At 32.9% G+C, this 121,896-nt stretch overlaps 1 protein-coding gene across 4 annotated transcripts; it reads left to right on the forward strand.

Moving 5' to 3' along the window:
- Positions 1-28,172: 28,172 nt before the first annotated feature.
- On the forward strand, positions 28,173-114,064 carry LOC143230940 (uncharacterized). Of its 4 annotated transcripts, none has more exons than XM_076465279.1 (15): positions 28,173-28,760; positions 37,695-37,827; positions 47,904-47,987; positions 48,321-48,963; positions 67,890-68,238; positions 75,703-75,893; positions 76,494-76,678; positions 76,941-77,072; positions 87,068-87,144; positions 87,650-87,782; positions 103,684-103,740; positions 105,938-106,144; positions 106,503-106,696; positions 106,809-109,709; positions 111,501-114,064. In XM_076465279.1, exons 3-14 carry the CDS (start codon positions 47,918-47,920, stop codon positions 109,689-109,691), a joined length of 5,121 nt encoding a protein of 1,706 aa, XP_076321394.1. In that variant the 5' UTR covers positions 28,173-28,760; positions 37,695-37,827; positions 47,904-47,917; the 3' UTR covers positions 109,692-109,709; positions 111,501-114,064. The 4 variants fall into 4 exon arrangements, with proteins under 4 accessions (XP_076321394.1, XP_076321393.1, XP_076321395.1 ...); XM_076465278.1 differs by lacking the exon at positions 37,695-37,827 and adding an exon at positions 47,266-47,359; XM_076465280.1 differs by lacking the exon at positions 37,695-37,827 and having other exon boundaries at positions 111,501-111,528; positions 112,690-114,064.
- Positions 114,065-121,896: the final 7,832 nt, after the last annotated feature.

Genomic DNA, 121,896 nt, shown 5'->3' on the forward strand with positions numbered 1-121,896 from the left:
GAGTAGCTTTGTGTGAAATTCAAAACAAACAAACAAACAAAAATACTGCATTTAAGCATTTCAAATAATTTATTGTGTAACTGATTTACTGGCAACTTGATAGTAAAAAAAATTATCTGAATCTGTCATTTAGTAACATAATGAAATGTAATATTTTTGTCCATGCTACACATCTGTAAGACAGTATTTTCTAACTTAGAGCCTATGAAAGTTGGTGGTGGGGAGGGAGAATCCTGGCTTCATTAGAAGGAAAATTATTTGAAGAAAATATTTCCCTGTAATTGTTTCCAGTTTGAAAAATTTAACTTCAAAATACTCTTATATTTAATCTCTTTTAATTGTTTTATAATTAAAACAGAAAAGAATTATGTTGAGAATAAATACACATCTAGTTATTAGCTTAAGTACAGTATGACAGTGCTGGTATAATTGCCATACCTATGAGCTTAAATGTATGTCATACAGCACGTGCCTGTTCTTTGTTGAACATTAATTTTCTAAAATGGATGAAATAAATCCTGGATGAATTACAATTATCAACAATACAGCAAATCTCTCCAGTATTGCCTACGACTGGAACGATAGTGAATACGGAATTTGATTTACAAAATATAGTAACCTTTTTATATTCATTCACAGATTAGATGTTGCAGAACAGGCTCTTACCATTTCAAAATTAAATGTTAAAGTTATATTTATACTGTTATTTATTTTTGGTGAATTTTTAGTAAATGCTGCATCTTAACTCTATTTTATCTGAGCCTTTATTCATTTTGTATTTCAACTAAAGTTGTAATAAAGTATTCATATGGACCTGATGTGGCTATGTAGTTTAGAGTACTCAACTTAAATCTGAATGTCTCAAACACCTATTCCACCAAACATGTTAGTCATTTCAGTCATGGGGGGCTGTTATTATGTGATGGTCAATCCCACTATTCATTGGTAAAAGAGTAACCCCAGTATTGGCAGTGAGAGGTGATGATTTAAAGAAAATATGCTCAAAACAGCATGTTTGTTATTGTTATACTCTTGCCAGCCTGTAAGAAAAATAGTTTGGTATATTGCTTCCAAACCTTTTTTAGAATGCTAAATAAAATATTGCTAAAATTCTGAGTGGTTATTGAAAAATTGACTTACGTTTTATAGTTTACATAAAATATAAAAGAAATAAGTTTAGTGTAAACGATTTTATCCCTTGAAGTTAGGTTTTTACAAACTTCTGTTCTTATAATTACAACCCATTAATAGATGAACATTAGATGACTGTAACGTGTAGATACTCGATGTTTTGTACACTGTACAATGTGTTATTGGTTACTGTTGGAAAGACACGATAACACAAAAAGCATTCCATATATGACAGTATTTTAAAGGAATAATATTTTTTTAGCCTGTTGTAACACATTTTCATATATTTTATCAAACATCATAGTATAATGGGGAAAGCTGCAATAACAATAATAGAATTATGCCACCGTAAGCAATTGTCTAGGCTAAAGCCAGGCCTGATTGAATGCTTTTATAAAGCAATGATGGATATAAACCCAACTGCTAATTTCAAGAAACTAATTTCGAGATGACATGATGTTCCATGCTTTAAATATCTGGAAATAGTTGCTCTTATCGATCCAACTGCAAGTTATAGTTCAGTAAACAACACATTCGAGCGATAGTGTTTTCATGTTTCGTGTTGACCCAACAGCTGATGTACAAAATACGGTATATCCGGGTAATGGTATCATTATTAAACTTTACAATTGTATTTATTTTATACGAATAGATTCTTTTCCATTTTCAGACTTCGTTACGTCAGTAACTAAGCAGTTGCCAAAAGTAACGAGATTGTTTCACCGTCTTAAGTTTGTAGGTTTCAAAATATCTAAGCGTAAACTTTGAAATTAGATGTCCAACAAATGTCTTTTTTTTTTTTTTTAATAGATATCTGCAATAATTGTTTATCGGTTTCCGTACTTTTCTGACATTATAAATATTCAACTTTAAAACTGGAAACTATAATTACTGTTCTTAAGGTAAATTATAAAAACACTTATTTGGATATTGTTTTGTATTTGTTTTTCCTTTTCATTGACTTTCGTGACCATCATATGTTTTTAACTACTGGTATGGGAGAAGTCGTGAAAATGGACCTTGACTTTGCAATCTACAGTGGCGCCACGGAATTACAAGGTCACTTATTTTGAGATCATTTAGGCTGCTGAAATAACTACTTGTGAATAACAAAACGAAAGTTTTTCTATACTGTGAACTTCTTCACTTGATGAATGCGAGTAATGACTTTACCTTATAATAAATATACAAGTAGACTTTCGACCAATGAAATTAATAACACAGGAGCTGTAAGATTCATATCAGTATTTGAATTGAAAGCTTCAGATTTTTCATAGCTACACCTTGATGTTAACACCGAAAAATAAATGTATGATGAGGTTCAAAATCGAGATTTAATTTCAGAATTGTTAATATTGTGTGGACTTAAAGTCATGAAATTTAATCTCGCAAATTGTTTATATATTATATGAACACTTGTGATTATTCTATGTTTTAACACGCACAAAAGAAAAATAGTTTACAATTTTTAACAGAATTATAAATGAAACATTGAAAACTTAAACTGATTAGAACGAATCTTTATCTCAGATTATTTTTTAAATTTTTTGTTTTTTTTTCTTAGGAAATTCACTTATTCAGAATGTAACTCAATTTTATATTTGTTTTCGTATTTTACTTTCAGCAAATGTCATTGTTTTATAAAAACCGTAGCTATCAAAACTTGAAATTAAAATATAGAATAATTAATACTAGATGTACATCCTTGTGCAAATTAATTGAAACAAGACGGAAAATTACGCTTTTTCCAATTTTTTGCGTTTTATTTCTGAGAATCTAAAATTACAAATTAATACATGATATGACCGCTTTTGTTTTTCAGATCATTAACCCACTTTGGCATCGAGTCCACGAGGTGACTGCAATCTTTATTAATTTTTGGATCGCGGTACCACACCTCAATTATGGCCTCAATTAGCTTATCTTTCGTAGTACAGTCTTTTCCCCGAAGTCTTTCTTTACAAATCGCCCAAAGATTTTCAATAGGATTTAAGTCTGGAGAGTTTCCAGGCCAGTCCAGCACCTTTATTCCTGTTGTAGTCATAAAATTCTTCACAAGTTTTGATGTGTGGCACGGAGCCAGATCTTGCTGAAAAATGCCAGATCCATCTGGAAATCTCTTTTGCCAATTCTGGAACGACTCTTCTCTGCAAAATTTCGATGTACTGTGGTCCTCGCATCATACCTTCTACGATATGTAAGCCTTCGACGCCATGGTAGCTGAAAAAGCCCCAAAACATCTTCTTCAAGGGATGTTTTACGAACTGATTCTCGAAGTTTCTCACCTGGAGATCTGCGAACATGCAGACTTCTTTTACCCTGTACGAAGAAATGAGTCTCGTCACTGAATAACACCTTCCTCCATTGTTCTTGCATCCAGTTCTTGTATTTCAGACCCCATTGATACCGTTTTTTCTTCATTGAGTTGGTAAGAAGTTGTTTTTTTGACTGGTCTCCTTGCCCTTCTAACGCAATTTCGAATGACGCAATATTCTTCAAAATTTCGTCGTCTATCTATTTTTGGGATATATGACGAAACACAGCTAATGACGCCGTCTGTGTGAAAAAATGACTATTAAAGGAAATCAACGGGTCCAGCGAGCCTACACCGACCGCCATGCTGAAAATATTTTTAAATGACCATTTGTTTCAATTACTTTGCACAAGGGTGTATTTTCACATGGTTCCCGAAAGTGCTCCGTTTAAAGAGTAAATAATATTGGTATGGACAGTAACACATATATTTATTTCTTGCCTTCGAAACTCGTATATCATGCTGTGTTGTAAGCTACAACGTGGATATTGTGTTTCGTGATTTATGACATGCACACATTTTACTGATGTCGCTACAGTACAAATTGCAAAGTTAAGCGTCTTTTATGTGACGTCATTTTAATGTATTGTAACTGATTGACAGATAGCACAGTAATGTATAATGGTGTGAGTGGTTAATAAAGTAACCCCTCCAGATGGTCTTTGGCATCCTTTTAGGTAAAATATGTTAAGCTTTCTCTGTTTGCTATATTTAACGCCAACGAGACCTTTTGTCTGATGCCAAGGTTCATCATCATCATGCTTGCTGGGGTGCAATAGGCATATTGATATATATATATATACATACACACACACTACATAGCTAAAAGTATGTGGACACCTCTTCTAATTAGTGGGTTCAGCTATTTCAGCCACAAATATTGCTAACAGGTACTTAAAATCAAATATACAGCCATGCAATCCCCATAGACAAACATTGGCAGTAGAATGGGTTGTACTGAAGAGCTCAGTGACTTGCAACGTGGCACTGTCATAAGATGCCACCTTTTCAACAAGTCAGTTCGTCAAACTCTGCCTTGCTAGAGCTGCCCTGGTCTACTGTAAGTGATGTTATTGTGAAGTAAAAACGTTTAGGAGTAACAACAACTCAGCCACAAAATTGTAGGCCACATAAGCTCACATAACGGGACTGCTGAGCGCTGAAGCTCGTAGGACGTAAATATCTGTCCACAGTTGCAACACTTACTATTGAGATCCAAACTGCCTCTGGAAGCAACGTCAGCAAAAGAATTGTTCATTGGGAGCTGCATGAAATGGGTCTCCATGACTGACAGCCACACACAAGCTATAGATCACTATGCACAATGCCAAGCGTCAGCTGGAGTGGTGCAAAGCACACTGCCATTGGACTCTGGAGCAGTAGAATCGTGTTCTCTGGAGTGATGAATCACGCTTCACTATCTGGACGTTTGATGGACGAATATGGGGTTGGCTGATGCCAGAAGAATGTTTCTTGCCTGAATGCATAGTGCCAACTGTAAAGTTTTGTGGAGGAGGAATAATGGGCTGGGGCTGTTTTTCAGAGGGTTTGGGCTAGACTCTTTAGTTCCAATGAAGGGAAACCTTAATGCTACAGCATACAACGACATTCTAGAGAATTGTATGCTTTCCAATTTGTGGCAACAGTTTGAGAAAGGCCCTTTTTTGGTTCAGCATGACAATGCCTCTCGTGCACAAAGTGAGGTCCGTAAAGACATGGTTTGCCAAGGTTAGCGTGAAAGAACTTGACTGGCCTGCACAGATCCCTGACCTCAAACCCATTGAGCACCTTTGGAATAAATTGGAATGCAGAATGTGAGCCAAGCCTTCTCGTTCGATTTCAGTGCCCAACCTCACTAATGCTCTTGTGGCTGAATAGGATCAAATCCTTGCAGTCATGTTCCAAATTCTAGTGAAAATCCTTTCCAGAAAAATGGTGGCTGTTACAGCAGCAAAGGGGGGCCAACTCCATATTAATACCCATGGTTTTGGAATGAGATGTTCAACAAGCACATATGGGTGTGATGGGCAGGTGTCGACATACTTTTGGTCATGTTGTGTATGTATATATATATATAGTAGTGGTCGTGGCGTTATTTATATCATCATTTGCTTAATCAACAATGTTTTCTGTCTGAGCTAAATTTAGTTAATGAACTAATTTCTATCAATTTACGTAAATACACAGCAGACTTAAATGTATGATTATTATTAACATCAGATCGATGAATTTTACGATTGGTATTAACATAAGGTTGATGCGGGTCAAGTCAACCACCCGTTTTAAGGACACTATGTTTGTTATTAGGATAAAAAGCATGGTGTATCAATCACACGTCACGATTCAATTAAAGAAAGGTGTTAATGATCTACAAATGACAGGGTTTCAATATCCAAAATGAGGAACTTATTACTTGGATGTTTATTTCCTTTATTTTTCACGCCATACTTTTTGCATGTTGATATAGCCAATGCTAGAGCGTTTAGTTCTAGTTAATCTTACAGCAAGACGTTTCCAAATGTCGAATTTTTATAATGAATCTCTGGAAATCGAACATCATTTCAGGTTCTAACAGCAATATATTTTCATAAATCGGGCTTTATGTAAAGTATTAGAGTAGGTACCCCAGATATCAAACATTATTCCAGATCATACAGTGAAATATCTCTATAAGTCAGACCTTATTCAGATCTGACAAAAATATATTTCCAGAAATTGAGTATTATTTAAGGTCTTTATCAAAATTTTTATAAGCATGACATTTATTCCATAAGTATGTCTGATTTTTCCATGAGGTCGTTTTTTTTTCTTTCTGTCATTAAAAGTTCAGTCGAGTTTACAGATAATATTGCTAAAAGAAAACGAAAGATAGGAGATTTTCAAGACATCGTCCTTTACAGGTGGGATTTTTACAACAAGCAGTTGCCATCAATTTCAGTTTATTCATCAAGAATGAAACAATTGCATTGACAAATGGTTACAAATACACGTATATTATACTTTTCTAAACTTTGTCTTTACATTTTTAATTTCGCTGTCATGTAAGATCGAAAACTTTGGTTAATGTCTAGACATGGGTACAATAGTTATAAGTACGAGTAATCATTTAGTTGAGTCCCAGTTGTATTGAAAAGCAATTTGGTAATTATTGTGAATTGAATGAAGTAATTATTAATCGAGAGAATACTAATCAAGGAAAATTATTCAATGAAAGTTAGTGATTCAGTGTTTGTTATGAATCGAAAACTTTTAAGTATTTCATCTGCAACTTAAATGGATTCAAGTGAACCTGACGATGACCGAAGAAGATCGAAACGTTGTTCGCTCCTCTACATAAAAAATTTCTCAACCCAAACGAGTCGTTTTTACATGTATAAGAATAAACAACAGCATTCTTTTCATAGCGTTTTAGATTGTTCTTACAGAAAATATATATTTTTTTAAAATAACTTCTTGGTGAGCCGGCTTAGCAATAAGCTCAAAGTAAATATTTTAAGGTTGATTCAAAGTGAATGGCCAGCGCACATAACCCATTGCTATGCTTGGCTCTTATATAAACAATTATAAGTTAAGCAAGCAATTAAAATTTGACTAGTACAATGTGCTATAAAATATAGAGCACCTGCATGTGATTTTTATGGGATACTAAAATTTAGCTTATAAATATTTTGGACAACTTCTCAATTACATCTTTGTGGAGTATTTTTGTAAGCTATATTTTCAGTGCCATAATTTAGATGTTTCTAAAGTAGGTTCATTTCTGAATTAGGTATACTCAACGTAGTTTTGGAATTTCTTTTAAAATACTGGTCTTGCACTTAGGGCTACACCTACAAAAGAAAGTGATCTATATCAAATATTGAAAATTAAAAAAAAACTAATTTGTTATTATTGCTTGGATTGGATTTCAGATTAATATTACTAAGCAAGCCAAAAGAACATATTGCAACAGCACTGGTGTCGGAAATGGGATTATTTTAGTGAAAATAAATATAAAAACATGAACTGTTTAGGATAATAACAACACACCAAATCATGTCGGAATTAATCAAAGAAACAGGAAGAACAAGACAGAAAATAATCAGAAGATAAGGAGACAAAATTAGCAGAATGAGACAGAAATTTAAGAGGACTTAAAAGATAGAGACAAAATGTTTAATGAAGAATTATAAACAAAATATAAATTAGATTGAAGACACGAGCAGTGAAACTATTAGAGATGGACAAAAGAAATACAAATAACTTGAAAAAGTTCAGAAAGACATAATAATAGTGATAAAATTGAAGAAAAACAGAAAGATATCAACAAAGTACAAAAAGGCTGAGATGATAGAATTTCAAACTGGACACAAAAGGATCATTGAGGTAGGAAGGAACGTCGTGATAAAATAAAAAACCTGGAAAATAAATTGTTAAATGCAAAAAATAAATTAGTCACACTTCAGTTCAAGACGTCCAACTACTACAAAGGACCTATTACAGAATTAAGAAGGCCAATTTAATAACACTGCCAGATAAAAACAACAACAGTAGAATATGGTGTAAAGGTACTATGGAAGGAATATCAGGATCAATTCGAAATCATTTACAAAGTAAATTGGTGTAATAATAAATAACAACATATTAACCTTGCTGCCCATTTAAAAGAGCCAGCTTTAACAACCTTAAGTAACCTTTTAGCTAAGAGCTGGAACAGCTATCAAACATTTAGCTGCCTACCCAACAGGTTCATTGTGACACACCATAAGGAAGTATCTAGAACAAAGTTCCATGACAGGATATAAAGGAGCGAAGAAATCCCAGCCGAATTTGCAGAAGATTTTGAAAGGCTTGATCAATTATCATCTCACATTATTATTATAAAATTGTAGATTCGTTGCATATGATAAATTTATATATACTTTGAGAGAATATGAAAATTAGGTTGAGGCAAAGTAGCTGCACATTTTAAGAGAAACTCTCCAACCAGCCGTTTTTACATATATATTTTTTCTGCAAGTGGGTTTTCTCGTCATCACTGATTTTTTTTAAGTTACATTGAATATAATTTTCAAACAAAGTTTGAGGCTAAGCCACCATATGTAATTTATAAACTAAAATGCGATGACTGTGTGGCATTCAGGTACACTGACACCCAACAACAAAATTACCAAATATCTGCGATACAGCATGTTTTATTATGCAGGGAATAATTTTAAACTTGGACAACAAAGGAAAAACAAGCAACTGTGGGTGTATAAATAAAACAAAATAGTTATTCTCACAAAAAAATATATAAAATGTTTAGAACGTAATAAATGTATATCTTATGCTATTTTTTCTCATTTATTAAAAGAGGGGATTCTCCTTGCGTTGTCTTCCAGTTCTTACAATGGTCACATATATTATTCAACACAGTGGAAATTATAACTACTACACGAAGAAGGAAAATATCTGTATTATATTATGGTGTGTATCAACCATCTCTCCAACCAGTATGCCCTTAGAATAGCACTTAGTTATAAAAATGATCTTATGTACGTGCACATCGTTGTTAAAATAGAATTCAGTTTAAAAATAATCATGTAACCACATAAGCTATCTGACAGTCACGTGCTTGCCCTAAGTCTACTTGGCAAGTGATAAGAGCCACATCAAGTATGGATATATTGCTACCATATATCTTAGGGAATTCGAAATAAAAGAATTGACAGTCATATTTATTGTCTAATATTTAATTGCACAAATAAGCATTGGTTTCGTTGACATAAACGTTTTTATTAAACGCCGAGATTTTTGTTTTCTCGTTAAGAGCAAAGCTGCACAACGGACTAACGTTACTATGCCCTCTATGAGTATCAAAACCCAGCTTTTCGCTTTGTAAACGAGCAGACTTTTCCTTGAGTCAGTGAGAAGATTTTAATTTTTTTTAATTTCAAAGCTAATTAGAAATTTTAGACTTTTAATAAATTATTCTGTTTTAATATAGCTCTTTAAATATAATAAGGCTTAAATGAATATTTGTCAACTACAAGACTTACCATATAACACTGAAATATTTAAAGATTAATGCTTTATGAAAACTACTGTTGCAAAAACAAATTAGCGTTTTGTTTGTTTGTTGTTGTTAAGCATGTAGTTATGTAATGCACTATCGGTGCTGTGCATTGATTCCCACCACGAGTATGAAAACCAGGTTTTTATGATGTGATCCTCTAAACGTACGGCTGAGCCACTGGAACACATAATCTATAAAACCTTTGTTAAAGAGAACTGATAACATTGTTATTACTAGTAGAAAATACCCATGCTTTTGTACAATGTTCAAAGACTCGAATTTACCGAAAAAACTTCTTATTGTAGTTAGAGGGTCATTGTTAAACTAATAAATCTACAACACCAAGATCTGTAGTTCCATTCTCTGCAGGCCCGGCATGGCCAAGCGTGTTAAGGCGTGCGACTCGTAATCTGAGGGTCGCGGGTTCGCATCCCCGTCGCGCTAAACATGCTCGTCCTTCCGTGGGGACGTTATAATGTTACCGTCAATTCCACTATTCGTTGGTAAAAGAGTAGCCCAAGAGTTGGCGGTGGGTGGTGATGACTAGCTGCCTTCCCTCTAGTCTTACACTGCTAAATTAGGGACGCTAGCACAGATAGCCCTCGAGTAGCTTTATGCGAAATTTAAAAACAAACAAACAAACAAATCTATTCTCTGTACTGGATAGAACACAGAGAACCTAGGATGTAGCTTTCTGCTAACTTCTTCACCAACAGTAGTCTGTCCCGTTAGTGTACGATATAAATAGAACTCCAAAAACGGTATCTCTAAAACCCAGAAGGGGACTAGAAGCTCTTAAGTTGGTGTTAAACTTGTACTTAGCTGTACTGGAAAACCTACTTTTACACCATTATTATGTTTGGTTGACCTTCTGGACACGTATTTTCCCCTTCGTAGTACATCAAAAAATTATGGTAGGGGATACTACTATAGATTTGGTTTATCCTGCTAATTACAAAATTATGGAAGAGGTTTTTTGGCAAACAAATTCACAAACATGCACTATAAAATAATATAGAATTAGGTAGGGGTGACTAGCACATATCAGGTTAGAATGTTAATTTGTATACATGACATTATTTTAAACTAAGCTTTATTTTAAAATCACTGTGTTCAAGTAGATGCTTTTAATTACTGAAATCAACAAAATAAATTCTAATTGTCTCCAAAATCACCTATTAAGACGAATTTGGAGTTTCATCATGCCGTTACATTCCATATCATCAATTCTGGTCATTCTATATCTGGCGGTTGTGCACCTTGACAATAATCTTGTAGTGTAATTTCAATTGCGAAGGCTCTATCGTTGGAGGCCCTGCATGGCCAGGTGGGTTAAGGCATTCGACTCGTAATTTGAGGGTCGCGGGTTTGAATCCCCGTCGCACCAAACATGTTCGCTCTTTCAGCCGTGGGGGCGTTATAATGTTACGGTCAATCCCACTATTCGTTACTAAAATAGTAGCTCAAGAGTTGGCGGTGGGTGGTGATGACTAGCTGCCTTCCCTCTAGTCTTACACTGCTAAATTAGGGACGGCTAGCGCAGATAGCCCTCGAGTAGCTTTGAGCGAAATTAAAAAACAAACAATCTATCGTTTGGTTATCGTGATCAAAGCATTAAATTGCTCTTTATATGCTTTCCATAATCCATCTTGTGTCGAGGAAGAAATTTATCAGTACCTGTTTTAACAGTTCTGTCTCCCAGTAGCATAGCAGTATGTCTGCGGACTTTTAGCATTAAAAACCGAGTTTCATTACTTGTGGCGGGCAGATCACAGGTAGCTCATTGTGTAGCTTTGTGCTTAATTACAAACAACAATATCAACAAACTTATCGCAGAAAAATGCATACCTATGACTTACGTTGCTTTTATAGATAAAGGTCTTTTTTTATTATGTTGCTTAGAACATGTGGATGTTTTTGCCACTAGCCTTTATGTTCGTAGAGTCTCACCCTTTACAGGCTTCCATACTGTGTTTACTATTGCTGGGGCACGACTTGTTGCAAGTATATTCCTGTTTGGTTCAGGTACTCCAAGTTGATTGTTATTCGTTTGATTTTAATTTTGTTAAGTACAGAGGACATCCCCATCTTAGAAATTATGTATCCCCAACATAACTATAATTAACGGCCAGAATGTATGGTTATTTTACTTTGGAAAGGGCTGGTACATACCCTTCGGTGGTATCACACTACCAAAAATTTCAAACAATACCAAATGGAGTTCTGTTGCATGCTTTTCCATTGCGACTTCATACTGGTTGTGGTTGTTACATGACTTTTTGATTTGCGTATTCAAAATCGTTATAATATACTGTACTCAACTCTTTGTAGTATTAATAATTGAACTCTCTAGTGGCGCAGGTTTCGATACGTATGATAGGTGGAGCACAGATAGCCCATTGTGTAGCTTTTGCTTAATTACAAATAAATAAATTAATAATTGATCTAAATGTATAGGTTTCGTTATGCTATTTACAAAGTTATGTAACAAATATGTTGTGTTTTTATTTTAGTTTATTTTCTTTGAAGACATTGATTTTCTGTTTTTGTCGTATCTTCTTCCTTTCTACAACTGTTTAAAGATGATGAACGCAATTCTTAGATGCAATATGTTGTGAGTTTCAGCGTTCATATCTGCCAGAACCCTCCAAATTCTACTTTAATTTCACATGTGCGAATTTAGAATAAAGGTCGCAACACACAGACGATGTAACCTTACTGCTCTTTGCCATTTTACGGTATGTGTTTATTTGGTTTGTTTTGAATTTTGCGCAAAGCTACACGAAGGCTATTTACGCTAGTGTAAGACTAGAGGAAGGCAGCTAGTCACCACCACCCACCGCCAACTCTTGGGCTACTCTTTTACCAACGGAAAGTGGGATTGACCTTCACATTATAACATCCCTACGGCTGAAACGGCGAGCATGTTGGGTGCAACGGGGATTCGAACCAGCGACCCTCGGATTACGAGTCCAGTGCCTCAATTATCTGGCCATGTCGGGCCTATATGTGTTTGTAACGAAGATACTAAATGAATGTACCATCCCCGCTGTAAAATTGTTCTCTAATTCAATACATTTATTTTGAACATAAAATAGTAATTATCTTTCGTTTGGTTAATTGAAGTTAAAAATATTCAAGAATGAAAACTCTATTATAGAGATTAGAATTAATATTACTCTTATGTTATCTTTTTGAAGTTACATTTATATCATTTGTGTAGTTGCATTGTCTGATAATAGGCTTAACAAAATAACTAAACGTTATTTGGAACTTCTCACAAAACTTGGACTTTGTTCTGTAGGGTAAATGACATTATAATCTTGAAGAGTGTCAGATGTGTAATGGGAAGAGTCGAATAGTGAATGACCTTTGAGTTATTTGGGTAAAGTTTAATTAAATAAACATGTGGCAAGTGGCATTCTCATCCAGTACGGATTAAATCATTTTGGAGTCTTGCGCACTGTGGAAAATTTGCCTTTTCTTTCTAAAGCTAGATAGAACATATGATATATAAAACAGCCTTTAAATATTAGGGTAACTCCCTATGTTATGCACAATAATAACATTTTCGAATACTTATGTCTGTCTGTCGAGGTTGACCTTAAATAGACATTTTTTCTCTTAGGGTTACTTAGCTCTATGTAACTCTATCTTGAGTATGGTCATTCGAGCGAATAAAAAAAGTATTGCCCTTCACGTTCAGATACTGAAAACGTTGTTTACAATATAGTGGTAATGTATGAAAAAGGAAGGGTAGAAAACACGTAAAAAGTATACATACAGTTTTAAGGCCTACTTAAAGCGGCTCTTGTGGATGCTTGTTAATTTCTGTATTTTCTTCAAATTTAACAAAATATCCTTTCTACTGCAAAAGTTTTAAATCATACCTTTCATATAATGCTGTAGCATCAAAGTGTTTTTTAAAGTCCTGTTTTCAGAATATTATTTATATTGTTTCATGCTAAAAACAATGTTACTTTCTTAACTTTCAAAGAAAATGCGCGTGCAAGAAAAATGTTTCGTTTTTATTTGAGTTTCGAATAGGTTTGCTGTGTAATTTTCTAACTTTTTTTTCTATAAATGTAATGATTTTCTGAGATGGTTTTAATTATAAAAACTCTGAGAAAGAACATATTTTAGAGTTCAAATATTCGAGTTAGTGTGATTGGATAACGATGCGAATTTAATGAAATACCATTACTCAGTATACTTGGTTGATTTCGACATGTTCTACCAGTATTATTACTGATAAAAGGCTTGAATATTTCTCAACATAAAACACACAAGGACTAATAACAGTACGGATTTTGTGCACCCAGTACACATAAATAATCCGGTCCTGTTCACATGCTAAACGGCAACGAAAACATTCATACTTTCCATACATACATACAATATCTCGTTTTACACATTAAATTTGTAACTCTTTCTATAACAAGGTAATAAACTATTTGGATAATACAACTCAGCAAATGTCAGCGTCATGGTTTTACAATAATTAACAATTAATTTGTACGACACGATCAACAATAAATACCTTGTTCATCCTACAGAATGTAATGTGACTGTTGAGTTATACCATATACTGCAGTTTAAGCTAAGGCATAATGACTGCACAACGTGTTAGTAGGAAACCAGTAATTTATATATGTGTAATGTAAAAAGTGTATAATAATATGATACTTTAATGTTTATATAGCAAAAGACGCCTACATATCAAAGAAGAAATTCCTCAAATCGTAAAAATATGTGGACCTACTATTAATCTAGATAGGCGTAATGCAACCGTTGTACTATTTTTTTAATGGTCAAAACTATCGTTTAGCCCGATTATGGGACAAGTACTACCAACCTCATCTCATTATATAGTATACTTCAACACCACATTTCATAGCTAACTAATATAAATAAATTTTACGAAATCAAGCTTCACCAAGAAAGAGGCATAAGGTGCAGTCGAGAGAGCCAAACGTCAGCAAATTATTTTTTGGGCTAATCGAAACAAAAATCATTCATTATATTAATTCTAGGCATATTCATAGGATAATTATAGTGTTAATCAGTTCGTTTAACAACTCCTAATATACAGAAAAGCCAGTGCGTTTTGGTAACACTACGTTGCAACACTTGTTACTGAGCGACATAACATAAAAGCCAAAGTGTAATCGAACATTGTTTTTAGTCTTTGTACCACAAGTATAAAATGAAATGTATTGACAACAAAACTGGAAACATATTTATCAATTTTTAATTTTGAGCGTTTGTTGATTAAAGAAATTTGTTTGTTATAAAAAAAATGTTAGTGACAATAGAGAAAATAGTTCAATTAAACAACGATTGAAAGTTTACAACTGATCGATATTTTAGCTTTATTGATAAATATCATGCACTTGGCTCTGGACTAAGATATCCCACACTACGTCTTTAATTTTAAACGTATTATACTAATACTCACTACACTTATAAGGTTTCACGCCAACCTACTTTCCTCATGGCTCCCTTTCAACCCTTCACTAAAATCGTAACAGGCAGAGGATAATTGAACTATTCTATTTGGATAAATGCGTTTTAGTTTTTATGACTCCTCCTATTTAGGCCCGGCATGGCCTAGCGCGTAAGGCGTGCGACTCGTAATTCGAGGGTCGCGGGTTCGCGTCGCGCTAAACATGCTCGCCCTCCCAGCCGTGGGGGCGTTATAATGTTACGGTCAATCCCACTATTCGTTGGTAAAAGAGTAGCCCAAGAGTTGACGGTGGGTGGTGATGACTAGCTGCCTTCCCTCTAGTCTTACACTGCTAAATTAGGGACGGCTAGCACAGATAGCCCTCGAGTAGCTTTGTGCGAAATTCCAAAACAAACAAACAAACAAACCTCCTATTTAGAGAAATTGAAAGCGATGTGACGTGACACACGCCGGCTTTTATACAAGCTAGATCTTGTCCGGATATAGATTTAATATTTTTGGCAAAATTTACCATGGATGACTGTATCAACAGTTTATAATTCGAACACTTAAACCTGCTGCATTTTTATAGCAAGTCTGTGTTAGAGGGCGCGAGAAACACAAGCAGTGTCATAACACTGATATTCCTTACATACACGTATACACTGAATATATTTTTTTAATATAACAAATGTGAAAAAAAAACATATGGTTCAGATTATCTCATACTTTTCGTACAAAGGTAAAAAATGAGCTACCTACTCATCACAGGCAATCGAATCATGAATTTTATCATCGTAAACTTAGAAGCTCACTGTTTAATCTGTGAGGAATATACAAAGTATATTCGGCCTTAACTTTAAATTAATAGACTAGAGGATTTGTTTGTTTGTTTGTTTTCGGAATTTCGTGCAAAGCAACACGAGAGTTATCTGTGCTAGCCGTCCCTAATTTAGTAGTGTAAGACGAGAGGGAAGGCAGCGAGTTATCATCACCCACTCTCAACTCTTTGATTTCTCTTTAACTAACAAATAATGGAATTTAACATTACACTATAACATCCCAATGACTGAAATGGCAAGCATGTTTAGTGTGAAGGAAATTCGAACCCGCGCATCTAGATTACGAATCGAGCGCCCTAACCACCTGGCCATGCTGGACTTTAGACTAGAGGGAAGGGAGATAGTTAATAAAAGCTACTATAGAGTCACTCTGAAACTTTCCAAAACATTCGACGGTTTTCATTGAACTCAAGCACTGAGAAGTTCATACTTAAATTTCATTCTCGACTGAAACAGTTCGACTGTTAGTTTAATTGTGGCGCAACAAGCACTTCGTACCTCATAAATGATGCATCAAACAATCAAACTACTTTCTGGAACACGTTCTAATTCTGCGGTAAGCTACAGCTACCACGCTGTAAGTAGGAATTTTATATCAACTGCAGAACTTCGTGCTTATCGTGTATGAATTAACTTTAATCATTTATCCATGGAAAAATATTTAAGTAAGTCTGGTGCTGCAAAGGAGAATGTGTTGAATCAAAAGCAAGGAATCAAACGAAAGTGCAAAAACGAATACATTGAATACGGTTTTATCGCTTTGGAATCGAAACATTCTCAATTACCATTCTGCCTACTCTGCAATGCAGCTTTATCGAACGAGGCGTTTGTTCCTAGCAAACTGAAGAGACACTTGGAAACAAAACATTCAGCTGTGAAGGATAAACCAAAAGAAAATTTCGAGAATCTCACGGTTCAACAACATGAACAATCAAGGAAGCTTCTGAACTACATGAAGCTGCCCGAAATAGGATTGATTGAAAGTGGTAAGGTTGCTCAATTGTTGGCAAAACGCAAGAAAGCGCATACGGAGGTCTGAATCAATCATTGCGCCAGCGTTAGCTAACCTGTATAGCTAACAGGTATAGTTGAAACTATACTTGGAACGGATTCCGCCAAAAAGGTTAAGCAAGTTCCATTGTCCAATGACACAATTTATATACTTAGGCCATTTATTTGTAGGTAGTTTTGGTTATTGAACATAAAGTTAGTTTTGGTGGTAGTGAATTCTATGAGGGTTGCTAATTAGTTACTGGGGATGTGTATCATTGGATTGGGTTCTTGGATATAAAGTTCTAAAGCTATCTTGCAGGCTTCAGTTTTTGGAACTTCTGTGAAGAGGAAGGTTGCATCAAAACTGTCCATTAAGGCCTCATGGTTTAATTGATTAAGAATAGATTTAAAGTTAAAAGAGTCTTTGAAATAGGAGCCGACTGATGTTACATATTTATAAAATGTCCACGTTATATATTTACCGAGGCGGTAGTTGAAGGATTTATAGGTCGGCATTATGGGTCTTAGTGAACAATTGGGTTTGTAACTGTTTTAACTACTGCTTTTCTGATGATTTGGCTCATTGCAAAATCAAGTAGTCTCTTTGACGAATTTAAGGCACAGAAAATGAGCACAACCAAGAGTGTACCTGCGTATATAAGTACTTTGTATTATTTGCATGGTAAGGTATTCTTGGAAGTGGTCTCTACCGATCGAGAAGACATCTTGGTAGTCATGTTAATTGAGAGACTTTCTATAGAAGTAATGAAAACACCTTTAAGTGTAAGTGATATTCTCATAATAAAAATCAGTTTCTGTTGCAACAGACTATCCTACTCAGGTACCTCCATTGAATTGAGCACTAGTCACACCACGGGCTAATTAATATAGTTATTAACGTCCTCGGTTCTGGAATTGGCATATTATGATGGAGTGTACAAACTAGTTTTACCTCTGCAACTGATGAACTGATGGTCCATGTGAAAGGTATCCAATAACAGCCATATCATCCCAAACACTTAGTGGACTGCACAAGTGCATGTGATAGAGGAACTCATAGAATCTTCATGTACACAAGTAATTTTTCAATGATTTATATTCAATACTGTTTAACAGTTGTAAAACCTACACATTGTATTAACTGTGTTATGGTAAAAATAAAGCAGCATTAACTCGGCAGTTATTTGTCCAAAAAGGATGCTGATTTGTAGTTATTGGTTATCAGTTATCCATCTCCCAAGTTCCAGCTAGAAGGATTATCAGAACGGTAGCGAAGAATAAGTAGCTAAGGCTAGCAGAAACACTAAGGTTACTTCTACCTTACCATACCTAACCCATCTGTTATTATTAATTGAAGATTGTACCAAGAAACTTGATCAAATGAAGTAATATCTACTCAGTGACTTGTGGTATATGCTGACTTATTCGTGGAATCTAATGGCTGATTGGGTTGGACAACAATAACTCATCATTCCATAGATACAAATCAAACATATACAATCAAACATTTGCTGTCCAGGGTTTTGTGGAGCATTAGAGATGTATCCAGCATGAAAATACAGTGGATGTTAAAGGATGAGATCATCCAACTTTCAAAGAGTACTTGACTATCTCCAGTCATGATTGTCAGGAAGATGGAAGGTTCTGTGTTAATTGTAAATGAGTGAATATGCTAATTTGTGTTGATGTCCTTCCCTTACTATGAATAGATAAATGTCTGGATATATTAGAACGTTTCCACTGATACAACACTTTAGAAACCGTGTCTGAATAGTCGCAAGTCTACCTGAATGCAAGAGCATGTGTAAGGCTGTTTTTAACATGAGAGATTGCCTGAATAAGGTAAATATCATACCATATTCTACACCTGTATAATGCATTGTAACTTTCGAGAGGCTCTCGGAGCTTATAATAAAAAGCTGTAATGGAAGAAATGCGCGATCTATACTGATGATTTTGATGTTTTATTGTTTGGTTGCACATTCGAGTCTGTGAATCATAAAGTGAATAAAAAAGGCAGACCTGAAACTAGAACCAGAAAGATGTGTACTTGTGTGCATAGAAGTGAAAATTTTTAAATCTTACTTTGTGTAGAGATGAAATCTTCACAAGCTATGCTAAGATGACATTTGTGAAAGGACCAGCAACAAGTATGTTGTTTCTTTCGTTTTGAATTGGAATATTGAAGATTCGTGACAAATTTCTCCAAAAGTGTCCTACTATTATTTACTTCCACTAAAATAAAAGTTTAAAGTGAAGTCAGGAATTTGAGTAAGCATTCCTATTATATCCATGACAAAACTACAAATTCTTGTCAGATAACAATGCTAATGATAGCAGAATTGGAGTAATGTTATCACAATTGTATTTTCATGCTAATGGCTCTTGAAAACAAATACTGTATGATGAAGGAAACATTTTTGGAGTTATAGTCTTTGTGAAACACTATTGAAACTGTTTGTATGTTATAAATCCCACTATCAGAATAAATCCCCTGTCACTGAAATGACTGGTGAACTTTAAAAATTTGAAGGGTATTTAATACTTGATAACATCATAACAAGTCTTTGATTTTGCGCTTCATCATTGTCCGGCCCAATGAAAATGAAATGATAATGGATTACCTCATTATGTTGTGAGACCCTGTTAATTTATCGAATGTCCTGATTGTATGTATGTCAACTGTAGCTCATTTTGTCAATTTATTTAGTTCGTTTTTTTTTTTTTTGTAAATATCATCTTCCTATTGTCATACTTCTATCACGAGGGAAGTCGTTTAGTTTTCTGGTAACAATAAGTTCACTCCACGTAAAAATAAAATTTTATTTTTTATACAACATTTGCTGCAAAATACTTTCATTTATAGGTCTAACTTCACAAACAATCTTTGAAAAAGAATTCTGAGACTAATGGTTTGTTTACCTTACCAATGCACTTTTTGTTCATTTTAAATTTCGTCTCACTAGTTTATTGATAACAAACTTCCTAGTTAACTCACTGTTTATCTTACTCGTTGAATCATAAAACATATAACTTACTGTGATGACGATAAAAATGTTTTTCAACCCATACCAGCCGTTTTTACATACATATGAATAACTCACTGACTGAATTGGACTGATTTATATAGTACTCTTATTTCTAGGCCCGGCATGGCCAAGCGTATTAAGGCGTGCGACTCGTAATCTGAGGGTCGCTGGTTTGCATCCCCGTCGCGTCAAACATGCTCGCCCTTTCAGCCGTGGGGGCGTTATAATGTAACAGTCAATCCCACTATTCGTTGGTAAAAGAGTAGCCCAAGAGTTGGCGGTGGGTGGTGATGACTAGCTGCCTTCCCTCTAGTCTTACACTGCTAAATTAGGGACGGCTAGAACAGATAGCCCTCGAGTAGCTTTGTGCGAATTTCAAAAAAACAAACAAACAAACTTATTTCTATCTATTACAAAACTTTCTAGATATTGAGTCTTATGTCATTTAGCAAATAAAGATATTAAAATATTAAAAAATATAACTTACAACACTACCCCTTTGTAGAGTGCAAAATCCCTCGAACAGTTTTCAAACACAAATGAAATAGCACACTTAACTGTCCATTCACCAAATGTATGGTGATTTTCTCTTCTGAGGTCCTGACCCATGGTATGCATTCAGAATGACCTCTTATCCCTTATTGTCACTTTTGTCCTGTTAGTAGTGGACTTCTTTCAAAGTCTGGTCAATCCATTGGTGGTTCTATCCTTCGTAATCTTTTAGAATTGGTCTCAACAAGAGCACTGGACTTTTCAGTGGCTTGATTTTCCACGGGTAAAGCTTTCTCCAAAGTTATCATGCTTATTATTCTCTCACTAAAATAATCTTGAAATGAGCATGATGAATAACATATAGCCTAGACTCATATCCTTCTGAATTCTGCAAGTTACATCATTCATTATTATCAATACAATACATGGCTCTTCCTGACATCTGGGTAACATTGGAGCTCATTCTTCCTTGTGACAGGGATTATACAGCCACATTATATTACCTTGTCTCAGTAAAACACAGTCTTACCAGCATTAACACCATAGCTGCTTTTCATTTTTATCATTTTATAACAACCTGATTTAAAGTATTTCCAGTGGTAAGTTATATATGACAACTGAGGTGTTTCTTAGTATCTTTGCTAAGTGACTATCCTCTGGACGCGAGTACAGGAGTTCCAATGGCAGTTTAAATTGTATCACAAATACACATAATAATGATGTGTTTACTGTAGGTTAAAGTATTACAATTCAATAACTCGTAAGTAACAGGGAAAGATCTTAATTTCAAGTTTTCTTATATTCATCCATACAAATAAGGAATTAATTACGTAATTAGATAAGAAAACTGGGCAGTTTCTTTCCAAATATTTAGCTAATTTCTTCTTTTTCTGTACTCTGTCTCTGCTCTGAACACTTCTTTCCAGTGTGTTATTTTACATCTGAACTGTTGGATAAAGCAGCTATCAATACTTACGAGTTGAAAGGTTGCTTAACATTGTTGAAACTGGTTTCTTAAATCCAGACATCAAGATGAACAGCTTGTTTTAACTATTCCAGTCATGAACTTCGGAACTTATTTTGAGCTGCTTTTATTGTGCCTTCCATACCATCTTTCAATCATAGTCAATTGTTTTTTCAATTGGGCTATGTTGTTGATCTGGCCAGCTAAATTATGAAACTACAATTTGCTAGTGTCATGGCTGGGGAAGTCCAGGGAAGCCATGTATTCGGATACTTGATAGTAAATTGTGTTTTATGTTGAAAGTTATGAGTAGACGCAAAAAGAGGTATGGCTGGTTTGATCTTTGCATTTCTCGGTTTTTCCCTACATGCTCTATTCTATCATTGATTCTATTTTTTATGTCGTTGATTGTGTTGTTATGATATTTCTGCATGTTATAAATGTATTTTTGAATTTTGTTGACTCATTTGTGCTTTAATTTATTATTACAACTTTTTGTACTTTTTAACCTTGTTTTTGTAATCCTTTTGAATACAGCTTCATTGATTTCGTCTTTAATCATATTTATTTTAAATGTAATTTTCTTTCTTTTAACTCACCTATAAAATTCCTGTATCTTTAATTTTGATATATTTATTTTCTTTATTTTTCTATATGTTTTTTTAATTTGCTTTCTCTTTTTCTTGTCCTTCTTTTAACTGTTTCAGTATTTCCAGGAAAGTTTCGATCTTGCTTCATAATTGTGTTGTCCTCTAGAAAATTCAAATGTAATCAAAGATATATTATACTGTAATCACTTCACACAATAATGTTACAATATGTGTTATTATTGGGCAGATTATTTTGGATTATTTGATGAAAAATTAAAGCTAACTTCACATAAGAATAACAACTTCTTTAACATTCTCTAAATCCACAAATAACACTTGAACAGGAATTTTAAGGATAATGGTGTGTTTAACTCATGAATATACTTTTTAATGTTGAATTTTATTTCGCTAATCGACTGATAATAAACAAATTAACCACTTCATTATGTAGTTTAGTAATTGAATTCTAGAAGGGGATAACTCGCTGACTGGCACTTATTGACTTCGTATTAACTTATTATTTCACTGAATTTGTGTGTGTTTCTTATAGCCAAGCCACATCGGACTATCTGCTCAGCCCACAGAGGGAATCGAACGCCTGATTTTAGTGTTGTAAATCCGGAGACATACCGCTGTACTAGCGGGGACGTTCGCTGAATTTCGGATTTATATTCTAATCTTATTTCTGTATACTACATTAAACTTTCAGATTTTGAAATTTTTAGATACTGTGTCATGTGCCGTTTTGCAGGCAAACATCTGAATCAAAATATTAAATATATGGCTTACAACAGTAGTTATGCATAAGAATACTGTATATAAAGTTATATACATATGCTTATTCTAATTCTTTTAGTTAGATATGTACTGTTCTTTCACTCCTTTTTGTAAATCCTGGGTATTATTATTTAATATGGTCATACTACCATTTACTTTTATCTTTGTTTATGATTGCATTTACGAGATTTAGTTTTACCTTTGAGATATATTTGAAAGGTAAGTAAATTACACATATTGTAATGAAGGGTTTTATTTTCTCTGAATAAATACCTATTTTAACTTGTAAGACACTTAACATTAGCTATCATAGGGTTTTATTTTTATTACATGCTATTTATGAAAGGGTATACATTTTGATTGAAATTTATCACTGCGTGTCTGTATATTAAATTGCAATATTTTTTATAGTAAAGTGTTTGTTAAAATGTTCCTTAGTTTGTAATGAAAAGCGTATTTAGTTTCATTACTTTAATGTTTATTTTGTTTGCATAAATGTGTGATATATTTCTTGTATTTATTTATGTGAAAGTGTACTTTTGAGTTGTAAAGCATTTTCAGTTTATTGTCTGTTTAAATTGCAGAATCGCTTTGATGGGGGCCCGGCATGACCAAGCGTGTTAAGGCGTGGGACTCGTGAAGCTACTCGAGGGCTATCTGTGCTAGCCGTCCCTAATTTAGTAGTGTAAGACTAGAGGGAAGGCAGCTAGTCATCACCACCCACCGCCAACTCTTGGGCTACCCTTTACCAACGAATAGTGGGATTAACCATACGTTATAACGTCCCCACGGCTGAAAGGGCGAACATTTTTAGTGATTCGAACCCGCGACCCTCAGATTACGAGTCGCACGCCTTAACACGCTTGGCCATGCCGGGCCTAAGTTCTGCTTGCTCACTAAATTTGTAGAAGATACTTGAGAATAAGAATCAACAATATATGTTTTATGAAGACATTAGCGTATCTTCGAATATTGTTGGGCCAATTGAACTGTCTTCAACTTTGCCTAAAAATTATAAATTGACGCACCAAGAGACAATTTAAGAATGCATGTATTTTTTGGTCGCTACGGTTAGTATACTGTAAATCTCAAAACTATAATTGTTACAAATGCTTACTAATCGGAAACTACACATACTTGACCAGGAACATTTACAGATTTCGAACATCACAAATCGTTTAACTTCAGACCTTAGTATTTCTACGAAGACATTATATATCTGTCCTTCACTGTCAAAAGTAAGCTTGAAAACCATGTTAGGCCAAACAAGAATAGAGATAGGTAGCATTCCCGTCAAGTGAAGAGTATCTGTGTATCAACATAAATGTAATTTACGCCTCCTGAATCGTCGAAAAATCATTGTGTTTCAGACTAAATCGAAGACTTAATACTGTTTTTAAGTTTATAAAACTTTTGCTAATAAATTAGAATTAATTCGCTCTTCGTGAATCGTCGATAAAATATTCAGTGCCATACCAGCTAATAGACTCAGAATAGTTTGTAAGTTTGTAAAACTTTTGTATATAAATCATTATTTGTAATAACGTTTTTATAAATTGTATTGTTGTTTGAATATTAAAATATGTTTGTGCTGAGAAAGAAAATTGTGTGTATATCTATCTTGTTGACACATATAATAAATTTAATACATATCGACATTTAATTAAATTCAAATAATAATTTCCGGCTCTTTGGAATCGGAGACTCGTCCAAGATAAACAGTAATACGTAACAAATGATATAAGTAGCTGAATGGTTTTTTCACTCTAGATCAGGGGTCACCAAACGTTATTCACAGGGGGCCAGATTACTTGGGTAGTGTGAAGCGCGGGCCGCAAGATCATTATGTTCAATACTCATAAGCTAAGACTTAACACTAAGTTTAGGATGCCACATTAGCCATGTAGGAGTAGCATGCAATACACACATATAATATAAAAACAAACAGAAATACAACCAACATTTTTATTTACCAAAAGGTTATCAAAGAATGTGACATTAGCAAAAACAGTTGTCACATCGCACATAGTGAGTACATATTTGAATTTCACTAAGTTGCAAAAAAGTTAGTGAGATTTATGAAATTGGTGTTTGGCTTTCAAAATATCTTCAATGTTCGGTTTTGAATTGCTGCATCCAATCATTAGAATTGCTTTCAAATGTTCATCAGTCAACCTTGATCGATGTACCGACTTCACATACTTCATTTTTGAAAATGCTTGTTTACAGACACAAGTTGTTCCGAACACTGATGCTATACCAGATGCGAACTGCTTCAGCTTTGGAAAATCATCTTCAGGTATGCAGCTGTAAAATTCAATAAGTTGCCCCTTTCTGTGTTTTGGTTTTAACAAATCATTTCCTTGCAAATCGATGACCTCCAGCTGAAGTTCCACTGGCACCTCATCAATGACACAATCAAAAGGATTCTAAAAAGGGAGAATGTCACTTTCGATTCTGTCGAGATCTGAAAATATCCCTAAAAATGCTTATTTAAATCACAAACAATCTTTTTCTGAAATTCCAGGTTGACATCTTCTGTGATTCCAGCATGAAACTCATTGAAACACTGAAAATGAGAGAGGTTTCCTCCTTCCAAACGTGTTTCAAACAATGACAGCTTTCTCCGAAATCCTTTAATGATTCTATAGAGATCACAGACAAGGTTATTCTTCCCCTGAAGATTCAAGTTCAATTCATTCATGTGGGATGTGATGCTAATCAAAAATGACAACTTTGACAACCAGGTTGGATCCGACAGAAATGAATCGGCTCTATATTTCTCGATAAGAAATATATCTATTTCTCTTCTCAGCTTATAAAAACGAGGCAAGACGTTACCGCAGCTGATCCACCTCACTGCCGTGTGATAAGGCAAGTCACAGGAATCCGAATCAATTTCTTCACGAAACGCCTTCAGCTGGCTATGATTAAGTGCATGACCCCGAATGAAGTTCACTGCAGAAATGACTGGTTTCTGTACGCAAGAAATATCTAAGTCTTTTCCACAGAGTGCTTGCTGATGCAGTATGATGCAGTGTATGAACAGAGCGCTTGGGAGCTGAAGATCTTCCAACTGTTTCCTGATCAGCCCCACCAGACTCTTCTTTACCCCAGCCATGTTTTTACTCCATCAACTGCTACACCTCTAAGCTGATTCCACTGAAGGTTATAGTCTTGCATAGTTTTATGCACTTCCATGAAAATGTCTTTTCCAGTTATTCTTCCGTGCATGCTGCAAACTGATGCCAACTCTTCCGTGATCAGAAAGTTCAAATTAACTCCACAAATGAACACGAGAAGTTGTGACGTACTCGAGAGATCAGTAGACTCACCCAGCGCCAGAGAATAAATACGATAGGAAGTTTCTAGCTTTTTGGCGTATCTTTAATACGATGTTCTATCCAAGTTCTTCTGTTCTCCGTACAACTGAAGTTGCTGATAGACTGATACTTTCAAAGAAATTGGCTTTTTCAGGACACAGCTCATTTGTTGCTTCCATCATACACTCTTTGATGAAGTTGCCGTCAGTAAAAGGTTTTCCTCGCTCTGCCATCCTACGCACTATTTTGTAACTTGTACGAGTGACAGATTCATTTTCAGCAAACTTTCTTGTGAAGAGATTATTTTGAAATTTAAAAACACGTTTCATGGATTCAAATTTCTCAGAACGTAACTTTCCTGAAAATTTCAAATATGTTGACAGATGTTTTGTTTCATAGTGACGCCGAAGATTGTACTCTTTCAAAACGTCAACACTTTCGGTGCATATCACACAAGTAGCTTTCTGGTTTGTTTTTGTTTCCACAAAGAAGTACTTTTCTCCCCATTCTTCATTGAAAGCACGACACTCAGAATCCACTTTTCTTCTTTTAAAAGCAGCCGATGGGTGAAAAAAAACAGGATCTGAATATGAAAAACACAGAACGCTGTGAGAAAACTATTGTACTGGTCCAAGAACGCACAAACAAAATATATTGAAACGTACGTTTGCCACGACACTTACCTAAGAACGAGTTACGAAAAGCGCATAACTCGACTACTAAGAGAATTGTGCTTGCTTAAGCGGTAACCCTTGGCCGCTGTATTTACAAGACGAGTCGATAGGACGAGGGTTAAGTCTGTACTTGTTTTCGAAATCCTAATGCTTTCACAGATACGTGCCTCGATATGAATAAACGGGCAGCAAGGACGAAAGAAGAATTTTCCTATTGGTTAAAAATACGCGTGACAGCTTTGTTTCTTTTTATCATAACGTCTTGTGTTTGCCAGCTTGAAGCGACCATCGGTGTGATTTATTTTGTTATGACAGTAGGACATTTAATGAAATATCACTTTTTATCCAAGCGGCTAGCTGCTGGCGGGCCGGACAAAATGACCTTTGCTCTAGATCATGATATTAAGAGATACAGTTAGAAATAAGAGATAATCGAGTTGAGTATCTCCAAAGCTAACTTTCTAAAAAGCAAGTGAATGCTGCGACGCGTGAAGTATAAATTTTACTGTGTTTATTTTAAATAAGGATTATTTTTTGTGATTATTTGTTTGATTCCAGTCTCTTTTTGTTTCTCACGAATCCATTTAGCGTAAAAGATGGAATTATTTCGCTGCAAATATTTTGACGAATCTCCTGTTATTAAGCGGACCTGTCTTGTCACTTTTAAGTGCAATTAATTTTGCCAGAAATTACCATAGTAGCATGAATTAAACAAACACGAAGAATTCATAATGACAAGAAACTCATTTCAAGTAAAAATGTATTCTCAAGACAAACACAAATAATGCAATGACTTCAGAGAAGTATTGATGAATACTTTTTAATGGATAAAATCAAAGAGTTGTGATGAGAAAATAAGCCTTGGTACAGTTACATATAATAAATATATATACAGTAGAGGCGACCGATATGGGTATTAACAACTTTTATTTAAAGCACAAAAGGCCTGGCATGACCAGCTGGTTAAGGCACTCGACTCATAATCCGAGGCTCACGGGTTCGAATCCCCATCACACCCAACATACTTACCCTTTCAGCTGTGAGGTCGTTATAAAGTTTCGGTCATCCCACTATTCGTTTTTAAAAGAAGAGCCCAGGAGTTGGCGGTGGGTGGTAATTATTAGCTGCTTACCATCTAGCCTTATACTGCTAAATTAGGAATGGCTAGTACAGATAGTCGTTGTGTAGCTTTGCGCGAAATTTAAAAAAAACAAACAAATCAGAAAATAAATAGCAACGTTTGACCTCCTTAGGTCATCATCAGGTTACGTCTAGTGGGTTTCTCGTCTTCTCGAATAAGATAAGAAATATTTTAGCACGTTATTTAGATAAACAACCAAAAATTACTTCACGAAACCGATATCAGATGCAACTTGAAAGTCTAAGTGATATTAACACTACTTCGGAGTTCTAATTTACTTGCAGAGGTAGCATTATTCAGCATCGTCTAATGGCTCCAGATTTCTATGTTACCTCCGTCTTTTTATTTAACTTTACTGTTTACCCTCAGGACTCGAGATCAATGTGTAGTTCACATTAAGGAGACATGTGTCCTAAACACGCATGTATCACGTGCTCTTCTAGAGTTACTCGACCTATCGCAAAACTTTAGTCTGGCCATTGGGTTACGTTGAAGTGTCGGTGTTGGTTACTGAGGTAGTTTTGCGATAAAATTGGAGTGTGTAAGATGAATTTGTGTTGCTGGTGTTAGAAGCCATAGTGGTGTATTGATATAAGTTATATTGTTTCGTATTTGGCGTGATACTAACGCTTGTGTAACTTTACCAGTATGCGAAATGTGAATACTGTGTAATTTTCTGCTTGATAGTAATACAAATAATTAAAATTGTCAGCGTTCTGTTGACGAAAATACGTTGTTCATCGACATGGTTATGACCAAGAAGAATCTAAGAATCAGATCAATAAATAATATGTACTGGATTCTAGACTGTCTCGGTGTCTACAATAGTTTATTAGTTTTTAAAACTTAAGTTGGGATAAAATTAAGTTAAAAATTTAACTGTGAAAAGCAAACGAAATATATGAGACTGTATCCAACTCACGATCTAATCTTGTACTTTTGTAGTTGTACAGTTTAATTTAGCTTGAAAATTGAATTTGAACAAATTGAGCGATACTCGAAAATAGGTAAGTTTAAGATTTTAGTCTAGTAAGGTTCAGTAATAGTTAATGTAGTTGTATTGTAAGATAGATCAGTTAAATATTGCTAATAATTTAAGGTTATTTTAAATTCATGTCAATATTTTGCAGTAAATTTTAGCCTTAGGCCTAACTTAAAATAGTTTTAAACATTACCTACACTCATACCGCTGTCGCTGTGTCATTAGTACTAGGTTGGATATTTGTTTCAGTCTAAATAGGTATTTTCTTTTTGTAAGAAGTTAATTGTGATTATTTTTCTAGTTAAGAATAAATTTAAAAGTTAATTATATTAACGTTGTCTAGTTCTTGCAATCAAAGTTGCTATGATTGGTATCTAAAATTTAAAATCTTAATAATAATCAGTACATCTGTTAACACTAACGGAGTGAAGGAAAACGTTCTGGTGAAGGGTTTGTGATGGGTAGGACAAAATTTGGTAAGGTTGCACTACAAAATGAGCTATATTTAACACAACACACTTTTGTTCAGTAATAGGCTACAGGAGGGGCAGGACATGTTTTAAGGTTATTTCATCCTTGTCAATACCCTCTTGTATCCTTCTTATGTAGCTTTAAAAAATACTCTCATGCTAGTGTTTTAATAACCAGTAAGAATATCAGTGTTTTGTATTGCATTATTATTAAAATTTTCATGTTTACAAAAGAAAAAATTGTTAAGTATCACATGAGAATTGTTTGTACACTTCATCAATCTATATGATTTTCCTGCATTACTGTGAAATAAATTGTATCTTTGACTTAACTGTATCATAAAATTTAAATTTTCATATATGTAAAACATTTTAAATTGTTTTGTTTAGTGCTTAATCAGTATATAGTATAATCAGTATATATAGCAATAAAATATTAATTATAGCAGGTGGAGTAACTAGTAAGTTTGGTTTTCTGCAATATTAAATTAATAAAAATAGCATTATGAAAAGAAGTAATAAACTTGGAATGGTGTGATGAGAAAATATGGTAAAGATTTATACCACCCATTTGTGACTTTTTTTATACTAAACTTCATTATCATATGTAACTAATCTTGTGAACTGAACTATTTCATTTTTTCTTTTCAAATGTAAAGTAAGAAGCTGCATATGTATAGTTCATAATATTATATTGAAAACAGTAATAGGAGAAAAGTATGTAATTTGTTTTAGATTCTGAATGCAATGGTACATAAGTTTCATTTGGTAAAGTCAAGCAAGTGTTCCATTCAAATGATTTTACTTTCTTACAGGGTAGCTAATTTATGATATACCATTTTAAGAACATTTTGCAAAAATAAAAAGTGAGTCCAATTTGTATGTTTTTTATTTGGGGAGTGAGTATGCTAGGCCAGCCTTTATCAGATAAAATCATACTAAGTCTTCACTATATATCCATTTAAAAATTTTTTTCATTCTAAATTTGGATATTGTAAAAGTAAATAATTGCAATAACCATATGAGACATCCTCAAAGAACATTATAAAAATTGATAGTCATAATCAATTGATGTGTTATAAGATTTCATTTTTTTCAAAATTAAAGTTTAATGTACTTCTTTGTAAGAAGTGTTTAAGAAAGGGAAATGGTTTATTTAAAGGAAATTGTATGTATATTATGTATAATATTCAAAGTATAAAAATATTCTTTGTAGTAGTACATTATAACGATGCCCCAGTGTATTGCAGATATATCAGAATGGTACCAATAAAGGCAAAACATTTGCCAACACTGAGGAAAGTGATATTTTAATTGTGTAAGTACTAAGTTGAAAGTCTGGGATTACAAATCAGTTGTAAAACCAGGTAATAACAGCAAAATCTACTTCATCAAATGTTAAATTCTAGCTGAATTATTAGCTGAATTAACAGTGTTTCTATGAGGTTGAGTTTAGTAGATGAAGTTTTCATTAAAGCAAATATTACCTTGGTGGATGGTCAGTTTAACTTTTTTTTTTATTATGCAGTTTAACTTCCCCTCCAAACCTTTGGTGTCTGGTTGTGTTTTACTATCATTAAATATGCGAGATAAAGTGTTCATGTTTTCTAAACTTTTGTGGCTTTTTCAATTTATTTTGATGGTCTCTTTTTACATTTTAGTGTTGAGCAAATAAAGGTTTCCAGTTATTTCACAATGTTCTTTATTGATTCTCAGTAGGCTAATTAGGAATATTTGATAAATTTTTCAGAAAGCATGATCTCTGTGATGTTACCATGAGATGCAGTTCTGTAAAAAAATAGACTTTGTATCTACCAATTTCATGTCTTTGAGCCATAGCTTGATAACTGAGAATCATAAATGCTTTGCCATTTGCAAAAATTTGTCTCTAATTGCCCAGTTATATAGTACTTTTTAAATTGCACAAGTTACTGGAGTTTTCTTAAATCAGTGCATTGCATCACACACAGAAATTAAGGTTATTTGAGATGTTTTGACAACCTCTCTTAACTTCTTACTTTAATAAAGTTTGCCATACTTTTGTTTCAACCTTTGTGTGTTTTAACTTCATATTTCAATTTTCAACTGATTCTGCTAAAATTATTACAGAAATTGAGTAGCCTTTAATGAACAATTAGTATCTGAATGGTAGGACAAAGGTTGAGGTCACATTGAAGATTAGCCACTTGTATTATAAAGTTAAAAGTTCTGACTTTGAAAAGTCAGATTGTAAGAAATAATTTTAAAAGAGAATACTGCATTAAAACCTACATCTTTTTGGGTGATATTTTGTTTGGTGTTCGTTTTAGGCTGATTACTTCAAATATCAAACATTTTGGGTTTGGATTTCATGTTTTGAGTGCCTTTCAAGCTTTTATAGTGTGTTTTGTTGCTTTTATAACTATTTAAAATATAGGAATATCATTTTCTCATTAAATTGTGTTTTGACATCTCTTACAATCTCTTACAATCAATATGTCTTGATTGTTGCAAGATTGATTCTATGTAATTTGTTACTTTTTTGTCTTAGCAATTGAGCTGGAGAATGGAAAAAGTAGTTTTACTGTGAAGAAGTGTAACATAAAGTACTTGGAAAATGGTGACTTGTAAAGAGTTTTTGTGTGTGCTTACGTGTAGTATGGGTAAAAATATAAATTTAAGTCTGATTTGTAATAAATTTCCAAGGCTTAAAAAGATACAAAGGTTTCAAACACAAATTGTACCATTAAAGCAATGATTTTACAATTATTCTTAACTTAATGCAAACTGAAATTTGAGATTTTTATTAATGCAAATAAAATGACCTGTATATCCAGAATGTATCTTTTATTGGCACAATATTTTGCTATTACAATTCTTGTCAAGATCTGTAAATAACTTTCATGTCCATTAATTCAGGTTCTTAAGAATATGTTTACAAGAATTTTAACTTAAACATTCTACATCATAATCAACTTTATCACCTTTCATTCTGTATGTTCACTGGAAGACCTTAATATTCTTTTTTATAACTAATATCTCTCATTTACAACTGTAATGTCAGTTATATTAAACATACTAGTAACTACCTCCAGTTTTGTTTTTAAAAACTTATTAAAATGCCCTGTTTTTTAACTTGTTTGCAGATGGAATTTTTGATGTAGTTGCTTCATTTTTTAAGATGTAAGGCATGGTCAGTTAGTTAAGTGAATAACCTTTTTATATGAACTTGATTTTAAAACAAATTTGTGTGGCTTGTTGGAAAAACATTTACTCCTACCTAATACCCTTAAATATTGGTGAAATTGATCTTCTATAGAGAGAAAAAATGAATTGGGAAAGAACTTGGCTTTTAAGTAATTCATAAATTCCTTTATTGAAATTTCATATTTTGGTGGAAAAGAGGACTTGTTCACAATTAATTGTTAAAAAATTTAGAATTCTTTAAAAGAGACTTTCTCTCTTTCTCAGATAGTTGGTAGTTCATTTTTTTCTCCTATTAAAGCTGTTTTATACAAAAAATAACTGCTTGCTTATTTTTACATTCCAAGACTAAACAAAAAGCTATGTAATGACTTGTCTTCAGAGTACATGGTTAGTATCTGCTAAGTTTTAGTTCTTTAGTTATGTGCTAATACAGTTTTTTTAGCTAATAATAATCTAAAGTACCTAGAATCCAAAATCTCTACAGCACTAAGGATAATAAAGTGTGAGAATGTGTAGCTTGTATGTGCATATATATTTATTTATTGCAATTTCATATCATCTGTTTCAGGCTTACTTGAAATTGACAAATAAAAGCAACTTCATACACATTTAACTTTGAATTTATGATATTGTGAAGAAACATTTCTCCTACATGGATTGAAATATCTTTTAACTAAGAAGTACAACTTTTCAAAATGAATTATATAAATGAGTGTAGAATTGATAATGATATGAAAGTGTTGAAACTAGTTACCTTATTTTACACTAAACTCTTGTTCCAAGCATGTGATTTATTCTCTTAATTAACTTTGGTGATATTCACTGTACTGCTTATGTTATTTAGTTTGTTATATTTACTTCTAAAGGTATTAGTGAAGGTGACAAGACAGACATGATTTGGAAGAAAAATTGGTGACATAGATGAACTGTGATGTTAACTGACAGGAAAGAAATGTTATGCCAATTGATAATTAATACCATACTGAAAGATTGGGTCATTAATAGATCTGTATTACTCTTGCTAAGTTTTTATTTACAGATGAAAGTTGACTACTTCAGTCTTGAAAACAATTGTCAATATATTAATAGTAGTGTTCATTCATTTCTAGTGTAAACACTCGTATAGTTCATTTGACTTGTGCATGATGAATAAACTCTTAGAAAGATTCTAAGAATGTATATTGAATATTATTAAGTATTTCACTTTTATTTTGTGATTAAATTTCTTTTTAAGTTATACATTTATGTTGACTGCTTCTGTAAGTAAATTGTACTTTATGTTTAGGAAGTGAGTAGTTTGTTGCTAGCTACTTGATCTGTCTCATACAGTGTTTTAATCAGCCTGACTGATGATTGGGTATATAAGATAAGGTTTTGTGATGCTTGATAAAAATTAGAAAATGAAGAGGTATCTTTACTTTCACAAAATGGTATTTTATAACAATTACAAACTTCATAACATGAAAAAATTGTGCTAAATCAGGTTGACTTTTTAAAATGTAGAAACTGGGTGATATTAAAGTAATTGTGACTCTACTTACTGATTAAGTAATTTAATTATAAGTTGTAGCTTTTGGAGTAATTAAGATTTGCATTTATAACAAATGATATTTTGATTACTGCTGTGATCATTCTTAAGCACAAAAATTTTAATGTTAAAAGATGAAAAGTTCAATATCTTGCTGCTAATTTCAGCACAAATTATACAAAACTAGTTGTGACATCCAGGCTGTCCTAAGTGAGTGAGCAGAAATAAAGATGTACTTGGGCATACTGGCCATCTCTACTGGCATTCATCCACTGTCTTTGTAGTAGTATATAAGCTACAATGATTTGAAAAGATTTTGAAAAATTTTGGAGGTGATTCATCTCGGCAATATTCAGCCAGGCCCGTAAAGAGAATAAAAAGTTGTTGGCAGGACAGGCTGAACACACACCATCAGCCAGCTTATAAAGATTACTCTGAATATTTATAAAAAACAAGGGAAGTGGTGATCCTACACCTTCCTCCTTTATAAAACAAACAAAAAAACAGTTGTTGGTTGGCTGCTGGTCGACATCTCTTACCTCATTTTCACTGAAATAACTATTTCATGAAAGAGAATGGATGGACACAATTTGCAATTTAATAAATTTTAAAATTAAATCAGCATAACCTGGAATTTTGATGTGAAGTCATTTTGTTCTTAAAATAATTGCCTTTTTATTATTTTACCCATTAACATTTTAATAACTGACAGACATTTCATTGTGGCCAAAAAAAAGATAGTATTAAGTTATATACCGATTCCAGTGGTCTGTTTATTATAACATAAAAAAAGCAGCAAAAAAACTATTACATCCTGTGTATTCAAAGTATTTCCCCTGAATGTTTTTGCATGGGAGGATCACACTTGTTCTCAATATTTTATGCAAGGCATTTCTACAGGATGCTTTGTCTACATGGACCACAACTGAAATACTTTGAGGTTAATACAAGGCATTACCTTTGACACATGCTTATACAAACATGTTCTTGCTTCCACACTAAATTTTCCATGTTTCTTAATGCCATGCTGTTTGAACATGTGGTTCTACAGCACTTTTCCACTGATTGAAGACTGTATGTTTCTTTTCTGAATGCATTGGTGCCTACCAATTCAATTCTACCCTCTTTATTCCAGTGTCAATTACTGGGCGAAGAGCATACTCTTTGTAGAAGTAGTGCTGTACTACAGATGTGCTTTCTTTTCATATTTTTGCACACCTGTTTTTTTAGTGCAGTCACTTACCACTTTATTGGATTTTAAAATGCCTTCACCAGTCCCTCACTTTTGCACTGAGAGGAGATAGAGTGTTTTAGAAGTTAAGATTTTCTTACACTGAAAATGTATTTATTGAAAGGTACTTCCTTTCACATACTTCTCACCCACTAATATGCTTCAAAAAAGAAAAAAAAGTGAACTGTATAATAATTTTGGGCTAAACATTAAATAGTTAGATTTAGGTATTCTTTTCAACAAGGGCAGACTTTCTGCCTTCTTGATATTATCTGATCTTTCTGATGGAATATAAGCTTTGTCTTTTGATTTTGTGATTTTTAATATCCATATTAAGATTTTAGGACAAGTGTCTAGGTGATTTGGTATTACAGATCAACATGGTATTTGTATAATTAGAATGAGTAGAATGTTATTAGCTTTTGATACTTATGATTTGTTTCAAGCAAACATGCACCTTATTTACATTAATAGACAAATTGACATTATATTTGCTTATTTAGAAGCTATCTACGTGTATCGTCAGTGTTGTGTTGTTAATATAATTACGTTCAGCCGTAGAAACTGTTGAGTTGTTGCATTAATTGCTTCAAGAGATATGTTACTATAATTTCCCATTCAGCACAGTTGGTGTTCTTCAGTTTCTTTAAAACTTTTATATTATGTTATATATAACAGAGTTGCATAAAGATGGCTGCACTTGAAAAAACGGAAAAATAAAGTTGTTTTCATTATATCTCCAATCAGCGTTATTACTCGCTTTTATATAGGCAAGAATCGTTACTTTTCAATATCATGAGCAAAAGGTCAAATCCATCCTATGCCGAGACAGTACTTTGGAAGTGGTGCTATATCCTGTCTTTACTAGCATAAGTACATGAGAATGGTGATACGTTCCACCTGAATGGGATACATTTGTATCGCAGATTACCCTTCTAACTACCAGTTGTTACGTATCGTACAACTGGATGTAATGAAATAATAACGCTAAATTGTCTTGCTCAAAAAGAGTCAACAGAATGTAACCTCGAACTCGCAACCTGATGAGCATGAGTCCAAAGCGCGAAGCCAATGAACAACCCCATTATCTGCCATGCACCCATAAATTGCGAAACGAATTTGCTTTGTCACAGTAACTTGCATTTAATGAGATTTATTAAATGAAGTTATCTAGGCATATCGCATAGTAACCGTAAAGAATACAGCTCGTGTTTACAAAAATAAGGGTATTTGATTTCATTTTTGTTTGCATTATATTTTGCTGTAAATACAAGTAATATTATTATATCCTTGTCATCGGATATTAATACATAGTATATATTCATTGCAATATTAGTTAATCCTGAGTACTAAAAAACTTGAACCATGAATATTGATCGTTTGTTAGCGAACTTAAAAAAAAAAAAAAAAAGTGATACGTGTGCATGCTGCCGGCGTAAACAAAGTACTCGTACACTGTTAATCGATTTCTCGTAAAAGGTTGTACACGTGTCGAAAATTCTGTGTTGGACTTGTGACAGAAAGGGATTAAATGACATTGTATATATTTTGATATAAGTTGACGTTGCGCCGTCTAGCGAAATGTTTTTAAGATCACTGGAGGTAGGCAAATTGCATTAATTTGGCTTGTTCTGTGTATGTTAATTTGATAAGAAGATACATCTGAAGAAATAGCGTTTACGTGATCAAGAAATGGTGGGCAATAATACGAAATCCTATAACCAGAATGTCTCGTTCTAACGGCACAGCGCTTTGTTTGCGGACTTACAACACTAAAAATTGAGTTTCGATACCCATCGTGCACAAAGTGTAGATTTTGTAATTTTGTGCTTGAATTGCAAAGAAATATAACCCGAGTGTTTTCGAAAGGTGGATCTTTCACCATCAGGAGCAAACAGGTCTTTCTTTCAAAAATACTCCGGCTTTAAGGTTTCTTCTTTTTTTTACAGCAGTCTTACCTTGGGTCTTGTTGCTATATTAATCTTTAAACAGCGTAAATTTTATAGGTGGCATCATCAGTTGATGATGGTCGTCGTTTAAGGGTTAACGTCATACTTTATTTTTCAGTACAGAAAATGAAATCATATTTTATGGAAGTCAACTGACTTGTAGGTTACTATGCTGCGGTTTAACACGAAAATAAATCTTGTGTGTATGTTTAGCGTCAAATATCAGCTGTAAGTGCACTTCACTGTGCAAGAAAGTTAAATTTCTAGAATTTTATTTCCCTTTAATTTTTCTTGTGTGCAATTGGAAACTATACATGATGCTATTGCATGTAAACATCGTTTAAATACCTTGCAAGGTCATTGGCAATTGTGGTTACAGTCCATCCAGAAATTTCGCTTATATAATGCATACTTCGGCATCTTTCATGTTCAATGCTATTGACTGATGGTGTGTATTATCCAATCACCTTTGTTCTTTCTTGCATGTTCAACACTAGTGATAAACTACATTTAAGCATAAGATAAGGTGAAGAAAAACAGTACAAAATTATCTTTTATCAAAACATTTTATTTACGGCAACAGAAATATTTTCAGTGATGTCGAGAAACCCACTTGTTGAGAAATTTATATGCAGAAACGGCTCGTTTGGGTTGAGAAAATATTTTACATAGAAGAGCGAACAACGTTTCGACCTTCTTCGGTCATCGTCAGGTTCACAAAGAAAGAGGTAACTGACCGGAAGCTGACCACATGTTTGAAAGGGGTTGTGTAACGGTGTGTCGAAATGTAGAGGGCGGTATTAGATGTTTGAATATATAATTTTATTTATTTTATTATATTAATATAGGTATAAAGGCGTTCCTTTATATTGGTTTATTTTGGGTTTAAGTTGTTGTATAAGTAAGGCTTCTTTAATTTTGCGTTTGTTTATGTTTGTTTCTTTATTTAGTATTTGAGTGTTTTCTATGGTTATGTTGTGTTTATTTGACTTGCAGTGTTCGAAAACGTGTGAAGGTGACTTTTTATGTTCTTTGAATCTGGTTTCCATTTTTCTACTTGTTTCTCCAATATAGAAGTCGTGGCAGTTATCACATTGTATTTTATAAATAATGTTGGTGTGGTGTTAGCTTAATGTTATCAGTCACTTTTAGCTCATGAAAATAATTTGCATAGCATTTTCAGTTTTGTGTTGTCAAAAATGTTCTACTTCGGAATTCATATGAACATTAAAAAATTACGTTATAAGTTTGAGCTGTGTAATTCTGTAATTTGTATAGACGTGAACTTGAACTATTCAGTTAGTGGTTCAACAAGCTTTCATTCTCGCTAAAACATAGAGGCTGTCTCCAGAGTTTGTTGTTCACAGAGTCTCAGAGCAGTCACATGACAAAGTAGCAGCCAGAGATGATTTAGTCTAGACACGGTGTTATTATCATGATGTTACGGGGAATAATATATTAGTAACAAAAAGCAAATTCTGTATTTCAGAATGGGGAAGTTTCATAAGAAAACAATAGTATTAATGGCCTTTATCGTGCATGCAGAGTATAAACGCGCGCCCACATACGCTGCTGTTATTCTAAGACAAATATGCTAATTTTATTGATGAAAGTAGTTTTTACGTCAAACCACTACCTTAGGTCGTGCGAATGCAACTTGCACGTAAAAGCTGTGGTGCACAGAACATTAATTTTTAGCAAGTCTGTTCTCCTTCGCCGTTATTCGTTTTGAACATAACAGGATACCGAATTAACCAAGCCTTGGCAATCAACTCCATATAATTTTAAATTACGACTATTATCTAACACCAACGAAACGTTTTATGTAGTCTAATTAAAAACAATGCATGAAAGTGGGGCTTTACATATTTTTTTTCGCGAAAAGTGATATAACTAAAGAAACTTACAGTATAATATATATATATATACACGTTATCATTTATCACTCTCTACAGATTTATTATTACCATAGCTAAAATATAAAAATTGGTTAAATTTTTTGGGGTTAAAGTTCAAAATAGAGGTTTGCAAGAATGTGAATAAAGAACTTTTTTTTCTGGGCCCTTTTGGACATGGAGACCCAGTGAATAATCAAACTGTGAAAGAATTTAATGTGGACAGTAAGAGACTGTTTAGCACTCAATGCTGTCTTTGCACATCTGCCCTTGGGTGAAGTAAAATTTTAAACCCACCATATACTTTTAGGACATTGTCAATTCGTGTTGTAAACTCTTATGTATTTTCAGGTAAAACTGATATCCTCCAAGAGTGAATAAGGTACATCACAGATTAACAGGAGATTTGACTAAGAAATATTTATATTTTACAAAATAACTCAGGATTCCCTAAACTTGACTGAAGCTGTGAAAGTAAAAACAGTATTTGTTTGAGATATATAGGATATTTAGTACCACAGACTGTTACCATTACTGAACATAATCAGACCAGCATTTTGTCACAGTTGAACTTTCTAAAACTTAAATTGTCTAGGAAAATTTATAGACTTGTAGTATGTATGAATCAGTATAATAACATAATGAATTACATGTGAAGTCTACAAGTGTGCATGCTTGTTCTTGCATGCAGTTATGGCTAGTTTAAGTGCTAGTGAACATCTATTTTGGTGAATCACAGAGTGAATGCACATGATTAATACTTTCAGTAAAATGTAGTAAAATTAAAACAAAATTCTATCTTAAAGCACCAATTTAAAACAAAATGTGTTTGGGTAGGCACACCTCCAGACTCCCCTATCACTTGGCTTAACAATTCAAAATTCCTTTGTTCTCTGATAGATGAAGCTGTTAATTCTATTCTAGACTAGTTTCAAACTGCTTTCTTTCAAGTTGTTTAAGTGTGAGAAACTGTAGTGCCTTACAGTTTAATGACTTGAACGATGTGGGTATTGATCATTTCCATCAAAACTAGCTTCTTGACATCAAAGATGGAAAATATCACTGTTTTCATTCTTAAGATAGATAAATTGTCATTTTTACTTAGTAACTTAGTACCATTACCTCAAAACAAACAAGTCTACAATTTAGTTAGTTGTAAGCGTAATGTTATTTCCATGCTTAACTAATCTTATTCATGTATACAAATACAACTATTTGTTATAGTTTAAAGTAGCAAAAAATACACATGTTCTCTGCAAAAATGATAAAATCTGTGATTAAAACTATTTTCAACTTCTGTGCCTCATATCAGGAGTACAGAAGTTATGTTGAGAAGATAAATGCTGAGTGCAGCCTCAGGTTCCATGCTCTGGCCCTATATATATATATATAATATGTAACTGTGTGTTTGGAAAAAAAATTGTGAATGATGATGGATTTGTATCAAAGAAAAAAGTGTACCATACAACAAATGCATACAATTTAATCCTTAACAATTAATGAACATTTTAATGAGTTGTACTAAAATAATTACTATTTTCAATGTTATTCAGTTATTAGGAGTATAACCTATTCTAAATACTTATTTTAGAAGAATTTAGTTAGTCTAATTTCTGGCTTGTAATTTTATCTTTGTTATTTAATACACAATTACGTTTTATTGTGACTGTCATACACTATTACAATAAACTTAAGTTTAGTTCAATCTCAGTTATAGGTTCAACTTAATATTTAAGTGTTAATGAGATTTAGATTTGTTTTACGATTTATTCTTTTCAATGTGTCAAATACTCACACAAATAGAATATACAGTGAAGCCAAAAGCTGATTTTATCTTATAATTAAGTATTTGCTAATACTTGTTAACTACAGAATTGATTGTTTTGTAATATTTACAGAACTATTTTATAAATTCCAAATAAACATGCCATTAAAATTAAACATGTAAAAATCAGTTTCTTGCCTAACAATACATTACTAACAAACATTTTCTGGGAAAAGTAACCTTAAATTAAAATACTTCATTTTCACCTAATGAAACTATGTGAACTTTTAAAATTTAATCTGAACTCAAATATAAATATTAAAAAAATATTTGATATAGTCTTTTAACTTCAAATGGTTGTTGAATTCATACTGGTAAAACAAACAACTGTGACATCACTGTCATGCATCAACTTCATTGTAGATCTGGAGCATTATCGTCAAACTTGAAAAAATTGACATACCTGTTACTGTTTTGTTCTGTCATTGTTTTAAAGATACATAAGCTGTCTAGGTAGAAGTATATAAATAAAAGGATGTTATTACTCCTTTAGTTTTTGTCTTTTTTCTCCTTGTGTGCCCTCCTTGGTTACTGCATTCAGTAAGTTATACAGCTTATTTCTCAGCTTTACCTTGATACAGTAGTAAATTGCCTCCTTGCCTGTTACAGGGCAGAACTTCAAAAATCGTCCACAGCTCTCAGAAAATAATGTTGCCAGCTAGCTGGTCTAAATGCATTCAAATGTTACTTCACTGATACATTAACTACATTTTGCATTCCAAAACCTTAGTCAGTGCTCATTTATCTTCTCAAATAGATTTCTGTACAAGTTGTCTGCATCATCTAAGTTTCTTTATATTGACTGTGGTTACCACATGATTTACATATTCAAAATCAGTTTAATATAATGTATTTGCATCTTCGTAATTATGCATTTGTATATAGGAAACAGTTTAATCACTAGGGTTTTATTCCCTGAGACCATCCAGATCCAATATAAGGGTCACAGTGATGATAAACACCATTAATATGTTTCAGTGAGGGCATCTTTAAAAATACTGAACTACAAAAACATTTAATTTCTTTTTACTTTGTTTTGTAACCTTCTTGTACTTCATTTACATGTTAAAATGTGTGTGTGTATATATATATATATATATATATCTTAAATTCTTATTGTGTATATTAAGATTTTTATTTGTTTTTTTGTATTGTGTAGTATTTTTGTTTTATGTAACAATTCTCCTTACCTTAACGTTATGCTTGGCAGTATTTTTGAAGTGGGATGAATAATAGTTATCAACAGTATAAATGGAGTCCTTAATTAGGCCTAAGTATTTCTATTCTTATAAGTACAAATAATACCATAAATCTCATTTTGTCAGTTGAAAGCAGGTTTACTTCTGTAGTACCAATGCAGTACCAACAAAGGCCATATTCATTATTGGAAAACTTGCAATTATAATTAGTGATTTATATAAATCCAAATTATACAGGAATTAGGGCCTTGATTTTTAAAATGTTTTATTTTCAGTTTCATAGTTCTTAAAAGTGGAAAATCTGAGTTTCAGCAGCTCAATAAAAATGTCACTGTAAACCTTTTCTTGACAACACCCTCTTTTTCTTGAGAGATAATAGTGAATATTAAGATTAAAATAACAGCCCCTTGGTGTGGATTCCTGTATGTGGTGAGAGGACCTCCCAGGGGAAGTTCTGTTCTTTCAGTTTACCTCCTCTGGGATCTAAACATCCGCCCACATGTTTGGTGTGCGTTGCAACCTGTGAAGGGTAGGAGAGGGTCCTGGTGGTTAAGGAGTCCAACCCTAACATACCACTTTAGCCTTGAATTCCTGTAGACGGGCAGCCTTGGGGTGGCCCCTTTTGGGTTGATTGGATAGTCCATTTGAGCTAGGGTCGACCAAGTACCAATATTGGATGTTCTCAGCAGGTGTTGTGGACATTGTATCTGATGCTAGTGTTTAGGTATAGTGCTCACAAAACCCTGGCATTGCTGCAATGTCCTTGTTTGACATTATAGTGCATCCCCTCATAGGGCTCCATGATGGATGGGGTCAGTGGGTGCCAAAATTTTCCTTTTTTATAATGGATCCTCTAAATAAAATAGTGAATAAACAGTCTATAGGTAAATGACCATGTCTTAAAGATCCTGAGCAGCAATCTTCAACATCTGTAACACCTGTTGTACCTCCCTTTTTTCATTCAGAAGGGACTAGAGGGACTTGCTGGCTCTCCAAAGTTAGTAAAGAAGCTTCAATCTGGTGACATATTGGTGGAAACATCCACATGTCACCATAGTGAACTCCTCTTCCATTCAAAGGCAAGTAGAGATATACCTATTGAGGTTACACCTCATGCTACTCTGAATTCATCATGAGGAATTATTGTTGAGAGGGATTTGAAGAACATCCCCGAGTCAGAGATTCTCGCTGGTTTCTCCACCCAAGGAGTTTCTGTAGTGAGGCATATATGTGCTGACAAAGATGGAATTATGATGCCGACTAATATCCTCGTTCTGACATTTACATTACCAGGTCCACCTGTCACCATCAAGATAGGTTATCTTAATTGCAGGATAGGGCCATATGTTCCAAACCTTCTCCAGTGTTGGTTTAGTTGCATAAAGATGTGATGTCATGTCATGGTTCCTTGTTGTGTGTGAAACAGACTCTCATTGCATCAGCTGCAATGGCTCTCACCCTTCCTACATTCATTATTGCCCTAAAGGGTTGGAAGAAAAAGAGGTGCAGAGTTTGAAAACGATTCATAACATTACTTATCTTGAGGCTTGAAGATTGCTGTCCACTACTTCATCTCGGACGTATGCTGCTGCACTTCATTCCACAACTACAGTGGGAGTGCTGACAGATCTCTCTGTGCCTCCAAAAGAATCATTCTCAAAACAAATGAAAAGTCTTTATTTCCATGATTAAAAAAGTTGATGAATCAATGCCAACACCCATTTCTGTCCCTTATATACATTCCAACAAATCCCAAGATCCACTTCCTTTGGTTCCAGATGCAGGCATTTCCTGCCATGTGTGTTTTTTTTGGGTCATACCATCATTGTTTGCTCTCTTTACCTGTTGCCTGGAGAGGCATATGTTCAATCAGACCTTGATGCTCTCATTGAATAGATGCTATTTCCCTTTTTAATCCTGGAGGACTTTAATGGATATCATCCTTTCTGAGAAAGAGCTGATATTGTAGGTGGGGTTGCTCTGTAGAGCATATACTCTCAGATCACAACCTTTCTCTTTTCAATACTGGATCTTTTACTTATTTTCATGCACCTAGTCAGTCCTTTACTGCTATTGATCTCACAATTTGCTCCCCTTCATTATTCTCCCACTTTTCATGGCAGGTTGACAATAATCCACAAGGCAGTGATCATTTTTATATAATTTTGAGAGAGACTAGCAGTGGTTGATGCCACCCGATTCAGGTGCCCCAGTGGAAGCTGGATCATGCAAATTGGCCCTCTTTCACTGCTTTTGCAGAACTCGATTCTGCCATCATCTGTAAGCCATCAGTAGATGACTGTGTGGCAGCAGTAACTGACTATATTATACAAGCAGCTGCTCAATGTATTCCTAAAATCTTGATGCGTTTTCCACTGTATCCTCGTCTGTGGTGGAATCCTGCCTGCCACATGGCAAGGAAGGCTCAAAACGGGCTGGGATACTTTCTGTAGGTATTCCATACTCTCAAACAGCATTGCTTTCCCACACTTTTGAATTGCATTGCTTTCCAGCAGGCCCATGCACATGCTTGGTAGGTAAGATGTCAAAGCCAGAAGGAGTCTTGGATTAAATTCACCACTAGCATATCTTCTACCACCAGTTCCAAAGTCATATGGGACAAGATTCAAAAGGTCAATGTGCAATATAATTCTGTCTCTGTCTCGATCTTGCTCTCTGATGGCCAGGAAGTAGCTGATACCTGGAGCATCACCAATACTCTAGGTGAAAGCTTTTGTGAGGTATTTAGCACTTCTGCTTCTTCCTCCACCTTCTTAGCCATCAAGACTCGAGCAGAATGATCACAATTTTTTATTTTGAGCTGATTGTCTCTATGACTATAATCGTCCCTTTACACTGATGGAATTCAAACTGGCCTATCATCGGTTTGGCAGTACATCAGTTGGACTTGATGATGGACACTATGAAATGTTGTGCCACCTATCTTCTGCTTCTCTTGCTATTCTCCTGATTGTTTTTTAACCGGATCTGCTAGGAGAATGTTTTTTCTGATGCCTGACACCAGACTATTATCCAACTTTTCTCTAATCCTGAGAAGGATCCTAAAATTCCTTCAAACTACCATCCAATTGCTTTAATGAGCTGTCTCTGTAAGATCTTAGAGAGGATGGTTAACGCTTGTCTTGATTGATTCCTCGAATCAAACGACCTTCTTTCGTCCACCCAATGTGGGTTTCAACGACAGTGCTCCACCATGGGCCACCTGATGTGACTTGAAACATCAATCAGAGAATTCTTTCCCAAATGACATCTTGTATCAATGTCCTTTGACATTGATGAGGCTTATGATACAACATGGAGGTGTGGTATTTTGTGAGGCCTCCATGTATATGGGTCACGTGGCCATTTACCCATTTGTATTAAAACTTTTTAATGGACAGGAGATTTCAAGTTTGTGTGGGGGTCGACACTTTCCTTTCTTTTCTACAGGTACTTGGAGTCCCTCAGGGCTGTGTTTTGAGTGTTGCACTTTTCAGTATAAATATTAATGCCATCACTGAAGAACTCCCTCTCACTGTTGCAAATGGACTCTATGTTGACGACTTTCACATCTCATGTCAGTCGTCGAACATGAGGTATATTGAGTGGGAGCTACAGACTACCCTCAATTGTTTGTCACCAATGGGGTATTCATCCTAATCCTGAACTCCGTATCGGTGAAGTTGTGCTGCCTGTGGTTCCTGAGACAAAGTTCTTGGGGCTTATCTTTGACCATATGCTGACCTTTATGTCACACATCAAGCAGCTACAGGTCAAATGTTCAAGAGCATTGAACATCCTCTGTGTCCTCTCTTCCACCACTTGAGGAGCAGATCAATGTTCTATGCTAAAGTTTTATTGTGCTTTTATTCGATTGAAACTCAACTATGGATCACTGGTCTATGGCTTTGCCACATCCTCGGCCTTAAAGATGCTGGACCCCATTCATCATCAAGGACTTCAGCTCTGCACTGGGGCTTTCTGCACTTCCCCAGTTCAGAGCTTGCACATAGTCTCATTAAACTTTTTTGCACCTCTGCTGTTGGCAGCTGTCCTTACTGTATGCTTCAAAACTTCGTTCCTTACCAAAGCATCCCATCTGGGGTTGTACTCTCCTTCCTCGGTGCGCCATACTTTTTGAGAACAGACAATCTGCCATTGCTCCTTTTGGTCTTCATATCCAGGTGCAGTTAAATGAATTTGGTCTGTCCTTGAATAACATTGGTGTATCCACTGGTCAGCCCATCCCACCATGGCTTCTTACAGTCCCCAAATGTGACCTATCTTTAAGTCATCTGAGAAAAACAGACACTCTCAATTGGAAATATTGTCTGTTATTTGCTGAACGTCTTTCGAACCATCCTTCCATTCCTATTTATACAGATGTTTCAAAATCAGGTGACTGTGTGGGCTCTGCCACTGTTTGTTGTGGTTTGATGGTTGCACACAGAATCCCTTCTATAGCTTCTGTGTTCACTGCTGAACTGTACGCCATTTCTCTTGCCCTGGATCACATAGAAGCTAAGCAGTACTCAAACTGCACTATTTACACTGCCTCGTTTAGTCCTCTACTGGCCCTGGAATCGCTTCATTTTAGTTCTCATCTTGTTCTCTCTGATATTCAAAACTGACTGGCCCATTTCTCTTAAACATCTATTTCTATCCAGTTTTTCTGGATACTGGGCGAAATTGGTATTCACGAGAACGAGCTTGCCTACACCACAGTTAAATCTATTTGCTGTGGCACTATCACTGCTGTGCCTGTTCCATACATGAACTGTGGTCTTGTATTGAAGGCTCGGCTTCATGCCAGTTGGTAGTCGACTTGGAGTGAGCAACGTGAAAACAAGTTTTTCCAAATAAAACCCTATATTGAACTTTGGCTGTTTTGCTTCCATACGGATCGGAAAGAGAAAGTTGTTCTAACTAGACTATGCACTGGTCACAGTTTTTAAAATAATCATTTTCTTTTATTTGGAACTGATGCACCAATGTGTTGTCTGGTTAACACTAAGGTCACAATGAGCCACATTTTACTGTCTTGCTGTCATTATGACTCTCAATGACATTACCATTTTATTCATGTTCTGTCCCAAGGTTTATCTATAATGTTAGACAGTGCTATTGGTGATGGTGACACTGTCCACCTTAAACTTTTTTTTAGTTTTTTTAATTTATACATTAGATATTTATGAATGTGATTCCCTTTTAAGAATCAAAGTACATCTAGTTCGATTTGAAATTTAGAAGATGGCTGTAACATCAAATAACTAAACCAGGACTGGAAAGGCCAACTTCAGGTGACTAAAGCTGCTGTTTGAACTACTCATTAGTCATCCTGGTGAGTTATTATTAAACTTTTGCTACAAGACTTTTAAAACTTTTATTACTCTACTTTTTGAAAGTGGCCATAATGTCAAATAACTTGGAACCAGGACTGGAAAGGTGAACATCAGGTGACTGATGGTGGTTTTTGTACTTGCACATTAGTCTTCCTGGCGAGTTATGATAATTATATTTGTGCTACAGAAAGTCCTTTACAACTTGTTTTACTATAGTTTTTCTCTTAACATTCTAGACTAGATGTAAACATTGGTTTTATGCTATTTATGTTTTTTTTAACTTTGTTTTGTTTTACATTAATTTCCTTTTATGAAGTTTACTAAATTTACTTTTTTATCTTTTTACCAGATGTTTGGCGCAGATAGCCTAGCTGTTTTGGGCCATAAAATACTAAATCAACCAACCTATATTTACAAATAAATTGATTACTTATTTGAGGATTAAATTTCTTCAGGTCCATACAGAGTTTACAAGTATTATTGTCTGGTATGCATATGATTGAGTTATATAAAAATATATTTTTTGAATTTAATACTTTACAGATTATTTCTAACTGATGATGGTGAAATTAAGATCCCAAAGACCTGTTGTTGAAATACCTACAGAAAAAGATTCCACATTTAAAGGTATGTGATTATCTTGAAATGCAAAAGTATGAATAAATCAACTGAGAGGAAGGAGTTAGCACAAAGGATCATCCAGAAAAAAAATTCAGTTAGACTTCAAAAGATCCAGAGATGTGATAGTTTACAGTCTCTTAACAGCAAGTTATTTTTATTCACAGAAATTGTCATTAAAAATCAGTGTCTTATGCCCTAAAAATGACATTTCATGTGATGATCAAATAACTTGTTTTTTAATAATTTTCATAATTGGTAAATTTTCAAGAGCTTTAATAGGTACTTGAGAAGTTGTTTGTTATCATCTTACCTTATTACTTTTGTAATGCCATTTTTCAGAGCCATCACCTGTCTCTCCACTTCTTGGTCATGGATCCAGTGTTCAGGAGAAAGGGAAGGATAGTGCACAACGAGCTGTACAGACTGCATTTAGAAACTTGAAGAGAGCTAATTCTTCTGATGACTCAATTTCATTTTCTAGTTCACCCTCTGCAGTTTCAGTAGACTCTGGAATGTCTCATGATAGTGAAAGATCTACACCAGTGTTTCAGCAGCAACATTCATTTGAGCAGGATTCTTACTGTGACCCTGATAAGTTTATTTTTGAAATCTTAAATATGTCAGAGGCAGAAGACTCTGCTATTTCTATGGAACCTCCTTCCAAAGTACCACGATCAGGTTGTAGGTTAAGGACGCCAAGTCTCAGTGGGACTTCTGAGTGCTCAGCAGGAGAAGAAGAAGACAGTGTTATGTCTGAAACATATACAGTGGATAGTGTAATTGAAAGTTCTAATCTTACTGAAGCAATAAGCTTACAGTCTTCACCATTTGTGAATTCTGATATCAGTGAACCTTTACCAGCTTCTACAGATAGTGTCAGTATGATTTCTGAAGAAGCAACTCTTGGAGATCAGTCTTCAATAACACAGACTAAGGTACAAGATTTTGTACAGCTGCATTCAGCTCTTAGAGCTCTTATCAGGTTTGTAAAATATGTAATATATTTGTGTTATGTACATGTGTAGAAATGAAAAGTGATGTGAAAGAAATTGGACAATTTCGTATTGAGACTTTTACACAGCTCCCTAAGAAACATTTTTGTGATTACAATATTTTGTTTAATTTTAAACAAAATTAAAGGATAGAAAAAGAACAACTAAGAAGTAATGATGAACTTTTTAAGGTGTATTACATATTAGTGCATTGTCTGATGAAGCATTTCAGTGGTAAATTTATTAAAGTTAATGATGTATAAATAAAGATGCAGTCAACCCAGTCCATTGATTACAATGTATATTGAATATGGTTCTCTAATAGGTGATTTAAACTGTATTTTGTTATTCAATGCATTATTTCAATCGAGAAAATTGCATTGTATTTGTTTTAAGTAAAAGAACCTAATTACAATACACTATTGGGTCATTCCATGTCAAATCATCCAGATTTTGGAAATTTTTTTGGGTGACCCCTCAGAATGCCTTGAAACAAATTTACATGTGCTCATCTACCCATATAATGAAAAATTGCCAAAGATTAGATCAATATCTGTAATAGTTTCTAATTTACAGCCCTGTAAAATTTAATTAATTTTTTGTTATTTTTGGCAAATTCATTTTCGGGCAACTTTGGCTGCTTAAAGCTGCAAGAGTAATGGTGGTAGAAGGTTGAAATTTGTTACACTGACTGAATTGATCTCACAGAATTCACAAATGGTCTCAAACCAAGTTTATCTCTCTTAGGATTTTCATAGTGAGGCTATAAAATCACCTGAAAATCCCAAAATCCTAAAAAACATTGGTTTATTTAATAAGCCATACTTGACAAAAAAAACCTTCAATTCAGGTGTGTTACTGTGTGCAAATATATCCATACAATTTTGAAATAATTTATGAATCCCATTGAAATATTCTAATCATCCTTTATCATATATTCTTGCATCTCTGAACATGATCTTCAAAAAAATCAAGGTTGTGAAAAATAATAAATTATCAAATTTTAAGTGTCTCTGACATGCACCATTGGGCAAAGGACCACATTCAGGGCATTCAGTTCTTACTTGTCAATCAGGAATCAGTCCTGCAGAATTGTGTAAAGTTTGATATACTTGAGCACTATGCAAAACTGTGGCAGGTATTAGGTCACATCATAGCTTTATTCTACCAACAAATTGTACATGAGAAGGCTGTCAGATGATGATGTGTACACAGTTGTAACTGTTGGTAGTAACAGTGAAAGTGATGCTGCAGCAGCTCAAATAGGGTCTAATGATAGCAATTACAATTATCAGCCACGGAAATATGTGGCATGCTTATACGATCATGAATGGTATGTGGGAAACATAAAAGATAGATCAGATGAACATTCCGATATGTTGGTGTCATTTATGAAGAAATCAAGAAACGAATTGTTCTCATGGCCTGCAAGGTCACATAAAGATGAAAGTTGGATTCCTTTCCAACATATTCTTTGTCTGATAAGTGCACCTACTGTGCAGTAGTGCTCGCCACTATGTTCTAAATCAAAGTGATCTCAACATAATCAAACTCAAATTTCAGACATTTATTCAAGCTGTCTGAACAAAGCAATGTTTATTTGATGTTGTTACAGCTAATTTATTGCCAAAGCAGTTTTCCGAACATTTCATTATCACGATTATTTCAGTTTGGTGTGACTATAATCTTTCTCAGTTATCCCCTGTTGTAGCACTGTACTTTTTGTGTCTGATTTACCTTTGTATTTATTATATTATGAATCTTAAACTCAGACATATCTGCATAACTGTAATGCATACACATAATATTTGCATTGCCATGTAATCTGACGAGTTATGCCGATAAACATGTTCAGAAATGAATTAATTTTTTTTTGTTTCTTACAACTTCATTATTTAACATTGTGACAGGCTGGTTAGAATGTTTCAGTGGGATTCATAAAATTCTGACAGGTATTTTTCCAAATTGTATGGATATATTTGCACACAGTAACACACCTGAACTGAATTTTTTAAATAACAAACATATGGTCAAAGGATAGTTTAAAAAATTATAACTCAAAAAGTAGGTTGAACACCATCCTGATATTTCTTGTAAATCATATTCAGAGATGTAAGAATATATGGTAAAAATCTGAAAAGGCAAAATAACTGGTGACATGGTCAAACTGTGGCCTGAAGTAGGGCTATTTTTAGCTAAATCATAAGTTGCATGCAGCTAAATTTTTTTACAGGAGATCTAACACATTTAATTACAACAATTGCTGATTTATCAACTGATATGCTATAGGAAATTAGAAACAAAAATTCAGCTTTGTATCATTAAATCTTAGAGCTATGGCTTATTACATAAACCAATGTTTTTTACGATTTTGGGTTTTCAGGTGATTTTACTACCTCACTTTGCTAATCCTAAGAGAGATAAACTTGGTTTGAGACCATTTTTGAATTCTGTGAGATTAATTCAGTCAGTGTAGTAACTTTCAGCTTTCTATCACCATTACTCTTGCAGCTTTAAGCAACCAAAGTTGCCCGAAAGTGAATTCGCCAAAAATAAACAAAAATTAACTAAATTTTACAGGGCTGTAAATCAGAAACTATTAGAGATATTGATCTAATCTTTGGCAGTTTTTCATTATATGGGTAGATGAGCACATATGAATTTTTTCAAGGCATTCTGTGGGGGTCACCTGCAGCCACCTGGATGATTTGACATGGAATGACCCTTTTGGAAAAAGTGTTTTGATTTCAATATGATGAATGTATTTAGCTTAACAGAATAAGGTTAATTTGGTAGCTTTAACAACCCTCCCCCCCTTCATGTAGCTGTTACATTTCATTGTCATCTGGCTGAGCACTAGAAAATATTACTACCAAAGTGAGAAGAGGGAGAGAGCTATTCAATTCAAATAAATGTATTCAACATGTTACAACAAAATCATGCATGTATGCTATACTGACATGAAGAATAGAATAAACTGAACAAAAAGAAACATGGTTGAACACATTCCTCTCTGGGTTGTTTTCCTTCATTCTCCTGTCTTTGAACTAAATCTTTCAATCAGCTGACAGGGAAAGCCCCTCCCCTATCCCTTTTTTTGTGAAATTCCCTCAGACTTGTACATGCATAAAGAAAATGTTTGTATATAAAGAGCAGAACTGAACAAGACCACTAATATTTTGAGATGGGGTAAGTTCCTATCAGAAGTGCATTTTCAGTGTATGAAAATTGTAACTATTTTTCACAATGGTTGCTAACTAATTAATGTCATCACTCACGTTTTATGAAGAGCAACAGACAACAAGTGGTTTTATAATTTGATTTAATTTAAAATTGCAGGGAAATGTACATATAATAGCCTGATAATAGTCTATATGGCTAAAGAAATGAATGGACAAGACTTGAGGTATGTGTAAACTGCATAATAAAAGTTTTGATATTTCCAGTATGGGAAAAGCAACACTTAAGGGTCATACCAAAGGGGGAAAAAAAAACATGATACATGAGAATGCAACTAGAACTAAATCTAAATCCCTTTAATAGAGGGAAATAGAAAATGGAAGACTTTGCCTTCCATTGCAACAAATAGTGATGTTTTGATGTAAGTCATTGGTTTTCACTATTCTTATATAAATCCTATAAAAAGATTAATAACCTTTTTAAGTTTATGTTTTCAGATAAGGATATTTCCAGAAAGTGGGAGGAAATGTGCTCACTTCTGTCTTTTGCCCTTGTGCAACAATTAGTTTCATGCATTACACACCAGATTAGAAAAGAGGAAGGCTATGTGTTACATTTTCAGGAAAGGTTGGATAAACAGTTGCAGCCTAAACTATTAGATTTTTATGCTCAAATTTGGGACCTTGGTGAAGTGAGATTGAGATCGTTGGTACTGAAGTTTTAGATTATGCTTGAGCAAATAGTCTAGTTGAAAAAAATGCAAGACAGAGTGGATGCTTTCCATTTTGAGAACCTTTTTGTAGTTGATCAAGAATGAACTCAGTATGAACTCAAGTCATTGACACTATATAGGTGCAAGTACCCAAGGACCTAGACAAATTACTGCTCAATATGGGCTGTTAGAGACTACACATAGTTCACAATGCATTTCACAACAGTTGCCTTGCAAGTTGGTGGGACATTTACCGGACATGTACTAGTTTATTGGCTGTTCAAAGATGCTCATGATAGAAGAGAAGATTTTATTAAGGTAATGGGCTGGAACAAATTCATGCACTAAGTTTGCAAACACTGATGAGTGGAAATGTCAATATAACAGAAATGTACAGCTGAGGCATCTAGTCTGCCAGTACAAGAGAGAATTGTAAAATCTCAAAAGATATCATTTGAAACAATTCAAGAAAACTGCACTAAAAATGTTCATTTTTGTTGTATATATTGAAATATGTTCTGAATTTGTTTCAACAATCAACAAAAAATGCAAAATGAAACAAACTAAAGTTGAAATCCAATGTATATGTAGTCAGGTAACACCATGTGTGTTTACAGTAGAGGTTACTATTACAGTAGCAGTTTTTGTTGTTGCCAGTAACTGCACAAAGCAAATCCTTAATATAAAATATATTTCCCACTTGTCCATAATTTTGAAATACTGGTAGCAGTATTGCATAGTTAAAAGAAAATGCATGTCAAAATGTTTTGCAGTTAAATACCAATTCCATAATTCTTGTCAGTTAACTCACAAATGTTACTTTATCAATAATTTCATGAATGTGTATTAATGGTGTCAGAATAAATGATTTAAGTGTTGTGTGTATTAAAAAAAAAATGTATGACAACCCTGTATGTACAATTGGGTCAAAGTGTGCATGTGATTGTCACCACCTTTCACAGAGTTATATTTAAAAGTTAAACTACTTTGTTATTAATATATAAACTAGCCACTAAAAGTCAGTTGATAATAAAAGTTTTAATAGTATAGAAGTTTTAATTTCTTAATTTCAATTATTAAGGCAAAATCTAATTTTATAGTTAACAGTCTGTTTTCTTGGGAAAGGAAAACCATAAACTGTAACTCACTTGCCACACTTTTCATTTGTTTCCCCTCTTATGCAATTTGCCATCTCATTTATTTGATATTTGTCATCTACATTATTAATATCCAACAAAAAGAGAGAGTTTTAATTTATGTTGCTATATTTCTTAACTATTTTTATTAGTACCTATGTGTTGTATTCCTAGATTCAAAGTTGATCTCACTGGATCTGATAGATCATATGAGAGGGTTATCTTGAGGCTTTAGTTATGAAGCCACATAAGTTATGATAATTATATGAGATTGTGTTCCTATTAACTGTTAGTTTGTTCTGAAATGCATATCTTAAATAAATTATTTTCTTTACTACTACAACTACAGTTAAAAGTTAAGTAATTCAGTCATGAGGTATACTTGAATATCTAGTAGCTTGCAAGCTACATAATTCAGTGCTGTAACTTGAGCATATGTATTTGTCGTGTGTGTTACAATTCATGTTGCTTGGTGAGGAATTGGGTGTGGGAGCCTGCTCATAATTCTGGTTGAGAGATGACTGTTTGCTTTTTAGTTAGGTTGTGTGTGGTCCTTATTGATGGTTATTCTCTTTATTTCAATGATCATGGAAGGTTTTGGGCTTCTTGTAATTCTGCACATCAAGCATCATTTCCTGTATCATTGGTTGTACTTTGTTTATTTGACATCCTCTTCATAATTCCAGGGGCAGGAGGTATTGCCTTGCCTCTCAGGTTGGGATTTAGGTTCATAATCCCAGGCAAGATTATCTCTGTTTTCTTCAGGTTGAGAGAGTCATAAATGGCCCTACAATTCCGAGTTCAGTTTGTTACATTTTGTACTACTTCAGGTTGGGGTGAGGTTCTATCCATATTGCTTGCTTTCTCTTTGTACATTTTGGTGGATCAACATTCTACAACTTTCAAGTTGGGCTCCTTTAATATTATATCAATATATAACACATTGATATCACACTGCAGTCAATAGCCTTATAATTTATATGATTAGATGTGAGACCTCAGCTTCAGGGTTAGTGCCTGGACGACTCTCGTGAACACACACATTATTTCCAGATCATGTGTCTGCTATTGCAAGGAGAACCAGTATTGCAATAGATGTTCCCCTTCCATCCATTATGTTTCTTCTGGCAGTGTTACAGTTTCTACACTAATCTGTTGGCTTTCACTTCTCATATTTTTCAATTTCATGTTGTAAGGGAAAAGAGCATACTTTTCAGGTAATAGTGAGAACCCCACTAATGTGCTATATCTGATTTTTCACACCTGTTTTTCAAAGGAGAATCTTTTTGTATGGATTTTGCCCTGGTCAATGTGGATTCTAGCTGAAGTGTAAGTTTGGGGAATTGGAAGTTTACTCTTTCATACACTGAAAAAGTGTTTCTCATAACTTTTGTCATGCACTATATCACCTTGCCATCCCAGTATGACTGGGACTTGGATCTGATTTTTGGCATTCTTGAAAAAGTGGATAAAAATTAATAACAGAGAGGGCTCATATATAGATCTGGTATAGAGGGTGCATTGATGTAGGTGGTGAGTCAAAATTACAATTGCTATGGGTGATATAGTGGAGGTATAAAGACTGAAATGTACAAGGTGTAATTCATACCAATGTTTAGATAAGCAAAGTAAAGAAACATTTGTTGGGATAAAGCTAAGTGTGACAGAAGGTAAGTATTATCAGGAAACAACATAATTATTTAAGAGGCTTCAGAGGGTATGTAAATTCAATTTGAAAACCATAAGATGAAAAGATTTATCTTAACATGAAAATCAATTTGCAGTCAGACTAGTCAACCTGATTTTCTTGTTTGCACAACTTCTTTACTAAAAGCTTGCCAAATATCTTGAAGAAACGTATAGAACATTCAAATTTAATATATATAATTCCATGTATATGATTGTTATAAGGTTGGTAAAGGTGTAACTATACACCTACACCGTGATATAATACATTTCACAATACCTATTAGCATTATTTATTTATTTGTGTCTGTGAGGGTGATAAATGATTTTTTTTTAACAATTACACTCACAATAATACTTTACTTTCATTAAGAAGAAATACATGACAAGGCACTAGTTTTACTTAAACTTTTTCTTTAGAAGAATGAGTATATGAACATTATTTTCAGTTTAAGGATGGATAGTAAGGTAACAATGACACCATCTGTGGGAAACATCTGGCAAGACACAGATAGATTCTGCAGCAATTTATAGATATGCTGAAGCAACTTTAGATAATAGTGGATACTTTACAATGTTTTCCTTCTACCACTGTAAAGCTGATTTATTAATAGTTATTTACTTGTCATATTTGTTTGAGATTATTTCCTGATCACAATATTTAGTTATAAATTTAGCAGACTGAACATGTGATATAAACACATCACCAAATACGTCTTTCATCATGTGTTTTTTCACCAGAGGTTGTTTATCTTTCCTGGCACTCTCACAGTCTGGATCAGTCTTAGCTTGAACAACAGCAGTGACACCTTGGTTTAGCACTTCTGCCAGAGCGGACTGTGCTGATGTCGATTCAACCACCATCACATTTTCAGCCCCAGTCACATCAGGAGGCTCTGATTTTAATAAATACGTATTGGGTACAAGAATTAAAACAATATTTATCAAGCTTTCCAACATTTTATTACATATCTTTATAATTAATATATCAGTTGAATCATACTGAATGGTTTGTGTGTTTCAACAATCTATGCTCCAAAGCTATGACTCATTATTTTTCTTTTAGTAAAAATGTAAGTTAATGTTGTAAGGGTTGTATCAGTAAAATTATTGGGATTGACACATAACCCATGTGATTTTTTCTTTTTTTTTAATGGTTTCAAGAGTTTCAGTTACATAGATCATTCTGTGAGAGTCTCATGTGCTTCATGGCTTTTCCTTATGTTAGGGCTCATGAGCATAGCAAACACCACATGATATTGTTCAAGACGTCTTGGAACATTTCATACATGTTATCTTCTTGTACTGATATCATCTTATGATGTGACAAACCAATTACATTCTATTTGGACTCAACAAGGTATTTGCATAACTGGTGCTGTGTAAAAACAAAACACCAGTTTTCTTCACTGGGTCCAAAAGATGAGACATTTGTGGCACTTGTAATTCTCTATGCATTCTCTCTCACAACTCCATTTTGCATGACTTAAGCTACACTCCATTTAGCTATAGCACATTGGAATACTTCAATATTAACACCAACATGAGACTTGTGTAGTGATCTTGTTTGAAAAGCATAGTTTGCAATCTGCCAATTATGTGTAATAAATGGGTTGTTATGGTAATATATAGGCCATCCATCCATCTGTGGTAAGACTAATACTGTTTGCATTCTTCAAGGTGTCTAGAAGTTCTGGCTTAACTTTATTTTACATGCAAGGATGACCTTGCTGTTGAAGTATTTTTGGCTTGGAATGTGGTATCTGGGTTACAATTCATTAATAAGACCCTTAAATCTTGGTTCTTCTGCAGCTGAATATGGCCTAAGATTAGCAGCTTGAACTGAAGTATATGGCATCCTCATTTTGAAAGCTTCATACAATCTCAACTCTCCAGAAACTGTTGGAATTTTATTAGTGCGTGATACCTTATTGACAGTTTCATGCCAGTTGATGGAAGTATGATGATGATGATATAGGTGTTCATTGTGTTTTCTGTGTTGCATATTATTGTACAACACAACTTATACTGTACACTGTTTATCTATTTTCACTATATTGCCTTCATAGATGACTAAAAAGCTAAAGGTCTTCTGAACTGGTGACTTAAAGTTGTTTGGTGGAGGTGCAATTTCAACATAATTGGCAGTTGCCATTTTTTTAAACCTTTGCAGTAACCATGAAATTAAGATGAGCCAATCATAGTTGCAGTTGGTTCTTCATTCCTAGCTTTGACTTGAACAAAAACCAGTGAATGACCAATCAATTATTTGTTTCCACAACTATAATGTGATTGAAATGCGTTTGATTCTTGTTATAAATTATTTTATCATGTGTCATAAAAGTCATGATATTGTGGGATTATTGCCTTTGTGTATGATAACACATCATTAACTAATGTCTTTACTGTAGGTTGATCAAAATGATTGAACAGATATAAATAGTTAGTAATAAGGCATAAAAAGACTCATGGCATTACTATGTATCAGGTCATCCCTTAAGTGATGTCTGACTTTAGGTTCAGAAAAAGAGAAAGGATTTCAGATGCTTTTAATGTTATTTAATTAATAATGTATGTTCCATTATTATTTATTACTTCCTGCCAATGATCACAAGCTTCAGAATGCCACTTCTATAAAATTCTTGGGGTTTGGAGAAAAAGAATGTAGAGAGGATAGTTTTGACATCTTCATGTGTTCCAAGCTCTTTTCCATAAATATAGTTCTGCAAACTTCAGAATAGATGATATCAGGTGGGGCAAGGTCTGGAGAATAAGGAGGATGTGGAAGTTTTTTCCAGTCTAGCTCTTCAGTCTTTGCAGATGTGATCCTTGCTGTATAGGGCTGTGCATTATCCTGGTGTAACACAACACCTTTACGATTGATCAAAGCAGGCCTTTTTTCTTTCAGTGAAACATTCAAGCTCTCTAACTGTTGACAATAGAAGTCTGATGTTATAGTTACATTGAGTGGCAGCAACTGAAAGTGGATCACTCTAACAATTTACCACCAAATGTTTAATAAGATTTTCCTCGCATTGAGGTTCATTTTGGGCTGTGCTATAGCCAGTTTACTTGCACTGAACCATTGTTTACAAAGCTTAACATTTTTATAAGATATCCATTTTTCATCTCCAATCACTAACCTGTCTGAAAAAGGTGAGTTATATTCATGAGAATGTAGAGAAGTGAAAATGTTCATTCTTGCTCTATGGTTGGGTTCTGCTATATCATGGGGACCCATTTTTGAAGTTTTGACACCTTTTCAAGCTGTTGCAGATGACTGTGAACTGTTGAATTGGTTGAATTAAGCTTCTGTACTAGTTCTTCAACTGTTACAGCACAATCTTCACCAAGTGCATCCAGCAGCAAGTCCGTATTAAAATCTATAGGACAACCTGAACATGGTGCATCACTTGAGCTGTAATCACCTGATCTGAACTTCTGAAACAACCTTCGACATTTGCTTTCATTGAGAGATACTGCACCATAAACACCTTGAACATTTCATGTAGGTTCTGCTGTACTATTGCCTTATTTAAACTTGTAAAGCATTACATGCCTATTGTGCTCCTTAGACACATCCATCTTTATAAGGGTTTATTTTGATTAACGCCTCTTGGTGTGGATTCCTGTACGTGGTGAGGGGACCTCCCAGGGAAGGTTCTGTTTTTTCTGGTTACCTCCTCTGGGATCTAAACATCCACCCACGTGTTTGCCGTGCATGGCGACTCGTGAAGGGGAGGAGAGGATCCTGGTGGTTGAGGGGTCCAACCTTAACACACCACTTTGGCCTGGAATTCCTGTAAACGGGCAGCCTTTGGGTGGCTCCCCTTGAGTCAGTTGGCTGGTTCTCTTGGGCTAGAGTCAACCAAGTACCAGTGTTGGAAATTTTCAATGGGTGTTGTGGACATTGTGCCTGATGCTGGTGTTTGGGTATAGTGCTCACAAAACCCTGGCATTGCAGCAGTGTCCTTGCATGACATTGTAGTGCATCCCCTCGTAGGGCTCCATGGTGGGTGGGGTCAGTGGGTACCGAAATTTTTCTTTTTCCCTATGGATCCTCCTTCAAAAAATTTAAATAAAATAGTGAAAAAAGGGTCAATAGGTAAACGACCACGTCTTGAAGACTGAGCAGCAATCTTCAACATCTGTAACACACTTACCTCATTTTTTTTTATATTACATTCTCTTTCAGACAAAACTTTAGGGCAAATGTCTCCCTTTTTTATTCAGAAGGGACTAGAGGATTTTGCTGGCTGTCCAAAGTCAGTAAAGAAGCTTCGATCTGGGGACATATTAATTGAAACATCCACAACTCAACGCAGTGAATTCCTCTTGAATTCAACGGCAATTGGGGATATACCTATAGAAGTTACCCCTCATGCTACCTTGAATTCATCACGAGGAGTTATTGTTGAGAAGGATTTGAAGAACGTCCCCAAGTCAGAGATTCTCGCTGGTCTTTCCACTCAAGGAGTTTCTGCAGTGAGGCGCATCTCCACTCGCGAAGATGGAGTTACACTGCCAACAAATACCCTCGTTTTGACATTTACATCATCACGTGCACCTGCCACCACCAAGGCAGGTTGTCTAATTTGCAGGGTATGGCCATACATTCCAAATCCTCTCCGATGTTTCCAATGTCAGAGGTTCGGCCACTCAAAGACATCATGTCGTGGTTCCCTGACATGTGCTCGTTGTGGTGGCAAGGACCATGATGCCTATGAATGTGACATGGACCCACGTTGGATCAACTGCAATGGATATCACCCTTCCTACTTTCGTTATTGCCCAAAATGGTTGGAGGTAAAAGAGGTGCAGCATTTGAAAACGACTCAACATTAGTTATCCTGAGGCTCGGAAATTGCTGCCCGCCACTCCATCTCAGACATATGCTGCTGCATTTCCTTCCACAACTACAGTGGGAGTGCAGACAGATCACTCTGTGCCTCAAAGAGAATCTTTTTCAAAACAAATGAAAAGCCTTTTGACCTCCATGGTTAAAAAAGTTGATGAATCGACTTCCACACCCATTTCTGTTTCTTCCATACATTCCAACAAACCTCAAGATCCACATCCTTCAGTTTCAAATACAGGCATTTCTTCTGATACATCTTTTTCCCCCACCCCAAGAGGCAAAACAATCATTCCTTTGCATCCTCAGTCACTGGAATGCCCTTCCAATAACAATGGAACTGTCGAGGTTTACATTCTAATCTGGATGATATCAAAACCCTGATTGCTTCCTACCATCCTGTATGTCTTTCCTTACAAGAAACATTTCTAAAACCTGCTGATACAGTCACCATTCGGCAGTTTTCTCTGTACAGAAATAACAGGCTGTGTGATGGACGAGTACATGGAGGGGTGGCACTATTGGTTGATCATCATGTGCCCACCCTGTCTTTTGTCACTCAACACACCCTTGGAGGCCGTAGCCATCCGTGTTTCCTTGGGTCATACCATCACTGTTTGTTCTCTTTACCTGTCCCCTGGTACAGTTTTCTCTGTACAGAAATAACAGGCTGTGTGATGGACGAGTACATGGAGGGGTGGCACTATTGGTTGATCATCATGTGCCCACCCTGTCTTTTGTCACTCAACACACCCTTGGAGGCCGTAGCCATCCGTGTTTCCTTGGGTCATACCATCACTGTTTGTTCTCTTTACCTGTCCCCTGGAGAGAGATATGATCAATCAATTCTTGATGTTCTCATTGAACAGTTGCCGTTTCCCTTTCTACTTCTGGGGGACTTTAATGGACATCATCCCCTCTGGGGAAGTGCTGTTATTGATGGGAGGGGTTGCTCTGTAGAGCATATGCTCTCTGATCACAACCTTTTTCTTTTCAATACTGGTTCTTCCACTTATTTTCATGCAACTAGTCAGTCTGTTACCACTATTGATCTCTCAGTTTGCTCCCCTTCATTATTCTCCCATTTTTCATGGAGGGTTGACAATAATTCATTAGGAAGTGATCATTTTCCTATACTTTTGAGAGAGACTGGCCATGGTCGATGCCACCCTACCCACGTGCTCTGCTGGAAGCTGGATCAGGCAGACTGATCCACTTTCACTGCTCTTGCAGAACTTGATTCTGCCATTGTGAATCAGCCATCAATAGACGACTGTGTGGCAGCGGTAGCTGCTCAGTGTATTCCTAAAACCTCGACATGTTTTCCATGAAATCCTCGTCTGTGGTGGAATCCTCTCTGCCACATGGCACAGAAGGCTCAAAAATGGGCCTGGAATACTTTCTGTAGATATCCCATTCTCTCAAACTGCAATGGTTTCCAACGGGCCCGTGCACATGCTAGGTGGGCAAGACGTCAAAGCCAGAAGGAATCTTGGATTAAGTTTACAACTAGCATATCTTCTACCAGCAGTTCCAAGGTCATATGGAACAGGGTTCGAAAGGTCAGTGGGCACTACAATTCTGTCCCCCTCTTCATATTACTCTCTGATGGCCCAAGAGGTAGCTGATGTCCAGAGCATCGTTGATATTCTAGGTGAATGTTTTTGTGAGGTATCTTGCACTTCTGCTTGTTCCTCCACCTTCTTGGCCAACAAAAATCTTGCAAAACGATCACCTTTTTTCTTTTGAGCTGATTATCTCTTTGACTATAATCGTCCCTTTACACTGGTGGTACTGAAAATGGCCCTTCAGAGGTCTGTCATTACATCTGTTGGACCTGATGATGTACACAATGACATGCTGCACTATCTCTCTTCTACTTCTCTTGATATTTTTCTAATTGTTTTTAACTGGATCTGCTAGGAGAATGTTTTTCCTGATGCCTGGCCCCAGGCTATTATTTTATCTTTCTCTAAGCCTGGGAAAGATCCCAAGATTCCTTCAAACTACCGTTCAATTGCTTTGATGAGCTGTCTCTGTAAGACCTTAGAGAGGATGGTTAATGCCCATCTTGTTTAGCTCCTCGAATTAAACAACCTCGTCTTGCCCACCCAGTATGGGTTCTGACAACAGCACTCCACCACGGACCACCTAATTTGACTTGAAACATCAATTAGAGAAGCCTTTCTCAAATGCCAACATCTTGTATCAATATTCTTTGACATTGAGAAGGCTTATGACACAACATGGAGGTATGGCATTTTACAAGACCTCCATATATATAGGTTATGTGGCCATTTTCCCGTGTTTATTAAAAAATTTTAATGGACAGGAAATTCCAAGTTTGTGTGGGTTCGACACTTTCCCATTCTTTTCTACAGGAACTTGGGGCCCCCTCAGGGCTGTTTTGAGCGTTACACTTTTCAGTATATAGATTAATGCCATCACTGAACAACTCTTTCTTACTGTTGCAAACGGGCTCTATGTCGACGACTTTCACATCTCGTGTCAGTCGTCAAACATGAAATATATTGAGTGGTAACTACAAACTGCCCTCAATTGTGTACTGAAATGGACCACAGCGAATGGCTTTAATTTCTCTCTCTCTAAAACCGTTTGTATGCACTTTTGCTACCAACGGGGTATTCACTATGATCCTGAACTTCGTATCCATGAAGTTTCGTTGCCAGTGGTCCCTGAGACCAAGTTCTTGGGGCTTATCTTTGACTGTAAGCTGACCTTTATACCACACTTAAAGCAGCTATGGGTCAAATGCACAAGAGCACTGAACAACCTTTGTGCCCTCTCCTCCACCAGTTGGGGAACTGATCGATGTTCTATGTTAAAGATATATCATGCTCTTATTCGATCGAAACTTGACTATGGATCAATGGTCTGTGACTTTGCCACACCCTCAGCCTTATAGATGCTGGACCCCATTCATCATCATGGACTTCAACTTTGCACTGGGGCTTTCTGCATCTCCCCACTTCAGAACTTATATGTAGAATCTCATGAACCTTCTCTGCACCTTCATCGTTTGCAACTGTCTTTACTACATTCTTCAAAACTTTGTTCCTTACCAAAGCATCCCACCTGGGGATGTGTTTTCCTTTCTCGGTAGGCCACACGTTTTCCAAACAGATGATCTGCCATTGCTCCTTTTGGCCTTTGCGTCCAGGTGCAGTTGGATGAATTGGGTCTGTCATTGAATAACATTGCAGAATCCACTGGTCAGCCCATCCCACTATGGCTTATTACAGTCCTCAAATGTGACCCATCTTTAAGTCATCTGAGAAAGGCAGATACTCCCAATTGGAAGTACCTTCTTTTATTTACTGAACATCTTTTAAACAATCTTTCCATTCCAATTTATACAGATGGTTCCAAATCAGGTAACTCTGTGGACTCTGCCATGATTTGTTACCTTTTGGTGTTTGCGCACAGAATCCCCTCTACAACTTCTGTGTTTACTGCTGGATGCCCTGGATCATATTGAAGCTACGCAGTACTCCAACTGCACTATTTATACTGACTCGCTTAATTCTCTACTGGCCCTGGAATTGCTTCACATTGGCTCACACCCTGTTCTCTCTGATATTCAAAATCGACTGGCCCATTTCTCTCTAGCATCTACTTCTATCCAGTTGTTGTGGATACCAGACCACGTTGGTATTCGCGGGAACAAGCTTGCAGACACGGCAGCTAAATTTATCTGCTCTGGCACTGTCACCACTGTGCCTATTTCATACATGGACTATGGTCCTGTATTCAAGGCTTGGCTCCGTGCAAGCTGGCAGTCAGCTTGGAATGAGCAATGCAACAAGAAGCTCTTCCAAATAAAACCCTATATTGGACTTTAGCCATCTAGCTATTGTAAGGTTCGGAAGGAGGAAGTTCTAACTAGACTACGCATCAGTCACAGTTTTTTAACTCATCGTTTTCTTTTATCTGGAACTGATGCACCAGTGTGTAGTTTGTGTAACACTCAAATCACTGTAAGCCACATTTTACTTTCTTGCCATCGTTACAACTCTCAATGACGGCACTATTTTGAACATGTTCTTTCTCAAGGTTTGTCCATAACATTAGACAGTGTTATTGGTGACAGTGACAGTGTCCACCTTGATAAAGTTTTTAGTTTTTTAATGGCCATTAATCTTTTTAATGTCATTTAAGTGTTTGATATTTATTCATTACACTTATTTAATTGTGGTTTCCTTGTAAGAGTCTTAATCTCTCTAGTTCGATTTGAAATTGGAAAATGGCCATGACATTAAATAACTCGACAGCAGGACTGGAAAGGCCAACTTCAGGTGACTAACACTGCTGTTTGAACTACCCGTTAGTCGTTCTGGCGAGTTATTATTATAATTTTGCTGCATGTGTTTTAACACTTTTATTACTTTACTTTTTGATACTGGCCATAATGACACATAACACGGAACCAGGACTGGAAAGGCCAACTTCATATGACTGATGGTGGTTCTTGTACTTACCTGTTATTCTTCCTGGTGGGTTATGATCATTACCATTATGCTACAGAAAGTCCTTTACAACTTCTATAACTGAAGTTTCTCTCGTAACATTGTAGACTAGGTGTCAACATTGGTTTTATGCCATTTATGTTTTTTAATTGCTGTTTTGTTTTACCTTCATTTCCTTTTATGAATTTTACTTTATTTTTACCTTTTTACCAGATGTTTGGTGCAGATAGCCTAGCTGCTTTGTGCCATAAAACACTAAATCAATCAATCAGTCAACTCCACCATTTATCTGAGGAACTTCTTAATGCTTCTGATTGGCCTCTTTAAATATTTGTTCCCTTCTCTGTTTGATCTCTTCAATTTCTGCTTCGTCCTTCTGTACTTTGTTCTTCTGCTGTCAGGACTTGTTTGTTCAGATTATGTTCTTCTTTATTGTACTCCTCCTTGTGAACATGTTCTTTGACATTTCTTTCCCTCTTGTAACTTGATCTGATGTGAATCAACAGTCAATATCTTCTCATTTTTTTTCACTTTTTCTCAGTCTTACTCTTTACTTGTGTTCCTGGTCCTAGATTAGTCACTTTCCCATCTTTGTTTTCCACACTTTCCTCTTTTTTTTTCTCTCTCTCTGCCATATACCTTGTCCATCACACACATCCATGAGTATCTTTCTTTTTCTAACATTGGTCTCAATTTTTGCTAACAGTCATTTTTCTATTTCTCTATCTCAGTCACTTTCATTTTTCTTCTCTTACAATTTCTTTGCATCTCCTTTACTACTTTTTTTCTCTGATCTAATTTATGGTGTTTTTACCTGTTGATCATCACCACTTGGTTAGACACTTTCCTACATTTCTTTCCTGGCCCAAATTTCTTGTTTTCTGCTTCATCTTCATCATTTTTGCATTTTTTAAATTCTTGTTCTTCCTTTCTGTTTAGGACAAGCTCTTGTATTCATTGGTATTTTGAGGGTCTTTGCTCTCTTCAGGTGGCATCCCATTTCTTTGACTCTATATGTATGTTAGCCTACTCAGAAGTTTCCTCTTTTAGAGTGGCTTCTCAGTTGGAAGTTGGGGTAGTCTGAAGTTCTAAGTCCATTTTTGTTTGTGAACTGTAGCATATCTGGTCATCAGGTTTTACCGTTTTCGTTCTCTTTCATGAGAGGCTCTTATATTTTGGAGCAAAGCCCTCTGTGTATCTTCTGTAGTAGACCTAGGGTTCTCTTTCTTCTCTTCTGTGAGCCTTTCCTCAAGGAATTGTCATAGAGACTGAATACTGCTTGCTCTAATTTCATCATTTCTTCTCTAAAATCAGATCTCTCCATTCTTCAGTACTTCTCTTTCTGATTGAGGTATTTGTTTTTAAAGTGGGACTTTTAGTGTTTAGAAGCTGGACAAGAATTCATTTCACATCAACATGCTCAACCTTCTCGTTTTTTGCAAAGAATGTTCCCATTTCTTCCCTTACTGATTACTTGGAAATCTCACTTTTTTTGCTCCAATCATCCTATGGTTCCTTTTCTAAGGCCTTTTTGTTCTGGGCATTAACTATACATTCCTAACCTGTTCTCATCCTTTGCTTAGGAGTTTCAGTTTTGGTAACAGAATGCCTCTTTTGGTCACTCCATATTCCATCAGAAGAATAGTTTATACTCCCAGATCTTTGGTGAGGTTTACCTTTGGTTGAACTTACCATTCTTAGACAATTTTGCCACTTTTCTTAACTCTAGGTTTCCTTTCTTATGGTCCTATATTCCTCATCTTTAGACTTTAGTTGATTTCTCAACTGTGCTTGTTCTTACTTCTTTCTCTTTGATTCATCTCCTCCTTTTGGATTCAGTATTTACACTAGTTCATTGTGGCTTTACTTGAAACATGCACACAAATATTACTGGGTTTCATCCTTCACTAGTTGGTACATGACCTTGTCCATGACCTTTCTTCTGCTTTTCATGGATTCATGAAAGAAATGTCACCGAAATTTCTTTTATGAAAAATTAGCAAAAGTTAATAAATAGAATGAAGGTTGTTGAGGGAGGTACTAATGATGTCACTGACCTTAGAGCCTGGTCTGGCTCTATAACCCTGACATAGTACTGTAAAACAGTAATATCATTGTTGATAATTTACTAATACAGGTACTTTAACACATCACATGTAATGTTTTAACTCTGTGGTGTTTAAATATAGTATTTATTGCCAAACCACTGTTTTATATCATCTATACCTTTGTTTTGTGTGTACACTCTTTGTATAGTAAAACAGTATGTTAGCTGACTGGTTCGATGTGATAGTAATGCAGTGTATGAAAATACACCTGCTTGATTTAATACAAATACACAACAAAAGATTGTTAAAAGCTACCCAAATCATATTATTAGAGATTGACAAGATATAACAAATAAATAAGAATGACAAAAAAAAAATTTTTTTTGTACAAAGTTAAACACCCCAGATTGTTTTAATTGGATTCACAGTTGTGGTAGATGGTTTCTGATTTGAATAGTATTCTGTATTTTGTAACATTTGATAACCAATTGTTTCATAAGTTGCATATATTAGTGTAAGATGTTTGTAAAGCAAAAAGTGGGGTACATAACAAGAATAACAATATTTTTGTTTTAATTTTAACATTACTATCTCATGTATTTAGTTAAATGATGTATGGTTATACTTGGAGATTTGAAATTTACAGATTACTCTCAAGTACAGTAATAATAATAATAAAAATTGCAACGTGATAAAATGATTTAAACACAGTTTTATTATTACAAGTACTATGTTTTAGTTTATAAAAAGTTCACCTTACATTTACATGGTTCGTTCTTCATGGTTGTTAAATATCTTTATTTCCATTATAGAGAAGTATCTTCAGAAGCAGAACATGCAGTCATTAAGCCAAAATCTTGTGTGATGTCCACTTCAATATCTGATAATTCAGATGTTTGTAAGCCTCCATCATATTCTTCTACAGCTGCATCATCTTCAAGTACTAGTTCTAAAAATCATCAGAGTGATAAAAATGTGAAGAGAGATTCACCTCCTGAGAAGCCTAGTCTTTGTAGCTCTTATCCTTCATGTAGCAAAGATGGACAATATGAACTTAAAATATTAGTACAGCCAGAGCAACAGCATCGGGCTCGTTACCTAACGGAAGGGAGCCGCGGGGCAGTGAAAGACAGGAAAGGAACAGGATACCCTGCTGTGAAAGTAAGAAGAATCCAAGGAAAAAGTTATAAATAGTAGTTTGAATTTTATTTAACTAATCCCCAGTAGCTCATTGTTAAGTTTATGGACTTGTATTCCTAAAAAATGGGTTTTGATATCCATCATGGAAACAGCAAAGATAATCCATTTGGCTACCTTTGTGCTTTACTAAAAGCAAACACACTTGTCCCCAGTAAAACAGCAGTAAGTTTACACATTGTTCTTGCTAAGATCCAGAGTTCAATTCTTCACTGTGGACCCAATAGATAGCCCAGTGTGACATTGTAATAAACAAAAAAATTCTTTTGCTAGCTCTATTAAGTTTCCAGTGGTTCCAGAGTAAATTTGTGGACTTTTAACTTATGTTTTCTTTGTTTTTCAATCTATGTGCAGAATGAATTGTTTCACATGCACCAGTATTAAGGCAATGTGCAGATATGTGCTATCAGTTTTTGGGGGGTTAGGGTGGAGGGGATATGTTTAGACTATTGACTTATAGGATTATTAGGCAGATTTGCAATGCTATCAGTGGGTTTTTGGACTTTAGGCCTGTTGAATGCCAGGATAATTAAGACTGTCAATGTATTGTCTCCTAATCATTACTGAGAACACATGCAGCGGAATAATGAAGTGTGTGGCACTTAATTGGTTGTTGTGCAGCTGCACAGCTTAAAGGGAACATTGATTTTAATGTTAGAAACTGAGTTTCAATACCTGTGGTGGGCACAGATAGCCCGTTTTGTAGCTTTTTGCCTACATATAAAAATTATGTTTCTCACATTAGAATGTTTTTAGACAAAACTATGGTATTTGCTAGTAAAACTGGAATCAATTTAAGGTCTAACTATTACAGCAACAAGAATATTGAAGATATTTGTTTTATGAAGAATAAAATTAATAAAGGCAGTAAAGGAAAGACTAAAACACTAAAACAAAATAGAAAGCAATCTATTTATGAATACAAGATTATGTTGTTTTACTTCAGTGCTAGATACCATCAGTGACTGTTAGAACAAAAGATAGATGATTTTATAAGACCAACATGCATGTGCATGCACATACAGTTGTGACCCACATATCAGGGAAGTATTTTTATAGTTAAAGAGGATAAAATGAGCAGTTTCTATCTGCCACAAATGTATTCAGATTCTTATTTTAGTATTCAGTTTAAAAGTAAAATATCTGAATTTTTGGTCAAAATTTCTTTGAAGGTGTGCTGTTTTTCAAGATATAAGCAATATATTATTTTTTTAAAGATAAAATAGTCATGCAAAAGCATAAAATATTAAATTTATTTCTGCCTAGTTTGAATGAGTATCACTGTCTCCTACTTTTTTTGTTCTCAGAATGAAAAACTTTGGCAAATGTCTTAACTGAGAAAAGCTTACTAAATAGCATCTACTTTTGGCTTTATGAAGTTTAACCCTCAAATGCAAGGCTAGCTGTTTTACATCTTGCAATGTCTCATAGAGTTATTATCAAATTTAAATTGAACTTAATTTTTGTTGACATAAATTTATAATAAACATCAAAGTGTAGTTTGTAATTTGCATGTTTATGTATTTCAGTTTATTAATTTCAAAAAAGAAATATGCAAAATTATTTTTCTGTGTGTGTTTAATATGTAATTTATCTTTATCATAGATTTTTTTAATAGCTTGTATAACATCAATATCATATTAGTTACACTATTTGACTAACTTAGACATAATCTATAAATAGTTTCACAGGTAATTCTATATCTTGCCAAATGAGGTTCTGACATAGGCATTTTAAGTAATAAATATTAATACATTCATTTCACTTTTGGCTGGTCAGATGGCTACTAGCATGGAATTCATAAAGCTATATAGCAATAGCAAGCTTCACCTTTTTGAAGAATAACTGAGGTGTCAACACCACCATTCATAACCATGTGCATGACTGTTTTTACATTTCCTTCTGTTTATGGCTCATTACTCTAAGTCTGTGCATTACAGAAAGTCTATAAAGGATAAGGGCATTTGTAGTATAATTTGTTACTGTCAAGTTATTAATAAACATACTTAGACAAGTTCTGAACTACACTTGTATAAATGTGCTGTGTATGTTGTAGAATTATAATAAACTTATTTAATATGGAAATAATCGGCAAATAGTGATGACACAATCCTCTTCCATCAATTAAATAATTGTTCATCTTCATTAATAGTTTTTAATTCAAAAAAAGGTGAACCTAAAAATTACCACTATCTTTGTTTATTTTGAGAAAAGAGAACATGGGTTTATTAAACTCTAGAATCGTGAAACAATGCTGCTGATATAAACCCCATAGACTCATATTTCTTGAATCTTAAGAATTCAAAATTTCTGGGATTGCAATAATTCCTATTAACTAGCATTGTAGGTCCATAAGTGTCAATAACTGCTGATTAACTAAAGCAATGTTGTCAGATAATGTTGAGAGAAATGCAGCAGTTATCAGTACACAAGGTACAATTTCTTTTATACCATCATGAGTCAGTGATTAATACTAACTTCTAATCAGAGAATGTACGTATTTCCAGCTGAACTAGAGATTAACTTGGCTATAAGTGTACTTGATTAGATATATTTTTCTTACATTTCTACTTATAAATTCTATAATGTATTACTTTAATGATGAGTATTTTTGTATTACTTGTTACATAAATTATGCAAATATAGTAACTTTAATTTATAATTAATTATAACACTGTTGCCAAATAATGCAAGTAGAAAGCACATCTTCTAAATATTTGTTTGTTTTTAACTTTTTAAATGCAATAAAACTTAAGTCGAAAAAATATGGCACATCTAAATATTTAAAGATTTGTTGGTTTAGAGTGTAACCTCAGTTTAGTAAAGCTCATCTCATGCATATATTTATAGTTGAAGAAATTGGCCTTTGATAAAAACAAACATTATATTTTATTTGATATAAACATTTGTATGCTACAAACTAAAACAGCATTTGTAGAATTCTCTAAACTATTCCCTGAAAATGTATTTTAGTAGTTTGTTTTCTTGGAATACCAAAGTTTAATTGAAATATTTGTTTTAACAACATTTTCTCATTAGAAATGCCACGGTTGAATGTATTGTATAGTCAGTAAAAAAAACAAACATCCAGAATCTTTAGTGAGTTTTGTTGAACTCAGTAAAACTCTTCTCCTTCTCATAGATGATGGGTATAAATCTGATTAGTGGTTCAATTCCTGAATTATTGCATTGTTAGGTCAACCAAAGTGCAAGAACAAAAAGTTGGCTGTTAGGTCTGCAATTTCTCTTTCTTACAGTCAGCATTTGAAGAAAGGAGGGTTAGGAACACAATTTATAAAAGCAAGAAAGATTGGCAGCTGATGCTTGTATTCCTTTTTTTATTATTATTCAAAATTAATGACAGTGGTATCCATAGTAGCTATGCAATAATAAAGACAGGATGAAAAAGTTTGGTGACAGTGGGAATCAAGTCATGAATCTATTGCTAACTATCCCCACTTGAATCATTAAAGCTGAGAAAACGTGAAATAAAAAACAAAATGCAAGACCAAAATTAGGTAAAGCATAGATAGTTCATCATCTAGTTTTGTATTTTAACAAATGTTTCAATTATTCAGTTCACTAACCCTAATTGATCTAATCACTGCTAAACAGGTAACAAATAGAGTGAAATTTCTGTACTTCACTTGTGTATTTATAACAGAGTTACATAAAAGAAGTTGATTGGAAACTTTTGTTCACAAACATTATCTTGTAAGGATTTAGATAAGACATAAAAAGTTTTCTTTCAAAAATATACATTTTGTTAAACAATAAATAACTTAATCAGTAGTTTGATTTTCATGTTTAATATTTATAAACAAAACTTTTCAGTGCTTTTATAGTGGTATATATTGTAATAACATACATATAGAAATACATTTATCATGCAAGGAATGTAGGAAATTGATCACCATCAAAGGCAGTCAGTTACATAAAAATTATATAAATGGATAACTGCAACAGTGGGACATAAAAGGTTTTAAGGATATTCTGTTTCAACATTATCCATCAAATATAGCTAATGATTCAGTCAACTTGCTACAATGTTAAAAAGCAGCTGGGAATGAAATTTACAATCTCAATGACACTGTTATGTGTACATGGCCTAAACAGCTAGATCAGAAACTCTTAGGATTTGGATAAAAGTATCTTTAATGTTGAACTACTGACCAAAGGGAAAACAGCATGCCTTTAATACATGCTACCATAAGGGCTTTATCTAGCTCTTGAAATCAAGTAGCAGAATTGATTGTTACATTTCTATAATTGCTGAAAGTTTAGAATTTGTCCCCTGATAATATGCTTTAAACCCTGGACCCCATGATCTGCAGCTGGACAATCTAAACATTATTCCACACATGGCTGAAAGGGATGCAACATGGATTTTAAATCCACAGCACTTCGTCATACTACCATTTACTGTCTGACCAGTTGTTATGGTAACAATTAAGTAAACAATAGAGTACTTGGTTGGTTAATCTTGTATCCCAAGTTGGCCTACCATTCATCATTCATGCTTGTTTGTAGATTTGGTAACAACTGTACAACACCAGTAACAAAGTTTATGAGGTCAGATAACATTGTAAGATTCATAATCTAAATTGAACATAAGATTCATACACAATTTTAAAATCAAAGTTAAAAGTATCTTTGAAAAAAATGTGTATGTCTGTTTTTATAAATATCATAACAATCTTGGACAACATGGTAAATGTTTGTACGTTTGGGTTGTTTCACATTATAATTTTACAAAAAGAAAAATCCTTCAAAGGCAGCCCTTATAATTCAAATACTTCTCAAGCTTTTTTGTAAACTTGTCTAATTTTACTGCCTCTGCATCATCTGAATGCATCCCAGTTCAAAGGCCAACCATCCTGTTAGAAAAATAACATTCTTAGCTGAAGATGACCTCTACCCTGCCAAAATTGTAGCTATGTTTTCTGTTCTTGCTATTCTCACTGTTAGATATGAATAAAAGATGATGTAATAACTCTATCAATTCCCTTTACAATTTTCAACATCTCAATCAGATCTATCCTCACGCTTCTTTTTTCAAGAGAGAACAACTTGAAATTTGAGCACCTCCATCCCAAGCACCATTTTAGTAAACCTTTTCTGAACCCTTTCCAACAATTTGATGTCTTTCTTAGTGTAATGAGCCCAAGACATAATATAATATTCCAAATGTTACCAGTGACATTTACAATGATGTTATAACCTTTTTAGACCTGTGTTCAATGTTGCTATAGATACAACCTGAAATCTTATTTGCCCTGGCACTAGCAAGTGTGCTGTTTGGATGGCTTTAGAAAATGATTAAGTATTACTCCAAGAATCCTTTCTGTCATAACATTGTTAAGGTTATTCTCATCCAAATTATAATTCAAGCTATTACAATCCACATCCATTTTCTTGCATTAGTTGTAATTAAATTCCATCTGCCATTTACTTGCCCAACTCACTAAATGATCTAAATCCTTTTGTAAATTAGCAGCATCCTCTTCACAGCTAGCAACTTCCAAGATCTTAGTATCATCTGCAAATTTAAATAATTTATTGACTATTGCTTCATCTGTCATTGATGTAAATCTAAAACAGCAAATATCCTAAGGCTGATCCATGAGGTATTATTCACTTGTGACATTAATTCAGTTTGACTGAATTCCATTTGTAACAACCCTTTGCTTTATTCCATCTGGCCACTCCTCTATCCAATTTGCTAACTTATCCTCTACACTTATAAGAGACATTTTTTTACAAGCTTTGTGTGTGTGTGTGTGTACTTTTACAACAAATACAGGCTAATACATAAATAACATTATATAAATTACAACTAGATCTAGAATGTATGAAATGTTTTCTTACAAATAGGACGTAATATATGTAATATAACTTTTCCTATAAATAAAATAAAATACCTTCATTTTTTCTCTTTTTTTTCTGTGATTGAAGATATCTTATAAATGTTTAGGTTGTCTTTGTGATCATGTGATTTTTTTTTTCAAACTTAGCTTTTAGTTTTATCTGAAATTCTTTATAATTCTTTTTGATATCATAAATATTAATTTCTCCATAGTTGTGTTATCATAAAAGGAATAACTTGGTCTTTTTTATATTATTATTATTGCTTCCTCTTTAATGTTAGCTAGCTTAAAACATCTCTGTTACACTTTGTGTAAAATGATGCTTCCTGAGGCAGGACTTTCATTTTATCAGTCTGAGTTGTTGAACTTCCAGGTCAGAAACATTTAAAAAAATTGAGATAGACAAAGTGGAATATTTAATTTATTGTATTGGATGATTACAATAAAGATCTAAATAATGGTGTGAATTATTAGGTTGGTAATATAAATCCATTTTGATCTCACCATCTTTTTTAAATCTATACATCTAAAAATGATAAACCTAAGTTACTCATTTCTGAAGTGAACTTTGTTAGTTAATTTGATTCATATTGCCAGAAAATACTTGAAAATCATAGGATTTGGGTACAATAGTAGAAAACAATTATCTAGTAGAAACTTTATCTAATTTTGCTTCAGTAATTAATATAAGATCCTTCAAAATATAATAAATTATTGAACATTTAAATTTTTAAAATATCCAATCAATAAACTGGCATAAGTTGGAGTCACTTTTTGTTACCACTGATTGATGTTCCAGAGATTTGATGTATATTGCTTTTATAAATAAAATAAAATTGCATAAAATAAGGTTTAAACTTTCAACTATCAGTTTTGTCTTATTAAAACTTGGATATGGTAAATCTGAGTATTAATCTAACTAATACTCAGTAGCTTTTGAACCATATTGATATTTGGATAAAGTGAAACAACATCTAATGATATTAAAAGAATGTTTTATTCAATTTTCTGTGGTAAGCAGTTGATAAAATCAATATCATCTCTTATATAATTTTGTACTTTGGATTTGTGCAGTTTTAAAATCATATCCATAATATAGCTTAGTGGCTCAATCACCTGTTTTCTTTTTATCATCTATTATTGGTCTTCCGGAAATATTTTACAAAGTTTCTCTTAACTTTTTTCACGTTGATTTAAATGAAGTAGTCATAAATATATAAAAGCATAAAATACTGGTTTTGTATCATGCGGATACCCTTCAGTTTCACAATAAAGATTTCTAAACATACGTATTAAAAAAGAAACAAAAAACGGAATACTTGGGAAGTGGTTCAGATAGTAGAAAAACTTAAGGGATTAAAAATGTTTGTAAGATCATCTTTATTTTATAAACATAACCAATAATCACCTGTCACTGTCAAAAGTTGACCTGTTGGAAGTGTTTTAGTTTCTAGAATAATATTCTAATATTGCATTTTAGTTATAACTTGTAGTGAAATTTAAATCTGTTGTTCATTTTAAAAGACTGTGTAATGACATTGATATTTTTTTGTATTTTAAGCTGTTTGGGTACAACAATCCTGTAACAGTGCAAGTCTTTATTGGAACAGACCAAGGGAAGGCATTTCCTCACCTTTTCTATCAGGCCAGCAAAGTTTTTGGTAAAAGTTCTACTCCTTGTTCTGAAAGAAAGATTGAAGGTACAAGTGTTTTGGAGATTGAGATGAGTCCAGATAAAGATATGACTATTAGGTAAGTTAATACTTTATTTATTGAATAATTGCTGCTGTTAACCTTTTGTTTTTTCAGTCTTCGTAATAATGAATAAAGTTGTGGGAGCTTGAGATACAAGGGAACAAATAAGAGATTTATAAAGTTGCAGTAGGCTATCTGAAGCATGTGATGACACTTCCAAATTAAAGTAATTTATTATCCAATTAACCATTAGATCTTATGATAATGTTTACAATTTCTTCCTCCAACATCAGTAGTTCATGAGCCAGATTTTAGTACAATAAAACAAAGATTAAAGTTAATAAAATTAGTAATATATTAGGAAAAATAAATAAATGTTTAAAATTCAACAGTTCAGTAATTATTAAATTTTCTTCCAAAAGGTCTTGATATAAGGAATCTTTATCTAATGTTGATCAAGTAGTGTCTGCAGTTGTAACTATCTTCTTGAACAAGATTTTGTACAATAAGTTGTTAATTTTGTGCTGTAGGAATTGATTTGAAATCAAAATGATTAGTTATTACATTTCTTTTTAAATTTAGTAAAGAGTTAATTCTTAAATTAGGCTATTCTCTCCTTTCATTTTGGTTTGTTACAATTGCACACTTCTTTTACAGCTGTGATTGTGTTGGGATTCTTAAAGAAAGGAATGTTGATGTTGAACACCGCTTAGCCCTACTTGGTGGAAGTCATCGCAGTAAAAAAAGAAGTACACGCTGTCGTATTGTGTTTAGGGTGAAAATTCCCCAAAATAATGGGGCATGGGAAATACTTCAAGTGGCATCGGCTCCTATATTGTGCAGTAAGAATTTTTTTTTCTTATATCAAATTTTGAAAAGTGAGTAACCTTATTTAATGAAAAACACAGTACTAAGAGAAAAGCATTTTATTAATTGAATATTTGAGTGTAACAAAAAAAGTAAATTCTTTAAAGATAACTTTATCATAAGTAGGGATATTGAGGTGATGTGTTGTTTTCACCTTCATTACAATATCATAAAGCAAAAATCTTTGGAAAATAAACAACTCAGTTTATAAATAAAATTTAAATGGTTTATTTACAGCTCAGCCACCTGGTGTTCCTGAAGTATCCAAAAAGTCTTTGTCCGAATGTCCTATTGATGGAAAAATGGAGCTTTTTATCATTGGAAAGAATTTTCTCAAAGATACAAAAGTTCTGTTTCGTGAAGTTGAAGGTACACAGAAACTTTTTTTTTTAAGAGTCAACATATACAAGTTTTTAAATTATTTGAAATGTGTAAATTTGGGTTTGAGTGTAAGAAATTTAGTTTGTCTAATACCTTTGATATGTATGTTCACAAGACATTACCATAAAAATATGTAAATCTGTGTTCAGTATTTATAGATGCATGGCAAGTTAGGCTTAAAAGCTACACAAGAGGTGTTGGGTAATTGTATAATGCAAGTCTGCAAAGCACAGTTACTCAGTTACCCTTTCACAACAGGCTGAGTATAATATACATGACCGCATCTACACATTTGCACAGTTTAAGTATTTGCACTATAACTTTTGATACTGCATTGTCTCTTCACAAAATTTTGTAGACTTTTAGTAAAAATAAGTATTTTGTATACAAAAAAAAATATTTTTAATGAAATATTTTTACTAAAGATTCCTTTGTGAAAATAGTCTATTTTGTTATTAGTCCAAGTGCAAACTGGGTTTCACGTTATGATTAAAAAAACTATTCTTTGTCCCAAAAACCTCAAATATTATTTGCATAATCTCTAAAACATCTGAAGTAAATTTCAAACATTTGTTTTCAGTAAAACTTTATATTTTGTTATTTTCTATACCCTGTGTCTTTTATTTATTCACTTAAAATTGGAACACTCCATATGGTGCATTTTTGGAACACACCAAATTAATTACTAAATTTTGATTGGTTGATAATTTATTTCTTCAGCAAAGAGGTTTACCAACCTCATGAATATCATAAAAAAAAAAAGAAATAAATATAAATTGTTTTTTCTTGCTAGTATTACCACATTATAACACTAAGATACAAATATCTAGTCTGAGAGGCTCAAGTCCCATAATGCTATATATTTACAGATATATTTATTATTTTTTAGTATACTGACTTTCCAGTCATGCCTAGCTAACAATACATAACCTGCATTGACATGGTGCACGTTCTCTCGTTATGTATTCAGTAATGTAAAACTGACCTTTAGTCTTTCTTCTCTTGGCTGTGTTGTAGTGAACTAGTATTTTATAATGTTCAGTCACATTTCAATTATTATACATTATAAATACATGTATACAGATTATTGGTATTTAGAAATAAATTATTAAACTTATTTTTCTTAAAATATAGAACAATAAATCAAGAAGTAAAGCAAACAATTATCTCTTCTCACTATGACCTTTGTACTCGGTTGTTGCTGGATATAAGTTGTTAAGCCTTTTTAAATTTTGTACATGGAGAATAACCAAAAACTTGTAAATAACTACACTGATACATTACAATTCCACTATAATTTATTAAACTTAGTAACTAAGGTTTTTTTAGATTTTATAAAATATGAAACTTCAAGCAAACTAAAAACATAACTAACCTCTTTAAAACTTGGATTGAAAGAAGACGTAAGCCTTTTCAAAGATTAAAATGATATGGGCAAAATTATTGGGAACATTCTAAGCTGTTGATTGGTTATTTGCATGTCACATACTGTTGTAAGAGTATAAAAGGGACCATTTTAAAAAGGAAAGAGTTGAATGGGGTCACCATTTTCAGTGCATAAGCCATATCTCAGCAAAATAAAAAGATGTGTTCTTATTTTATATTCTAGCTTCTTAATATCAGTAATTTGAGTTTCTAATTTCAAAATTATAGACTTAGTATTTTGACTTGCAAACATCTAATTTTGAACAGCACTGCAATCAACATACCACGATTCACTAAAATTTGTATGTTGGTGTGTTCTTTTAATATTTACTTTAATATTATATATGAGTTAATTTCTTTTTTAAAAGTTTGAATTATAATTTACAATTAGATTCTAAACTTGTTGACATAAATTTATAAAATAGTAGTTCAATAAAATTTTGAATACAAGTCAACAAATGTGATGACATTGCCTTTGAATCCTGACATGCATTGAAAGGGGTAATACATATTTAAGGAACATAAAAGATTAAGTAAATTACAAAATATTAATGGAATAATATTTTTTGTATTATACAGGTAATCTAATTTGGTGTCTAGCTAGTTGTTGTATTGTCCACTGTTAGCATTTTTCATGGTATCAGCCCATTTGAAATTTGGATCAGACTAGACGCTAACCAAAAAAGTGTTTAACAGTATGCTTTCAGATCTAGTTTCCTAACCTGACTGTTGGCTCTTGAAAGGTTTTGAGATATTTTTTTATTTTTTTCTTGATCAATTTACAAACTCTAAATTTGCTATTTTGTTAAATCAATATTTTGAACAGGTCAAAGTGTGCATGTTCCAACTTAGCAGAAAACTGTGATCAAATTTGAAATAACTTAAGTATCATAGTATACAAATAAACATGGTACTAAAACATAGTTAGTAAATGAAATGTTAGTATATAAATCAGGGGTGGGCAACTTATTTTTCATAGTGGCTACAACTGTGACTAATTAAAACAACATTGGCCACACTGATAAAAAAAAAAAAATTGTTAGTGTAATAAAAATAATTGCATTTCAACTAACTTTCAGTGTGAAAAATGATGGAGGTTTTCATTAACAAGATTTGTGAAATTTGGCTTAATACCTATGTGCTCAATGAACATCTTGGCTCTGCCTCTAAATTTGTCAGTAAACTGAGATTTGTACCTAGACTTGAGAAAATCTAGCTTAGAAAATGTTGACTCTCACACCCATGTGAATCCAAACATGGAAAATAATTTTGAAATTACTATCTTTAAATTTGGAAGACTCATTTATCAGAATAGTGAGTCACATCTTTCTGATAGAACATTTTTGTTTACTTTTTATGTGTTTTATATTTTGCAAGGTAGGCATCTCATCTTTAAATCCACACTTATCCATAGACAAAAAAAGATGTAATTTCCTAACTGAAATTTCCTAAGTCAAATTGAAATAAATCATGCAAAATTTCAAATATCAATTTAAAATTTTTGAATTTGGAGAAATGTTATTCAAATTTTTGAGATAGATTGTTGATCCAGTTTACATCATTAGCATCAGAGAAATCATAGTCCTTATTATTTTGTAGAAAACTATTCAACTTTGCAAATTGTGTCAAATCATTCTTTTGTAGTTGTTCTTCAAGGAGGTTCAGCTTCAATTGAAATTCATAAATAGATTGTGATTGCTCACTTATTTTATCTCTTTCTTGAGGCTTCATATTCAAATTATTCAAGTGAGCCATCATGTCACACAGAAAAGTGCAAATCACACTGCCATGCCAAACTTTCAATTTCAGGGAAATTTTCAGTCTTATATTTTTCAACAAGATATTCTTTTATTTGAGGAAATATGGAAACAAATTGCTCCAAGATTTTTCTTCTACTTAACCATCTTACATTTGCAAAATCTGTAGGATCATCAAAAGTAAGTCACTGCTCTTCTTCAGGCTCAACAAACTGTCGATGGATGAGATGTCCATCAAATTTTTCAATTCATCACTTTCAGACATCTGAGCACATAAATTTTCCTGATGCAAAATACAATGGAAAGATGCCAATGTGGATTTCACATTATTTTCAATTAAATGCTGCTTCAAAAGAGAAGCAAATCCTAATTTCACCCCAGTCATGGTGAGAGTACTGTCTGTGACAGAAACCAGGTTTTTAAAATTCAGATTGAATTTTTTTGGCATTTCAAGAAAATTTTCAAAGATGTTTTTACCACATGTTTGATCTCATAACTCACAAAGGCCATGCATTTGTTCCCTGGCTTGAAGATCTAAAGTTACATATCAAACCCAAAATATCAACTGTGCAGTGTCACTGACATCTGTTGACTCATCTAGTGCTAAAGAAAAATAGAAATAGTCATTTAGTTGTTCAAGCAAATGATTTTCTATGTCTTTCTCCAACTCTAACATTCTGCAGACAATTGTTTTTCGACTTAATTGCAAATTATTTACCTTTCGAAGAATATCATCTTTTATTTTTAAATTATAATTCTCCAACAGAGTTTCAGTGAGCACAATCAATATTTCTTTTACTAGTTCAGCATCAGAAAATGATTGTTTTAACTAGAATCAAAGTCTACTTTATAGCTAGCTAACATAACTAGGTCTATTGATGATAAAAATCTTTTCAGACCTACCTTTAGTTCATGAAATTGTGCTTTCAGATGGCTGATTTCGTTCATATGATTTTTGCTATCAACTGGAAATTTTACATCAGATTCGTTGTGAAAACTGTTGGTGTTGCTCAAGGTTGTATACTTTATTATTCCTAAAATCTTTGTTACACAAAAGACACTGGCTTATTTTTTTTCTTCAATCACTGCAAATTTCAACTCCTAACTTTTATTAAATTATCGTTTCATGTTTTTCCAGTCATGCGCCATTCTCTTTTTGGCAATAATGCCAGAATCAATTAAACTGTCTTTATTTTTTGTGTTCACCATCTGGATTCTTTCATTTTCAAATTATCCTCTTATCCATATTGTGGGATTAAAAACAAAATATATTTAAACACTTGAACAATAAAAAATGTTTGCAAGCTCATGCAGAACAATGCACACTTGATAACAAACATCTAAACCACACTGACGTTACAAAACGGAGTCTGTAGCAGTGATGAAGCACGCAACATTAGTGATGACGTGAGGCAGTGCAGTTACTGATTACCAAATATGCATTTAAAAAAATATTAAAAAGTTAATTCCTGAACTCTAGCTGGCCAAAATTGTGCTATCCACTGGCCACATGTGGCCAGTGGCCTTGGAGTTGCACACCCCTGATGTAAATGTTAAGTTCTTAATTTTGTAGGGAATTGTTTGAAAGAATTCTCAGTCTACCCACATATGAGAATTTTGACATTTGCTCTCTAAGTCATTCGCTTTATCTAATTTACCACCCATCTGAGAAGTCTGAAATTTAATGTTCTTAGTATAATATCAATATTACTCAGGCAAAGCATAAGTTTTGTAACCTTCAATCTTATTTGTTTATAGACCCATAAACTAGAAAATAAGACCAACTTGCCACTCACCTGTTTCATGTCATCTTTCACAAATTGCCAGTTGTTCTTTTCAAACATTTTTATACCATATAGTACATAACCAATAGAAAGCCAAAGTTTTAATCTATCAGATAACATATGTTTTTTTGCACCTAGAATTGTATGTGACCTCCATTTTCAAATTGTACTTTTATAAAAATCATTGACAAGCATAGCTGAATTTAGAAAACCAGAAAAACTTTGACAGTTATAGAACATTGTTTGTTATGTGCATGTTATTTGTTGTTATTAGAAATTTTCTTAGATGCATTATTTAATCCAACAAAAGTTTATTGCAGTAGTACCATAGGTATTTTTTAAAAAAGTAGGCATTAGTGTCAATGGCAGTAAGAAAAAGACGACCAAGGTAAGTACTATAACTCTTATTTTTCATATTTATTCTTTTTGTTTTTATAAAAGTAATTAAAATGTAAAAATTAGAAACCTTTTTGGTAAGATAATGAAAAATAATAAACATTCTTCATGAGGTATGCTCAAGCTACATGTTCTCCAAGTGATTTGCATCTTAAGTGATGAGATTATTACTTAGACATGATTCAGAGGGTAATGAAACAATAAAAGTATAGAGAGATGTATACTGTTAAGAGCTTTAAGCAATTTAAGGTAAACTGTACTTGTTACAATTTGCAGTCACTCTAAACAGAAGAAAGGAACAATTTATATTTATTTTATATTTTTAATGATGGTTGTAGGGTCATTCAAATAGACTAAATGTGTTTTTAATTTTAACAAGAAGTTCACTTTGCACTAAGAGCAGTCAACATTTTGACTCTATATATTCACAGATAATCTTTAGTAAAAATTCTTATTAAATAAGAAAAATTGACTTTTTTTGTATGCAAAAGAACTGTAATGTTTACTTAAAGCTTGTAAAATGTTATGAAGACAACACAAAATATTAAAGTTATCATATCACCATGGAGTCAAGAACTTAGTTGAATCAGCTGTACCAATAATAAAAGTTAATATATATTTTCAGCATTAAAAAATGTTAAAACAAAAGGAAATACATTTTATTTTGAATTCTGTGTGTGTTTGAATTAGTGATAGCAGTTTGTGATGTCAGTGTTAATACTTGTGTTTAGTAAATTTCCAATACTTTCAGAATTTTTTTTGGGCTAACTGTTATATAATAACGGAAAAATAAAACAGTAGTTTACTATCTGGTGTTACAAGTTTTTGTTTTTTCTTTTTTCGCATGGATCTTTTATACACAATTTTACAAGCTATTAATAAGAGTGTCAGATTGACTTTACTGTCAAGGATTAAGTCTTCCCATAGGAGTCAGATGATGTAATTACCTCAGTCAGCTGACCTTGTAACCACTAAGTAACCATCAGGGTTTCCATACTACAAATTTTAATATGTCTTGTGCATCTTCAAGAAACCTGACAAGCTTTCAGTATACTTGATGACAACATAAGTTTGCTAAAATATTGTTTATTTGTAATAGCTTTTTTTATTACCAATTAAGGAGTTGTCTACGTACACAGGGAATCAGAGTATTGACTTCAGTGATTTTCATGTCAGTCAAAAATACTTTCTTCATCTGAAAATTTGTAAATTTTGCATGTGTAACCTCTGAAACCTTCAAAATAAATATCAAATTTTTTCTTCAGAAAAATTTTAGTTTTTTATTTTATCTGTTATAATTCCAGGTTAAATTGGTCAGTTTAACCAATCTTTTAACCACCATTTAAAAAAACAAAATTGAAATTATCCTTGTATCTTCTAAAATTATTCCAGGTTGTAACAAAAACAAACTATTATAATTTATCCTGAATAATTTACTTGTATTAGAATGACATATGCAAATTGTATGTAGGTTATGCAATTCTTGTGAAATGGCTTCCCCAAAATCACACCAGTGGATGAAATTGTTTGAAGTTTAAGAATAACTTGTATATAGTTTTAGAAAACTTACCATAATTTGATTTTTTCTGCTATTTATGCTAAAAACTTGTGATTCGCATTCAGACTCAGTATGAAAATCACCTTGCAGGTGAATTATTCAAAGTATAAAAATGCTACTTATCTTGCAGTTACACATTTCACTGGCATAATCTCTCTAGAAGTTCGTCATCGAATATCAGTAGTTTTGATGTGGTAAATGTTTATATCTGCCCTTTTGTCTACAACATCAATTAGGTAATACTGTCAGCATACAGTGTAATTGAATGTATAAAATTAAGTAAAGGAAATATATAAAAACCTATTGATATCTTCATTGAGTAATCTTACAATATTTTCTCTGTCTTATGCGTAATTTCACATCTTTACAGTTTATTTTCAATGTTGTATTTTCCTTTCATGTTCTTTATTTTTTTATTATTTGCATTGATGCAAGTCAACAGATGCTTGTAAGTAAGATAACATTAATTCTGGAAGAGAAAGTCTAGCCTCCAACAAAATGGTGGATGCATTCACCAATTTTATGAATGTCCATTGATCAAGGCAAAGCATAGAATAACTTACGAACATCATGAGCCTTTCAAATTAGAAAGTTGAAACACAAATAATACATAATTAACTAAAATATAAAAGGAAAAACTAAATATAGTTTAACTGACTATCAAACTGGTTTATTATACAAGAAAAAAGTCAAGCACTAGGGTCACTGATCTCAGCAATGTACTAAGTTTTGTTTCAACTTCCTTTGTAAAATGAAACATTACCTAACTTTCCTGCCATTGCTACAACATGTAACATGAAATTTAATTTTATTATTCATTATAAGTGTGCTTTTCAAGTTAAAATTACACCACACAACAAAGTTTTTGTTTCTTGAACACTGTTGGGTGTTCCTTATAGATTTTTTGGCTGCTGATCATGAAAATCACATTCAAATTTGCCCATCACGTACCGTTTCATCGAAATCTTCAGTTTCACCATGATATTACTACAATGGAAAAATGATATCAGGGCAACTGGAATCTGTCAATGCTTGCTGACTTCTGTTGGACACTGCAGCGTGATGCACCAGACATTGAATACAAATGAAAATCAGGAGCAAAACATTTTTAGTTATGTTGAACTTAATAGCATATCAGAAACATAAATGCAATTAAATACGTTATTGCCAGTAAACAGTTAACTGTCTGTTTCTCAGAGTTCCTATGTGATGAAGCAAAACCAAAACTATATTTGCACATACTCACCAGATACCTGTCACAATCAGCAAAAACTTTTCAAAAAAATTGTTGTGCAGTGTTATTGCTTAGTAGTACAGCTTCTACTTTGAAAATGGATTTGGCGTTTCTTGAACTGAGGGAATTTTATAAGTTTCCTGCAGAACAAATTCTTTGAATAAATTCAAATTAATGGTAAGCATGTATGTGGTGTACTTTGAATGACTAAATCGGAATATCTACACTTCACACAGTTTCTTCTATATAGCTCTTACAGTTTAGATTTGTCACTGTGAGGGCATTGCACAAAACAAAAACGGGTTAATTATTGTTTAAAAGTTTCTTTTAAAATAAAAGACTTGAAACCTAGGTAATAAAATTTTGAATTATAACATACTTGATAATAGTAATTAAAATACATTCATAGTAATGGGGTTTAATTAAATTTTGAATGTAATGCAGTAACAAGTGCAGAAAAGAGCTTAAAATGTGATTGTACTGATAGAGCTAAAGCTTTTAACAGGGTTTAAAAATGTTGTAATTCTGATAAGGCTGTTATGAGGCTTATAAGCCTAGTTCTGTTTATAGTTAATTTTTATTGTTGTGTTGTCTTTTGAACCATGTTTACCCGATAATCTTACCAAACAGGTTGTAAATCACTTGAAGAACACAGTTTACATTACTGTATTGAATGGTGTAATGGATGGGTTACTTGAGAGCATATATGAAGAATTATTTTTGATTATCTAATTTATCTGAAATGTAAAAATTAGAGACTAGTTACTTTATAACCTTAAATACAGAATACAGATAAAATAAAGACAGTACTTACCTTTAACCTCTTGTTTTTGTTGTTGATTTCTGATTAAGTTTAAGCTTACTTTTTGATAATGTTTGTACTAGTAGACTAAGTAATATTTAATTACTTAAATAATGCATCTAAGAACATAGCAAGCACAAAACAAGAACATCATTAATTTATTATAATTTAAGTGTATTTCAAACTAGGACAATAGGTTTTAAATTAATTTATATTTGCTGCTTGATCTAAATGCTGCAAGATAAACTTTCAAACTGAAGATGAAATTGACAATACTTTGTACTAAATACAGTGGATTAACATCTGGCCTTTCTGTTGGTTATGAATGATATAAAATGTCCGAGAGAATTATTGGCTATTTTTGAATAAGAGTATGTGGTAAATGGATTTAATTTTCTTGCTTATGACTTTGTAAACAACTAAGATTGAAAGACATAAAAAAAATTGAACTTTGATCTAATTATACTTATATTGTAATGAGTAATTTATGTCAAATTCCATACTTAAAAGAGAAGTGATAAATTAGAAAAGAGAGAAAACATAAACAAATCTCATGATTCTTGTATAAGATTGTGATATACAAATACTGACACATCTCTAGCAAGAGGGTTAGTATATTTTTGTAATGATTCTGATAATGGCCACGATAGAAGTCAAAATATTGCTCTCTGACTTGGAAGTATTTAGTTCCCCAAAATAGTTTGTCAAATGTATTTAGAAATATTTACCATTTGTCTACAAAGAATAAACACCATGTATGCTTGTTTTCCATTCATCAATACCATTGATAAAGAATAGTAAAATCATAATATTTTTTATAAACAATAAAGTATTTAGAGGTAATTTAAAATAGTTGTATTTTCATATGTTTATAATTCTTAATGTCAGATATTTGTATTGTGTCAGTCTTTTCTATCTTTGCTGTGAATTTACTATTGTAAGAAATTTTTGTGTTGTATTACTGCACCAAGTCATACATTAAGACATCATGATTGAATTATTAGTTTGTATTATACACTTGTTTCAGATTATTCTGAAGATGAAGAGTTTGAAAAAGTTACTTGGGAAAAAGCAGTAGATCCAGATAAAGAGTACCTTCAACCGGTATGTTTTAGACTTGATTTTACAGATTTTGTATATACACATGTACACAAGTATGTGTATAAGAATATTTATACATGCACCATGTTAAGAATGTCTGAATATTAGTGATAGCAGTACCTTTGTGGATTTTATACACTATTTATTAAATTATATAACTATGTCATATAGGTTAAATTGAGACTGCTCTTATGCTGAAATGTGTGTAATGTTACTCAGTGATATGAGTTACATAACTCTTCATATGTAATTGAACAAAATTAAATGTTTGTATTTTTGTCATTATTGTTTAAAATATCTTTGACATAGTGCATAATCAGAAAAGTTCCATGTCAGTGAAACTTCCTAAGCTTTGTAAAAGCTACCTGCTTCTTAGCATAAAAGAAGTGCTTGCACCAACTACAGTTCATGGAGGAAGCAACACTGTTTAGGAAAACATCAGGTGTCAATGAGATGTGAATTAATATTATACACTGAAATTTAAAAAGGAAATTCCTCCATCATTTAGACACACCTTGTATGTAGAGTACCTCCATACAGAGATTCGGACATCATTGAGCCAGTGAATGTGCAGCTGCTAGTTTACAGTGGGGGTAAGACAAGTAAACCTCATCCGTTCACTTATTTGCCAAACTTGAAAGGTAGGTGTCTTCTTTAATCATAGAAGGAGTGGGTTTATCAACCAGCCTATTCACACCAGTGCTAAGGAACATAAAGATAACCAACACCAATGGAATGTAACATACCAAGTAAAAATTAAATTGATTATATGGTAGCATCAATTTGAAATGTATTTGGAAAAAAGTTTCAGCATCTGGAGTACATTATATGTTACTCCTTGGCACTGGAGAGAAGGAGTTAGCCTGTTGTCTGTACATCAATATTATAGCAATTTTTGAATCAGTTATATAAATACATAGACATATATTTGTGTAGTCTGCATGATTAAACATTCAAACATCAGTAATTTTCAAAGATTAAAAGCTAGATGTCGAAGAGTCACACAGGCTAACTGGGCTGGTTTTGAACTATTTATGAACAAAGAGAAGTTTGACAGGTTTTGTTTTCTTGTTACAAAAGGAACAATATAAGAGAAATGTGTACAAAAAATATTCAAATGAAGAAGATTTGTTTTTTGCACTCAGTCGTTCTAATTTTTGGTGCTAACATTATGAAAAATAGTTTCTTTACTGTAATGTCCGAGTCTCTTCTTTTGAAGTAATTAGCATAATTATTAGAATTAAAATGTAATTTATAGTACTTTCACATGCTCTTGGCACTTAATATTTTAATTGTAAATTCTGACATACCTACTGAGCATATTGGCCAATAGGATTAGAGAAAGGTCTAAGCTATGATTGATCATGTGTGTATTATTTTTCAAGGTTGCTTTGAAGTTATAAACATGATAGGATATGTAACAGTTTTTGAACTCATAATTAAAACATATAATCTGTAGTGTTTCAAAAGTGAGCCACACTTCTGCTTCAGATGTAAAATATTTTGGGAAATGCATGAAATTAATCTATTGGACTTAATCTCTATAAAGGGTTATACTTTTTTATACTTAACTTTTGAAAAACAAATTATATAAGCAAAGTAAAACCAAAATCTATGTTTTTGAATTAATGAGCTAATACATATTTTAATCTTAAAATTGTACAATTAAATGAGAAATGTAAAAATGAAGCAGATTTTTATCTGAAATTAAAATCTTCCTTTTTGTAGCTGCCAAATTTCTCTTTGTTCAGACTGAATTTAATGATTAAAAATGATTGGAGATGCATGTTTAAACATTCTGGCAGCTTGTTCTTGTAAATTATATTTTTGTATTAAACCTAGGTTGGCTGTAAGTTGCATATTTATGTACTGTAAAGAAAATGGGTACTTATTAAAAATTTATTTTGGGAGCAAATTAATGCTTTTTGAGAATGAATCTGAGTGTTTATTCCCATGAATTATTGTTTTAACTCATTTAAGCAAAACTTGCCACCCTAGGTTTTTTGTTGTTTCTTTTTTTTTAATATTAAATGAAGAATGACTTGTGAATTTTTTGTAATATTAGTTTTTGTACAAAATGAATAACAGCAGTGTTGTTGAATGGACTTGAAATTTCATGAGAGTAAGGAATAAATGTGAAGAGTGAAGCAAAATCTGACTGGTGTTCAAATTTGTAGGATAAAAGGTGTAATTGCAATGAATTGTAGAATGAAAAATTCATATGCTTTTGGTTGGAAAGAAGGGTGTGTGATATGTTATGGATGTTTGGTGTTAGATGGTTATTGTGAGTAAGTTTTGTCTCCATGGGTTACAACACTGCTGTTAATATAAATCTTACCTGTGATTTCATATTAAATTGGGGTTAAAGTGCCTTTCTTCACCCCTTTTTTTGTTTAAAAAATTCTATGCAATTTTTCTCTTCTTAGTATCCAGGTGTAAAGACTGAAATCCGGAAACTCTCACCTTTGTGTTGGTGAGGCGCGGGGCATTGCGCCCAGAGTACATGGGAATGTGGTGGTAGGCTTTTATCATAAACTTAACTTTCCTACCAAAAAAATTTATTATGTGATCAGTAATATTAATGTTTATCTTTGCGAACATTGTTTATTGAAGAATGAAAACCAAACTAATCATTCTTATAACATTGTTTAAGAATACTCTCATGGAGTTATCAAGGTAGTACATGAAAAAGCTTACTTTGTAATAGTTTTACAGTTTGGTTATGTGAAAAATTGTTAGAATTGTGGTGTAAAAAACAAAAGCTTATTGGTTTTTTTTTATCATTGTTGGTTAAAATCACACAGTTTTCAAAATGTTGGTTTTCACAGCTTCACTGTATATTAACATCTGGTCAGAAGACTTCATTTGACTAAGCATGTCAAGAAACATTTTCCTTTAACTTTGATGTAAAACAGGTTCAGTAGTCTTTTGTTAAATTCTACTTCACAGAATATTGCATTTAATATATTTAGAAAAGAAATGGAAATGCTCTTTCCTTTGAATAATTTTAGTTTAAAACAGGTGAGAAGAATTATTTTGTAATTTCAGTATACAAGATGTGAAAGAGACTGTAAATTGGATTTATTTTTTGGTTCTTTATAGTGGATACTTTGTAGTTCATTCTTTTTCTTTTTTTCCTTCACATAACTACTTCATTTGCAAGTAACTGTGAGGAAAATATTAAAATTTATCTTTTGTTACTGTTTTTTGCATTTTACTTTTAGTGTTGTAGTATATTCTGGTGAGTTGACTTGGAAAGATGAATAAAAATAGGAATTTTTCTTTGTGGAGAGGCTTAAAACATTTCTATACAAGGCTCAAAATCAACAATGGTTAACTGGCAAAAAGTCATTGGATTCGAGGGTTTTATTAGTAAACCTGAAGGGGCAGTAGTACCTTTTCGCTAGTTGATGATTTATTCTGGATGAAGTGGTAAATATGATAAAAGATTAAAAAGTCAACTTCAGACACAACATTTATTGGAAAAACTCTACTATGATGCATTATTGGAAAACCTATTCTGGTAGTTTGTTATGCATCATTCTGTTCGTGACTTCTCCAAGTTTGAATTAACAAGTGAAAACAGTAAGTTTAAGTGGTATTTCAGTTTTTTTCTTTTCACATTAGGAAATGCAATTTTAACACAAATGTAGGTCTAAAAGTTTGATAGTGCTTCAAAGAAATGAGTTTAAAATCATGATGTGTCCTGTAAATTTAAATGAGTTGATTTGTTGTTATGTCTGCTTAGGGTATGTAACTTGTCAATCATTTCTCGTTTCTAGTCGTGTTTCCAAAATGTAAATATTTTAATCGTGTTCTTTGCCAGGGCTTAAATTTTCATTAATGGTCTGGCCTTGGAGACTAAATTGGGTAGCGTAGGTGTGAATTCTTTTTCTGGTTGGTGAGGATGAGTTACTGGGTTCTTATTAGTGTTATTTCCAGTTGATACAAAATCCTTTTTGTAAATTTATATATAATTTTTAATTAATGAAATGAACTGTAAAATGCTTTATTTTTAATACTAAATAAATTACTTGATTTGTGGACTATTGTATGGGCTTTTTAAGTTTGTTTTCAAGGCATTTTTGGACTTCATCCTGATATTTTTTTTTGGATTATAGAGTCAGGTTAACCCTTTGACAGGCTTGGTATAAAGTACACAAGTTTGTATAAACACTTGCACACATTAATTATTTTTGCTATAACTTATGCAGCATTTGTATCTTCACAAAATTTGGTAAACTTTTAGTATTGATTACAAATATTTTGTACACAAAAAAAGTTTTGATAAAGTATTTTTACTAAAGGTATGTTTATGAAAATAGTGTTCTATTATTACTCTGAAGGTAAAGTAATTTTTATGTTATGATTAAAACCTATTCTTCGTCCAAAAAAAATCTCAAATGTTATACATGTAATCTGTAAAACCTCCTAAATGCATTTCAAATGCTTCTTTTCAGTAAAATGTTATATTTATAAATATTATCTTTATTTTACAAACCTTCCAATTTTGTCTGACAAACATTAAAGAGGTTATATTGATGTAACACACGTGCACTCTTGTTACCATATTCAATAATATAAAACTGACCTTTAGACTTTACAAAGTGCCCTGTCTTGGCTGTATGTTACACAGTATTAGTCCTCTAAAACACAGTAACATTTCAGTTGTAATTCATATGTGTATATACATTGTAACTATATACAAATAACTTAATAAACTTGTTTGTTCTTGAAACATACAAGAGTAAATAAAGCATAGCAAACTATTATCTCTTTTAGTTACAAACTTTGTACTTGTTTGATTTTTGCCTATATAGGCTACTAAATTAAGCCTTATCAAGTTTTCCACATGGAGGATGTGAAACAATTTTTGAAGTTGTACATATATAGTTGGAATAACCAAAAATATTAAATTACTATATCAATACCATAAAATTTTATATGATTTATAAAATTTAGTGACAAAGTTGTATTTGGGTCTTTAAAAAATAGGAAATTTTGAGCTCGCTAAAGTTTCAACTTACCTTCAAATTGAAAAAAAAAAGGATTTCTCACAAATAATGTACAAAGGCTCAAAAAGAACAAGGGGGACATTCTGAGCTTTTGATTAGTTATTCAGATGTCATAGAAGTAAATTTACGTAACCAAGTGTTGCTCAAAATGAAAAGAGGTGAGGGTGGGGAACTACTTGATTCAGTACATGAAGCAATATATCAGCAAATATAAAAAAAATTAAGGTTCTTGTTTATTATCCTAGCTTGTCAGTATTGGTAATCTGAGTCCATTTTAATTTTTGTTGTAAATACTGTTGGTTATGTACATAAGCTGATAAATTCCAAATCCTGTTGTCAGCTTAAATGTTTTTTCTGGTTTAAGTTCACTCTGATTACTCTAAATTTTCTTTGAAAACATTGTAAGATATATAATCTGATACATAAAACATTCTTGGAGCAGAGGCTGAGTTGGCTATCTCTTGAAAAGTGCTTTGTTGCGTTTGAGGGTATGATCTTATGGTGTTGTATAACATTCAGTTGACACGAGCAGTGGTTTACTGCTTTATTTTTAGTGGGTTTCTTTAGTCACTAACATTTAGCAGTTTAAAATTTCACTGGAAGTCATGGGAAACTTTGACCAACAATAAAGAGCACAGCTGCTGATATTATTTCTGATTTTAAAACTTTTCATTATACTTTGATGGTTTGTCTACAGGATGAAGAATCAAGTATATCATTGAGGTAAGGGTAATAACAAATAAAATAAGTTTTAATGAAAAGTTTTATGTGTTCAGGAGGTTTTAGAGTTTCCACAAATGGAAGTTGATGTTTTTAAGACAAAGAAAACTATTTTTAATTTTAACATGAAAATATCTTTGTACTCAAATTAGTAAAAAAAAAAAAAGATATTCATAGAGAAATCTTTAGAAAGATCCTTCACTAATAAATTGATTTTTCATGTGAAAAAAAAAATTATATTTACTAAAAGTCTGCCAAATTTTGTGAATATATATATATATATACACAAATACTGTATTAAAAGTTATAGTATGAAAACTATAACAATTACAAAGTGACTAGTTTTCTCCACAGCTACAGAATTCACTGTATGTTTTAAGGTGTCAATTAAAAATATTTAATGGTCATCCTCTATCAGTATGTACTGAATGTTTGTTTTGGGAACCCAGATGAAGAAAATAGAAAAATATGTCATCTCTGTGTTTTCCAGTGTTCTTTTTGAGCAAACCAAATGATAAAATGTTCATAAAAGATTCAGTCCATACGGTGTACATACGTGCTTACCCATACCTTTCATGAAAGAACTTGTTCTGATTATTCATTAACAGAGTTTGATGTAAATTCTTTCATTGAAAAATGATATAAAATGTTTAAATTTCAAAATTTGTGTTTCCATTCTTACTGTTTAGTCCCCTGCTGGTATAGTGGTAAGTCTATAGATTTACAACACTAAAATCAGGGGTTTGAATTCCACTCGGTAGACTCGACATACAACACTAAAATTAGGGGTTTGAATTCCACTCGGTGGACTCGACAGATAACCTAATGTGGCTTTGCTATAAGAAATCACCTCCCCCCTACTATTCAGATATTTTTCTTTCTAAATTAATTTATGCCAAAATGAATTTTAAAAATATACTTCAATATTTTAGTTAATTCAGAGTTAACTTAAGTCAGTTTTATATAATTCAACTTTTTTAGTACAGCCAAGACTATAAACCAGTAGTTGTACTTTATTTTCTGTAATTATCACAATGACAATTAAAAGGTTTTTCATTTTATTACACTCTTTCTAATTTGCCATAAAATTACACTTCATAATGGAGAACACTCTGTAATTTGAATAAGATTATTATTACACATGGAATAAACATTTTGATCACCTTAATTTTTTGAGTTTTCAATTGAAAGTTTGCCTGTAAATTTATTTTAAAAAAAAAACGAAGCTATGTTCGAAACAAAATTTAGTATTAACTTTTAAATTTTGAGATTTAAATGTTTGTACATATTAAGAAATTTTATTATTATTGAAAAAATATGAACATACCAGTTTATTGTTTATTGTTTGTATGAATTGATCAGTTTTATTTCTAGCTCAGTTGGCTAGTACATTTGCTTCTTTGGCAAGAGTATTGCTGAATATTGCTTTTGATCTGTTTTCGTAAGTTCAAAGGTTAATGAAAACTACTCAATAAATTTGAGAAACACTAAGCTTCTGTGTTAAGCTAGGTTTTCATTGCAATTTGCTCAAAGAAAGTAAATCTCTGGTGTGTTCATTTTTTTATTAATGATACAAACAGAAAAGTGAACAACTGATCCACACCCACAAATAGTACATTTTTATCATTGTAGAATTATTTTTTAAACCCACAGAGTCAGGAAACATTTCATTAGTAATATTTTGCCACTACAATTATTGTACACAAAATTAACAAAAAATTATTATATTCTCAAATTAGCAGTAAATATTTTAAGACTTTAATGGAGTGCTTGTATCTTTTTGTTTACTGTAAAACTTGTGTTGTAAAATGCTTCTGACCAGATGTAGGAAAAAAAGTTTTTTGGATTTTCTTTAAATTTGCAATTATTTGTATCACTGAATATTTGTCATTTGAATAGCACTTTGCACTTCTAACAAACATTTTTAGCTAAAAATATTTAGAACTGTGGTTTCATGCTGGTGTGAAATGTATTCCCTGTTTTAAATACGTATGTATTTATATTGTAATATACATTAATTGTAGTCTTGACTAAAAGAGAAACCAGAGAAAAAGATCCTGTTGTAAAAAAATTACAACTTTCATTAGAAGCATTGATTTAAGTTATGAATGAAATATAAAAGGAAAAATATTTATTGTATTGGTTGGTTGCATATTTAAATAAGAAAAAGTAATCTACCAACATTCAAGCATTATGGGAAAAATTGCATAAAGATATGCTAATGAAGGAAGATATTTTATATTGTAAAGTGTATAATGCTCAGGGTAGCAAAATATACTTTGTCTCTTGACATAATAAGTGTGAATCCTTGCACTATTATTCTAAAAATCTGCAACATTGGCATGTAAGAGAAATTATAATTAAAAACCAGCCATACAATAGTCTTTTTAGAACCCAGTATTGAACAGACAAGTTTGAAATTTTAGAAGTAGCATTTTATTCAGATGTTTCATCAAACATTAGATTTTAAAAACAAGTTCCTTTTATTTTAAAATAGTTCTTAGTTTTATTAAACATGAGTTTTTACCAAATGTTTTGTACAGAACAACTTCATGAACTTGTGTGTCAGTAACTAATTAAAATGCAATATTGTTCAAAATAATGTAAGTGAATACTAAATTTTTACAATAAAATATAGTGATAATGAAACCTTGTATAATAAGAAAAACTATTTGTAAGCACTTTTTATAAATGCAGGATCATGTTTTTACTTTATCTGATTCTCAGTTAATAATCACAATTTTCTGAATGTTTAATATATATTTCGAAGTTTTACTCTGTTATCAACAAATCTAAACATTTTTAAAGTCACTTTACATTGCATTTGTTATTTGGTTATGTAAATTTTCAAAGTTATAATGAATTGATGTATCAATATTTTACTTTAGTTTGAATTTTATACTGCTAATGTACTTACTGCAAAATTATGTTGGGAATTTCTAATTACCCAGGACAGATATAAAATATGCATTAATAAGTCATGAAAGCATAATGGATCTTTTAGAATATAAGATTTGAGCAGTATTTAGTATGTTGGAGCAAGGACAAGTCAGAATTATGAAGTTATGCAATCACACACACACACACAAATGAGCCAACTAATCTAATATTTTGGTTAAGTCCTTGAATCAAGAAATCTAAGTATGAGTCAATTCTATATCCTCTTAAGAATGCCATTTAAACTATAGGAGTGTTTGTAGCAAATTGCACTATTAAGTTTTTTCACAATATGTATATTTTCACACTTAAGAAATATAACTGATACAAATTTTTAGATCAGTATGAAGTAAAATTAATATTCAGTTTGCCAATAATGGTCTTTAATAATACTGAATTTGTGCAATGTTATATTTCAATATAAAGCCACTGAAAGCATTCTAAAATATTACAATTAAATATATTTTATGGGCTTAACAGTTGCTTTCTTTATTTTAATTTTCAAGGCAATTTCAAAGGGAGTTTTATGTTTGTTTCAGTAATTGGTTTAATTGAGTATAAAATGCAACTTGTTTTTACATTACTTTTCTTTGATCTATTTAATTGTTAGTATTAGGTTCTAAATTGAAGAAGTTTAAACTACCTATGTTAATGAAAGTTATTTTCATTAATTAGTAATATATTAGTTTTATACCATCAAGTATTTGAAGATTTGTTGTATACATTTTCCCTGGTTTGTCTTGAAATCTAAAATGAGAAACTAAAGATTTTAGTTCTGGTTTTCCAATTATTGTGCAGGGAATCCATTTCATAAAATTGTGATTTGTTTCCAATATTAACATTATTTTTTTTAGGTTTCCTGTCTTTGAAGACAAGAATTGCTTATCAGAAAATTTAATTTAGCACAACTAGAGAGAAACACCTGAACTGTAGCTCATAAAATTTCTTCTGAAGTTTGAAATTGTGTCATGTTAGGCAATTTTTTTTCTTAAATTTATGGGTGATACAGTAGATTGGTGGTTTTGTTTATAATATCCCTACTCTGTCTTGCATAACAGAAAATGTAATTTTTTATTATCATAAAATACTGCCCTTATGAGTAAATATTTATTTTTGTCATCAATGTGTGAGATCACAAAGATATATTTACTGTTTATGCTGATTGTAAAGTGAGCATAAACTTCTGGTCGGTAATCTGATAGCCAGAGCAGGGATGTTAATACAAGCTTTGGTGTAGCAAGATATAAATGTCTGATTGTACAAGTACTAGTATGGCATGGTGTAAATCTGTGATTATGCAAGTACTGGTTTGGCAGGGTGTAAATCTGTGATTATGCAAGTACTGGTTTGGCAGGGTGTAAATCTGTGATTATGCAAGTACTGGTTTGGCAGGGTGTAAATCTGTGATTATGCAAGTACTAGTTTGGCAGGGTGTAAATCTGTGATTGTGCCAGTACTGATATGGCAGGATATAAACTTTTTCTCTGTGTAAGTTTTGGTATGAGAGAGTGTAAACCTTTTGATTTTGTGGATACAGGTATGATAGGATGTAAACCTTGAATTGAGTGTATATCATACTATGAATGCAATTGTAAGATAAGTGCTTGGATTATGTTTTTCAAAACTTTCAGTGGGTTTTGTTCCAAAAACTGTAGAGTGTTTTGTGTGGTTAAAAGATTTGGTAAATTTGGGTATGAATAAATAATAGTTATTGCTTTAGGGACATTAGGCATAGTGGTTTTAATGATTGTTGATAGATATAAATATCTTTAGAGTAAATGAATACAAAGTTGAAGTTCTAAGTATATAAATACAAATATATCAAGCTGATTCTGCTTAAGAATTTCATTGAACATGTTAAAATGATTGGTATCAGTAAGGGCCCAAAATTGCTGTTACAATGTGTGGATAAGAGTTTGGGTGGAATAGTGACAGGTGTGCTCTTTACTGTGTTGTAATGTTCAAGGTAGGTTTTCTGATGTATGCAGATTTCTTTGTTAGGTGATATATTGTATATTCTGTATTAGTTACTTCTAAAACAAAAAATACACAAATGATACATACTTATTAACAAATCTAGTAGCATATATCAGTAAGTTAATAGATGGAAGTATTCTGGGAAGTTGCATTTTCATGTCAGTTCATACCACTGAAAAGTCAGATTAAACTATTGGTGTATGTTACCTTTGAATTACATGATTGCAATTAAAATAAATTGGTGTTTGATGTAATTTTCCCAACACACACATGAATCTGTAATATGGTAATGTAGTCATTTAAATCGTGCATTGCTCTCTAACCAATTTCCATTTCTGGTCACTTTTATGAAGTACACATTTTTAATGTTGTGTTGGAAGGGCCATGTATGTGATTTGATAAGTGATACCATATAGCAGACTTAGCATGAGTGCAACATTTGCTTAGTCATATGTCCAAGTAACAATGATAATATCGGCCACATTTCGGTAACCAACTGATGATGTGTGTCAGGGTAACTACAGGTAGTACATAATCTAACATTCTTCTTTCTGTTTTGTTTGTACAAGTAAGATACACTAAGTAGCTTGCAAGAGTGTACATAAAAATGCCTGACTAGATAAAGTGGGGGCATTGCAACCATTATCAAAAGCAAAATAATGAAATTCATGATCACAAGAAACCCACTTGAAGTAAAAATGTATTCTCAAGATGGCTGGAATGGGTATTAGCAAAGTTCTGTACTTGATTTTGATTAAAGTACTAATACCCATACCAGCTGTCTTAAGAATACAAAGTCATGAAATGAAACAGATTTGCTGTAAATTTGATGGAATAATTTAGTTGTATCATAATGTAATAAATTAACTTTGTGAAATCGATTATAAGTGAGTTGGTAGGACTTCTGTTGCAAGTTTATTGGTATTTTATAGACATGTTCTTGAAAATGCTCTGCAGAAAGTGGTATGTGGTATATTGCATGATGTATTTTTTATAACTGTACTGACTGCTTAGTGACACAGTATGCAGAATTTAAAGAATCATATTCAAATAGGTAAATTCATATTGTTTACACAAGTTATTTTTGGCAGTTATATCAGTTTGTTTGTAATCTTAATACCTGGATAAAATTTTATCTCTTAAATTTATTTGATGTTCAAGTAATACTTACAGCTAAATAATAACAATGTTGCTAAAGTTATAGTGTTTTGAATATGTAGAGTTGTCAGGGCAGCCTATGAATTTCAAAGTAGAGGGTTTCCAAAACCAGTAGAATGATAAATGTTTAGGATCTTCCCTTTGCTTTTTAAGTTTTTCTGATATTTGAAAGTTGATAGTGGTCAATTCATACTTTTTAAAGGTGAAGTTCCTAGCCCTTACATACACACCCAGTTATGTACATTGATTACATTTACATTTGACATTTTAAATGATATATTTCCAGTATGTTGTTCTGTGTAGTACAGAGCATGATTATTATAAAACAAATCATTTCCCAAATATTTATACAAGTAAAAATATTAAATATTGCTGGTTTCTGTGAGACTTAAATGTGCAAATCATGATTTGGAGTCTTGAGTATTTTATAGTTGAAAAAATAAATTATTTTAGTAATGTCTGAAAATAATCCATGTAACAAGCATGCCTAATTCTTTATTGGAAACAAGCATTGACAGATTATTTATAAAATATCTTGGCAAATTTACCTTGATGAAATTAAGAGAGATACAATATTTAGACTACTTACCTTGAAACACATTCACACACCACACTTGTCACTTTTCCATATGAATCGAAACAAGCAAATGTATATTTGCTACAACATAAAGTATTTTGTATACTTTCAGTGATATGTATGTATATATTTCTCTTGTGTCAGTGGTTTTGTTTCTACTCAAAATGAAATACATTTCCATTTCCCTTTGTTAAAATCAAAAATGTCACTCAAACTTCTTTCCTATTTTGAAACAAAGTGGTGGTGGTTTGGACATTTTGCAGTGTATTATGAGGAAAATTTTAAAAAGTACTGGATAAATCATCTATTGAAGTAAACATTGAGGTGATTCAGTCTCCATTTTTGTCAGATCTTGTAAGTTCATGAGTTATCTTTTGAATAAAGTACTTAACTGATGTAGAAAATGATGAGTAGATGATTAATAAAAAGTCATCTTTTGCCAGTGTTTTGAAAGATGTTTCTTTGAATTCTTGGATGCCAGTGGTAAAAATTAAAGGAATGTTATCATTAAAGTATGGGGAATTAAAACAATATTACAAAAATAGGAAGCAGCCATTGGCCATTTATGGATTTCTATGTTATCAGAAACCTATCTTCTCCAATAATATTATTAAGCCTTTTATCTTCCATAGTTGCTAGTCCATGAAGTTTTGAAACTTGCCAGAAACTAAAATTTCTATTTGGCTAAGTTGTAAGTTTCAGCTTATAATGCTAAAAGACAAAGGATTTCATCACATGTAGGGGGAACAGCACAAAATACCCATTGTGTAACTTTGTGCTTAATGTAAGTACTCAGGAAAGAGCTATTCTGAAAGCCAGGTCATATTATTTTCCTCTATTTGTTATGTTGAGCACATCTTTGGAGCATAACCTCTAGATTACATAGAAAATATGGATTTCTTTTACTGTGTGGGAGGTGAAATATTCAAAACTGCCTATACTGTTCAAAGTCACATTATTTTGTGATGTTTTAGGCCATTAATAGCATTCATATTTTGGTTGAAGATGTTGAGTTTTAAAAAACTTTCATTTAATAATGTTTTGGATGTGATAGTACAGATGTAAGCACATGTTTTCAGTATATATTTTTTAAATTCTGATTATTAAGTTGAATCTAGAAAATTACTTTTTAATGATGCAGAGTTGAAGTTGATTGTGTTGTAAGGTGGAACATAGGTTCAGTAAGTAATATTTTTATAAAAACAGATAATGAAGTTGTATATATAATGTGGAAGTGGAATTGGTAATCTCTTCAGTATGAAACCAAGAGGTGTGAGTGAAGTTAAAAAAAAAAAAAAAAAAAAAGCATTGATGAAAATTCTCTACCAATGTTGTAATATGGTATTCAGGTACATTGGAATCTGCTGTATAATTAAAAGTACCCATAAGAATGAAGTTCAGGAAACATCCTGCAGAGGATAATTTCAAACATCGAAAGCAAAAAAAAATACAAGTGGATTATTCATAGTCATTAACTTAAGTCTTAACTTTTTGACTGGCCTCTATGTTGAAATAATGGCAGTACTGGCTGCTAGATAAGCTTCCTGAAATCTGTGTACATGGGATAATGACAGAGGGAATAATTATATATTGGACTTTAAAATAAGGTGGCAAAAGATTCAAGTGTGGTGTCCTGTAAATGAAAGCTGTGTACATCACCAGCTATTCTAAATGTATACCTGGTCCAACTCTTACTAGTCTCTACAAGTATCTTTGTTAAATTCCTTGAGATGGGCTTATTCTCCAGGGAGTTATTACAATATGTATCCTTTAGCTAAGTAAAAGAATTAGCGCATGCTTATGATTTTTCAGACATTCACATAATCAGATTGTTGCAACAATGCAGAACCCTTACACAAAGATAACACTATGTAAGACAAATTTTGCTCCTGGATAGTATGTTTTATTTCTTAATTGCTTATGTTGTAAAAGTACAGAAAATGGCCATTATTCCCTTCAAACTTTGCTTTTGTGACCTGGATAATGAAATTTAGAAATTAACCTATTTTCTATGTAAACATGGGCAAATTTGCACATTTTCATTTACATGAGGTCTGAATAAAATAACATATGAATCAAGATTTACATGTATTTATACTAAAGTTAGACAAAAATGTTTAGAAGTGAGTATTTTTTTGAGATTTGTGACTGTTATCACTTTCATGTATCAGCTCCTAAATATAGTCTCAGCATTCGACTTAGTTTCACCAAGAAGTCATTGAGATCTCTAGATGGGGTAGTATGGGTTTCTCTTACCAGCTGCACCTCTGAAATTGTAATCTGGATCTTCAATGTCTACCTCCTTCTGATTTCCTGCTCTCTTCTGAGGATGGCTGCTTTCTCTCTGACGGAGTGGATACAGGGAGCTCAGGGCAGTGTGGCACTGGGGTGAGGGATGATGGAAGGTCCGGATACATGATAGCAGATGTATTCATGCCAGCCTAACATTTGAAAGGGTCCACCATGCAGAAGTAGCAATTGTTTGAGTGGTCAGTGGGTTCGTGCCAAATTCTTGGAATAGAAAACATCATTGCTTTCTTTTCCCTTATGTGCCATCCTGCAAAAGAGCAAAATTGTTATTATGAAGAATAAATTTATTTCATCCAATACTACTGTGTAAGAGGTTTATGCAAAATATTTTGTGATATTTTTTCTACAGTACTGGAAATTTAAAAAAAAAGATATTTAAATTTTAAAAAGTCTAAAGTTTGTATAATATAAAATCTTATTATTCAAGCAAGCAAAAATTGTCTGTCTTACCTTCTAGAGTTTTTTTGCAGTGCTTGCAGGTAAAATGAGGTGCCCAGGGTTTGTCTTGAACCCTGACAGGCATGCCGAAATATGCCTTGTAGGCTTAACACATTTTAGCAGATGGTGTCACAGTGATTTTTCACTCTTGTCTTGATAAATTGGCTACATACATAGCAGAATGTCTGGAGAATGCTTGCAGCTTCTTGATGCCATCTCTGATAAAATCAGATAGGTCTGTGTGTTCACTTAGGCAGCTAGAATAAAACTGAACTGGTGAGCCTCTGTGTGTGTGTGTGTGTGTATGTATGTATATTACATTACTATGGAAAGTTTTAGAAAATTCTAAAATGTTCTTGAAAGGTCTTGTAAGTTTGAGAAAATTCTCTATCAGCGACTTAGCACTGTATCTATCTGAAATGTTTTGGAAAATTTCATTACCCAGGTCACAAAAGCAAAGTTTGAAGAGAAAAATAGGGATTTTTCATTTACTTTAGGCGCAAGCAATTGGGTAGTAACACTTTCTGCTCAGGAACAAGAAAAAGTAAAAATTTTGTTACATAGTGTAACATACAAAAGGATGGAATTAGTTGCTGTTTTGACTGTCACATTAACATCAGTGACTACATGAGTGTATAACATATGATGGTTCATTAGCTTTGTAAATAATTTGTAGAGATGATGACTGTAGAGCACATTAACTTATTCCCATTTTTTCATATAATTTATCATTGAAACAAGAATAACTTACTTTCCATACTTAGTTGTGATTCTAGTGGAGACCCATCAATCTGCCAAGTGTTTGGGTTTCTTTGATACTACTTGACAGACTTTTGATCATTACTTTTTTAAGTCATTATGAAGATATTAATTTCAAATTAGAAAACTTTTGGGCCAAAGTTATTTTCATTTGAACTCTTAGAATAAAACTACAATGGATGCCCTGTTGTCTAGTTAGTAAGGCTATAATGAACCTTTCTCTTACATTTTTAATTCATATATTCTTAAACAACTGAAATAAAAAGCTCTTTTGCATCTCAAATAGGTTTAAGTGAATTGTATTTCAAGACTTTTATACCCAAATGGATGATTTGCATGTATACATGTTATGTCTCTTGGTGTGAAAGGTATGTGAAATGTATGAAATTATTCAATTCAGTATTTGTTTATGTGTAGATAATTCTTTTGTTATTAATATTTTGCTTCAATTTTTATTTTGTTTGTGGCAACTCAATTCTTTGTTTCAAAGAATTGACTATTTGATAGTAAAGATGACTGGAAAAGTTTTCTTCCAGGAAGTGGAAGCAGCTGTATTTGACAAACTGCTCATGCTGATGGGATAATTGGTGAAAGCTGACATCTTTATTTTATTTACAGAGTTTATTTTAATATTTCTTTTCCTTTGCACAGCACCAAATTGTATAAGAGGGACCACTATGCCAAAGCTCTCACCTGATGTTGCACAATGTAAGTGTAAAATTGTGTTTATGTACTGTATATAAGAATGTAATTAAGTATTGACTAATTTATTACTGGCAGCTATTTGTCCTAGTAACTTATTTTTATGGATATTTGGAAAAAGTTCTTTAAGTTATTTTGTTGCAACTTTTAGCTGCTTACTGATTACAAAATTTGTTTAGATGGTAACTTAAAAATAATAGGTAATTAAGCTATAGAAAATGACTCTTAAGAATTGTAAGAATTGCACCTCCTGTTAGTGTGTTTGTGTACACACACACACACACACACTAATTTTAGAAATGCATTCCTGCCTTGAGGGAAATTTACACTTTTGAATCTAAAAAAAGATAGAAACTAAACTTAGTCCTTCTTTACATGTTGAAAAACTTCAGTTGAAACGTATTTAGTATTACTTAATTCTATACATAAGAATTAAATAAATCATAAATGTTTAGTTGATTTTGAGTGAAAGCATTAGTGTTTGTGGCATAATCAGTAATTAAAAAAACTTAAAAAAAGGTAAACACTTTAAACTGATCCTTTGAAAAATAAAACAACAGTGAAATGTTTTTTTTGAAGCTTTGTCTTCACAGATATTTCTAATAAAAATATATTTTTTATCCTATATAATTTTAAAAATTTGAAGTTCCAAATTTTTTCAGGTACTCATTTTACTTTAAATTCAGTAAAATGAACCATACAGTAGACCAATTAAATTGGTGCATTTTGGCCTTTGAGGATTACTGATTTTTTAGTGGCCCTAATTTTCATATTTTCATCAACCTTCCTAACTTTGCTTCAAAACTGCAGGAGTCATTTTTTTTCAAAACATTTTTACTTTTTTGTGATTTAATATCACATCATTTATTGAAAAGAGCTGCAATTGCTAATTAATTGTAATTTTTGATTTTATTAATTGTTACAGCTGTAGCAAAATTGTAACTAAATGTAGTTATAAAAGAAATGTGAAGATTCCGTAATTATAGCCATACAGTATAAATCATGTTTTTGCAGACAAGTTTTTGTAGTCACCTCCAACAAAATGCTTGGTATAGTTTAAAATTTTGTTGGAAAATTTGGCCCATAAATAGTTTGGAGCTCAATTTTCAAGATTTATGGTGGATATGTTATCAGTTTTATATTCATTGAAAATGTATGAAATAGCTTAATAACACAGCTTTTTTTTATTTATACCATGTTAAAGTTTACTTTTCATGTGATTCTCAATCATTTCAATGACTTTTGAAAGAAATGAAAAATGCCTGGCTTATTAATTTTGTTTAATTAATGTCTGGATATTTTCATTTTAGCATTACGATAAGAACTTGAGTATGGAGAAATAGTATATTTCATGTTCGTGTTCTGTGTTCTTTTTACTTTATTGATTTATATAGGTTTAACTATGATGAAATGGTGTCAGCAATGTAAGTAGAGGCTCAGTCCAAATATAAGCCTAATTGGTCCAGTTAAAAACTATAACTGTAATTTTAAGTATTTAACGATTTCATAAAATTGTGTAGTGTTTAGACCAGAATTTTACTGCTTTTTTCCTGTCTTTGAGTAAAGCCTTGGATATTGCGAGTAAAACAGGCCTTAAGTCCATTTTGGTAATTTCTTTATTGATTATAGACTTCCTTTGGTCAGATGTATTGACTTGCTCATACACAAGCTAATGAAAATTTACAGATGTTTTTCCTTTTTTCAGTTTAAAAATAAGAATATTTGCATTACAAATTCATATAAAACATTGCTGTAAAACTATGATTACTTAGAAGAAACATAACCGTTATGAATGTAAATTAAGAATGAGTAAAATATATCTAAACTAATTTATGTAATCAACTTGCAGTAGTACGTTAAGTTAAAAAGATATCAAAGTACATCATATTAGCTAAACTCACTAATGCAATACAGAAGTGTGTTAATTATTTAATATTAATGCACAGTTTTTTGTGTGTGTGTGTGTGTGTGTGTTTTAATTCTTATACTTATGGAATTTTACATGTTCATATAAATACACATTGAATGTTGATGCACAGTTTCTTGTGTGTTTATTTTTACAGATGTAGAATTTTACTTTCATAAGTAATATTGAAATTATAAAACGTGGCTCTCGTACAGTTCATGTATTGATCTTATGTTCAACATTAGTAAATTATTTTTAACTGAACAAAAAAAAATTTTTTGTTTAATTTCATACCAGCTGCTGTCAATATCAGTAAACACTTCAGACAAACGGGGGTGGTCCCAACCGTTATCCAACTTCCTATGATAACACCTGGTAGTGGAAACATGCAAGGTTTACAGCCATGGGTCTCAACTGTGGTTATTCCTGAAACAAATCAAACTGTTTTTTCAGTAGCTCCACAAGAAAGATGTCCAGAAGTAAATTCTCTTGGAAGTCTTTCAGGTAAAAATGTGTCTTATTTTATCTTTACATAACTTATGATGTTTTTTACCATTATGTTTCATTACAATGTATGTGTTATAGAGTATATTGTTTACCAATAAATGTCAGTAAGGATGGGAAAAATGTGAAGTTTTTCTTGGTTTTCTACTAGTTTTTTTCTCTATTACCACTAAGTATTAACTGCTATTAATGATTGTTTTCAATTTTTTAAGTACAAAAGTTTCAGTGGTGGTTGTAAAGTGTTACTTGTTTTTATAGATCTTTTGGTTATTTACAATATCATTCTTAACCATCCTACCATGTATTCTTGAGGAAGACAGGAAAAGCTATATTGCTAAACTTTTATATATGTATCTAGATGGATGTTTAGTTACACTACCTGATGGAAGTAAGCCTAACCCTGTCCAGTTACTTCTAATTCAACAGCTTGCTGCCCAAGGGCTAGATGATAATCATGGGCAAAGAAAAGGAGAGAAGATTAAGGACCATAATAAACTTCAGACTAGAACTATCAGTGTATTGGAAGCAGGAAAAGCAAAAGAATTAAACAAGGTGAAGTCAACAAGGTTTTTTCTTTTCACAAGATCATTTTGATTATAAAGGGCACAAAAATATTTATGATGCTGAAACTTTCTTATTTATGTAAACTTTTCTGGGGTTTCAGGGCAAAGACCAGCAAGACTCTGGATGGACCATAAAAAGGAAAAAGGTGAAACTTCCCACAACCAAATGTGTTCCAAAAGGATTGCTAAACCATGTTGACAGCTATAGTCGAAGAAGATTTGGTGGTCGCCCACATATCATGAAATTTAGGCGAAATTCTAAGCAAGAAACTAACAGTTTGCGCCAGCTGTTAATTCAAAGCCATAATTCTAAACCTCTTGGGTCTAATTCAAAATTTAACAGGTTAAAACCTAATGGTAAACCACAAGTTAACATTAGCAGTGGTGTACATCAACCTGCAACATCAATAACACCTGCCAACTGCTCAAAAATTGATATGTTTAATTCAGCTTTACTACAGGAAACAGTACCATCTTACCAAAACAAATTGGCCACCACTCAAGAATTACAAATAGAATCATCAGAAAAAATAATACCATATTGTGAAACTAATGTGAGGACAGATTTAGAGGACAGAACATCTTTATATGATGAAGCAGAAAACATTTCCCCTGTGTCAGCTGAAACTTTCTTATCTCCAAATGAATTAAAACATAACTACTATGGAAATCATCAAGCTAGTGGTCAAGTCTCTTGGGTGGGAGAAAATCTAAATTCTGAAAATGTTACTGAGACAAGTAAGCAAAGTTTACATAATGGAAAAGATGTTAAAGAGTTTTCCAAAGGAATAGGAACAATTGAAGATGGAGTTTTTCAGCTCCAGTCACTTAGTGAAGAAGGAAGAAATACTGAAAATGTTTTGTATCATTTGTCTTTTGTAGAAGGAAATGATAGAATTGACAATGGTACTGAGCTATCAGTGAATGATGTTCAGAAAATGAGAAGAAATGATGAAATTTCTTTGGCTGAAGTAAAAGATGTTGCTGCAAGCATTTATCATTTAGCTTTGAATGAGGAAAATAAAGGATCTGGGTTATTTAAAAAAACTGGAGAAACCCCTGATACTGTCCAGTCAGAGAATCCAAATCTTACCCAATCCAAAGGTCAGGAGTTAGATTTTAGTTCTTATGATCCTCATTCATTTTTGAATTTGGAGCAAATTTATAATGATGATTGTAGTATTAAGACATTTACTGAGACTCCTGAAAAATGTAATACTTTAAAATTGGACTGCAAAAGCTTACTTGAAAATGAACACAGTTTTTGTGGAACTGACTGTCATGAAACCAACCAAATTGTTTTTGATCCATCTTCAATGTATAACCTAAATCAACCAGTTAGTCAATTATCTAGTCTGGATTCTTTGACAAGTAAAATAACAGACCAGATTGAACAAAATCAATTGGTTTCTTACTCATGTACAACTGAGGTTCCTGTATCTTCAGCTCTAACCTTTGTTCATCAGAATCAAGAACTACCATCCTTCTCTGCAGCTGAATGTAATATCAGAAATATCCAGAAAACATCCAGTGCCCTAAATCACTCAGTTCAACTGAACTCAGATGCTAGACAACCTAACCAAGCATCTAATCAGGTTGTGTGTGATGACCTTTTGAGTTATACTGTTTCTGAAAGTTCTGTGGCCACAACTACTACTAAGACACCTCAGACATTGTCTTATACTTCAGGCTGTGTGGAAAGACCAGCACTTACCACTGTACTAACTTCTACAGATCCTGACCAACCTTCATACTTGAATAATCTCTTTCAGCCTGTAGTTATACAAAATCCTGTTTCAAATTGTAGTACATTTACTCCAAAGACATTGGCATCAAGTGGCTCATGTATTGGTCAAGCTGTGTTCACTACATCTATGAATGAACTAAAAACTGTCCAAGCAACTCCTCAAGCCTCTGGTCAGAAATCTCCTGATTCTTCACTGTTTGCTCTCTTGAATGGAAAATTAGTGAATGTTCCCCTACAATTAATAAGTTCTCATGATACTAGCCATTCCGGTGGTCCTGGATTATCTGATAACCAAAGGATGGTGCAGTTTATTTCATCTGAAAACACTAACAATCAAAGTGTTGGTGTTCTTTCTGTTAGTCAACCTACAGTATCCAGTGTAACAGATGGTCAGTCAGTCAATGTACAAGGTGTTAATGACCAAACTCTAAGCACTGCTGTTCAACTTGTAAAAGCTATAGCAACAAACATAGAAGCTATTGGTCAAAACTCGTCCACAATGAATTCTGACCCTTCTACCACAGCAACCAACAGCTTTCAGTCTATGAACCAGGAGACACTAACAGCTGCAGTGGAAGTAGTGAAAGTAATTGTTTCAACAATGCAGGAAGCTAGTCAGCAGGACATGTGTAAAACAGTACAAAGCAAAGTCTGCACAAGGCCATCTGGGACAGATTCCATTCCTGTGTTCACAACAGTTGCACTCCCAACTAATATAAGTTTAGAACCGGTTGTATTAAGTAACAAAAAGCAAGGAAATGGTGAAGAGTTTAAAATTTTTCAAAGTCAGGGTTTACTTGTTAATGAACCTACACACATTCAGAATAGTGTAGTTGGCGAAAACAATTTTAGTCTAAGTACTGAAAAAGCCCTTCAGAATGAAAATAAAGATGGAAAAGCAACCATTCAAAACAGCATAGAAAATAGCATGCTTGATGATAGCAGTAGGGTTTTCTTGTCTCCATGTGTTGAAGAAGAAAGGATTAGTGCAAATCCCTTAAGTGGAAATCATATTGGAGAGGACCTACTGAAAAAACCTGAAAGCTTAGAAAGAAGTGAAGTAAACTTTGTTGGACAATCAGTAGAATCAAATTCAAACAATTTTGTTTATAATTGGCAATCAACAGATCAAGGAAATGGGCAGAACAAAAGTGACACTAACTTTGACCTGTTTGGTGTGACAGCATTACCAGAGTCAGAGTTATTGAACATGATTAACCCAACAACATTTGAATAATGATTTGATATTCATATGGTGAGAATATTTGTACATTTTCAGTTCATTAATGAAAATAATACAAATCTTCCAAAACATTTATCTGTTGTTGTTCACATATTAAAATTGTATTTTGATTTAAACCTTGATTATAAATTATTTCCAATCTAGTATTAGGTTGTCCAGAAATAAATGTTTTTTAACTGCAAAGTTTGGAAATGTATAAACCAGTGTTGTAAAGCATGCTTTAATCAAAGTAAGCACCATTTACTTCAACACATGTAACAATGCTGTTTATGCCTCTGCTGTAGAAATCAGAGTTTCTATGGTCATTGAACTCCCTGTAAACTTCTTCTACAGTTGCCTGGTTTTGAAGCATTTGTTGTTCAAACAGTTGTCAAAGTGCTTGAAAAAATGAAACTCTGTAGGGAGAAGGTCTGGGGAATAAGGTAGATGAGGCAAAACCTAGATTCCCAATTCATTCAATTTTTGGGGTAGATTTTGTTGATCTTTAGTAAGCTCATGCAGAACACACTTATCCAACTTTTTTGTCTTTTCAATCATACTCGGGTGGTTGGCAATACTTGATCTACTTGTGCCTAGCTTTTCTGCAAGTTTGCATACTGTTGTGCAAGGGTCTGTCTCAACTGCCTCCCTTAATGTGTTTCATCTAAGGATGGCTTCCTTCCACAACCTTTGTGGTCTTCAAGACTTTCTTCTCCATGTCAAAACCTTTGGAACCAATACTGAAGTGTGCATTCAGTAACAGATCCATGGCTGAATGCCTGGTTGATGTTCCATGTAGTTTTGGTAGCTTTTTGTTCAAGTTTGAAGTTGTAGAGAAAAATCAGGTGAAAGTCCTTCTCCTCCGTGGTGCCTTGGGGGTTCTGAAACTTACTCTGAGTAGAGCTGAAACAGCAGACAATTAAGACACCTTGGAACCGATCAACCAACAATAAGCTACTCAATATTCAGCTTCTAAATGTCATTGTGAAAATTCCAACATTTATTTCTGGACAACGTAATAAATATATAATAACAAGTTGAAGCAATTTTTATTAATGTAAAACTCGTAAACACAGTGAAATATGTAAACTTAGCAATCAGTTAATGTTAGTGTTAATAAAATAAATTTTTGTTTTTATCTAAAACTATGAATAACTTTTTATACAAAAGCCTGTTCAGATATATTGTTTTTTTTTTCTGTTTTGGGGTCCTGCTGTCTTGGTGAGTTTCAAAGAAGTAATATAATGCCAAAATTTCTTATCACATTTAAATTTATCAGTGCCAGAAATAGATAATTGTGATGTATGTGACTGAGATTGAGTGTTTGTGGTTTCAAAAAATAATCTCAAAAATTCATCACTATTTCAATTTTATTTTTTAGGATCTTGTTTCTTTCTTTTTTTCAAATACAAGTTTGCAGATTAGCATTAGAAAAGAAAATGCCCTATTCATATGCATTTAGTGCTGTTGTTTGCTCATGTTAAAAACTGCCTTTTTAGGTAGTGTTGGGATTTAATAATTTCTAACATTAAGTATATTGAAAAGTTTTAGGCAAATCTTAAAATCGATTGCTGTGGTACAGTTCTTTCAAAATGGGTAATTTGTTTTTATTACTCCAATTTGCTTCTTTAATAAAGATAAAGCAGTAGTGGTCCTTTCACATATTTTCCTTCACAATTATTTTACTTATTATGGTACATTGGTGAGTTTCAGCTATTGGCAGTTTTATTTTAGCTGTGTTATATTTCACTGGTTATAAATTTCTGCAACACCTTTGTTTTTTTTTCCTTTAACAATGATAAAAATGTTGTTACATGTTTCCAGATATCAGAATCAAGATTTGGCCAGCAAGGTATGTGTTTGATAGTGAAGATTGTGTTATTGAAGTATTTTTTGTTTTGGGCCAAGGTGTAGAAAAGAAAAATCAACAAGAGAGACAGTAATGTTTATAAGTAACTTTTATTTGTACTTACATTATTTTTCTTAACATTCATCTGGAAAGTGATAAAACATTCAAACATTTGGTTAGAAATTATAATGGCAACAGTTTTTTAAAAAAAATAACATATCTACTTAATGAATAACATTTATCTAGTAACTTACTAGTAAACTGTGTTAAAGTTTAAATATGTTTTGTCACTGAGAATCTCTTAGTTAATTTTTTTTGTCAAAACACCTTGCAAAAAAATTTTACTTTTCATTCATGTATACTTTCCAAGTATCGGTACATAAAATTATGACAAATATCTTGTTCATATCTATAAAGACATTTCCAGCAATGGACAACTAGCAATTAGTTTAAAGTTTGACTCTCTACAATAAAAATAAAGTGAGATTTTTTTGCTTGTCTTTAGTATAGCTAATAGTTTTTAAGTGAACAGTTCTGATGAGTGACAGTAGTTGTCACTTATTAATATTCTTTTGTAAAAGAATTTACTTGTACATAGAATAATTAAACTGTTTTTCTTTTTTATTCCAACTCAATTTTTTTGTTGGTCACGAATTCCCACATATCTAAGATTTCATTTGGAATTTAATTGACTGTGAAACTATGTAAAGTTTGAAATAAAGAGTAACTTCTTTAGAGAACAAGTTTTGCTCCTATTTCATGTCATACATTAAGATACATGATTGTTAATTGCTAAAATTGTAAAACCGGTCTTAAATAACAGTAGGAAAGCTTGAAATATAGATCTTTGTGTTTCAACATAACGTCAGTTATCTAATTAGTACCATGTTCCAAAATTTTAAAACTACAATTTTATCATGAAATAAGATGGAAGAAATATTTGTAGAGGTAGTAATATTTCTGTAAAATAAAAATAAAATCATGAAGACATCTGTGGTGATACTTCATGAGTTAACATATTCCTTTTTCACTTTATATTGTTCTACACTACACATACATGTCTGAATTGTTTGCTTAACATTTTATTAGCTTTCAGTTAATCATGTACTGTTTTTACTTGAATAGTTTTTGAGTGAAAACCATAGCTTCAATTGTTTCTTTCAGTTGTTAAACTACATATGGAATGGTTGGTATATTCCATGGAATGTCATGATGTTTGTATTTCTTGCCATATGTGAAGCCAGAATGTGATGTGTTGAATGCCACATCTGTAAACTTTTCTCTCTGTGTGTGTGTATATATATGTATATATAAATATTCTTGTAAGCAGTGAACACTGAGTTTAAGGGTGTACTTATAAAGTCTAGAACAATTCTGTAGATATTGAACCTAAAATATTTTTGTTATAGCATAGTTAATCATGATTTGTAACTGATACTACAGTGAGAGTTTTTGAAATATGTTCTGTCACTTTTTACATAATTAGTAAAAGTTAAATGTATAATTATTTAATCTCATAGAAATTTTGCTGTGTGTATTTTTAAAGTAAAATATTTTCATGTTAATCATTCAGAGTTTATTTGTTATTGATTTTCTTAGTAGCCAACTAATCTCAGTATTGATAGTTGTCCAGTGAGTATTACATCAAGACAAAACCTCTTAAAAACACTTGTTTGTTGTTTTTCTCCTTCTAACAAAGAAATAAGGTTGTATGAAAGTGATATCACGTAACAGAAATACAAGTTATTGTATACATTGCACAAGTTTGTGTTGTCCATTAATGGTGTAAAGTACACAATAGTGTGTGTTGAGCAGTCATTGTATAGTTGTCATCACTTATTGTAGGATATATGTAGTAGCTCTGTGTTTGTGTTGTTGATACCAAAATCTTAATGTCTTGTGGCAGCATTCAAGTCTTCAAGAAACACAGGCCATTCTATGTGTGTTTGTGTATACATACACATATCTATATTGTGATCACCATGAAATGTATCTTGATACTATTTGGAGTGAGCTGGAGTCTATACTGTTGATTTTGTGAAAAAAAAAAAAAAATATACAATGATTTTCTGTAAATTGTATTTTCTTTCATTACAAGGATTACTAAAACCTACTAGTTTGCTTTTTTTACTAAATTTTTTTTTGAAATTCTTCAAACTTCACTTTTCTTTTTACTGGTATTTTGTATTATAAAGGATATTTACAAACATATTTCACTGTTCGTTATGAATGATTTTGTTTTTATAAATTGTGTTCGAGATCAGTTTTTATCAGATGCTACCATGGCTTGTAAAATATATATATATATATGGCTTAGATGACAGTTCTATTTTTGTATTTTTTGAAGCTTTTGCATTGCTTCATATGTCAATGTTGTTGTTTTTTTCTTTTTTAAGTAAAATAAAACAAGTATGAATTTCCTTTTAAAATTTAAAGCAGGGACTTGGTCATAACTGACCTTATAATATTATACCATGATTGGCTTGATTTGTATCAGCATATTTTTTTTAAACTAACAATAAAAGCTTTAGTCAGTTAATATTTTACCTGTATGTGTTTATTGAACTAGAATATTGATAAGGAATTTAAAGAACACACTTTACTGTATTACATAAATATCAGTGATGATGGTAGCTGAATGTATCTCAAGATGGCTGGTATGGGTATTAAAACTGTTATTAAAATAAAATAGAGAACCATTTTTTCGATTTTCTTAGGTCATCTTCAGGTTAACGAAGATCGAAACATTGTTTTCTGCTTTACTTTAATAAAAGTTTTAATACTCATAACCAACTGTCTTGAGATACATTGCTACTTCCAGTAGATATCGTCATGAATGGTAGCTGAATGTTTTTACTTTGTCTCCTAAGAACACATTTATGTGTAATATCTTGAGTAAGAATTCTGTTGTAAAATTATATCAGATATCTTGTGAGAAAATTAGTTTTCTTTGAATAAAAATTATGAAACAAATCTAAAAGTTAGTCTTGTTACAAGATGTTTTTTTTTACATACCAGAAAGAAGTTTTGAGGTGTATAATTTGCTGACTTCATAAGTTTTAAACTAGTAAGAACTTTCTCAGAACTGGATCATTGAATTTAAATAAACTAATATTGATAATTTAAACATTTTGAATTAGTCACCAGTAACTAATTGTTGATTATTGTGTTAGTTTTTTTAATGACACTAATCATAGCTTAGAATTATTTTAAGTTATCTCAAAATGATTAATTTTTATTTGAGGCATTCCCAGAAAATATTGAGGTTTTAATGAAATAACTTGGTGTTAAAATAGTACCTTAATATAAACTAAGTTTTTAATTTTGTATAGTTTTTAATAAATGGCTATAATTTTTATTCAAACTTGAGGAAAAGATTTTTGAAAAATTGGTTGTAAGAATCTGCCTTTTTTTTTTTTTGACAGCAATAGTTTATGGAAAACAAAGATAAAAGTTTATGGCTCATTTTGTACTTGCAGTTTTAACTATGTTAGTATTGTGGTTTACTTGGACAGCAGTTGATACAGAGACTAGATGATATTTGATATAGTTTTTTAACTACTAGAAATAGCAATTCCAACTAACAGTTTAGTTATTTAACCAACATTGTGTGCTGAGCATGTTCCTTTTATGTCTGGTTGCTCAAAAGATTACCTTGTTAAGACATTTCTACCAAACAACCAGTCAGTGAGTTCTCAAAACTACCTAAAACATACTAAAGATTATTTAACCCAGTTTATACTCTCTCTGTGCTCATGGTTAGTACTCTGGCATATTAATACATAGAAACATTTTATATATAGATTATATCTTAATTAACTAAGCAAATTATTGCATACAGTGTACTTACAAATGTTTTTAAAATATATTGTTAAGTTCCCCCATGGAACAGCGATGATGCTTTGGATTTATAGTGCTTTGAGTTCAGTTCTCCTCAGTGGACACAGTAGGTAGCTCAATGTGGTTTTGCTATATAAAAACACACGTGTTGTTTTAATGAAAATGAAAATATCTTTGCAAAAATGAACAGTCTGACAAAAGAAAAACAAAATACAAGCTTTCTTCTCGTAACTATTTTGGAATCCAGTAATAAGTGAGAAGTGAAATTTGACTAATTTGCATTATAAAAAGTAGCAATTGACCTTGCTTTTAATACAATTTTAAACTAGCTCACAACTACCATCATAATGCTTATGGATCTTGAGTGGTGGTGTATTTAAACTAATATGAATTATGGAAACATTGACATCTTATTTCAAGTTAATATTTTGGTCATAAAAATTAATCTTTCAGTAGCACAGAAGAAAGTTAATGGACTTATGAAAAACTCTGTTTTTGTACTTGTTATAAGCACAGGTTAGATAGCCCATTGTGTAGTTTTGTGCTTAACTACAAACAAATGATGATTATTATATTTTTGAAGCTCATATTAACATTGTAATTTCAGAAGTGAGACTTCCATTCTTTACATTTAGCTTTAATAGCATACCAATTAAAACTATTTTGAGTTTTGTACAACTTTGAGAGTCTCTATTTGACAGAGTTAGGCATGTGACTTGAATGGACTTTTGAACTATTAATACAGTGAAGTTCTCATTAATTGTGCCTGACATTGTCTCATCACTTTTGTCTGTAAGTGTGAATGCTCTATTTTGCGAGATTATTAATAGTAATGTTTCTTTACCCTGTAAGCTGCCCGTGGATAACTTTTAATTGTATTTTGTGATGACGAGAAACCAGTTAAAGTAAAAATGTATCTTAGGATGGCTGATATGGGTGTTAACACTTTTACCAAATTAAAGCAGAAAACAATATTTTAACCTTCTTAGGTCATCTTCAGAAAACTGCGAGTACAAAATAAGCCATAAACGTTTATCAGAAGATGACCTAAGGTCGAGATGAATACTTTTCAATATATACGTTTCTCTACATATAGTAGTAGGAAAACAGTGACACGTGCACAGGTGATAACCAAACACTGTATAAACGTTTCATCATCCTATACTTGAGGATTTATTCTATTTTACTGATGATGTGCGATCGTTGCCTTGCCTAATTGACAACGTGTTCTCACAGATGTATCAGCAATTTTTTGAATAATTTACCGAGATCACGTTTTTGTGTTAAGTTCAAATGGTTAAATATCTGGAGGTTGTATATTCAGTCTTTGATGTTGTATAGTGGCTGTGTCGGTAGCAACGTAGCTTGTTTGCGACGTCTCTACCTCCAGTACAGCTAGAAATTGAATAAGCAAACACACACAGTTAAATACTTGTACTATAACATGAGCACTTTGATTAATTGTCAATATAAATTCAGCCTTTTTTTTTTCAGGCATAAAACATACTTGTTCATGCATTAGCTTCATCACTGCAGAAAACAGTAATAATTAACTAAAATACATTTGAAAATTCAATGATACTACTATCTCTTTCTTGAAAGTAAGACTGTGATCTGCTGTTTTTGGATTCAATCTAGTTAGCACTAGAGGGTTTTCTGCAAAACAACACGTCATATGTTACATGAGCAAAATTCAGAGTACCTGGTACATGGCAAATCGGATTAGGATCTGGAAACTTCAGTAGCCATAAAAGCTCAAACTTTTATCTATATATCACTATCAGTGCGTACCATGTGGTTGATGTTATGCCAGTTCTATGGTTCCTTGAAGTATATGATGTTCATATTCTGAATCAGAAAGTATACAGTATGAGAAAGATCGCTATAAGCGGAAAAGCCAATATGTAAATATAATAATTGATTCATAATACGAGTCTTCTCTCGTATATATAATAATCTGCGTGTTTATTTGTCAGTTATCTAACTATTAGTAGGTCACTTTGCGAACATCAAGCAAACTTTGTGTGTTGATAGTTTGAAACAGGGGCATGATAATAGGAGTCCAAAATCCTCTCCACCATTATTATTACTGTTATTGAGCATCTATTCTCTTTGGCGTAAATTAATATTAACTCAATTTAACTTAAATTTGCTATAAAACAACGTACAAACATATGTACATATCTCTTGGTAAGTATGTTAATCTCTGTGAAGAATGCAATGAAAAACATGTTGCCGCCAGTATTGGAATACCACATGAACTCAGTTGAAGTTTCTACTCTAACAGCCATCATAAGTCTGATATGAGGAGCCATTTCTTGAAATATACGCACTTCCTACTTTGATCTGTGATTTTTCAAATTTGACCATCAATTAATCCGTGTGAAATACAATGGAAGAACACGACAGCCATGTTTGAAAGTAGGTAACAGAAAGCACCCCTACTGTCACTACCTCTTCCTTCAAAGTGATCTTGACCATCGCATGGTGTATATCGTGTTTTAGATATATATGTAATAAGCTATCAAAGTTTATATGAAATCCTTTGTAAAGTACTCATATAAATAAATTATGTAAAGTTAGGTTTTTATGTTATTTATCCCAGCATCCACCTGCACAATTTTAAAAGTTCATAACCCGGACAAAGAGTGGGTATCTCAGCTTGTCGTACTAATAACATATATGTATGCGAAGTCTAGTCGTACTCGTATTATTTGATTGGGTGGTAGTAAATCAAGTCACTAACTACCGGATAATAACAGAAAGTGATGTGAAGTTTCATACTCATTGCTGAAAACGTTATGAGTGAGGAAGACAGGAACGGCGTGTACAAAGCTCTCATTGTCTTCTCCCAGTGTTTCATGTGGCTAATTAATAGACGGTCATTGACTACAGAAGTGCGTTTCGAGCAGAAGTTGAAAGGCCACAGATCAAAGTAGGAAGTGGGTATAACTTAAGAAATGGTTCTTTATATCATCCTTATGGTAGCTGTTGGAGTTGAAACTTCAGCTGAATTTATATAGCATTCCAGTATCGGCAGCTATGTTTTTTTTATTACGTTCCTCACAGAAGGTGTTAACACATTTTCTAAGATATATATAAAGACGTTTGTGTGCCCTCCTCCTCACTATTTGTATACTGTTTCATAGCAAGTGTAAGTTAAATTGAGGTAACATTAATTTACGTCAAAGAGAATAGATGGTCAATAACAGCAGTAATGAGGGTTGAGTTTAGTAAAGCGACCTACCAATAATTACATAATGAACAGACACACAAATTTTGGGTATTACATGCGAGAAAAATTCATATTATCAATCAAAGAAAATATACTTAATCGGCGTCTTCACTTACAGTAATGTTTGTGAAACTGTACTTTTTTCGATTCAGAATATGAACGTCACATACTTGAGGGAATCGTAGAATTGGCATCACATCGGTCACGTGGTATGCATTGATAGTGATATATAAACATACGTTTGAGCTTCTGTGGATACTGGAACTTCCAGGACCTTACTCAAACTTGCCGTATATCAGGCACTTTGAATGATGTTTTAAAAAAATAACATAGTGCTGACTAGATAAGATCCAAGAACACAAGACTACAGTCGTGCATTCATGAAAGAGATAGGAGTATCGTTGAACATGCAAAATAGTGTTCCACGGTACTGTGACTAAATGTTTGTACATATAATCAATATAATGTCCTAGTGTAACTCTGAAATTACCAAGGTTCTGATCTTGCAATAAACCTTTTATCCTTCAAACAGAGATTTAAGGCTGGGCGACCACTTAAGTCTCACACGTGCTTTTTACCTCCCAGTGGCACATCAATATATCTGCGGACTCGCACCGCGAGTAACCAGGTTTCGACACCTGTAGGGGGCAGAGCATAGATAGCCCAATGTGTAGTTTTGTGCTTAATCCAAAACAACAACAACACTTAGTTTTTAGAGGTCCAGCATTAGTTTTGGTGGGTAAATCGCTCGACTCTGTTTGTTTTTTGATTTCGCGCAAAGCTACACGAGGGCTAATTTAGCAGTGTAAGACTAGAGGAGAGGCATCTAGTCATCACCACCCACCGCCAATTCTTGGGCTACTCTTTTATCAACGAATAATGGATTGACCGTTACATTATAACTCCCACACGGCTGAAAGGGCGAGCATGTTTGGTGTGACGGGGATTCGAACCCGTGACACTCGGATTACGAGTCGAGTGCCTTAACCACCTAGCCATGGTGGGGCCCTCGTAATCTGAGGGTCGCGAGTTCGAATCCCCGTCGCTCCAACTACGCTCACTCTTTCAGCAGTGATGGCGTTATAATGTTATGGTCAATCCCATTATTCGTTGGTAAAAGAGTAGCTCAAGAGTTTGCGGTGAGTGGTGATGACTAGCTGCAGCATTATATCGCTAAATTAGGGATGGCTAACACACATGACCTTCGTGTAGCATTGCACGAAATTGAAAAACAAACATAATTTTTAGAAAATTGTTTATATATAAATAATTTATAAAGAATAAACGTCATATATAAAATTAATTGTTCTACTTATATTATTACTAAATTGATTCAAGAATTTCTAAAAATTAGTGTAATTGCTAAAAAAGTTTGATCCAGTCATGAGAGAATATTTGTGTTATGTCATGAAAAATTAAACACGCGATTATTGGTCAGTAAGACCACAAAGAGTGAGTTGATTGATTTAATGGCTGAAAACGAGAAAAGTAAGATGCAAAACAAAATGAAGGGAACTAAATACAATGTGTTTATTTTGGTTTGTACACATGATTTAAGTTATGTCGAACAAATGACAGTGTTATTACATTATGTTGAATGTGACACTGGGGAAGATAATTTTATCAGTTTGTTGTGCATCAAACAAGTAAAAGTAAAACTTAAGATTAAATATTCTTTATTGTCATCTTAAAATGGTTGAAATTTAAAGGTCTTTTTGAGAATCATCGCATGCTGACAAACAGAAAGCTATGGTTTTACGTATTTTCTCTACTGATGAAAAGGTTTTTGAATTTGGTATTTTCAATGAACATTAGCATTAATTTAAGTTTCTGATCTTACTTGCAAGTTTCCTGTGAATGATTAGCCATAAATGTTAGCATTTTACTTCGAATCATATTCCTCTATCTAATACCCAAAGTTCTCTGAATAAATGTTTCAATATATGTGACAAAAATATTATTTGTAAAATTTGTGATTTTACTTAAATATATTAATGATTGAATAACTATATGGAGGTCTGTATTGGATGGCTAACTACACCTACTAGGAACATGAATAATAATTTCATGGATAATAATGTAGTAGAAAGTATACAAAAGTTTTGCACTAAATGAAATGTACATATTGAACATGCACCATCAAATATTTAGAAATACACATTTCTATCACTATGTAAAGTTGTAAAGAAAAAATTCAATAAACTACATTCGTTGCCTTTTAAATTCAATGACATACAAAAGCGTAGAAAAAGACCCTGATGAGTCCCATTAAATATCCAATATAAATGAAATATCTGCTCGGTTTGAGATTGCCTCTATCGTTTACATTCAATGTTAGAATGATAGAAATGGAAAGATGGCCTATGTGCAATTAATTTTCGTCAGCATTATGTGCAAATATACAAACCAGCAAGAATCAAGCTCTGGGCAAAGAGTAGTGAACATTTTTTCAGAAAGGTAAAAATATAATTTTTTTGCAATAGCAATGGTTAGAAATGGCTATTTACATAGATCTTTTAAAATCAAACTTTAGCAAAACAAATCATCTTGTGAAGATAAACATGAAAATTAAATTATTGTATATTATTTAGGAATGTACATAAGTATCCTTTTAAGGGCAAATACATGTTGTGCAATATATTAATTATATATTTAAGACTGTGAATTAGTAATAAATATTTTACGTGTGAAATGTAAGAAAATGCAAATTACGTATAGAAGTGAAACTAGAATAAAATAGTACTCTAATTTAAATGTGCTAACACCATCGAATCTATGGCTATACCATCCAACTTTGTGAAACTTGTGTAATACAATAAATAATAAATATATATTTGTATATATTAAAAGAAAATCATAAACATAAATTAAGATAAGTTAAAATCTATACACAGTCCTACCGGAAGATAGTAAAACTGTTCATCTATAGAAACACCAACTGTCTCTGCAAAACCTATGTTGCTAATATTTGTTTCAGTACTGCTAATTCTGCGATTTAACCAATATGTATAAATTATATCTGTATAAAACATATTAGGATTTTTGTATAAGTGAAAGCACAATCAATTTGAAAATGTAAAATATGTGATGTATTTGAATGCTGTATTTATCATAGAGTAAAATTATAACTGGTTTAAGTTTGATTACTGGCAAGTTTAACACGTGACGTTACAACAGATAAACATCAGTAAGTAGACTGTTTCATTAGTTTCATTATCTCGCTCAAATACCAACATATAGAAGTGAAAAATGCTGATGAGAGAATCGTATGACGTAGTCCTATTAGCAGTGCATTT

Source organism: Tachypleus tridentatus, chromosome 10 (assembly GCF_004210375.1).
Source record: "Tachypleus tridentatus isolate NWPU-2018 chromosome 10, ASM421037v1, whole genome shotgun sequence".
NCBI lineage: Eukaryota > Metazoa > Arthropoda > Merostomata > Xiphosura > Limulidae > Tachypleus > Tachypleus tridentatus.

Bases quoted from the DNA above. Each gene is read 5' to 3' on its own strand.
- LOC143230940 (XM_076465279.1), top strand. From the start codon at position 47,918: ATGATGGTGAAATTAAGATCCCAAAGACCTGTTGTTGAAATACCTACA. The intron at 68,239-75,702 runs GTAAGAAGAATC...TTGTATTTTAAG, and splicing joins CAGGATACCCTGCTGTGAAA to CTGTTTGGGTACAACAATCC. The intron at 87,145-87,649 runs GTATGTTTTAGA...TCCATCATTTAG, and splicing joins ATAAAGAGTACCTTCAACCG to ACACACCTTGTATGTAGAGT.